This window comes from Caretta caretta, chromosome 24, assembly GCF_965140235.1.
Source record: "Caretta caretta isolate rCarCar2 chromosome 24, rCarCar1.hap1, whole genome shotgun sequence".
NCBI lineage: Eukaryota > Metazoa > Chordata > Testudines > Cheloniidae > Caretta > Caretta caretta.
The window spans coordinates 16624533-16768711 of NC_134229.1; the positions used below are offsets into that span (position 1 = coordinate 16624533).

Sequence of the window (144179 nt, forward strand, 5' to 3'; positions counted from 1 at the left end):
TGGCGGGAGGAAAAACTCTCCAGCTGACATGTCATGCTTATGTCAGTGTAATTTATGTCACTCGGGGTGGGGTGGGGTGGTGGAATATTCTCACACTTGAGCGACATTCGTTTTGCCGACATAGGCAGTAGAGAAGACAAAGCTTACATAATAATTCCGTACGGTAATAAGCAATACCATTAGGGGAGTTGTACCACTTCAATTATATCAACACAGAGTCTGGGTGACTTAGGAACCTACTCCCCTTTTTCAAAGGTGTGCTCCAGGCCAACGACCACTGGGGTTGTGACCTGTGTCCTACGGCCTGACCTAGCTCAGCCTCTCTTGATTCTCAAAACCCTGGGATTGCTGCAGGATGAAAAAGTGAGTATGAAAGTCTGGGCTGCAGCAGGGTGTGGTGGAGGAAAGATTAAGAGGCAACAAGGGTGTGACAGGGAGAAAGAGGAATGGGAGGATCTAGGGGAGGAGAAGGAAGAAATGGCCTCTCACTGCAATCACGTTATCAGGGCTTGGAACAATAAGGTGGGCAGTGCCCAGCACAGCATACAGTATAAATATAGTGCTCAGCCTTGCCATCTCCCACGGAGCGTGCCAGACCAGAAACAACTCCACTGCAGAGAGAGTAAAGACACAAAGATGAAGGTGTCGTACGTGGCCGCTTTCCTCATAGGACTCCTCTCCCTGGAGAGCACCAGAGCAGCTCCATTGGTGAGATGATGTACTTATTATTTCCATTACAATAGCACTTAGAGGCTCCATCTGAAACCAGGACCCTGATTTGCCAGGCACAGCCCTGACACAGGGGAGACAGTCCCTGCCCACACTCTGGTGAGGATTCATTGTGCCGGGTGATGGGGCAGACCTGGACCCACCTGGAATCAGGGCCCCCTAAGGTGCTGCACAGACACACCATGAGGGCAGCACTGCAAAACTGGCCCATGTAGGAGGCAGGATACCAGACTACAGAGGCCCATTCCTCTGTTTCAGCTCCGGGCAGGATATCAGGGTCCACTGGCTCATCGGTCTCATCGGGAGCAGCAGTTCTTAAGTTAATGCGTGATGTGACCTCTGGTAGCCTGGTGGGGGGCTGAGCAGCATGCAGTCCTAACTTTTCTTTCTGTTGTTGCAGAAAAACCAGTTGTGGTCGGTGGTGAGTATCAGCTGATCCTCTTTGCTATCAGACTTCCATGCTTTGCCTTAGCAGTACCCTACATCGCTGCTCACTAACAGCACAACTGTTTGCCGGCAAAACCCTCTAGCCAACTGCCCCCCTGCTCTGCTTTAGCCGTTAATCTGGCGTGGTGAAACAAATTATGCAGCCTTGGGGTGTCTGGTTTTTTCCTGAGGATTATCTATAGGGTTCCAGGATTGGATAGAATGATGTTAGGAGCAGGGCCACGTGAAAAAACCCTGTTCCAGCTCGTTTCTTCTCTTGTAAAGGTTACCAAGCAAGGAACATTTCCCACCGTTTTTCCATGTTACAAAGGCAATTTAGAAATGCCACCTGCTGCAGGGTGCTTATGAAAATCTCTGCAGATCTGTGGCAGATTGACCATCTCTGACAGAGTTCCCCTGCATGGCTATAAATATGCCCCAAGGGGATTTCCAATATCACCCATCCAAGACATTGCTACTTGGAGCTACTTTAGAAGGTCCCCATCCCATGTGAACACAGAGTAGGTTACAGGAGGCTTATGGGAGATTGTAGGGGCTGATGGGAGGTTGACAACTCACAGTTCCCTTGGGCACCCATGAAATATCTCAAGAGGGGGGGGTTCTGTAATCACACATACTGTACTGCACCTAGAAACCAGGCTAGATGGAGTAATTTCTCTACCCCAGCTTAGGCAGAGATATCAAGATAGACTGGCCAATTGTTCGGATCAGGTGTGCAAATTCTTTAGTTACTCAGTGATACAATCCCAGATACCCTGGTGGGGAGTTGAACAGTACGCTTTGCTAACTTTTCCTTCTCTTGCAGCAGAACAACCCGTTCTGGTCAGCTGTGATGATCAACAGTCATCTTTGCTATTGGAATATAATGCTTTGCCTCAAGGGCATTCTGAATCACTGCTCTCTAAGAGCTGACTCCTTTGCTGGCAAAAAAAAATTGAGGAAATAGACTTCCTGCCACCCTTTACCCCATCAGTCAGGTTAGGGTAACAAATAGACAGAATTGGGATATCCCAGCTTTCTAAGGATTCTCTCTTGGTTTCCATCATCTTGAGACTGATCCCCAGTTGATGTAAATTTGTCATAGATTCATTGGAATCAAGGGGGCCAGGTTCACACTGGTGTAAATTCTCCACAGAAACAGTGGAATCAATACGCCACAACCCCAGATGTTACAAATTGTCCATGGCCCACTAGGCAGATGGAATATCCGTTCAAGGCCTATTGCTGTTGCACAATAAACATAATAAACATTCCTCATCTTGCAGGACTCCGGTAGCGTGAAAACCGGCAACATCCACGGCGGCAGCTTTAACGACAAGAGCGTAAGTAACAGAGATTACCTCTCCATGCTCTGTAGCTTCACACAAATCAGAGAATGGACCCCGTTTCAGCTAGTTTGATGTCTGGTAACATTTGCATCGAGGAGCGTTGGCTGCATTTGCCCATGTTGCAAAAGCAGCATGGAAAGTCATCCCACTCCACCAGGCTTATGAAAATTTCCAGAGGGTTATAGCAGGTTCACCTCCCTCTCCCCAGTACCCGGGGTAATAATGAGGCATACCAGAAGAGGCTTTCTGATGTCACTCAAAAGGCACTTCTGTTGGGAGCTACCTCCAAGGGTCCCCAGGTGAACACATATTTGGGAGGTTTATATGAGATTGCCAGGGTTGATGGGAGGTTGTCCTCTCCACAATTTCTTTCGGCACCCATGAAATGTCTTGCAAGAGGGTCTTTGATATCACCCACAACACATTGCACATGGGAGATATCCCAAGAGTTTTGGGATACAAGCCCCATCTCCATTTGGAGCCACATGAGAATTTCCCATGGCTTCATGGGAGGATGATGTCTTCTACTACAAGTCCACTGAACAGGCATGAAGTGTCCACCAGTTCCTTTGGGTACCCACTAATTCTCTCCCAAGAGATCTTTCCGAAATCACACCGAATGCACTGCTCTTGGCAACAGTCCTAGGAACTCAGGGTAAATTGTGTCCGATCAAGGATAGCTTGGCTGACTCCTTTGCTATTAGATTAATTTTGCCTTATGTCATCTGAGTGGGAATAATATGTGGCTTGTTTCCTGGAGAACAAAAGAGGAGAGACAGATATCTTAGAAACGTACTTAGCTGTGAGGGGATCTAAGCATAGCATAAGAGTTAAAGTGCTAGATTAGCACCGAAGATATATTATCTATGTCTACAGCATTGATGGGGTCAGCACTGGAATACTGGGCATTTTGGGAGATATGATTGAGGGGCCCATTCCTCTGTTCCAGCCCGGGGAGGGACATTAGGGTAGATTGGCCTATTGGTCTGATCTGGTGCGGCTATTCTGAAGTTACTCACTGTACAACCTCTCCTACCCTTCTCGGGGGGTTGAACAGTGTGCATTCCTAACTTCTCTTTCTGTTGTAGAAAAACAACGAATTCTTTTCATTGGTGAGTATCAGCAGTTATCTGTCCTATCGGACTATCTTGCTTTGCCTCAATACTATTCTGTATCGCTGCTCATTAACAGCCCAACGCTTTGCTTGCAAAACTCTCTATGCAACTGCCATTCTGTCCGCTTTTATCCCATCAGTCCAGCCATGGATAACAAATGTACAGCCTTGGAACGTCAGAGCTTTACCAAGGATTCTCTCTTGGTTTCCATTAGTGGGTGAGAAGGATGTTGGGGGAGAACCCCAGTTCACGTAAATTTGCCCAAGTTTCATAGGAATCAACGGGACCAGGCTCCCACTGGTGTAAATTGCCTAGAGAAGCCCTGGAATCAATACGCAACATCCCGAGATGCTATACATTCTCCACGGCCCACTGGGTCGATGGAATATCCGTTGCAGCCCTATTGGTGTTAAACAATAAACATAATAAACATTCCCCATCTTGCAGGGTAATGGAAACTTCGGAGGCAACAGCAATAGCAACAACGTGAGTACCAGAGATTACCTCTCCGTGCTCTGTAGCTTCACACACATGAGTGAATGGACCCCGTTTCAGCTAGTTTGATGTCTGGTAACGTTTGCCTTCGAGGAGCACTGGCTGCATTTGGCAGAAAGTCCTCCCACTCCACAGCCCTTAAGAACATCTCCAGAGGCTTATAGCAGGTTCACCTCCCTCTCCCACGGTACCAGGGGTAAGAATGAGGCATGCCAGAAGAGGCTTTCTGATATCACTTGGAAAGCATCTCTGCTGGGAGCTATGTCAGAGGGTCCCCATATGAACTCATATTTGGGAGGCTTATATGAGATTGCTAGGGTTGATGGGAGGTTGTCCTTTCCACAATTCCTTTGGGCACCTATGAAATATCTTGCAAAAGGGTCTTTGACATCAGCCACATTGCACTGCACCTGGGAGATATGCCAAGACTTTTGGGATACCTGTCCACCCCACTGGGCGCCTCATGTGAATTTCCCAGGGCTTCATGGGAGGATGATGTCTTCTGCTACAAGTCCATTGGACAGAAACGAAGTGCCCCACAGTTTCTTTGGGCACCCTCTAAATGTCTCCCAAGAGATCCTTCCGAAATCACACGGAATGCACTGCTCTTCGCTACAGTACTAGGAACTCAGGGTAAATGGTGCCCTATCAGGGATACCTTGGCCGACTCCTTTGCTATTAATTTTGCTTCATGTCACATGAGTGGAAATAACATGTGGCTTGGTTGCTGCAGAACAAAAGAGGATACCCAGGTATCTCTGAATGAGACATACTTTGGTGGGAGGGGATCTAAGCATAGCATAAGAGTTAAAATACTAGATTAGTACCGAGGAGATATTATCTATGTTGATAGCATTGAAGAGGTCAGTAGTGGAATACTGGGCCTTTTAGGAGATATGACTGGGGGGCCTATTCCTCTGTTCCAGCCCCAGGGAGGGACATCAGGGTAGACTGGCCTATCGGTCTGATCTGGTGTGGCTATTCTGAAGTTCTTAGATGGTACAACCTCTGCTACCCTTGTGGGGGGTGGAACAGTGTGCATTCCTAACCTCTCTAGAAAAACAACCAATTCTGGTCAGTGATGAGTATCAGCAGTTATCTCTCCTCTCGAACTACAGCCTTGGAGTGTCAGAGCTTTACCAAGGATTCTCTCTTGGTTTCCACCAGTGGATGAGAATGATGCTGTGGCCAATCCCTAGTTCATGTAAATTTGTCGTAGTGTCATAGGAATCAACGGGGCCAGGTTCCCACTGGTGTAAATTGTCCAGAGAAGCACTGGAATCATTACGCCACATCCCCAGATGCTATAAATTGTCCATGGCCCACTGGGTCGAAGGAATATCCATTTGAGCCCTATAGCTGTTACACAATAAACATAATAAACATTCCCCATCTTGCAGAACTTCGGTAAGAACAACATCCAGAATGGGGGGATCGGCAACAAGAACGTAAGTACCAGAGAATACCTCTCCATGTCATGTAGCTTCACACACATCAGTGAATGGACCCCGTTTCAGCTAGTTGGATGTCTGGTAACGTTTGCCTTCGAGGAGCATTGGCTGCATTTGCCCATGTTGCAAAAGCAGCATGGAAAGTCATCCCACTCCACCAGGCTTATGAAAATTTCCAAAGGGTTATAGCAGGTTCGCCTCCCTCTCCCCAGTACCCGGGGTAATAATGAGGCATACCGGAAGAGGCTTTTTGATGTCACTCAGAAGGCACTTCTGTTGGGAGCTACCTCCAAGGGTCCCCAGGTGAACACATATTTGGGAGGTTTATATGAGATTGCAAGGGTTGATGGGCGGTTGTCCTCTGCACAATTCCTTTGGGCACCCATGAAATATCTTGCAAAAGGGTCTTTGACATCAGCCACATTGCACTGCACCTGGGAGATATCCCAAGAGTTTTGGGATACAAGCCCATCCTCACTGGGAGCCTCATGAGAATTTCCCATGGCTTCATGGGAGGATGATGTCTTCTGCTACAAGTGCACTGAACAGGCACAAAGTGTCCACCAGTTCCTTTGGGTACCCACTAATTCTCTCCCAAGAGATCTTTCTGAAATCACACCGAATGCACTGCTCTTGGCAACAGTCCTAGGAACTCAGGATAAATTGTGTCCGATCAAGGATAGCTTGGCTGACTCCTTTGCTATTAGATTAATTTTGCCTTATGTCATCTGAGTGGGAATAATATGTGGCTTGTTTCCTGAAGAGCAAAAGAGGAGAGACAGATATCTAAGAAATGTACTTAGCTGCGCGGGGATCGAAGCATAGCATAAGAGTTAAAGTGCTAGATTAGCACCGAAGATATATTATCTATGTCTACAGCATTGATGGGGTCTGCACTGGAATACTTGGTATTTTGGGAGATATGATTGAGGGGCCCATTCCTCTGTTCCAGCCCGGGGAGGGTCATCAGGGTAGATTGGCCTATTGGTCCGATCTGGTGTGGCTACTCTGAAGTTACTCGCTAGTACACCCTCTGCTACCCTTGTGAGGGGTTAAACACTGTGCATTCCTAACTTCTCTTTCTGTTGTAGGAAAACGACCAATTCTGGGCAGTGGTGAGTATCAGCAGTTATCTGTCCTATCGGACTGTCATGCTTTGCCTCAACACTATTCTGTATCGCTGCTCATTAACAGCCCAACGCTTTGCTTGCAAAACTCTCTATGCAACTGCCATTCCGTCCCCTTTTATCCCATCAGTCCAGCCATGGATAACAAATTTATAGCCTTGGAACGTCAGAGCTTTACCAAGGATTCTCTCTTGGTTTCCATTAGTGGGTGAGAATGATGCTGAGGGAAATCCCCAGTTCATGTAAATTTGCCCTAGTTTCATAGGAATCAACGGGGCCAGGTTCCCACCGGTGTATTTTGTCCAGAGAAGGGCTGGAATCAATACGCCACATCCCCAGATGCTATCAGTTGACCACGGCCCAGTGGGTCGATGGAATATACATTGGAGCCCTATAGGTTTTACATCTGATGAATTGGGTTCTAGCCCATGAAAGCTTATGCCCAAAGAAACTGCTTGGTCTCTAAGGTGCCGCAAGTACTCCTCTTTTTGCAGATACAGACTAACATGGCTACTACTTAGAAATCTGTCACAATAAATATAATAAACTTTCCCCATCTTCCAGAAATCTGGTAGCGTGAACACCGGCAACATCCACGGCGGCAGCTTTAACGACAAGAGCGTAAGTAACAGAGATTACCTCTCCATGCTCTGTAGCTTCACACACATCAGTGAATGGACCCCGTTTCAGCTAATTGGATGTCTGGTAACGTTTGCCTTCGAGGAGCATTGGCTGCATTTGCCCATGTTGCAAATGCAGCATGGAAAGTCATCCCACTCCACCAGGCTTATGAAAATTTCCAGAGGGTTATAGCAGGTTCGCCTCCCTCTCCCCAGTACCCGGGGTAATAATGAGGCATACCAGAAGAGGCTTTCTGATGTCACTCAGAAGGGAGCTACCTCCAAGGGTCCCCAGGTGAACACATATTTGGGAAATGTATATGGGATTGCCAGGGTTGATGGGAGGTTGTCCTCTCCACAATTTCTTTCGGCACCCATGAAATGTCTTGCAAGAGGGTCTTTGATATCACCCACAACACATTGCACATGGGAGATATCCCAAGAGTTTTGGGATACAAGCCTCATCTCCATTTGGAGCCACATGAGAATTTCCCATGGCTTCATGGGAGGATGATGTCTTCTATTACAAGTCCACTGAACAGGAATGAAGTGTCCACCAGTTCCTTTGGGTACCCACTAATTCTCTCCCAAGAGATCTTTCCGAAATCACACCGAATGCACTGCTCTTGGCAACAGTCCTAGGAACTCAGGGTAAATTGTGTCCGATCAAGGATAGCTTGGCTGACTCCTTTGCTATTAGATTAATTTTGCCTTATGTCATCTGAGTGGGAATAATATGTGGCTTGTTTCCTGGAGAACAAAAGAGGAGAGACAGATATCTAAGAAACGTACTTAGCTGTGAGGGGATCTAAGCATAGCATAAGAGTTAAAGTGCTAGATTAGCACCGAAGATATATTATCTATGTCTACAGCATTGATGGGGTCAGCACTGGAATACTGGGCATTTTGGGAGATATGATTGAGGGGCCCATTCCTCTGTTCCAGCCCGGGGAGGGACATTAGGGTAGATTGGCCTATTGGTCTGATCTGGTGCGGCTATTTTGAAGTTACTCACTGGTACAACCTCTCCTACCCTTGTCGGGGGGTTGAACAGTGTGCATTCCTAACTTCTCTTTCTGTTGTAGAAAAACAACGAATTCTTTTCAATGGTGAGTATCAGCAGTTATCTGTCCTATCGGACTGTCATGCTTTGCCTCAATACTATTCTGTATCGCTGCTGACTAACAGCCCAACCTTTTACTGGCAAAGCTCTCTACGCAACTGCCACCCTGAACCCTTTTATTCCATCAGTCCAGCCTTGTATAACAAATTTACAGCCTTGAAATGTAGGAGTTTGACCAAAGATTCTCTCTTGGTTTCCATTAGTGGGTGAGAATGATGTTGGGGGAGAACCCCAATTCATGTAAATTTGCCCAAGTTACATAGGAATCAATGGGACCAGGCTCCCACTGGTGTAAATTGCCTAGAGAAGCACTGGAATCAATACGCAACATCCCGAGATGCTATACATTCTCCATGGCCCACTGGGTCGAGGAATATCCGTTGCAGCCCTATTGGTGTTAAACAATAAACATAATAAACATTCCCCATCTTGCAGGGTAACGGGAACTTCGGAGGCAACAGGAATAGCAACAACGTGAGTACCAGAGATTACCTCTCCGTGCTCTGTAGCTTCACACACATGAGTGAATGGACCCCGTTTCAGCTAGTTTGATGTCTGGTAACGTTTGCCTTCGAGGAGCACTGGCTGCATTTGCCGGAAAGTCCTCCCACTCCACAGCCCTTAAGAACATCTCCAGAGGCTTATAGCAGGTTCACCTCCCTCTCCCACGGTACCAGGGGTACGAATGAGGCATGCCAGAAGAGGCTTTCTTATATCACTTGGAAAGCATTTCTGCTGGGAGCTATGTCAGAGGGCCCCCATATGAACTCACATTTGGGAGGCTGATATGAGATTGCCAGGGTTGATGGGAGGTTGTCCTTTCCACAATTCCTTTGGGCACCCATAAAATATCTTGCAAAAGGGTCTTTGACATCAGCCACATTGCACTGCACCTGGGAGATATGCCAAGACTTTTGCGATACCTGTCCAGCCCACAGGGCGCCTCATGTGAATTTCCCAGGGCTTCATGGGAGGATGATGTCTTCTGCTACAAGTCCATTGGACAGAAACGAAGTGCCCTACAGTTCCTTTGAGCACCCACTAAATGTCTCCCAAGAGATCCTTCCGAAATCACACGGAATGCACTGCTCTTGGCTACAGTCCTAGAAACTCAGGGTAAATGGTGCCCTATCAGGGATACCTTGGCTGACTCCTTTGCTATTAATTTTGCTTCATGTCACCTAAGTGGAAATAACATGTGGCTTGGTTGCTGCAGAACAAAAGAGGATACCCAGGTATCTCTGAATGAGACATACTTTGGTGGGAGGGGATCTAAGCATAGCATAAGAGTTAAAATACTAGATTAGTACCGAGGAGATATTATCTATGTTGATAGCATTGAAGAGGTCAGTAGTGGAATACTGGGTCTTTTAGGAGATATGACTGGGGGGGCCTATTCCTCTGTTCCAGCCCCAGGGAGGGACATCAGGGTAGACTGGCCTATCGGTCTGATCTGGTGTGGCTATTCTGAAGTTCTTAGATGGTACAACCTCTGCTACCCTTGTGGGGGGTGGAACAGTGTGCATTCCTAACCTCTCTAGAAAAACAACCAATTCTGGTCAGTGGTGAGTATCAGCAGTTATCTTTCCTCTCGAACTACAGCCTTGGAGTGTCGGAACTTTACCAAGGATTCTCTCTTGGTTTCCACCAGTGGATGAGAATGATGCCGTGGCCGATCCCTAGTTCATGTAAATTTGTCGTAGTGTCATAGGAATCAACGGGGCCATGTTCCCACTGGTGTAAATTGTCCAGAGAAGCACTGGAATCATTACGCCACATCCCCAGATGCTATAAATTGTCCATGGCCCACTGGGTCGAAGGAATATCCATTTGAGCCCTATAGCTGTTACACAATAAACATAATAAACATTCCCCATCTTGCAGAACTTCGGTAAGAACAACATCCAGAATGGGGGCATCGGCAACAAGAACGTAAGTACCAGAGAATACCTCTCCATGTCATGTAGCTTCACACACATCAATGAATAGACACCGTTTCAGCTAGTTGGATGTCTGGTAACGTTTGCCTTCGAGGAGCATTGGCTGCATTTGCCCATGTTGCAAAAGCAGCATGGAAAGTCATCCCACTCCACCATGCTTATGAAAATTTCCAGAGGGTTATAGCAGGTTCGCCTCCCTCTCCCCAGTACCCGGGGTAATAATGAGGCATACCGGAAGAGGCTTTTTGATGTCACTCAGAAGGCACTTCTGTTGGGAGCTACCTCCAAGGGTCCCCAGGTGAACACATATTTGGGAGGTTTATATGAGATTGCAAGGGTTGATGGGAGGTTGTCCTTTCCACAATTCCTTTGGGCACCCATGAAATATCTTGCAAAAGGGTCTTTGACATCAGCCGCATTGCACTGCACCTGGGAGATATCCCAAGAGTTTTGGGATACAAGCCCATCCCCACTGGGAGCCTCATGAGAATTTCCCATGGCTTCATGGGAGGATGATGTCTTCTGCTACAAGTCCACTGAACAGGCACAAAGTGTCCACCAGTTCCTTTGAGTACCCACTAATTCTCTCCCAAGAGATCTTTCTTGAAATCACACTGAATGCACTGCCCTTGGCAACAGTCCTAGGAACTCAGGGTAAATTGTGTCCGATCAAGGATAGCTTGGCTGACTCCTTTGCTATTAGATTAATTTTGCCTTATGTCATCTGAGTGGGAATAATATGTGGCTTGTTTCCTGAAGAACAAAAGAGGAGAGAAAGATATCTAAGAAACGTACTAAGCATAGCATAAGAGTTAAAGTGCTAGATTTATTATCTAAATTTAAATTTATCTAAAGATAATATATCTTCTAAATTTATTAGATTTAGAAGATATATTATCTATGTCTACAGCATTGATGGGGTCAGCACTGGAATACTTGGTATTTTGGGAGATATGATTGAGGGGCCCATTCCTCTGTTCCAGCCCGGGGAGGGTCATCAGGGTAGATTGGCTATTGGTCCGATCTGGTGTGGCTACTCTGAAGTTACTCGCTAGTACACCCTCTGCTACCCTTGTGAGGGGTTAAACACTGTGCATTCCTAACTTCTCTTTCTGTTGTAGGAAAACGACCAATTCTGGGCAGTGGTGAGTATCAGCAGTTATCTGTCCTATCGGACTGTAATGCTTTGCCTCAACACTATTCTGTATCGCTGCTCATTAACAGCCCAACGCTTTGCTTGCAAAACTCTCTATGCAACTGCCATTCTGTCCCCTTTTATCCCATCAGTCCAGCCATGGATAACAAATTTATAGCCTTGGAACGTCAGAGCTTTACCAAGGATTCTCTCTTGGTTTCCATTAGTGGGTGAGAATGATGCTGGGGGAAATCCCCAGTTCATGTAAATTTGCCCTAGTTTCATAGGAATCAACGGGGCCAGGTTCCCACCGGTGTATTTTGTCCAGAGAAGGGCTGGAATCAATACGCCACATCCCCAGATGCTATCAGTTGACCACGGCCCAGTGGGTCGATGGAATATACATTGGAGCCCTATAGGTTTTACATCTGATGAATTGGGTTCTAGCCCATGAAAGCTTATGCCCAAAGAAACTGCTTGGTCTCTAAGGTGCCGCAAGTACTCCTCTTTTTGCAGATACAGACTAACATGGCTACTACTTAGAAATCTGTCACAATAAACATAATAAACTTTCCCCATCTTGCAGAAATCTGGTAGCGTGAACACCGGCAACATCCACGGCGGCAGTTTTAACGACAACAGCGTAAGTAACAGAGAATACCTCTCCATGCTCTGTAGCTTCACACAAATCAGAGAATGGACCCCGTTTCAGCTAGTTGGATGTCTGGTAACGTTTGCCTTCGAGGAGCATTGGCTGCATTTGCCCATGTTGCAAAAGCAGCATGGAAAGTCATCCCACTCCACCAGGCTTATGAAAATTTCCAGAGGGTTATAGCAGGTTCGCCTTCCTCTCCCCAGTACCCGGGGTAATAATGAGGCATACCAGAAGAGGCTTTCTGATGTCACTCAGAAGGGAGCTACCTCCAAGGGTCCCCAGGTGAACACATATTTGGGAAATGTATATGGGATTGCCAGGGTTGATGGGAGGTTGTCCTCTCCACAATTTCTTTCGGCACCCATGAAATGTCTTGCAAGAGGGTCTTTGATATCACCCACAACACATTGCACATGGGAGATATCCCAAGAGTTTTGGGATACAAGCCTCATCTCCATTTGGAGCCACATGAGAATTTCCCATGGCTTCATAGGAGGATGATGTCTTCTATTACAAGTCCACTGAACAGGAATGAAGTGTCCACCAGTTCCTTTGGGTACCCACTAATTCTCTCCCAAGAGATCTTTCCGAAATCACACCGAATGCACTGCTCTTGGCAACAGTCCTAGGAACTCAGGGTAAATTGTGTCCGATCAAGGATAGCTTGGCTGACTCCTTTGCTATTAGATTAATTTTGCCTTATGTCATCTGAGTGGGAATAATATGTGGCTTGTTTCCTGGAGAACAAAAGAGGAGAGACAGATATCTAAGAAACGTACTTAGCTGTGAGGGGATCTAAGCATAGCATAAGAGTTAAAGTGCTAGATTAGCACCGAAGATATATTATCTATGTCTACAGCATTGATGGGGTCAGCACTGGAATACTGGGCATTTTGGGAGATATGATTGAGGGGCCCATTCCTCTGTTCCAGCCCGGGGAGGGACATTAGGGTAGATTGGCCTATTGGTCTGATCTGGTGCGGCTATTCTGAAGTTACTCACTGTACAACCTCTGCTACCCTTCTCGGGGGGTTGAACAGTGTGCATTCCTAACTTCTCTTTCTGTTGTAGAAAAACAACGAATTCTTTTCAATGGTGAGTATCAGCAGTTATCTGTCCTATCGGACTATCTTGCTTTGCCTCAATACTATTCTGTATCGCTGCTCACTAACAGCCCAACCTTTTACTGGCAAAGCTCTCTACTCAACTGCCACCCTGAACCCTTTTATTCCATCAGTCCAGCCTTGTATAACAAATTTACAGCCTTGAAATGTAGGAGTTTGACCAAAGATTCTCTCTTGGTTTCCATTAGTGGGTGAGAATGATGTTGGGGGAGAACCCCAATTCATGTAAATTTGCCCAAGTTACATAGGAATCAATGGGACCAGGCTCCCACTGGTGTAAATTGCCTAGAGAAGCACTGGAATCAATACGCAACATCCCAAGATGCTATACATTCTCCATGGCCCACTGGGTCGATGGAATATCCGTTGCAGCCCTATTGGTGTTAAACAATAAACATAATAAACATTCCCCATCTTGCAGGGTAACGGGAACTTCGGAGGCAACAGGAATAGCAACAACGTGAGTACCAGAGATTACCTCTCCGTGCTCTGTAGCTTCACACACATGAGTGAATGGACCCCGTTTCAGCTAGTTTGATGTCTGGTAACGTTTGCCTTCGAGGAGCACTGGCTGCATTTGCCAGAAAGTCCTCCCACTCCACAGCCCTTAAGAACATCTCCAGAGGCTTATAGCAGGTTCACCTCCCTCTCCCACGGTACCAGGGGTACGAATGAGGCATGCCAGAAGAGGCTTTCTTATATCACTTGGAAAGCATTTCTGCTGGGAGCTATGTCAGAGGGTCCCCATATGAACTCACATTTGGGAGGCTGATATGAGATTGCCAGGGTTGATGGGAGGTTGTCCTTTCCACAATTCCTTTGGGCACCCATAAAATATCTTGCAAAAGGGTCTTTGACATCAGCCACATTGCACTGCACCTGGGAGATATGCCAAGACTTTTGGGATACCTGTCCAGCCCACAGGGCGCCTCATGTGAATTTCCCAGGGCTTCATGGGAGGATGATGTCTTCTGCTACAAGTCCATTGGACAGAAACGAAGTGCCCCACAGTTCCTTTGAGCACCCACTAAATGTCTCCCAAGAGATCCTTCCGAAATCACACGGAATGCACTGCTCTTGGCTACAGTCCTAGAAACTCAGGGTAAATGGTGCCCTATCAGGGATACCTTGGCTGACTCCTTTGCTATTAATTTTGCTTCATGTCACCTGAGTGGAAATAACATGTGGCTTGGTTGCTGCAGAACAAAAGAGGATACCCAGGTATCTATGAATGAGACATACTTTGGTGGGAGGGGATCTAAGCATAGCATAAGAGTTAAAATACTAGATTAGTACCGAGGAGATATTATCTATGTTGATAGCATTGAAGAGGTCAGTAGTGGAATACTGGGTCTTTTAGGAGATATGACTGGGGGGCCTATTCCTCTGTTCCAGCCCCAGGGAGGGACATCAGGGTAGACTGGCCTATCGGTCTGATCTGGTGTGGCTATTCTGAAGTTCTTAGATGGTACAACCTCTGCTACCCTTGTGGGGGGTGGAACAGTGTGCATTCCTAACCTCTCTAGAAAAACAACCAATTCTGGTCAGTGGTGAGTATCAGCAGTTATCTTTCCTCTCGAACTACAGCCTTGGAGTGTCGGAACTTTACCAAGGATTCTCTCTTGGTTTCCACCAGTGGATGAGAATGATGCCGTGGCCGATCCCTAGTTCATGTAAATTTGTCGTAGTGTCATAGGAATCAACGGGGCCATGTTCCCACTGGTGTAAATTGTCCAGAGAAGCACTGGAATCATTACGCCACATCCCCAGATGCTATAAATTGTCCATGGCCCACTGGGTCGAAGGAATATCCATTTGAGCCCTATAGCTGTTACACAATAAACATAATAAACATTCCCCATCTTGCAGAACTTCGGTAAGAACAACATCCAGAATGGGGGCATCGGCAACAAGAACGTAAGTACCAGAGAATACCTCTCCATGTCATGTAGCTTCACACACATCAATGAATAGACACCGTTTCAGCTAGTTGGATGTCTGGTAACGTTTGCCTTCGAGGAGCATTGGCTGCATTTGCCCATGTTGCAAAAGCAGCATGGAAAGTCATCCCACTCCACCAGGCTTATGAAAATTTCCAGAGGGTTATAGCAGGTTCGCCTCCCTCTCCCCAGTACCCGGGGTAATAATGAGGCATACCAGAAGAGGCTTTTTGATGTCACTCAGAAGGCACTTCTGTTGGGAGCTACCTCCAAGGGTCCCCAGGTGAACACATATTTGGGAGGTTTATATGAGATTGCAAGGGTTGATGGGAGGTTGTCCTCTGCACAATTCCTTTAGGCACCCATGAAATATCTTGCAAAAGGGTCTTTGACATCAGCCGCATTGCACTGCACCTGGGAGATATCCCAAGAGTTTTGGGATACAAGCCCATCCCCACTGGGAGCCTCATGAGAATTTCCCATGGCTTCATGGGAGGATGATGTCTTCTGCTACAAGTCCACTGAACAGGCACAAAGTGTCCACCAGTTCCTTTGGGTACCCACTAATTCTCTCCCAAGACATCTTTCTTGAAATCACACTGAATGCACTGCTCTTGGCAACAGTCCTAGGAACTCAGGGTAAATTGTGTCCGATCAAGGATAGCTTGGCTGACTCCTTTGCTATTAGATTAATTTTGCCTTATGTCATCTGAGTGGGAATAATATGTGGCTTGTTTCCTGAAGAACAAAAGAGGAGAGAAAGATATCTAAGAAACGTACTAAGCATAGCATAAGAGTTAAAGTGCTAGATTTATTATCTAAATTTAAATTTATCTAAAGATAATATATCTTCTAAATTTATTAGATTTAGAAGATATATTATCTATGTCTACAGCATTGATGGGGTCAGCACTGGAATACTTGGTATTTTGGGAGATATGATTGAGGGGCCCATTCCTCTGTTCCAGCCCGGGGAGAGTCATCAGGGTAGATTGGCTATTGGTCCGATCTGGTGTGGCTACTCTGAAGTTACTCGCTAGTACACCCTCTGCTACCCTTGTGAGGGGTTAAACACTGTGCATTCCTAACTTCTCTTTCTGTTGTAGGAAAATGACCAATTCTGGGCAGTGGTGAGTATCAGCAGTTATCTGTCCTATCGGACTGTCATGCTTTGCCTCAACACTATTCTGTATCGCTGCTCATTAACAGCCCAACGCTTTGCTTGCAAAACTCTCTATGCAACTGCCATTCCGTCCCCTTTTATCCCATCAGTCCAGCCATGGATAACAAATTTATAGCCTTGGAACGTCAGAGCTTTACCAAGGATTCTCTCTTGGTTTCCATTAGTGGGTGAGAATGATGCTGGGGGAAATCCCCAGTTCATGTAAATTTGCCCTAGTTTCATAGGAATCAACGGGGCCAGGTTCCCACCGGTGTATTTTGTCCAGAGAAGGGCTGGAATCAATACGCCACATCCCCAGATGCTATCAGTTGACCACGGCCCAGTGGGTCGATGGAATATACATTGGAGCCCTATAGGTTTTACATCTGATGAATTGGGTTCTAGCCCATGAAAGCTTATGCCCAAAGAAACTGCTTGGTCTCTAAGGTGCCGCAAGTACTCCTCTTTTTGCAGATACAGACTAACATGGCTACTACTCTGAAATCTGTCACAATAAACATAATAAACTTTCCCCATCTTCCAGAAATCCGGTAGCGTGAAAACCGGCAACATCCACGGCGGCAGCTTTAACGACAACAGTGTAAGTACCAGAGATTACCTCTCCATGCTCTGTAGCTTCACACACATCAGAGAATGGACCCCGTTTCAGCTAGTTGAATGTCTGGTAACGTTTGCCTTCGAGGAGCATTGGCTGCATTTGCCCATGTTGCGAAAGCAGCATGGAAAGTCATCCCACTCCACCAGGCTTATGAAAATTTCCAGAGGGTTATAGCAGGTTCGCCTCCCTCTCCCCAGTACCCGGGGTAATAATGAGGCATACCAGAAGAGGCTTTCTAATGTCACTCAGAAGGGAGCTACCTCCAAGGGTCCCCAGGTGAACACATATTTGGGAGGTTTATGTGGGATTGCCAGGGTTGATGGGAGGTTGTCCTCTCCACAATTTCTTTCGGCACCCATGAAATGTCTTGCAAGAGGGTCTTTGATATCACCCACAACACATTGCACATGGGAGATATCCCAAGAGTTTTGGGATACAAGCCCCATCTCCATTTGGAGCCACATGAGAATTTCCCATGGCTTCATGGGAGGATGATGTCTTCTACTACAAGTCCACTGAACAGGCATGAAGTGTCCACCAGTTCCTTTGGGTACCCACTAATTCTCTCCCAAGAGATCTTTCCGAAATCACACCGAATGCACTGCTCTTGGCAACAGTCCTAGGAACTCAGGGTAAATTGTGTCCGATCAAGGATAGCTTGGCTGACTCCTTTGCTATTAGATTAATTTTGCCTTATGTCATCTGAGTGGGAATAATATGTGGCTTGTTTCCTGGAGAACAAAAGAGGAGAGACAGATATCTCAGAATAAGAAACGTACTTAGCTGTGAGGGGATCTAAGCATAGTATCAGAGTTAAAGTGTTAGATTAGCACCGAAGATATTTTATCCATGTCTACAGCATTGATGAGGTCAGCACTGGAATACTGGGCATTTTGGGAGATAAGATTGAGGGGCCCATTCCTCTGTTCCAGCCTGGGGAGGGACGTTGGGGTAGATTCGCCTATTGGTCTGATCTGGTGCAGCTATTCTGAAGTTACTCACTGGTACAACCTCTCCTACCCTTGTCGGGGGGTTGAACAGTGTGCATTCCTAACTTCTCTTTCTGTTGCAGAAAAACAACGAATTCTGGTCAATGGTGAGTATCAGCAGTTATCTGTCCTATCGGACTATCTTGCTTTGCCTCAATACTACTCTGTATCGCTGCTCACTAACAGCCCAACCTTTTACTGGCAAAGCTCTCTACGCAACTGCCACCCTGAACCCTTTTATTCCATCAGTCCAGCCTTGTATAACAAATTTACAGCCTTGAAATGTAGGAGTTTGACCAAAGATTCTCTCTTGGTTTCCATTAGTGGGTAAGAATGATGTTGGGGGAGAACCCCAGTTCATGTAAATTTGCCCAAGTTTCATAGGAATCAATGAGACCAGGCTCCCACTGGTGTAAATTGCCTAGAGAAGCCCTGGAATCAATACGCAACATCCCGAGATGCTATACATTCTCCACGGCCCACTGGGTCGATGGAATATCCGTTGCAGCCCTATTGGTGTTAAACAATAAACATAATAAACATTCCCCATCTTGCAGGGTAATGTAGACTTCGGCGGCAACAACAACGGGGTAAGTACCAGAGATTACCTCTCACACACATCAGTGAATGGACCCCGTTTCAGCTAGTTGGATGTCTGGTAACGTTTGCCTTTGAGGAGCACTGGCTGCATTGGCCGGAAAGTCCTCCCACTCCACAGCGCTTAAGAACATCTCCAGAGGCTTATTGCAGGTTCACCTCCCTCTCCCACGGTACCAGGGGTAAGAATGAGGCATGCCAGAAGAGGCTTTCTGATATCACTCGGAAAGCATGTCTGCTGGGAGCTACGTCAGAGGGTCTCCATATGAACTCATATTTGGGAGGCTTATATGAGATTTCCAGGGTTGATGGGAGGTTGTCCTTTCCACAATTCCTTTGGGCACCCATAAAATATCTTGCAAAAGGGTCTTTGACATCAGCCACATTGCACTGCACCTGGGAGCTATGCCAAGAGTTTTGGGATACCTGTCCATCCCCACTGGGGGCTTCATGTGAATTTCCCAGGGCTTCATGGGAGGATGATGTCTTCTGCTACAAGTCCATTGGACAGAAACAAAGTGCCCCACAGTTCCTTTGGGCACCCACTAAATATCTCCCAAGAGATCCTTCCGAAATCACACGGAATGCACTGCTCTTGGCTACAGTCCTAGGAACTCAGGGTAAATGGTGCCCTATCAGGGATACCTTGGCTGACTCCTTTGCTATTAATTTTGCTTCATGTCACGTGAGTGGAAATAACATGTGGCTTGGTTGCTGCAGAACAAAAGAAGATACCCAGGTATCTATGAATGAGACATACTTCGGTGGGAGGGGATCTAAGCATAGCATAAGAGTTAAAATACTCGATTAGTACTGAGGAGATATTATTTATGTTGATAGCATTGAAGAGTTCAGTAGTGGTATACTGGGTCTTTTAGGAGATATGATTGGGGGGCCTATTCCTCTGTTCCAGCCCCAGGGAGGGACATCAGGGTAGACTGGCCTATCAGTCTGATCTGGTGTGGCTATTCTGAAGTTCTTAGATGGTACAACCTCTGCTACCCTTGTGGGGGGTGGAACAGTGTGCATTCCTAACCTCTCTAGAAAAACAACCAATTCTGGTCAGTGATGAGTATCAGCAGTTATCTCTCCTCTCGAACTACAGCCTTGGAGTGTCAGAGCTTTACCAAGGATTCTCTCTTGGTTTCCACCAGTGGATGAGAATGATGCTGTGACTGATCCCTAGTTCATGTAAATTTGTCATAGTGTCATAGGAATCAACAGGGCCAGGTTCCCACTGGTGTAAATTGTCCAGAGAAGCACTGGAATCATTACGCCACATCCGCAGATGCTATGAATTGTCCATGGCCCACTGGGTCGAAGGAATATCCATTTGAGCCCTATAGCTGTTACACAATAAACATAATAAACTTTCCCCATCTTGCAGAACTTCGGTAACAACAACCAGAATGTGGGTATCGGCAACAGCCAGGTAAGTACCAGAGAATACCTCTCCATGCCATGTAGCTTCACACACATCAGTGAATGGACCCCGTTTCAGCTAGTTTGATGTCTGGTAACGTTTGCCTGCGTGGAGCACTGGCTGCGTTTGCCCATGTTGCAAAGGCAGTATGGAAAGTCCTCCCACTCCACAGGGCTTATGAACAGCTCCAGAGGCTTACAGCAGGTTGACCTCCTCTCCCACAGTACCCGCGGTAAGAATGAGGCATGCCAGAAGAAGCTTTCTGATATCACTCGGAAAACACTTCTGCTGGGAGCTACCTCAGAGGGTCACCAGTGAACACATATTTGGGAGTCTTATATGAGATTGCCAGGGTCATGGGAGGTTGCCGTCTCCGCAATTCCTTTGGGCATCCATGAAATATCCTGCAAGAGAGTCTTTGACATCACCCACAATGCATTGCACCTGGGAGATATCCCAAGAGTTTTGGGATACAAGCCCATCCCCACTGGGAGCCTCATGAGAATTTCCCACGGCTTCATGGGAGGATGATCTCTTCTCCTAAAAGTCCACTGGACAGGCATGAAGTGTCCCACAGTTCCTTCGGGCTATTCTGAAGTTACTAAATGGTGCATCCTCTGCTACCCTGGTGAGGTGTTGAACAGGGGGCATTCCTAACTTTTCTTTCTGTTGCAGTAAAACAACAATTTCTCGTCAGCAGTGAGTATCAGCAGTCATCTTTGCCTTCTGACTTTGCTTTATTTTGTCTCAAGAGTATGCTGCATCGCTGCTCACTATCAGCCTAACCCTTTGCTTGCAAAATTCTTGAGGCATCTTCTATCATAGACTATCAGGGTTGGAAGGGACCTCAGGAGGTCATCTAGTCCAACCCCCTGCTTGAAACAGGACCAATCCCCAATTTTTGCCCCAATCCCTAAATGGCCCCCTCAAGGATTGAACTCACAACCCTGGGTTTAGCAGGCCAACGCTCAAACCAGTGAGCTATCCCACCCCCCTGTATCTCCTCTATTGAATGTGGTGAAAATATTTCTGCAGCCTTTGGATGTATGAACTTTTGCAAGGGTTTTATTTCTTTCCAGCAGTGGATGAAAATGATGTTGGGGCCAGATACCTATCTGGTTTAAATAGTCCATAGCTTCACTGGGTCATTTGATTATCAGTTGGGGACCTTTAGGTTTTACCATAAGACACATAATAAATATTCTGCAACTTGCTGGGCTTCGGTAGTTTCAACACTAATATCGTAAGTGACAACAGCTTTAAAGACAACAGTCTCAGTGGCAGAGATTACCTCTGCATGTCATTTGTCTTCACACAGAGCAGGGGAATCAACCAGGTTTTGGCAGGATTGTTGTCTGGTAGCATTTGCCAAGTAAGGAGCATTGGCTTTGTTTTCCAATGTTGCAAAGGCGCTTTGGAAACACCAGCTGCTTCAGAGGGCTTACCGGAGGTTGACCTTCTCTCCGACCACTCCCAGACCCATCCCAGCTATCCATGATGCAGAACACAAAAAGCTTTCTGTATCCCCCGAAGGCAGTGTTGCTGGGAGTTACTTCAAACAGTCTTCTAGTGAACACACAGTAGCTCCAGGGAGGTTATGGGAGTTTACCAGGGGCGATGGGATGTTGACATCTCTACAGTTCCCTTAAGTACTCATGGAACATCTTGCAAAAAGTTCCTTTGAAATCACCTGGAATTTATTGCAGGTGGGAGATGTCCCAGGAAATCTAGAATACACAATCAGCTGGCAGCAGGGGCCTCATGACAATTTCCCACAGCCTTATTGGAGGATGACCTCTTCTCCCACAAATCCACTAGAGAGGCATGAAAGTGTCCCATGATTTCTTCTGGGTACCCATGAAATCTCTTGAAAGAGGGTCCTCTAAAATCACAGAAAATTGTTGATGCCACGACCCAATGGAGCTGGGCATGAGGGGTTTGGAGTGTGACAGGGACTCAGGGCTGGGGCAGAGGGTTGGGGTGCGGGTGTGAGGACTGCGGGGTGGGGCCGGGACTGAGGGGTTCGGGGTGTGGGAGGGAGCTCTGGGCTGGGGCAGAGGGTTGGGGTGCGGGTGTGAGGACTGCGGGGTGGGGCCGGGACTGAGGGGTTCAGGGTGTGGGAGGGGGCTCTGGGCTGGGGCAGGGGGTTGGGGTGGAGGAGGAGGTCAGGGCTCTGGGCTAGCGGTGCAGGCTCTGGGGTTGGGCTGGGGATGAGGGGTTTGGGGTGCAGGAATGTGTTCCATGTTTGCGGGGGGTGGGGCTCAGGGCTCGGCCAAGGGGTTGGGGTGTGCAGTTGTGGCACAGAGTTACCTCCGGCAGCTCCCGGTCAGCCGTGCAGCCAGGGTGCCAGGGCAGGCTTCCCATCTGTCCTGGCACCGCTGACCACGCTGCATCCCGGAAGCCACCAGCGGCAGGTCCGGCTCTTAGGCGGAGGCACGCAAGCGGCTTCGTGCAGCTCTTGCCTGCAGACTCTGAGCCCCCCCAGCTCCCATTGGATGGTTCCCAGGCAATGGGAGTGCGGAGCCGGTGCTCAGGGCGGGGGCAGCGCGCGGAGCCCCGTGGCCCCCCTGCCTGGGAGCCGGACCCGCTGCTGGCTGCGTCCGGGTCACAGCGCGGTGTCGGAACAGGTAGGCATTAGCCTGCCTTAGCCGGGCGGCAAAGCCGACGGGACTTTTAACATGCTGACCAGAGCAAGCCAGCGCCTGACATGCCGTGAGCCAGGACTGAGTCGCGACCCGAACTCTGAGAAATGCTGCCCGAGGGGGATCATAGACCCTGGGAGCTGCGATTGGCTGCCAGTGCCGGCAGTCTGCACCTTTGGGGTGGAGATAATAGTATCCCCAGGGCCAGTCATATGCAGGTTTCAACTACGCTCCCAGCCACTAAACGACACTGCCCCCTACAGGGCTGGGGACAGCAGTGCCCGTTGCGCTTTCGAAGCTCCTGCTCACCTAAGTGAGAGTTCAGGAAAGACCCTCATCTCTTCGCAGGGTGTGTCCTAAGATTCAGTAAAACAGCTTCCATGTCTTCCTTTGCTTCTAGTCTTACAAATAGCCCAGGCCCTTCTTTTGGTTTTCCAACAGAAAACAAAATCATCATTTTTTTTCATTTGCAAAACACACTGTTGTTAAATTTTTGAGGTCTGACTTTCTAATGTGCCGGGGGTGGGGGGGGGGTACTCAACCCCCAGCTCTGCCCCAGGCCCTGCCCCCACTCCACACATTCCCCCAAGGCCCCACCCCTGCTCTGCCTCTTTCTGCCCCCTCCCTGCCTCTTCCCGCCCCCCCCCTCTGCCTCCCCTCTTGCTGCCCCATTCTGCCCCTCCCCCGAGCATGCCCCACCCTCGCTCCTACCCCCTCGCCCCCAGTCCCTCCTGCAGGCCGCTGCACGCTCCTGGGGGCAGAGGGGAGGAGCTGATGGGCGGGGCTCTGACTCCCTTTTCCAGTTTATCAATAACACAGTTTGCAAAGGATGTAAAATGCACCCAGCTGGCTGGGGATAGAAAAGGGTGGAATTCCTTCAGGGTATAGGGGAGGATACTTGTCTTATTCCTAGTGGATTACTGGGAACATAATTGCTGTTTGCCATCTCTCCCTGGCCCTGCAGACCCTGGGATGATGAATTAATAAGAGACATGCTGATGAAACCAGATTTCCTGATCATGGCGATGATGCCTGCCGTTATGCTTCCCTTGCTGCTGCCTCACACCTCTCCTGACCAGTCAAATCCCACATGAGAATCATCAATCGGACTGATTGGGTCTCTAACTGATGACTGTGCTGTTCCTTGATTGTGGTGTCTTTTGATGTAACAGAGGGCAAAGAGCTCTGTCCCTCTGTTGCCCTAGGGAATGGCAAGAGCTTTGCAAAAATAAAAATAAATCCAACTGCACAAAAAGCTTTGGGATTGTTTGTTGTTTAAATGGTTCTCGGTAAATTAATTTTACTTCCAGACTGGCATGGGATTTACTCCATTCTAAGGCATGTCTACACTACAGCCCGAAGTCGAGCTATGTTAGTAATTCCTGTGGTGGCTGATGTCCACACTACCCTCCTTCTGTCCGTGATGCGTGTCCTCACCAGGAGCGCTTCCACAGACTAAAGAGGGGCAGTGTGGGAGGCTGAGAGCCAAAGCTCTCAGTTCCTTGCAGCTCCCTTCCAGGAGCCCAGCTGCATCCCTCCTCCCACCCGCCACCCCTGACTCCCCACTGGGAGCAGGGGCCAGATGCCCAGGGTTGTTGACTCCCTGAATGGGGCGCAGGGAGCCTCCAGGCAGCAGCCTGGCTGGGAGTGGGGAACCGTGGGTAGCCGGGCTCAAGACAGCAAGGAGCCAATGTCAGTAACACAGCGTCCGCACAGACACTGCGTCACCTTAACTACCCCAACATAAGTGCTACGCCTCTCGTGGAGTTATGATGTCGGTGTAGGAGGGCACTTCCACCAGCGGGACACGGCTGCAGCGTGTACACGGACATAATTAGGTTGAAGTAAACTGCCTTACGTTTAGACCAGGCCTAAATGCTGTCATTTCTGTTAGGGAATTCTGAACTGTGTGTAGGTGAGGCGGGGGGAATAGGTTGTGCTCTCCAATATCCTTCCCTCTTCCTCGGTTGGGAAGCACCGAGAAAAAATAAATGATGGAGCAACTCACAAATCCAATAGAGCAGGAAGGAAAAGGGTCTGTAACTGAGTTAGAGAGCGACAGTTCCCAGGGCTGTGACTGGGAGAACAAGTGGCAAGTTTCCCTTCAGGGCAGATGTTCCAGCACATAATCCCCAGAGGTCTGGAGATGTCTCCTTGCACTCCGTAAAACGAACCCTTTCCAGAACAGTTACACTCTTTTGGCCTGAACATCACACAGGCATTCGCTCCCATCAAAACAACCCATACACTGCACCTCAGTCTTGCTTCTTCAAAGGACACAAGTTATGGCACAAACTTATGAGAAGGCTTCATTTGTTCAAAATTATTTTGGGCTTCAGCCTCATCCACTCCTCCTCTCTGCCCAGACCAGCACTATCTATCCTTCATGGGAGAAACAAAATCTTTTCAGAAAAAAAGACATTAGAGTGGCATTTTTCAAAGGAGACTAAAGGAGTTAAAGGAGCTGGACACCTAACTGGCTTAGGCTTCTCTGACAATCCCTGTCTAGGGCAGTAGAACAATAGTTTTGCAAAACAAAGGGATGCAGGGTTGCTGTTTCGATCATTTCCAAAGGGCAATGTCAAACACTGTTAGGGACACTGGGGCATGGCCACTAGGTAACTCGAGGGGATGGAAGACCACGAGTGTCGATGAAGCCCCCTCGCACGAGGCCCAAGTGTCCTTACCCCCCCAGCCTAGAGGCACTCGCAGCAGCTCTGTGTACTAGGCCCGAGTGTCCCTGGCCCCCCGCGCCTGGAGGCACTCGCAGCAGTTATGCTGAGGATCTGCAACAATATGTTGCAGAGTCAGACTGCCTGAAACTAAACAAGGCCAAACAGGGCAGATATGGAAGAACAATGGTGAATAAAGCAGCTTTATGTATGGTTTAACAGATGGTACAGAGAACAAGGGAACTAGCTGGTAACTGGACTGGCTGACTATATGGATATTTAGGGTAGCTTGTTATTGGATAAGTATGCTGAAGAAAGGATGTAGAAAAGCCTGTGTAACTTCCTGCTCTGTGTGCAGGATTTGAGATTCTATTCTCCCTGTACCTTCTTTGCAGCTGCAAATAAACTTTTCTGTTTCTCCACCCCGTTGTGATTATTGGGTGACGCACACCGGGCAACGAACCTTGCTGTTGTTTGCCTTTGGCACTGGGTGCCGGTAGCAGCTTTTGGCATCCCTGGGTGGGCGACGAGGCTGCTATTTAGCCTTACCCAGACTCCTCCTGGAGGTCAAGGATTGCGGCGAGAACCGACGCCCAGCACACACCAGTGAGTTCATTGGGGGCCTCGGAGGAGACAAGATTTGATCGACCCCGGAGGGCACAACGGTGCAACGCACTCATGTAGTGGACAAGCAGCTGTGGGCGACGATGAGGAACCGGTCCCTTGGACATAGGGGAGGAGCAGCTGTGGGCGACAGTGGGGAACCGGTCCCTTGGATCAGGTAGGAACCTTTTGAAATCCGGATTGTATGCTCTGTTGGAACCTGGGGACGCGCAGAGTTACCCTGTAGGTATGGGACAGGGACAGAGCTCAGGAGGCAGGACACAGTGTATGCCCCTAGAATGCATTCTAGCAAACTGGAAAGTGTTTGGATCAGATCCAATGACTAAAAGTAAATTGAAAAGGTTTTGTACAGTAGGCTGGCCTCAATATCGGCTAGAGGACCAGGAACAGTGGCCACTGGGAGGGTCAATCAATTATAATACGATCCTCCAACTAGTTTTGTTTTGTCAGCGAACGGGTAAATGGAATGAACATCTGTATGCACAAGCGTTTATGACTTTAAGAAATAGAACAGAGCTGTAATTCTGCAGAGCTGTAATTTGACTCCAACTGGTTTGGTAGCAGCTCATGTTATTCCCCAGACCCCCACCCCCACTGTAATGGCAGAGCCGGTGTCCCCTTCGGCCCCCACACCCCCACCGTATAAGGGTAGGATGCCTCGGGTTACAGAGATTGCCCCCTCGGTGGGACTCTATCCTTTGCTTACCGAGACTGTTGTGGCTCACCCGGGGCAGACGGACGTCAGGCTACCACTATGCAAGTTTTCACCCATGTGTCATTCAATCCCATAGACCTAGCAGCTTTTAAAACACAGGCTGGGGAATTCTCAACGAACCCAAGCCGGTTTATTTCAGTCTTTGAGGGGTGCCTCAGTAGTCACAAGCCAGATTGGGACAATTGTAATATCCTCCTGAGAACTCTGTTGTCTGAGGTGGAGCAGAATCAGGTTACAGCTAAGGCAAGGGGAGCGTCAGCTTTCAAGCGAAAGAAAGGAAGCTATATGCCAAGTTCCTACCCCAAGTAATCGTAAACGGCTCAGAGCTTTTCTGGGTATGGGAGGCTTTTGCAGGATATGGATCCCAGAGTTTGGACTATGGGCTAAACCCCTGTATGACTGTGTAAAAGAAGCAGATCATGACCCCTTCTATTGGACCCCAGAGGCTGACAGGGCATTTAAAATCTTGAAGAGGAAGTTGATGGAAGCTCCAGCCCTGTGTCTGCCGGATCTCTAATGAAAAGGGAGTGCTCACACAGCTGTTAGGAGCATGGAGACATCCTGTGGCTTATCTTTCTAAGCAATTGGATCAGGTTGCAAAGGGTTGGCCGGCATGTTTACCGATAGTCGCAGCTACTGCCCTAGTGCTTGAGGAAGCCGAGAAGCTAACATTGGGAGGGGTTATGCAAATCTATACTCCCCATATGGTCCAAGCCTTATTGGCTGCAAAGGGAGGGCTTTGGCTCACCCAGGCTCGGATTGCTCGGTACCAGGCTAAGCTGTTAGAGAACTCTGAAGTCACCCTACAGCCTTGCCCCTCCCTTAACCCAGCCACCCTCTTGCAAGAAACAGAGGAACAGGAACATGACTGTTTAGAGATCATAGATGCCCAGTACTCCAGCCGTCCGGATTTAAAGGATGTACCCCTCCCAAATGCAGATTATGAGTGGTACACTGATGGTAGCAGTACTGTAATAGATGGGCAAAGGAGGGCGGGTTATGCTGTTGTGACCCTCCATGACACTGTGGAAGCTGAAGGTTTGCCTCCTGGGACCTCTGCCCAGCTTGCTGAACTAATAGCCCTGACCCGTGCACTTGAACTGTCAAAAGGAAAGCGGGTCAACATTTTTACTGATTCAAAATATGCTTTTGGGGTGCTGCATGCTCATGCTGGCCTACGGAAGCAAAGGGGAATGCTGACAGCCCAAGGCTCCCCAGTCAAGTACGGGCCCCAAATCCTCCGGCTTCTAGAAGCCGTACAACTCCCCTCGGAAGTGGTGGTGGTACACTGTAAAGCCCATCAAAGGGAAGATCAAGATGTGGCCAGAGGTAACGCCCGGGCAGATAGAGAGGCTAAGCATGCTGCCACCCCCTCAGACTGAGAACGCCCATATGCATGCCCTTATCCCATCAGTAGGGGAGCTTCCAACCCCTCAGTACTCTGGGGAGGAGAGACAGCTAAATGACAAACTCTGTCTCCGGGAAAAGGAGGGATGGCTCCATTCCCTGGAAGGGAAGGTCCTCCTACCAAAGGGCCTAATCCGACCAGTGCTGCAGAAACTACATCAAACCACTCATGCTGGCAGGGAAGCACTTATCCAACTAATGAGAAAATATTTTATCACATCCGGATTCCGACCCCTGGCTGCCCAGGTACAAGCGGACTGCTTAGTCTGCCAAAAGAATAACCCCCGACCGGGACATCCTGTGCCACCAGCTGCCCTAGAACCCACTCCAGGCCCCAGATGTGTGTGGCAAATAGATTTTATTGAGTTTCCCCGGACCCAAGGGTTCAAGTATCTCCTTGTCATAGTGGATCGGTTCAGCGGATGGCCAGAAGCCTTCCCATGCCATAATTGCACTGCCAGAACAGTGGCCCTCAACTTTGTTAAGGAGAGGTTTCAGAGGAACAGCCGTGTTAGTCTGTATTCGCAAAAAGAAAAGTCTCTAAGGTGCCACAAGTACTCCTTTTCTTTTTGTTAAGGAGATCATTCCTCGCTTTGGACTCCCCCTGTGGATGGAATCTGACAACAGGACACACTTCACATCAAAAATCATCCAAAGCATCTCACATGCCTTACAGATCCCCTGGAAACTCCATACGCCCTGGAGACCGCAAGCCAGTGGGGTAGTGGAGCGTACCAATCAGACCCGCAAACGGCATCTCTCAAAAGTGTGCCAAGAAGCCTCACTGTGATGGCCTGATGCTTTGCCTCTCATCCTACTTCGGATCCGCATTTCCCAAAGGGTAGATTAGGGCTTAGTCCCTTTGAAATTATGTTTGGAAGGGCAAGGCCTATGAATGGCACCCCGGTTCTGTCAGGGGAATGGGAGTGGGGTAATGTTTTTTTGTCTCAGTATATGTGTTCCCTGTCTGCTGTTCTCTTGTCTCTTCACAGGTATACCAAGGATTCCCGGCCTCTCCCCTTGGACTCTCCCGTCCACTCCTTACAGCCCGGTGACTCCATGCTTGTTCGCACCTGGAAAGACGAGCCTCTCCAGGAAAAGTGGAAAGGACCCTATACCGTCCTGCTGATCTCCCATACAGCGGCAAAGGTCAAGGGACACAAGAACTGGATCCATCACTCTCGTCTGAAGGCAGTACCCGCCCCCTCGTCAGCAGAACAGTGGACTGTCCAACCTGCTGACTCCTCATCTAGTGTTGATCTCGGGCTAAAGCTACTGTTTAAGAGACACAAATAGCGGGCACCTTAATGCTAAAATGGGCCCACCCAGGTACTGGAGACCCGAAGTTAAAAAAACTCAGGTAATAATTAATTGAGTAACATTGTTATTCTCTGTATTGGTATTTCCAAACTGTGCATATCGGGAGCATAACTCCTTTGTTTTGCTTGCGCACCATGTTGCTACTTTAACAAACCAGACTGATTGCTGGGTATGTGCTCCAACCCCACTGTCCCCAAAACGGGAATGCCCCTTGACATGCTGCTCCTGCCCCTAGCAGAATTAGCCACCACCAAAGAGCAGGAAAGAACGGACTCGCCGTTCTGGAACAAGACCTCTTTACAGCAAGCCACCTATCAGGACCAGGAGTTGCAGTACTCACTAAGGGCATATTATGTTTTACCCAAAACCAATCTGATCCCTATGGGCATCCTGTGAAAAAAAGCTCCTGTGTTATTACACAGTGGGCTGATGGGTAGTGGATAAAGACCAAGAGGGGAGGCCAGCAGTGTGGGTGTAATGGTTCCTCCCCTTTTAGGGAAACTCTTACAAATAATCTTACCACAAAAAAGGGGGTTGGAAATGTAACTTGCCGTCCAGTTAATATCTCCAATGTAGCAAGCCAATGGTGGGTTTGTAGTGGTCCCTATGGCGAGTGTAATTTGAACGGCACAATTAGAAACACTCCCACTTGTACCCAATCAGGAGGATGGGATGCCCCTTTAGGGGCATATGGACTGTTCAGAAAAGCAGCCAAAGCAGCCTTAAATAGCCCAGGAATCCCCTTAAGAAACAGTCCTTACTGGGCCCTACAGGGTCACTATTTTGTATGTGGCAGAAAGGCTTACAAGGTGCTGCCAGCCAACTGGACAGGTAGCTGTTATATAGCTCATGGAGTTACTCATCTGTCAATAACTGCCACACTGCCCAAAGGAAAGATACCTCCGAGTCACGAAAAAAGACCCTGCGGCGACTAACTACGGCATTGGAGGTCAATATAAAGAATCCCCTCACAACCGAGAAGCTTGTAGGGTGCTCTGTACTGGGAACAGCGCCACTGTTTACCGGGCCAGCCATGGCAGGCATAGGCCGCTATACTGTAAGGCTGCAAATGGTACTTGAGAAAGTGGCCTTAGAGTTAGAGGACTCAGTTAGTGATTTAGGGTCAGCAGTAAAAACATTAAATAAAGAGGTACAGCAGCTCAGGACGTTTTCCGATGAAGCGAGCTGTAGCTCACGAAAGCTTATGCTCAAATAAATTGGTTAGTCTCTAAGGTGCCACAAGTCCTCCTTTTCTTTTTCCCTCCAAAACAGGCTGGCTTTGGACTATCTCTTGGCATCCCAAGGGGGGGGGGGGTTGTGCCCTTGTCGGGCCCCAATGCTGTGTATATGTAAATGATAGCAGTTATGAGATCTATGAAAAGGTGATATAGGCTGAGGCCCATGCCCGAGCCGGAGCACAGGTTGCCTATACTGCCCCCGAGAGCGACTGGTTGCAAACCTTGTTTTCAGGCTGGGGTTTGTCGTTTTGGCTTCGTGGTTTATTTAGCCTGTTATTGAAACTTCTCTTTCCTGTATTGCTTGTATTACTGGTATTATGCTGTGCAGTATCATGTGTCAGGGCCCTTTTGCAAAAGTTAATAAGTCACTCTCTTCAGGGCTATCACAAAGTGCTTATGCAAAGTCCTATTGTAAAGAAATAAGTAGCCCAAGTGAGAAAACTCAGAGCCAAGGCTGTTGAGTGTTCTCAAAGGAGGGAGTAGTTGTTGGGGACACTGGGACATGGCCACTAGGTAACTCAAGAGGATGGAAGACCACAAGTGTCAATGAAGCCTCCTCGCACGAGGCCCAAGTGTCCTTGCCCCCCCAGCCTGGAGGCACTCGCAGCAGTTATGCGTACTAGGCCCAAGTGTCCCTGGCCCCCCGCGCCTGGAGGCACTCACAGCAGCTATGCTGAGGATCTGCAACAATATGTTGCAGAGTCAGACTGCCTGAAACTAAACAAGGCCAAACAGGGCAGATATGGAAGAACAATGGTGAATAAAGCAGCTTTATGTATGGTTTAACAGATGGTACAGAGAACAAGGGAACTAGCTGGTAACTGGATTGGCTGGCTATATGGATCCTTAGGGCAGCTTTCTATTGGATAAGTATGCTGAAGAAAGGATGTAGAAAAGCCTGTGTAGGGCCAAATATGTCACATAACCTCTAATGCTGCGTTACATGAGCCAAAAACCATGTTGGCAAACCTGATCTAAGCCCTGCAGATGATTATTGCATCCTAATGGGTGATGTAATTATTGCCATTTCTGTATGTATGCAGAACCACGAAGAAGCCTGCTGCTACCCAGTTTGTTCGAGCCATTCTTGCCCCATTGTGCCCTACGCTTACACAGAGCAGGTCTGTGCTCCTGTCTGGTGGCTGGAGTTTGAGCTAAGAGACTCTGAGCTAAAGAATCCTAAAATAGGGGTTCATAAACTGCTATATGTGGACTAACCATGAGGGGGAGCCGAGAGCCACAATGTCTACTCATGGTGGTATCCGTACCCCCATCACCAAGAGCTAAAAGCTGCCCTCGCGGCGAAAGCTCATCCCAACTTTCAGAGTTCCATTGCGGCTCAAATCCTCATATGGACCATCTCTTCTGACAAATCTCACCTGGGAAGGAGCCACTGGGGGGGACTGAACCCTGGCTAGCTACATCTGAAATCATGCCAGAGCTGACAGGGTTATATTTGTTTGCGCAAAGTCAGTTGCTGACTAATACACCTGTACGATGTCCTGCTGCTGGACGGCACACAGCCACCCAGGGGAGGTATGGGTTACACCTTCATTTTTTTTAAGATTTGATAGTGGACTCTAGCCTTTGTAGGCACATTTTTCGCGTGGCTTCTTGATGATTTGGGAATCTGCCCATGCAGTTCATGAATTCTGTGTGAGCTTATGAACTGTCCATCTGTATCTTTATTAGATTGCAAACTCCATTTTGAATGTGTGTGTGTGTGTGGGGGGTCTTCTCTGTGATCTTGTCTCCATGGTAGACTGAAAGTCCAAGGTGTAATGATACAGCACTGACAGTAGAGGGTCATTAAATTGGGATGGTCCCCTATTGAAATAAAGACTGGCTCCCAACTTGGGGGATCAGTTTGTCAGGGGAGTGGTCCACTGGCAATGAAATTGCCTGAGGAAACAGATCCAAGAGTCACCTGACGGGGATGGGAAGATTAGGAAGGCAGGAGTTGATCTATTTGGGGTCTTTGGCTGTTGTCACCAGTTCAAACCGAGGGGAAGTGATGCAGGAGCCTGATGAGGCAGGGGAACCCTGCCTACCTGAAGTCGGATGGTTCTGAAAGCATTCCCAAGGGAAGGGTGAGCCAGAGTGAGGGGCAATGTGTTTAGGATGTTTGTGGGTTTAGATATGAGCTGCTCTCTCTGTGTATTTCTTGTGCTTAAGTAAAGTGCAATAGTATTTGAGAATCCTATGCAAAGTGTCTCTCTCCATGTTACGTGTTTCACCTCATCATGGGCCCCCTGGGAGAGTTAAACTGGAAGGCTCCTATCTTCAGTGGGATTCTGGAGGAGGGTGAGTTTAAGCTACAGGAGAGTCAGAGGAATCAGCACTGATTCTAGCAACTGGGTGGTTGGACCCCCTGGCTGCAACTCTCAGGAGGGGGTGCTAAATAGATCAGCACCCTGGGAGTGTGCATAAGGACCCCAAGACAGAGCCAGTGTCTGGGCTCATGTCTATTCAGACTCTGGAGGCTTGAAAGACATGGAAACCAGTGTCTGGGTCCCCTCACAGCAGTCTGGTGGGGCACTGGATCAGAGCTTTGACAGCTTCCTAACAGGTTGTTTGGAAGTGGCTGCTTCTGTGTCACAATCCAGTCGAGTCATAAGAACGTGGAGAGGGGTTCAGGAAGAGTTGCCACTTTTATTTCCAGCAGCATTTGACATGTTAGTGGAATGAGCAAAAAGAGCAGCCCTGCTCCCATCTGCTTTGCAAAATATTGCTCTGTTGCCCTAGGTTGGGATTTTCAGACAGACCGAAGGAAATTAGGATTCTTTGCAAATCCCAGCCCCAATGTCTTTTGGGGAAGAGATTTTGTGTCTCACATGAAGGATAGAAGGTGACAGTCCGGATGTAGGGAGCTGGGCTGGATGAGGCTGAGAAGCCAGTGGAAGGGGCTGAAGCCCAAAATAATTAAGAACAAATTAAACCTTCTCATGAATTTATCTGTAATCTGTGTCCTTTGAAGAAGCAAGACTGAGGTGCAGTTTATGGGTGGTTTTAATGGGAGTGGTTTCTTGTCCGGCGTTCAAGCCAAAAGAGCGTAACTGTTCTGGAAAGGGATCGTTTTATGGAGTGCAAGGAGGCACCTCTAGATTTTTGAGGATTATGTGCTGGAGCATCTACCCTGAAAGGAAAACTTGCCACATGTTCTCTAGCCCTGGTAGTGTAGTTCTGTAGCTCAGTTAAGGGATACTCTTCCCTCCTGCTCTTCTGGATTTGTGAGCCACTCCATTATTCATTTTTCCCAGTGCTGCTGCTTCCCTGGTTTCACCACTGAGGGAGAGAGAGGAATACTGGAGAACAGTGTCTTCCCCCACCCCCCATACAGTAATCATTGCCTACAAAGAGTTTAGAATTGACTAACAGTCGTGTCAGCGTTTACAGTGGAGCGAATCCTATCCCAGCCTGGAAGGAAATTTAATTTACTAAAATGTAAAAAAAACAACAGTTACTGAACTTTTTTTGTGCGTTTGTATTTATTTTAATTTTTGCAAAGCTCTCGCAATTCCCCAGGGCAGCTGCGGGACAGAGCTCAGTGTCCCTCCGCTCCCTGTTACGTCAAAAAGCATAAAAATCAAGGACTGTCACAGTAATCAGCTAGAGGCCCATTCAGTAGGATTCATGATTTTCAGTCAGCATTTGATTGGTGGAAGAGTTGTGAGGCAGCAGCACGGGGAGCGTAATGGCAGGTGTCATCATCGAAGTCAGCCAATCCGGTTTCGCCAGCGTTTGAGTTAGTAATTCATAATTCTTAGTCCTGGGGAGAGATGGCAAATGGTCATTATGGTCCCAGTAACCCACAGGGAATCAGACAAGAACCTTCCCGCACTCCCTGGAGGAGTTTAGTCCCTTTCTAGTCCCCTACAGCTGTGTGCGACCGCCAGCATTCCACTTCCAGTATTGTGCATTGTACAGCAGTGCCCTTTACAAACTGCGATTGATGGCACTGGATGGGGAAATGAAGGAGGAGAGGGCCAGGGGAGATTTGGGAGGGCTGGAACTGAGCTCTTGGATTTGTTAAAGGGAAGGGTAATTTTAGAAATTAAAACTTTCTTTTGGGGATTTGAGCTGCCACTGGGATTTATGCGCTGGTTATCACACACTCGTCAAATCCCTGCCACTGTGTCAGTATTTACCCACACAGAGTTTATTCTGTCTGCCACGGGAATGCTGTGTCAATGAGACAGCATTGCACTTCCCAGCATTGCATTCAATGGAGAGGGTGACAGGAGGAAAGGGGAAGAAATCTTGCAACTTACAGTCTTAACACATGGAGGCGCTGGTGAGGCTTCTGCCAGGATATCTTTCTTTGGGGTGTGCCCTAGCTCACCTAGAAATCATGGGCTAGTTGCAGGAAGGACTGGATGAAATTCCCTGGACTGTGTTCTGCAGGAGGTCAGACTAGCTGAAGAGAACGGTCCCTTCTGGCCTTAAAATGTGTGAACCTATGAATTGTGCTGGTGGTGTTCTCTGTTAACATACATTTGAGCCTGTCACTCCCCCATCCTCTCTCTAACTACCAGACAAGCAGGAAAATAATACCTCCGAAATGAAAAGGAAAAGCTTTGTTTCTGCTTGCTAGTTGTTACTGCTTGGCATGGACTAAAGGCAGCAGCTGAAACAAACAGTTTCATGCCATTGGCAGATGCTGCTGGGTGGGGGACCCTTCTGTGTCAGGGCTGGTGGGCAGCAGCAAGAGCGGGGGGCACTTTTTTTCCTTTCACTGAGGTTGTACCGTGAAATATACTGAGGGTGCCTCCTTTAACTCAAATGGCTCCAGTCTCCGTTCCCATTATGAGAGCTGCCAAGATAACGCAAGAGATTCTCAAAGAGAGAGAACTTGAGATACTCACCACAGATCATCGCCCCATTAAACCCTTTAGAGAGAAAAAAAACAAGAAAGTTATTTTTTCCATTGACTTCCTGTGACATTGGAATGAGGGTGGTTAGCTCCTATCCCTGGCAGAAGCAGCTGAGGTGCTTGTGTCATGGCAAACTTTGTTGCTGTCCCAGAGCTGCTACTGACTTCTGGTGTAGCCCAGGGTGTTTAGCACCTTTTGAAATCGAGCCCCAGGCATCTGTACTTGAAACCCTCAACTGTGAGACCCCCTAAATGAGTGACAACTTTTCCTCCTGTTGGCCTAAATGTGTAAGGGAAACGGCATAGTAAGCTAACGTCAGTCAGTGAGGGCCTCTCTATTTCTCCGGCACACAAACTTCTTAGAACCGAATCTGTACACACCGAATCTGAGATTTGGACAAAAGTGGCTTTTAATCTATCTAAACACAATAATAGATGTAAAGAATTTTCTTAATAAGTGAGGAGAACCTTTTATCCTCCTTTCTGCTCACTCAAACAATCCAAACTCAGCTACAGGGAATGCTAAAAGTTCACCTTTGGGCAAAGAGGAAAGCACAGACATATCCAATCCTATTTCTGAGAGAGAATCATCATAAAGTCTGCTGCAGTTTCCACGGTAAACATCTGATGAAGTGAGCTGTAGCTCACGAAAGCTCATGCTCAAATAAATTGGTTAGTCTCTAAGGTGCCACAAGTACTCCTTTTCTTTTTGCGAATACAGACTAACACGGCTGTTCCTCTGAAACCTGTCATTATAATAGAGAGTATGTTACTCCTATCATTACTTTCATTGTTACCACCAGCATTTGTACGGGCCCAGCGCTGCTTCCCTTTGGGCAAGGGACGGAGACGAGGAGAATGGCAGCTATAGATTGATCTTGACCGTCCCACCAGGTTATAAAGCAACACCTGAAACTCCAGATTTTGAAACATGGGTGTGACACTCTATACCTTGGGGGAGCATCCTGTAACCCCCATATTCCTCATTTTTAGATAACTGTGATCTTGCATATAAAGCATGCCTGGTAAGGTATCGGGGAAAGGTTATGATCTGCTGAAAGACATTGTTCTATCTAAACATGTGCAGCACCAATGCATATGAAATGATAAGAATTGTGTTGTATGGTTTTCACTAAAATATGCTGTGGGTTTGGGAGGCACCCAGATACTAGCTACACAGAGACAATGACAAGGGAGGTAACCAACACCGGGGTGGGTGCTGTTGAACAGACATCACTAGCCATTGTCCAGCAAGGGAGCTACAATGCAATGACTCACCTGCATGAGGCCACACCAAGGGAATTGCTCAACCTTGGCTGGGGACTCATGACACAGGGGCCCCATGCTTGGCTTTCTCCTGCCCCCACCTATGCTGCAAGCAACAAAGACACTCATTGAAGACTCCAGCAGAGGAGATTGGCCCAGGTTTCAAGGGTGAAATCTGTACATGAAGGACTGCAATCTCCAGTGGGGTGAGAAAAACTGCTTAATCGAGACGTTGGGCAGTCTAATAGGGTTGAGAGCTTAGACTGCATGCTTATATTTTATTTTATTTTGGTAACTAATTCTGACTTTTTGCCTATCACTTAATGTCACTTAAAATCTATCTTTTGTAGTAAAAAAAATTGTTTAACGGTTTATCTTTACCAGTGAGTTTGTATAAAGTGTGTGGCAAACCTGCTCAGGTTTGCAAAGGCTGGTGTATATCCCCTTTCCATTGATGAAGTGGTGAACCAATTAATAACTTTGCACTGCTCATCTTGATATATTGGTATATTCCTGAGGTACAGTGCTGGGAGCTGGGGGGATTTGGCTCTGGTGTCTTTCTCTGTGATTCATGAGTGGATCTGGGAGCGTTCCTGCAACCTACCTGGGTGTAGGGCTCCACATGCGGTTGTGCTGAGTGATAACAGCACCTGGAGGGGTTTGCTGCTGGTCACTAGCAAGGCATTGTGAGAGACAGCCCAGGCTGGAGGGAGTTAAGGGGGCACAGCGGTCCCACAGACCCAGGCTGCACCCCGGGGATCCCGTCACAATGGGAACCATTTTATTGGTCTGATTTCCCATCATGAGAGAAACTAGGACTGCCAGGGATCTCTGACATAGTAGAATTGCTAACCCTACCCGTTAAGGGAATGGGCTTCCATCACTTCACTTGGCCTCTGTCAAAATTATCAGGGTGATGTAGCAGACTCGTAAAGCAAAGTGAATTTGCAGAGCTCACAGGCACCGCACCACTGATGCTGCGAACCACTGCTCTGACTCCAGTGGAGCTACATCAGGTTACTCTGGCGTATCTCCAATACAGAGATGTGGATTTACACCCATTTGGAATTTGACCCATTGAACCCCCTGGAGTTTTGGATAATTTACACCAGCTGGGGATTTGGCCCCACTCACTTTATTGGAGCTAAGACAGATTTCCATCCGTTGGGCATTTGGCCCCACTAACTTTCACTGAACTATAGATGAGTGACACCAGTTGTTGATCTGGCCCCACTTCTTTTATTGAGGCAACACCAATTTACATCGTCTGGGAATCTGCTCCCTTGTATAGATGAGGTCATGTATGTGATTGCCTATGGGGATACTATTATCTCAGTCTCAGGTAGGCAGCTTCACAGGATTTCCAGTGAATCACAGCTCACAATATGGATGACTCCATCTGGGACCGGTCATAATGAAGAGAGACCTAAGAAATACAATAAATTGCCTACTTGTATAATAGGAGAATTGAAACCACAAAGAACACCTGGATTAACTCTTAGACACTCCTGTGGGACTTGGAAACCCAGAGCTTTGTGTTTTGCCTCACTCTTTCCATGCGTGTCTAGGCTATTCCAGCTGAACACTGGTCTCAAGGTTCAGGCTTGCTAAGAGGTAATGAGATAATATAAAAGAGCTGGACAGCAAAATCATTTTGAGTACTGTTAGCCGACGGCCAAGGATGTTTGGTGAGGTGCCATCTATGCCCGTTTATACCATCCGTGACTTTAACCGCTAGGACGCACTGTCCCTTCGCGGCAGGCAGCCCGGGCTAGGCTGACGGATGCCCCAAGGTCCTAACCACCCGTGACTTTAACTGCTAGAGCTCAGAGCTCCTTCGCAGCGGGCAGTCAATACTGACTGACAGGTGCCCCAATGGCAGCACTAAGAGCCTCTCCACACCCGTGACTTTAACTGCTAGAGCTCAGAGCTCCTTCGCAGCGGGCAGCCAGGATTGACTGACAGGTGCCCCAAGAGTTTGCCCCGTGGAGGCGGCACAACTCAACGCTAGGCTGGGGGGGAGGGATAGCTCAGTGGTTTGAGCATTGGCCTGCTAAACCCAGGGTTGTGAGTTCAATCCTTGAGGGGGCCATTTAGGGATCTCGGGCAAAAATTGGGGATTGGTCCTGCTTTGAGCAGGGGGTTGGACTAGATGACCTCCTGAGGTCCCTTCCAACCCTGATATTCTATGATTCTTAGTACTCTCACCTAATGGCCAGGCTTTAGAGCCAAAACGGCTGAGGTTCTTTAATTGTTGGCTGCTTTACAGTAAACCAGAGAAAACAAGTCAGGCTTATGCACAAATGGTTACCAAAATTTATTAAGCTAGATTCTAATCATGTGGTTACAAAATTGCTAGTGCCTACTTATTTAAATGTAGAGATGTTACACACACAAACAAAGCCACAATCCCAAAGAAAGAAAACCAAGTATAGAGCTCTATTTCAAAATATGTGTACACTAAAGATAGGAGATCAGGTGTGGGTGCTTCTTACCCTCCTTGCATCTCTCGATTCCAGCAGTGCCAAGCCAGGATCGGTCACTCAATTCCACGGAAAGACGAATAAGGGACAAGGCTTAGGGACCCTCTGAGCGGCAGAAGCCTTGGGAGGCTGTCACTTATCTGACCAGCAGGTAGATAGTGAAAAGCACTCAAAAATCATGGTGCTGTAGGTCCCCTACTTATACCTCTGTACTCCTTTATTCTCTTTCTCCTTTCTTATGCCAAATTGAGGCTGGTCTGTCTGGGTGACGCCAGCTTTCGCAAGAATAGTTCACACTTGCAAGGGAGAGAAACAATAAGTGTCGACTACTGGTCATTATTTTTATCAGGGTAAATATTTTCCCACCTAGGATGTTGGTGTGTGTGCATCACGCTATTTAGTAGGGGCTAAGAGCCATGTCTGTCACAGGGCCTCTGCCTGCTGTGAGCTTAATCGTTGTATCTGTTCCCAGAGGCACATTGTAGCAGCACACCTGTGCTTTCACAGCTTCAAAGGCTGTGCTGGAATATATGTTAAATGCCCTGTTCCGGCTTCCTCCTGTGTTTCCAGCAATGCTGGTCTGAGAGGGGGGGGCGGGGGGGCTGTCTGGCTACAAGTACTCACCCCAACAATACGTGGAGCTCGATTCATGACCTCCTGGAAGGAAATAGTGAGAGTAGGATCAAGAAACGCCCTTCTCCAATATCATTTCAATGAAGTTGATTCCTCACAATAGCAAAAGCCTTACCAGCCAGTTCTACACTAGGAGCACTTTGCCAGTACAGTTCTACCAGTACACTCGTGTGCTTTTGCTGGTATGGCATATTCTCCTCGAAAGGGAAATGAGGCCATGTCTACACTACAGAGCATATGCCTGCATAGTCCCTAGAGGACAGGCTGCATATGCTGACTTAAGGACTTGTTCCGACATAATAAGACCACCTCCCCACTTGATGTTCAGTAAGCTGAGAGACTCACCCTTCTGTCGGTCTAGTTGCCTCTATCCTGGGGATTTTTCAGCATAGCGTTTTTCACACTGCTAGCTGATATAGAGACACTGGCCGAACACTGAAGTGTACACCAGGCCCAGCAATACCAGCAAAAGCAGTTTTGCTGGTTATAACTGCAGTTACAATAGTCAGGCCTGACCAACCTGATTGCCTTCTATGATGAGATAACTGGCTCTGTGGATATGGGGAAAGCAGTGGACATGACATATCTTGACTTTAGCAAAGCTTTTGCTACGGTCTCCCACAGTATTCTTGCTAGCAGGTTAAAGAGGTACGGATTGGATGAATGGACTATAAGGTGGATAGAAAGCTGGCTAGATAGTCGGGCTCAACGGGTAGTGATCAACGGTTGGATGTCTAGTTGGCAGCCGGTATCAAGCAGAGTGTCCCAGGGGCCGGTCCTGGGGCCTGTTTTGTTCAATGTCTTTATTAATGATCTGGATGATGGGATGGATTGCACCCTCCGCAAGTTCAGAGATGACACGAAGGTGCGGGGAGAGGTAGATATGCTGGAGGGTAGGGATAGGGTCCAGAGGGACCTAGACAAATTGGAGGATTGTGCCAAAAGAAATCTGATGAGGTTCAACAAGAACCAGTGCAGAGTCCTGCACTTAGGACGGAAGAATCCCATGCACCGCTACTGCCTGGGGACTGACTGGCTAAGTAGCAGTTCTGCAGAAAAGGACCTGGGGATTGCAGTGGATGAGAAGCTGGCTATGAGTCAGCAGTGTGCCCTTGTTGCCAAGAAGGCTGACAGGATCTTGGGCTGCATTAGTAGGAACACTGCCAGCAGATTGAGGGAAGTGATTATTCCCCTCTATTCAGCACTGGTGAGGCCACATCTGGAGTATTGCGTCCAGTTTTGGGGCCCCCACTACAGAAAGGATGTAGGCAAATTTGAGAGACTACAGCGGAGAGCAATGAAAATGATTAGGGGGCTGGGGCAGGGGATTTATGAGGAGAGGCTGAGGGAACTGGGCTTGTTTAGTCTGCAGAAGAGAAGAGTGAGGGGGGATTTGATAGCAGCCTTCATTTACCTGCATGGGGGTTCCAAAGAGGATGGAGCTCGGCTATTCTCATTGATGGCAGACGACAGAACAAGGAGGAATGGTCTCAAGTTGCAGTGGGAGAGGTCTAGGTTGGATATTAGGAAACACTATTTCACTAGGAGGGTGGTGAAGCACTGGACTGGGTTCCCTAGGGAGGTGGTGGAATCTCCATCCTTAGAGGTTCTTAAGGCCCGGCTTGACAAAGCCCTGGCTGGGATGATTTAACTGGGGATTGGTCCAGCTTTGAGTAGGGGGTTGGACTAGATGACCTTCTGAGGTCTCTTCCAACCCTAATCTTCTATGATTTTATGACTTTTGCCAGCGCAGCTATGTCGTAAGGAATCAAACTTCTTCACACCCCATACAGATAGAGCTATGCCAGCAGAAGTCCATATTGTAAACATGGCCCCAGACAGCTCTGCGATGGGAAACCGTCCCCCTATCCTTGCTTCTCAGGGCGGAGATTAACCTGGAATATGGGAGCTTCCTTTCGTGACTCTGATCCCTCAAGATAAGAAATAGAGATGATCAACATTTTTCATAATGAATTTTTGCAAGCAAATTGTCACTTTTTTACCAGAAAATTAATCACTTCTTTTTTTGACAAAATCAGAAATGAAAAGGTTTTCATTTTTTAATTTTTTCCCCCCTTTCTTCTTTGATGGAGCTCTTTGAAAAATTATAAGTTTGTTTGTGGCAAATTTCCAAGAAAAATAGCATTGGAACACTGTTTGCAAATAGGACTCTGGGGAATCAACAAAATTCAAAACATTTTTAGTTCTATTTTTCTTAATTTTTATTGGAAAAAAAATCTTTCTTGAGTGGCAACAGCTAATTCAGATCCTATTATTTTATATTATGGTTGGGATTTTGTTTTCCCATGTGCATTACTTTGCATTTATCAACAATGAAGTTCATCTGCCATTTTGTTGCCCAGTCACCCAGTTTTTGGGAGATCCCTTTGTAACTCTTCGCAGTCTGCTTTGGACTTACAAAACTGCTCAAGATATTTATCATCTGCAAATTTTGCCACCTCACTGTTTATCCCTTTTTCCAGATTGTTTATGAATATGGTGAGTAGTACTGGTCCAAGTACACATCCCTGCAGGATACCACTCTTGACTGAAAATTGACCATTTATTCCTCCCCTTTGTTTCCTATCTTTTAACCAGTTGCTGATCCATGAGAGGACCTTCCCTCTTCTCCCATGACAGCTTACTTTGCTTAAGAACTTTCGATGAGGGAGCTTGTCAAAGACTTTCTGGAAATCTAAGTACACTATATCCCCTTGGATTCCCCCTTGTCCACGTGCTTGTTGACCCCCCTCAAAGAATTCTAGTAGATGGGTAAGGCATGATTGCTCTTTACAAAAACCATGTGGACTCTTCCCCCAACAAATTGTGTTCATCTAGGTGTCTGGTAATTCTGCACTTTAATATAGTTTCAACCAGCTTGCCGGCACTCAAGTTAGGCTCACCAGCCTGTAATTACCGGGATCACCTCTCGAGTCTTTTTTAAAAATTGGTGTCACATTAGCTATCCTCCAGTCATCTGGTACAGAAGGTGATTGAAATGATAGGTTACGTACCACACTTAGTCGTTCTGCAATTTCACATTTGAGTTCCAAGAGAACACTTGAGTGAATGCCATCTGGTCCTGGTGACTTATTACTGTTTAATTTTTCAATCTGTTCCAAAAGCTCCTCTAATGATACCTCAATCTGGGACAGTTCCTCAGATTTGTCACCTAAAAAGAATGGCTCTGGTTTGGGAATCTCCCTCACATCCTCAGCCGTGAAGACCGACGCAAAGAATTTATTTAGTTTCTTCGCAATGGCTTTATCGTCCTTGAGTGCTCCTTTAGCATCTCAACCGTCCAGTGGCACCACTGGTTGTTTAGCAGGGTTCCTGCTTCTGATCTACTTCAAAACATTTAGCTGTTACTTTTTGAGTCTTTTGTTAGTTGTTCTTCAAATTCTTTTTTGACCTTCCTAATTGTATTTTTACACTTCACTTGCCAGAGTTTATTCTCCTTTCCATTTTCCTCTGTAGGATTTAACTTCCACTTTTTAAAGGATGCCTTTTGCCTCTCAGTGCTTCTTTGACTTTGTTTCGCCATGGTTGCACTTTTAGGATTCTCTAATTATGTTTTTTAATTTGGGGGATACATTGAAGTTGAGCCTGCATTATGGTGTCTTTACAAAGTTTCCATGCAGCTTGGGGGGATTTCACATTTGGCACTGTACCTTTTAATTTCTGTTTAATTAACTTCCTCATTTTGGTGTTGTTCCCCTTTCTGAAATTAAATGCAGCTATGGCGGGCTGCTGTGGTTTTTGTCCCACCCAAGGGATGTTTCATTTAATTATATTATGCTCACGATTACCAAGCAATCTAGCTATATTCACTTCTTGGACCCGATCCTGTGATCCACTTAGTACTAAATCAAAGATTGCCTCTCCTCTTGGGGGTCCCAGGACTCGCTTCTCCAAGAAGCAGTCATTTAAGGTGTCAAGAAACTTTATATCTGCATCCCGTCCTAAGATGACATGTACCCAGTCAATATGGGGATTGTTGAAATCCCCCATCATTATTGAGTTGTTTTTTGTTTTGTTTTGTTTTGTTTTATAGCCTCTCTAATCTCTCTGAGCATTTCACAGTCACTATCACCATCCTGGTCAGGTGGTGGGTTGTCTATGGAATTACTATCCATAGAGATTCTATGGTACAGTTTGCTTCATTTAAGATTTTTATTTCATTTGACTCTGGTTTTTTTCACCTCTAGTGCCACTCCCCCACCAGTCCGACCTGTTCTGTCCTTCCAATCTAAAGAAATAGTATTTTTCAATTCACCTCATACAAGTACTGTCATGCAATCTCTTTCATGTGAAAGTGAAACTTTCAAATGTAGATTTTATTTTAAAATAACTGCACTCAAAAACAAAACCATGTAAAACTTTAGAGCCTACAATTCCACTCAATCCTACTTCTTGTTCAGCCAATTTCTAAGACAAAGAGATTTCTTTTCATTTACAGGAGATAATGCTGCCCGCTTCTCACTTTCAGGTGACATTGTAAATAAGAAGAGGCATTCGCATGGCACTTTTGTAGCCGGCATTGCAAGGTATTTACGTGCCAGATATGCTAAACATTCGTATGCCGCTTCATGCCTTGGCCACCATTCCAGAGGATATGCTTCCATGCTCGTGACACTTCTTCTTCTTCTTCTTCAAAAAATGCGCTAATTGAATTTCTGACTGAATTCCTTGTGCGAGATTGTATGTCTCCTGCTCTGTGTTCTACCCGCATTCTGCCACATATATTTCACATTAAAGCAGTCTCGGATGATGACCCAGCACATGTTGTTCATTTCAAGAACACTTTCGCTGCAGATTTGACAAAATGCAAAGAAGGTACCAATGTGAGGTTTCTAAAGATAGCTACAGCACTCAACCCAAGGCTTAAGAATCAGAAGTGCCTTCCAAAATCTGAGAGGGACAAGGTGTGGAACATGTTGCTCTTTTAAGACTTCTGACAACACTCCAATGTGGAAACTACAGAACCCGAACCAAAGTAATTTGACAGCAAAGTAATTTTGAGTACTCACCAGAGGAAAACGTTTTCCAGCTGGATGTTTTCGAAACACCTGTAAGGAAACAGAGCAGGATCAAGAAACTCCTTCTCCAATATCATTTCAAGGTTGTTGATTCCTCACAATGGCAATGGCATTACCAACAAGTTCTACGCTAGGAACGCTTTGCCAGTACAGTTCTACCAGTACACTCGTGTGCTTTTGCTGGTATGGCATATTCTCCTCGAAAGGGAAATGAGGCCATGTCTACACTACAGAGCATATGCCTGCATAGTCCCTAGAGGACAGGCTGCATATGCTGACTTAAGGACTTGTTCCGACATAATAAGACCACTTCCCCACTTGACGTTCAGTAAGCTGAGAGACTCACCCTTCTGTCGGTCTAGTTGCCTCTATCCTGGGGATTTTTCATCATAGCGTTTTTCACACTGCTAGCTGATATAGAGACACTGGCCGAACACTGAAGTGTACACCAGGCCCAGCAATACCAGCAAAAGCAGTTTTGCTGGTTATAACTGCAGTTACAATAGTCAGGCCTGACCAACCTGATTGCCTTCTATGATGAGATAACTGGCTCTGTGGATATGGGGAAAGCAGTGGACATGACGTATCTTGACTTTAGCAAAGCTTTTGCTACGGTCTCCCACAGTATTCTTGCTAGCAAGTTAAAGAGGTACGGATTGGATGAATGGACTATAAGGTGGATAGAAAGCTGGCTAGATAGTCGGGCTCAACGGGTAGTGATCAACGGTTGGATGTCTAGTTGGCAGCCGGTATCAAGCAGAGTGTCCCAGGGGCCGGTCCTGGGGCCTGTTTTGTTCAATGTCTTTATTAATGATCTGGATGATGGGATGGATTGCACCCTCCGCAAGTTCAGAGATGACACGAAGGTGCGGGGAGAGGTAGATATGCTGGAGGGTAGGGATAGGGTCCAGAGGGACCTAGACAAATTGGAGGATTGTGCCAAAAGAAATCTGATGAGGTTCAACAAGGACCAGTGCAGAGTCCTGCACTTAGGACGGAAGAATCCCATGCACCGCTACTGCCTGGGGACTGACAGGCTAAGTAGCAGTTCTGCAGAAAAGGACCTGGGGATTGCAGTGGATGAGAAGCTGGCTATGAGTCAGCAGTGTGCCCTTGTTGCCAAGAAGGCTGACAGGATCTTGGGCTGCATTAGTAGGAGCATTGCCAGCAGATCGAGGGAAGTGATTATTCCCCTCTATTCAGCACTGGTGAGGCCACATCTGGAGTATTGCGTCCAGTTTTGGGGCCCCCACTACAGAAAGGATGTAGGCAAATTTGAGAGACTACAGCGGAGAGCAATGAAAATGATTAGGGGGCTGGGGCAGGGGATTTACGAGGAGAGGCTGAGGGAACTGGGCTTGTTTAGTCTGCAGAAGAGAAGAGTGAGGGGGGATTTGATAGCAGCCTTCAACTACTGAAGGGTTCATGTTTAGTTATTCCACCTGGAAGCAGGCAGGGCACACCCTGACTGTTTTGTAGAAGCAATGCACACATTGCTCTATCCAAGGACAAGGGCTAGATATGAACCATGAGAACTTGATTATGGGACAGTGACTGTGGGAAGCTTTCTTAGCCTGGGCTCAAGGCCTGAGAACCAGGATTGTAGTAGATAAAAGATGGTAAATAAGTATATTAATCAACGTCATACATTCCTTTGTGTATCTTTTTGCAGTAGAAGTGTGTAATGCATAGGGGGGAGAAATATAATAAAAGGAGAAGGTGGAAGGCGGGGGGAAGAACAGCCCGTCTCACCTGACCAGCCTGCTTGCTTGCATAAAGCTGTGTTCTGTCTCATCATTGAACTGCCACAAACTACCTGAAGGGGGGTTCCAAAGAGGATGGAGCTCGGCTGCTCTCACTGATTGCAGACGACAGAACAAGGAGGAATGGTCTCAAGTTGCAGTGGGGGAGGTCTAGGTTGGATATTAGGAAACACTATTTCACTAGGAGGGTGGTGAAGCACTGGAATGCGTTACCTAGGGAGGTGGTGGAATCTCCATCCTTAGAGCTTTTTAAGGCCCGGCTTGAGAAAGCCCTGGCTGGGATGATTTAGCTGGGGATTGGTCCAACTTTGAGCTGGGGGTTGGACTAGATGACCTTCTGAGGTCTCTTCCAACCCTAATCTTGTATGATTTTATGACTTTTGCCAGCACAGCTATGTCGTAAAGAATCAAACGTCTTCACACCCCATACGGATCGAGCTATGCCAGCAGAAGTCCGTATTGTAGACATGGCCCCAGACAGCTCTGTGATGGGAAACCATCCCCCTATCCTTGCTTCTCAGGGCGGAGATTAACCTGGAATATGGGAGCTTCCTTTCGTGACTCTGATCCCTCAAGATAAGAATTAGAGATGATCAACATTTTTCGTAATGAATTTTTGCAAGCAAATTGTCACTTTTTTACCAGAAAATTAATCACTTCTTTTTTTGACAAAATCAGAAATGAAAAGGTTTTCATTTTTTCATTTTTTCCCCCCTTTCTTCTTTGATGGAGCTCTTTGAAAAATTATAAGTTTGTTTGTGGCAAATTTCCAAGAAAAATAGCATTGGAACACTGTTTGCAAATAGGACTCTGGGGAATCAACAAAATTCAAAACATTTTTAGTTCTATTTTTCATAGTTTTCATTGGAAAAAAAATCTTTCTTGAGTGGCAACAGCTAATTTAGATCCTATCATTTTATATTATAGTTGGGATTTTGTTCTCCCATGTGCATTACTTTGTATTTATCAACAATGAAGTTCATCTGCCATTTTGTTGCCCAGTCACCCAGTTTTTGTGAGATCCCTTTGTAACTCTTCGCAGTCTGCTTTGGACTTACAAAACTGCTCAAGATATTTATCATCTGCAAATTTTGCCACCTCACTGTTTATCCCTTTTTTCCAGATTGTTTATGAATATGGTGAGTAGTACTGGTCCAAGTCCACATCCCTGCAGGATACCACTCTTGACTGAAAATTGACCATTTATTCCTGCCCTTTGTTTCCTATCTTTTAACCAGTTGCTGATCCATGAGAGGACCTTCCCTCTTCTCCCATGACAGCTTACTTTGCTTAAGAACCTTCGATGAGGGAGCTTGTCAAAGACTTTCTGGAAATCTAAGTAAACTATATCCACTGGATTCCCCCTTGTCCACGTGCTTGTTGACCCCCCTCAAAAAATTCTAGTAGATGGGTAAGGCATGATTGCTCTTTACAAAAACCATGTGGACTCTTCCCCCAACAAATTGTGTTCATCTAGGTGTCCGGTAATTCTGTTCTTTACTACAGTTTCAACCAGCTTGCCCGGCACTCAAGTTAGGCTTACCAGCCTGTAATTACCGGGATCACCTCTCGAGTCTTTTTTAAAAATTGGTGTCACATTAGCTATCCTCCAGTCATCTGGTACAGAAGGTGATTGAAATGATAGGTTACGTACCACAATTAGTAGTTCTGCAATTTCATATTTGAGTTCCAAGAGAACACTTGAGTGAATGCCATCTGGTCCTGGTGACTTATTACTGTTTAATTTTTCAATCTGTTCCAAAAGCTCCTCTAATGATACCTCAATCTGGGACAGTTCCTCAGATTTGTCACCTAAAAAGAATGGCTCTGGTTTGGGAATCTCCCTCACATCCTCAGCCGTGAAGACCGACGCAAAGAATTTATTTAGTTTCTTCGCAATGGCTTTATCGTCCTTGAGTGCTCCTTTAGCATCTCAACCGTCCAGTGGCACCACTGGTTGTTTAGCAGGGTTCCTGCTTCTGATCTACTTCAAAACATTTAGCTGTTACTTTTTGAGTCTTTTGTTAGTTGTTCTTCAAATTCTTTTTTGACCTTCCTAATTGTATTTTTACACTTCACTTGCCAGAGTTTATTCTCCTTTCCATTTTCCTCTGTAGGATTTAACTTCCACTTTTTAAAGGATGCCTTTTGCCTCTCAGTGCTTCTTTGACTTTGTTTCGCCATGGTTGCACTTTTAGGATTCTCTAATTATGTTTTTTAATTTGGGGGATACATTGAAGTTGAGCCTGCATTATGGTGTCTTTACAAAGTTTCCATGCAGCTTGGGGGGATTTCACATTTGGCACTGTACCTTTTAATTTCTGTTTAATTAACTTCCTCATTTTGGTGTTGTTCCCCTTTCTGAAATTAAATGCAGCTATGGCGGGCTGCTGTGGTTTTTCTCCCACCCAAGGGATGTTTCATTTAATTATATTATGCTCGCAATTACCAAGCAATCCAGCTATATTCACTTCTTGGACCAGATCCTGTGATCCACCTAGTACTAAATCAAAGATTGCCTCTCCTCTTGGGGGTCCCAGGACTAGCTTCTCCAAGAAGCAGTCATTTAAGGTGTCAAGAAACTGTATATCTGCATCCCGTCCTAAGATGACATGTACCCAGTCAATATGGGGATTGTTGAAATCCCCCATCATTATTGAGTTGTTGTCTTGTTTTTGTTTTGTTTTATAGCCTCTCTAATCTCTCTGAGCATTTCACAGTCACTATCCCATCCTGGTCAGGTGGTGGGTTGTCTACGAAATTAGTATCCATAGAGATTCTATGGTACAGTTTGGTTCATTTAAGATTCTTATTTCATTTGACTCTGGTTTTTTTCACCTCTAGTGCCACTCCCCCACCAGTCCGACCTGTTCTGTCCTTCCAGTATAAAGAAATAGTATTTTTCAATTCACCTCATACAAGTACTGTAGTGCAATCTCTTTCATGTGAAAGTGAAACTTTCAATTGTAGATTTTATTTTAAAATAACTGCACTCAAAAACAAAACCATGTAAAACTTTAGAGCCTATAATTCCACTCAATCCTACTTCTTCTTCAGCCAATTTGTAAGACAAAGAAGTTTGTTTTCATTTACAGGAGATAATGCTGCCCGCTTCTCACTTTCAGGTGACATTGTAAATAAGAAGAGGCATGTGCATGGCACTTTTGTAGCCAGCATTGCAAGGTAGTTATATGCCAGATATCCTAAACATTCGTATGCCCCTTCATCCTTTGGCCACCATTCCAGAGGATATGCTTTCATGCTCGTGACACTTCTTCAAAAAAAAGAAAAAAAGAAAATGCGCTAATTGAATTTCTGACTGAACTCCTTGTGCAAGATTGTATGTCTCCTGCTCTGTGTTTTACCCGCATTCTGCCACATATATTTCATGTTATAGCAGTCTCGGATGATGACCCAGCACATGTTGTTCATTTCAAGAACACTTTCACTGCAGATTTGACAAAATGCAAAGAAGGTACCAATGTGAGATTTCTAAAGATAGCTACAGCACTCAACCCAAGGCTTAAGAATCTGAAGTGCCATCCAAAATCTGAGAGGGACAAGGTGTGGAACATGTTGCTCTTTTAAGACTTCTGACAACACTCCAATGTGGAAGCTGCAGAACCCGAACCACCCAAAAGGAAAATCAGCCTTCTGCTGGTGGCATGTGATTCAGGTGATGAAAATGAACATGTGTCAGTCTGCACATTGCTTTGGATCATTATCGAGCAGAACCAGTCATTAGCATGGAAGCATGTCCTCTGTAATGATTATATAAAACAGGTGGACAGCAAAGTAATTTTGAGTACTCACCTGAGGAAGTCTTTCTCCAGCTGGACGTTGTGGAAACACCTGTAAGGAAATAGAGCAGGATCAAGAAACTCCTTCTCCAATATCATTTCAAGGTTGTTGATTCCTCACAATGGCAATAGCGTTACCAGCCCGTTCTACACTAGGAGTGCTTTGCCAGTACAGTTCTACCAGTACACTCGTGTGCTTTTGCTGGTATAGCATATTCTCCTCGAAAGGGAAATGAGGCCATGTCTACACTACAGAGCCTATGCCTGCATAGGCCCTTGAGTAGATGCTGCATATGCTGACATAAACTTTTTCACACCCCATACAGATGGAGCTATGCCAACAGAAGTCTGTATTTTAGACATGGCCCCAGACAGCTCTGCGAAGGGAAACAGCCCCCCATCCTTGCTTCACAGGGGTGAGATTAACCTCCTGAATCTGAATATGGGAGCTTCCTTTCTTGACTCTGACCAATCAATATAAGAATTAGAGCTGGTCAAAAAAATTTTTCTAATGAATTTTTGTTTAAAAAAAAATTCTCAAGCTTTTTCCAGAAAATTGATTAATACTTTTAAGAAAATCAGAAATGAAATTTCTTTGCATTTTTTCATTTACTTTTCCCCCTTTTTTTCTTCTTTTCTGGAACTCTTTGAAAAATTATAAATGTGTAAATTTCAAAGAAAAATAGCATTTCAACTCTATTTGGAAATTGGACCCTGGGGAATCAAATAACAAAATTCCAAACTTGTTTTGTAAAAAGAAAAGGAATACTTGTGGACCTTAGAGACTAACAAATTTATTAGAGCATAAGCTTTCGTGAGCTACAGCTCACTTCATCAGATGCATACAGTGGAAAATACAGTGGGTAGATTTTATATACACAGAGAACATGAAACAATGGGTGTTACCATACACACTGTAATGAGAGTGATCAGGGAAGGTGAGATGTTACCAGCAAGAGAGAAAAAAAACCTTTTGTACTAATAATCAAGGTGTAAGGCCAATATAGGCACTCCACCTCCCCAGTGGATGTTCGGTATGCTGATAGACTCACCCTTCTCTTGGTCTAGTTCCGTCTATACTGGGGATTCTCCAGGAAAATAGCCGTGTTGCCCAAGAGGGGTGATTTTTGCACACAGCTCGTTGATATAGCTGCGCTGGCAGAACTTTATAGTATAGACCAGGCCCAGCAATACCAGCAAAAGCCCAGTTATGCTGATTACAACTGCAGCTACAGTAGGGAGAGGCTTTTGCCAGCACAGCCGTGTCAGTCAGGAATCAAACCTCTTCACACCCCATTCTATAGAGCTGTGCCAGCAGAAGTCTGTGTTTCAGACATGGCCCCAGATAGCTGTGGGATAGAAGACATCCCCTCTACACTTCCTTCTCAGTACTCAGATTGACCCCCAGAATCTGGAATTTGGGAACTCCCTTTCTTCAGTCTGACATTTCAAGATAAGAATTAGAGCTGGTTCAATTTTTTCAAAATGAATATTTGTAATAAAATTGTCATTTTTTATCCAGAGAACAAATTCATTGTTTGATAGAATCAAAAATGAAAAAGTTTGACATTTTTTTCATTTACTTCTCCCCCGTCCTTCTTTCTTCTTTACTGGAGCTGAATCTTTTTAGGATTTTTCAATGAAAAATTACATTTCAACTCTATTTCCAAAAATGGATCTTGGGAATCAAATGACACAACTCAGAACTTTTTTGTTTTAGTTTTCATTTATTTCAATAATGTTTCAAAATGCTCGAGTCCGCAAAGAATGAGACCTCCTGAATCACTGACCACTGCTGCACTTGTTGGCCTAAATGTGGAAGGACATGGCAGAGTAAACTGTTGTCAGTCAGTGAGAGCCTCTCTCTGTCTTCTGCACACAAACCACTTTTAACCATACATGTACACATCAAGTCTGAAATTTGGAACAAAAGCTGCTTTTGAGATATCTGAGCACAATAACATCTAAACAGTTTTCTTAATACGTGATGAAAACCCTTCAGCCTCCTCCCCCCACAGCTGTTACTCAGCATCTTTCTACACTTAAAACGCTACAGCAACACCGTGCAGCGCTAAATTTGCACACTGAAGCACTTCAGTGTAAACACTCGCTACCGTGACGGGAGGGGTTCTCCTGTCGCTATAGTTAATCCACATTCCCATGGAGCAGTACCTAGGTTGAGTGTAAAATTCTTCCGCCTAGCTAGCACTGTCTACAATGAAGATTAGGTCAGGATAGCTGCTACTTTCAGGGGTGTGGATTTTTCACGCTCATGAGAGACGTAGCTATATCAATGTGAGTATTCAGGATAGATGGGGCCTCAGACAATTCAAGCTCAGCTAGAGGGAATGCCAAGAGATCGTCACAGAACAATTCACCATTGGGTAGAGAGAAAAAGGAGACATTTATGTTACTATATCACAGAGAAAATCATCTTTCTAATATAAAGTATTAATCCTAGTAGTACTTTCACTTTTACCAGCAGAGCTTCTACCGGCAAAGCACTGCTTCCCTTTCGGTAAAGGGTGGAGATGGGGGTAAAGGCAGCCATGATTTGGAGCTTAATGTTGGTTTCTGTTTGTTTCTTCCGATTATGAAATCCACTTTCAGGCTGGGGAGGTTTAGCAGCTCCATTGATACCATGAGTTGTCTATGACATTACAAGCCTGATTGCCCAAACCCAACACCTTGTTTGTTAAAGAGACCAGTGGCCTTTGTCAATGAGGAACGGTCAGAGTTGATTTACCTCCCGGTGTAATATGGCTATATGCTGTCCCTAGAGTTTCTGAACATAGCCTTTATGGTGTGGATGGGGTCTGTAATCATAAGAACATAAGAATGGCCATCCTGAGTCAGACCAAAGGTCCATCCAGCCCAGTATCCCATCTACCAACAGTGGCCAATGCCAGGTTCCCCAGAGGGAGTGAACCTAACAGGCAATGATCAAGTGATCTCTCTCCTGCCATCCATCTCCACCCTCTGACAAACAGAGGCTAGGGACACCATTCCTTACCCATCCTGGCTAATAGCCATTAATGGACTTAACCTCCATGAATTTATCCAGTTCTCTTTTAAACCCTCTCATAGTCCTAGCCTTCACAACCTCCTCAGGCAAGGAGTTCCACAGGTTGACTGTGCGCTGTGTGAAGAACAACTTCCTTTTATTTGTTTTAAATCTGCTGCCCATTAATTTTATTTGGTGGCCCCTAGTTCTTATATTACGGGAACAAGTAAATAACTTTTCCTTATTCACTTTCTCTAAACCACTCATGATTTTATAGACCTCTATCATGTCCCCCCTTAGTCTCCTCTTTTCCAAGCTGAAAAGTCCTAGCGTCTTTAATCTCTCCTCATAGGGGACCTGTTCCAAACCCCTAATCATTTTAGTTGCCCTTCTCTGAACCTTTTCTAATGCCAGTATATCTTTTTTGAGATGAGGAGACCACATCTGTATGCAGTATTGAAGATATTCTCCGTCTTATTCTCTATCCCTTTTTTAATGATTTGTTTGCTTTTTTGACTGCCGCTGCACACTGCATGGACGTCTTCAGAGAACTATCCACAATGACTCCAAGATCTTTTTCCTGATTAGTTGTAGCTAAATTAGCCCCCATCATATTCTATGTATAGTTGGGGTTATTTTTTCCAATATGCATTACTTTACATTTATCCACATTAAATTTCATTTGCCATTTTGTTGCCCAATCACTTAGTTTGGTGAGATCTTTTTGAAGTTCTTCACAGTCTGCTTTGGTCTTAACTATCTTGAGCAGTTTAGTATCATCTGCAAACTTTGCCACCTCATTGTTTACCCCTTTCTCCAGATCATTTATGAATAAATTGAATAGGATTGGTCCTAGGACTGACCTTTGGGGAACACCACTAGTTACCCCTCTCCATTCTGAAAATTTACCATTTATTCCTACCCTTTGTTCCCTGTCTTTTAACCAGTTCTCAATCCATGAAAGGATCTTCCCTCTTATCCCATGACAACTTAATTTACATAAGAGCCTTTGGGGAGGGACCTTGTCAAAGGCTTTCTGAAAATCTAAGTACACTGTGTCCACTGGATCCCCCTTGTCTACATGTTTGTTGACCCCTTCAAAGAACTCTAAGGCCTGGGCTACACTGGCGGGGGGTGGGGGTGGGTTCGAACTAAGATACACAACTTCCTCCACACTATTTGCGTAGCTGAAGTCAAAGTATCTTAGTTTGAGTTACCTGGCCGTCCGCACGGTGGCAAGTCAACCACAACAGCTCCCCCGTCGACTCCGCTTACTCCTCCTGCTGAGGTGGAGTACAGGCGTCGATTCGGGGATCGATTTATCGCCTCTAGACGTGATTTATCGCGTCCCCGATATATCGATCACTACCCGCCGAGCTGGTGGGTAGTGAAGACGTGCCCTAAAAGGTTAGTAAGACACTATTTCCCTTCACAGAAACCATGTTGAGTTTTGCCCAACCATTTATGTTCTTCTATGTGTCTGGACACTTTTATTTTTTACTATTGTTTCAACTAATTTGCCCCGTTCTGACGATAGATTTACCGATGTGTAATTGGTGGGATCACCTCTAGAGCTCTTCTTAAATAGTGGCATTACATTAGCTATCTTCCAGTCATTGGATATAGAAGCTGATTTAAAGGACAGGTTACAAACCCTAGTTAAAAAGAAAAGGAGTACTTGTGGCACCTTAGAGACTAACCAATTTATTTGAGCATGAGCTTTCGTGAGCTACAGCTCACTTCATCAGATGTTTACCGTGGAAACTGCAGCAGACTTTATATACACACAGAGAATATGAAACAATACCTCCTCCCACCCCACTGTCCTGCTGGTAATAGCTTATCTAAAGTGATCAACAGGTGGGCCATTTCCAGCACAAATCCAGGTTTTCTCACCCTCCACCCCCCACACAAATTCACTCTCCTGCTGGTGCTAGCCCATCCAAAGTGACAACTCTTTGCATAATCAAGTCGGGCTATTGCAGTAGCCCGACTTGATTATGCAAAGAGTTGTCACTTTGGATGGGCTAGCACCAGCAGGAGAGTGAATTTGTGTGGGGGGTGGAGGGTGAGAAAACCTGGATTTGTGCTGGAAATGGCCCACCTGTTGATCACTTTAGATAAGCTATTACCAGCAGGACAGTGGGGTGGGAGGAGGTATTGTTTCATATTCTCTGTGTGTATATAAAGTCTGCTGCAGTTTCCACGGTAAACATCTGATGAAGTGAGCTGTAGCTCACGAAAGCTCATGCTCAAATAAATTGGTTAGTCTCTAAGGTGCCACAAGTACTCCTTTTCTTTTTGCGAATACAGACTAACACGGCTGTTCCTCTAAACCCTAGTTAATAGTTCCGCAATTTCACATTGGAGTTCTTTCAGAACTCTTGGGTAAATGCCATCTGGTCCTGGTGACTTGTTACTGTTAAGTTTATCAATTAATTCCAAAACGTCCTCTAGTGACACTTCAGTCTGTGACAATTCCTCAAATTTGTCACCTGTAAAAGATGGCTCAGGTTTGAGAATATTCCAAACATCCTCAGCCGTGAAGACTAAAGCAAAGAATTCATTTAGTTTCTCTGCAATGACTTTATTGTCTTTAAGTGCTCCTTTTGTATCTCAATCGTCCAGGGGTCCCACTGGTTGTTTAGCAGGCTTCCTGCTTCTGATGTACTTAAAAAACATTTTGTTCTTACCTTTTGAGTTTTTGGCTAGCTGTTCTTCAAACTCCTTTTTGGCTTTTCTTATTACATTTTTACACTTAATTTGGCAGAGTTTATGCTCCTTTCTATTTACCACACTAGGATTAGACTTCTACTTTTTAAAAGATGCCTTTTTATCTCTCACTGCTTCTTCTACATGGTTGTTAAGCCACAGAGGCTCTTTTTTAGTTCTTTTACTGTGTTTTTTAATTTCGGTTGACATGTAAGTTGGGCCTCTATTATGGTGTCTTTGAAAAGTGTCCATGCAGCTTGCAGGGATTTCACTCTATTCACTCTACCTTTTAATTTCTGTTTAACGAACCCCCTCATTTTTGAATAGTTCCCTTTTCTGAAATTAAATGCCATAGTGTTGGGCTGTTGACGTGTTCTTCCCACCACAGGAATGTTAAATGTTAGTGGATTATGGTCACTGTTTCCAAGCGGTCCTGTTATAGTTCCCTCTTGGACCAGATCCTGCGCCCCACTCAGGACTAAATCGAGAGTTGCCTCTCCCCTTGTGGGTTCCTGTACCAACTGCTCCAAGAAGCAGTCATTTAAAGTATCGAGAAATTTTGTCTCTGCATTTCGTCCTGAGGTGACATGGACCCAGTCAATGTGGGGATAATTGAAATCCCCCACTATTAGTGAGTTCTTTGTTTTGGCAGCCTCTCTAATCTCCCTTAGCATTTCATCATCACTATCGCTGTCCTGGTCAGGTGGTCGATAATAGATCCCTACTGTTATATTCTTATTAGAGCATGGAATTACTATCCAGAGAGATTCTATGGAACATGTGGATTCATTTAAGATTTTTACTTCATTTGATTCTACATTTTCTCCCCCCCCCCGCCCCCGCATGACCTGTTCTGTCCTTCCAATATATATTGTACCCCGGAATGATTGTGTCCCATTGATTGTCCTCATTTCACCAATTTTCCGTGATGCCTATTATGTAAATATCCTCCTTTAACACGAGGCACTCTAGTTCACCCATCTTATTATTTAGACTTCTAGCATTTGTGTACAAGCACTTTAAAAACTTGTCACTGTTTATTTGTCTGCCCTTTTCTGATGTGTCAGATTCTTTTTTATGTGACTGTTTCTCATCTGATCTGGCCCCTACTTTATCCTCTTCCATCCTCTCCTCCCGACTAAAACCTAGAGAATCTCTATCAATAGACCCTCCTGTAAGAGAAGTCTCTGTCCGATCCACGTGCTCCTCTGCAGCAATCGGCTTTCCCCCCGCCCCCATCTCTTAACATTAAAAAGGTTGCAGAGCAATTTTTAAACTAAGTGCCAGCCGTCTGGATCCACCTTGGTTTAGGTGGAACCCATCCTTCCTGTATAGGCTCCCCCCATCCCAAAAGTTTCCCCAGTTCCTAATAAATCTAAACCCTGCCTCTCTACACCGTCATCTCATCCACGCATTGAGACTCTGAAGCTCTGCCTGCCTACCTGGCCCTGCACGTGGAAGCATTTCTGAGAATGCCACCATAGAGGTCCTGGATTTCAGTCTCTTTCCTACCAGCCTAAATTTGGCCTCCAGGACGTCTCTCCTCCCCTTCCCTGTGTCACTAGTACCTACATGTACCACGACCACTGGCTCCTCCCCAGCACTGCACATAAGTCTGTCTAGATGCCTCGAGAGAAATCATAGCTGGCCCTATGACCACCACCTGAAACTCCAGATTCTGAACATGATGGGAAGCCAGATGAATAAAAGAGAGACTAGGATTGCCAGGGATCTCTCACTTCATAGATTTGCTAACCCTAACCGTGAAGGGAATGGGCTTCCGCCATTTAATCTGGCCTCTGTCTGTTAAAAGTATCAGGCTAATAGAACAGACTCTTGAAGCAAAAGGAACTTGCAGTACTCACAGGCAGAGCATCACTGACGCGGCTCACCCCTGCCCTGCCTCCAATGGAGCGACCTCGGTTTAGCCTGGACCATGAACTCCAACACAGGAATGTTGATTTACATCCATTTGGAATCTGGCCCGTTGACTCCAATGAAGCTACGGATAAGTTACACCAGAAGGGGATCTGGCCCTGCTGACTTTACTGGAGCAATGGTTGATTTACCCCTGTTGTTCTGTCTCCACTTACTTTGATAGAGCAACACTAATTTACACCAGCTTGGGATCTGCTCCCTTGTAGAGATGAGGCCATGTACGGGATTGCCCATGGTGACACTATGATCTGCAGTCTCTCGGATGCAGAATGACAGAATTCCCCGTATATCACAGCTCCCAGTATGTACGACTCCACCTGGGAAGTGATTATAATGAACAGAGCCCACAGTAACCCAGCAAATTGTCTACTTTTATGCTGGGAGACTTGAAACTGCAAAGAACGCTTGGATTGACACTTACATGCCCCCATGGGACTTGGAAGCCCATTGCTTTGTGTTTTGCACCAGTCTTTGAACATGTGTCCAGGATACTCCAGTTGACTCTGAATCTCAGGGTTCGGGCTTGCGAAGAGGTACTGAGATAATATGACAGCCTGACAATAAAGTAAATCTACAGTACTCACCGAAACAGCTTCTTCAAATGGAGTCTCGACATCCTGTAAGGAGATAGTTAGGAGTTATTTCACCCTGCTCTTTCTCCAGTATCATTTCAATGTAGCTGATTCCTCACAATGGCAATAGCTTTCCCAGGTCAGTTCTACACAAGGAGCGCTTGGCCAGTGTGGCTCTACCGGTAGACTAGTGGGCTTTTGCCAGTATAGCATGTTCCCCCCAAAGCCAAATAAGGTCATGTCTGCATTACGCTGCATTGCCCCGATGGAACATGCTGTGCACGCCAACAGAAGGTCTTTTTCTGCCAATATCAGCACTCCACCTCCCCGATGGATGTTCGGTATGCTGACAGAATCACCTTCTCTTGGTCTAGTTCCGTCTATACGGGGGATTCTCCAGGAAAATAGCCATGTTGCCCAAGAGGGGTGATTTTTGCACACAGCTCGTTGATATAGCTGCGCTGGCAGAACTTTATAGTGTAGACCAGGCTCAACCATACCAGCAAAAGCCCAGTTGTGCTGATTACAACTGCAGCTACAGTAGGGAGAGGCTTTTGCCAGCACAGCCGTGTCAGTCAGGAATCAAACCTCCTCACACCCCATACTATAGAGCTGTGCCAGCAGAAGTGTGTATTTCAGACATGACCCCAGACAGCTCTGCGATGGGAAACAGCCCTCCTACACTTCCTTCTCAGTACTCAGATTGACCCCCAGAATCTGGAATTTGGGAACTAACTCCCTTTCTTGAGTCTGACTTTTCAAGATAAGAATTAGAGCTAGTTCAAATGTTTCAAAATGAGTTTTTGTAAAAATATTGACAGGTTTCAGAGTAACAGCCGTGTTAGTCTGTATTCGCAAAAAGAAAAGGAGTACTTGAGGCACCTTAGAGACTAACCAATTTATTTTAACTCCCTTTCTTGAGTCTGACTTTTCACGATAAGAATTAGAGCTGGTTAAATGTTTCAAAATGAATTTTTGTAAAAATATTGTCATTTTGTTTTGCAAAATCAGAAATGAAAAGAATTTGTGGTTTTTTTATTTATTCCCCCCCCCCCCTTCATCTTTTCTGGAGCTGTTTGAAAAATTATAAGTGTGTTTTGGGGACATTTCAAAGAAAAATAGCATTTCAAATCTATTTGCAAAAATGGGTCTGAGGAATCAAAGAACAAACCTCAAAACTTTTTTTCTTTTTCTTTTTCATTATTTTTATGGAAAAATTGGGGGAAAAGGTGGCTAGAAAATTATGTAATAGAACTCATGCCTTTTTTTCTTTTTAGTTTTCATTATTTTCGTTGAAAAAAATCAGAAAAAAACAGAAGAAACAAATTTTTCCATCAAATTTTTCTTTTAAAAAAATCATTTTTAGTTAAAAATAAAATAGATTAGTGACAAATTTCAAGTAGTTCTACATTTTTCTCCTTTCAAAAATGACTGAGCATCCTGTTTGTTGTTTTCAAAAAATATAGAACGTGGAGGGAAGAGTTGATTGCACAGCTGAAACTGTTCAGCACTTTTGGGAATCAAGTCCAAATCGTCAGTGATTGCGCCCCCAAAGAATGAGATCTGCAGGTTTTGCTAACTGTGTGAGGGAAATGGCATGATAAGCTATTGTCAATTGGTGAGGGCCTCTCTATATCTCCAGCACAGAAACCTCTTAGAACCATATGTACACACTGAAGCTGAAGATTGGAACAATAGTTGCTTTTGTAATATCTAAGCACAATAATGGATCCAAAACATTTTCTGAATAAGCAAGGAAATCCCTCTAATCTTCTCCCCTCACTACACCGAGACAATTCCAACTCAGCTACAGGGAATGCTAAGATACTGTCCCTGAGCAATTCACCTTTGGACAGAGAGGAAAGGGGAGACATTTCAGATCGTATTTCACAGAGAAAATCATCATTATAATAGAAAGGTCCAACTTATGACATTCTCCTAAGCAAAGTAGGGAAATATGATCTAGGTGAAATTGGTATAATGTGTGTGCACAACTGGTTGAAAGGCTGGGTAACGGTGGTTCTCTGTCAAGCTGGGTGGACGTATCTAGTGGCGTTCTGCAGTGGTCACTCCTGGGTCTGATACTATTCCATATTTTCATTAATGACTTGGATAATGGGGTGGAGAACACACTTATAAAATGTGCAGATGATACCAAGCTGGGAGGAGTTGCAAGCAGAGGGTTAGAATTCAAAACAACCTTAACATATTGGAGAATTGGACCAAAAGCATCTAGATGAAATTCAATAGACAAGTGCAAAGTACTTCTCTTAGGAAAGAAAAAAACAAATGTACAGCTACAAAAGAGGGAATAACTGGCTAGGTGGTAATACCCGGAAAAGGATCAGGTGGTTATTGTGAGTCACAAATTGAATATGAGTCAACAATGTGATACAGATGTAAAAGAGGCTGTTATCATTCTGGGATATATTAACAGGAGTGGTGAATGTAAGACACAGGAAGTAATTGTTCCATTGTGCTCAGCACTGGGGAGGCCTCTGTTGGAGCCGTGTTTTCAGTTCTGGGCACTACACTTTCGGAAAAATGTAAACAAATCGGAGAGTCCAGAGGAAAGCAACAAAAATGGTAAAAGGTTTCGAAAATGTGGCCTGTGAGGAGAGGTTAAAAAATGGGGCATGTTTAGTATTGAGACAAGAGGACTGAGGAGGGGGACCTGATAACAGTCTTCAAATATATTAAGGGTTGTTCTAAAGAGGACTGTGATCAACTGTTCTCTGTGTCCACTGAAGATAGGGCAAAAAGTAGGGGGCTTAATTGCAGCAAGGGAGATTTTGACTAGATATTAAAAAGAACTTTCTAACTCTAAGGGTAATTAAACTCTTGAGTAGGCTTGTGGAATCCCCATCATTGCACGTTTTTAAGAAAACTTTGGACACCACCTGTCAGGGATGGTTTAGGTTTCTTGGTTCTGCCTCAGTGCAGGGAATTGGACATGATGACTTCTTGCGGTCCCTTCCAGCTCTACATTTCTATTATTTTACAAAAGTCATCGTTATGACAAATAGTATGTCACTCCTAGCAGTGCTTTCATTGTTACCAGCAGCACTCCTACGGGCAGAGAGCTGCTTCCCTTGGGCAAAGGACAGAGATGAGGGGAATGGCAGCCATGATCTGGACTTCCATCATCGCTTCCGTTCAGCTCTTCCAGATGAGCAAGTCCCCATTGTGGCTGGGGAGTTTAGCAGCTGTATTTATCCCCTGTGTCATATCTGACACTACAAGCCTGATTGCTCCAACCCAATCCCTGGATTGTCAAAGAGATCAATAGTCTTCATTAAACTAAAAAGGTCAGGACCATCGTATTAGTCCTTCTGCAATATGGCTGTATGATGTCCCTAGAGTTTCTGATTACAGCCTTCGTGGTGTGGAAAGGGGCTGTAACCATAGGCTGGCCCAATGACCACCAGGTTACAAAGCAAGACCTGAAACTCCTGATTCTAAACTATGGGAATTCTTTGATTGGGTCTCCTATCCCATCATGAGAGATAATAGGACCACCAAGGATCTCTCACTTAGTAATTTCTAACCCATCTGGGAGAAGAAAGATAATCCACTATTTAATCAGGCCTCTGCCTCTTACATGTAGCAAAGTAACGTAGCAGACTCTTAAAGCAGAGTGAATTTGGAGTACCCAGAGGCCCAGCACCAGAAACGAACTGCTTCCCTGACTCCAATGGAGCTCAATAAGTTTACACCAGCTGAGGATTTGGCCCATTAACGCCAACAGAACAATGCTGATTTACATTCATTTGGAATCTGACCCACTGACTCCAGTGGAACTATGCTGATTTACACCATCTGGGGATGTAACTCTTCTGATTTGAACGGAGTGACACCAGTTTACAACACCTGGGAATCCACTCCCTTGTCTCGAGGAGGCCATGTGTGTAATTCCCCTGGTGATACTATTATCCTCAGTCCCAGGGATGCAGAATGACAAGATTCCCAGCGAATCACCTCTCACCATGTGTATGACTCCACCTGGGTAGTGAGTCTGATCATGGCGGTAGAGAACAGAGCCCAGACTGGGGACTAGTCTGATCAGAGAATTGAAACTGCAAAGAACACCTGGATTAACTCTTACATGCCCCCTTAGGACTTGGAAGCCCTTTGCTTTGTCTTTTGCCCCAATCCTCGCACATCTGTCCAGGCTATTCCAACTGACCCCTGGGCTCCGGGATTGCTAAGAGGAACTGGGGTAACATTTAAGAGATTGACAGCAAAGTAACTTTTGAATACTTACTGGCACATCAAGGCTTGCACCCACGCCCAAGGACCCCTGCAAGGAAATAGTTGGGAGTTACTTGATCGTGCTCTTTCTCCACTGTTATTTAAATGTAGCTGATTCCTCACATTGGCAATAGCTTCATCAGGCCAGGTCGACACTAGGAGCGCTTGGCCAGTCTAGCTCTACTGATCTACTAGTGTGCTTTTGCTGGTACAAATTATTCCAGCCCTTCCGCCCCTCGAGAGAAAGAAGGCCATGTCTACACTACAGAGCCTGTGACATGAGAGGCTCTTGTGTAGATGCTGCGTATGCCAATAGAAGAACTTTTGCCAACATAGTAACACCACCTTCCTGAACAACGTTCATCAAGCCGACAGAGTCACTCTTCTATCATAGGAGTTACCTCTACGCTGGGGATTCTCTGGCATAGCTATGTCACCGAGGGATGTGATTTTCTCACACTCCTAGCTGACATAATCATGCTGGCAGAACTTTGCAGTGTAGATCAGGCCACTATGGGACAGTTTTGCTGGCTATTGCTGTGTCTGCCGCAGCACCTTTTGCCAACACAGCCATGTCGGTCACGGATCAAAGCTCTTCATACCCCAAACCAACATAGCTGTGACAGCAGAAATCTGAAGTGTAGACATGGCTTCAGCAAGTTCTGGGATGAGAAACCTCACCCCTACCCTTCTTTCTCAGTGCTGGCAGAAACCTCCAGAATCTAGAATTTGGGAGTTTCCTTACCTGAGTCTGACTCCTCAGGAGATGAATTAAAGCTGGTCAAAATTTCAGAAAGGAATTTTTTCCCCATCTTTTACATAAGAACATAAAATGGCCATACTGGGTCAGACCAAAGGTCCGTCTAGCCCATTATCCTGTCTTCCAACAGTGACCAATGCCAGGTACCCCAGAGGGAATGAACAGAACAGGTAATCAAAAAGTGATCCATCCCCTGTCACCCATTCCCAGCTTCTGGCAAACAGATGCTAGGGACCCCTGGCTAGTAGCCATTGATGGACCTATCGTCCATGAATTTATCTAGTTCTTTTTGAACCCTGTTATCATCTTGGCCTTCACAACATCCTCTGGCAAGGAGTTCCACAAGTTGACTGTGCACTGTGTGGAAAAACTTTTCATTTACATTCCCCTCCCTTCTTTTATTTCCCCCCTTATTTTCTGTTTTCGAGAGCCATTTGAAAAATGTTGTGTATTTTTGGAAAATTTCAGGAAAATTGGGGGTTTTAGTAATTTTTGCAAAAATTTTTGAACCTGCTTGCATATTTTTAAATGAAAAAATAATAGCCGAAAAATTTTCCCCGGTTGCTTTACCACTCAGGGTGGGGGGCTGGGAATCAATAGCCAAAACTCAAAACATATTTTGTTTTTTGGTTTTCACTTGTTTATTCTTTTCCATTAAAATGTTCACTTTGAAAAAACTAATCATTTTTGGTCGCAAAATTGGCTGAGCATCCTCTGTTATTTTCAAACATTTTAGAGAATGGGGTGGGGGGTCAGGGAGGGGGGTTCTTTGCACAGCCCAGGATGTTCAGCACTTTTGGGAATCAAGATCAAGTCATCTCTGCTTGAGCCTCTAAAGAATGAGACCCCACCCCCAGCCCAAATCGCTGACCACTGGGGCACAAGTTGGCCAAATGTGTGGTGGAAATGGCATAGCAAGCTAATGTCAATCAGTGAGGACCTCTCTATTTCTCCAGCACGCAAACCACTTTGAACCATATGTACACATTGAATCTGAACTTTGGAACAAAATGCACTTTGGGGATATCGAAGCATAATAACAGATCTAAAGAATTTTCCTAATAAGTGAGGAAAACCCTTTAATCTTCTCCCCCCATTACAGTACTCGGCCAATTCAAACTCAGCACATTGCTAAGACACTGTCCAAGAACAAAAAGAAAAGGAGTACTTGTGGCACCTTAGAGACTAACCAATTTATTTGAGCATGAGCTTTCGTGAGCCACAGCTCACTTCAAAAGCTCATGCTCAAATAAATTGGTTAGTCTCTCAGGTGCCACAAGTACTCCGGATGAAGTGAGCTGTGGCTCACGAAAGCTCATGCTCAAATAAATTGGTTAGTCTCTAAGGTGCCACAAGTACTCCTTTTCTTTTTGCGAATACAGACTAACACGGCTGTTCCTCTGAAACCTGTCCAAGAACAATTCACCTTTGGGCAGAGAGGAAAGTGGAGCCATTTCAGATCCTATTTCACAGAGAAAACCAGCATTATAATAGAAAGTATTATACTGCTCGTAGTGAACGCAACCTTACCTGTGCGCCGACCTGCTGCGCGCTGCTTCTCTTTGGGGAAAGGATGGTGACGAGGAGAATGGCAGCCACAATCTGGAGCTTCATCTTGGCTGCTGAAAGATTCTTCCAGGTCCTGATATCCCCAGCGTGCAGCTGGAGGGTTTAGCGTCTATATTTATACCATGTGTGGTACGTGACATTACAAGCTTGATTGCCCAAACTCCATGCCCGCATTGTCAAGGAGACCAATCACCTTTATCAATAAGGAAAGGTCAGACACCTCATTTATCACCAAAACTCACCCTGTGGAATCTGATTTCTGCTTCCAAAGGCCAGGATCCAACTTCAACTGGAAAAATAAACTGTTGTTCTCCCTAAACTTATCAAAGTGACTTATCTTTTCCTTTCTGGCATGGAGAGGCAGAACCTGCTTTAATTTTCTCATCTGCCCCAATCCCCATGCCCACCGTTTCTGCTAACTAATCAACTAGCCCATCCCTAGCCCTGCAGCCTCTCAGTTTCCCCTGCGCCCTACGGGCTGTTCCCTTGAAGGGGCCACGAGCCTGATCTTACCCTACTCTCTCAAGCGCAGTATCTTGCGCCACTGGTTCTGCCCAGTGGAACCAACAAGTCTCTCTTTACCCTCCCATGATTGCCCAGACTTTGCAGCCTGCAACTCCTGCCACTTTATTGTCTCGTTCAGGTCATGAACATTTCTTCTTTCCCTCTGCGAAAGGTCTGCCCCCCACAGTAGAGATGTGTCTACCGTAGGTGAAGATATGTCCGCCCATAGCTGAAGTATCTGCCAATCTTTCATCTCCTTAACCTTCCAACCCCCCTGCAAGGACAGGAAGTGCTATTGTCCCTGTCTTACAGATGGGAAACTGAGGCACAGAAGGACTCAATAACGTAATCAAGGTCACACAGGAGTCTGTGGTCCCACAGGGGATTGAGCTGTCGTGTCCTGAGTCCTAAGCTAATGCTCTAACCACTGGGCGACCCTCCTTCCATAACCTGAGTCCCAAAAGCCAGCCCTGGAGGCAGGAATGTAGCAAGTAATAAAATCAGAGGCGCTCCCAAGTGTAAGAGGATTGTTGCCCCCTTACTAACATTCAGTGGGGGTGTTTTAGTTGCTAGCTGCCAGTACTAAAAAGGGGGAAGGGTGGATGGGGAATCAGGACCCGCAGACTGAAAGCCCCCAGGAACAATGGGGAGAGGCCAATGCTCCAGGTCAGCCTGAATGACACGGCGAGCAGGCTAATCAGGGAGTCAGGTGGCCAGGGAGGTCCCGTCCTCTGTGTGAGCTGGATTTGCCTGGGTCAGACAGAGTGGGGCCGAGCTAAGGAGAAAGCAGGGGCCCAAGCTAAGCTGGGGAGCAGAGCTGGGCCAGATCCAGAGGGACCTGAAAAGCAGCCCAGAGAGAGCAGACCCTGTCCTGGGAGCAGAGCTGCAGCAACCAGAGCCAGAGGGGCCAGAGAAGCAGCCCAGGGAGCTGGAGGCAGCAGCAGCAGTGCAGAGGCCGAGCGGTGCAGCTGGGGCTGGAGCCGTCCGGAGCTGGGTGCGGTGAGCAGCGGGGGAGAGCGAGGGGGACCCTGGGCAGCAGGCCCAGCACAGGGAGACGCCTCAGCCAAGAGGCTCTGCAGGCCAGGCTTGGATCGTAACCCCGCCAGGGCGGGGGCGACACTGGGCAGAAGGGTCCTACCACTTAGAGCCTGAGAGCGTGTGGCCACCACCAGAGCAAGTGTCCAACCCACAGCATCCCTGCTGCACAGCCAGGGCCTGAGAAGAAGGCCTGGGACTTACGAGGAACAGACTGTGAACTGCCCGGACGTTCCAGAGACACTGTTTGTGATGTTCCCTGCCACAGAGCGGGGTGATGTGTTTCCTTTAACCTTTCTCATTCTTCCTTACTCTTTTTAAAATTAATTGTTAACTAACTTGTAGTTGCTTTAACTTGTATGTAATGGTCAGTGGGTCAGAGAAGTGCCCAGTGCAGAGAGAGTACTCCGGAGTGGGGACACCCTAGCCCCTGTCCTAGGTGACCACAGCAGGGTTGGGGGTCGAGCCCCCCAGGAATCCTGGGCCCAGCCTTGTTTGGGTTACGAGGACTCTGCCAGACAGGAGAGTGGAAGGGGAGTCCTCAAGGGCAGGGAGGCCACTGGGTAAAGGAAGTGGGCGTGAGGACTCGGATCCTTTCACTAGCCCACTTCACCGGGGTCGTGCAGAAGCCAGGAAAGTTGCCCACAAGAGTGGGACTATTTCCCCACTTACACAAGAATGCTCAGATTTTATGTACAGCAGAGACATCAGTGGAGTATGCTTCCATTGGTTGTACTCAGCTACTGGTTTACTGGCTGACAATAGTGTAGCAAGAGAAGGCTGAGAGTTATCCAAGTCTTCCCATCCCAAGTAATGCTCCCCTGAACTTCTCTCCCGCAGCCATGGCTCTCAGGTCGTCCTCCTCAGAGATGTCCGCCATTCTTGGTCCCCGCTAGCAAATCACAAATGGTTTTCTGGAGGAAAGGAATGGCAAGACTGGATTAGACCCAAGAGCCATTTCCTCCAGTATCCCATCTCCGGCACTGGCCAGCACCCACTGCTTCCAAGGAAGGTGTTAGAACCCCAATGTGGGAGAATCTGCCCCCATGAAAGTCTCATCCTTATCCCTAAGCAGGAGGTTTCATAACCCTTCCAAAATTAGGATAATGCAACATAAACCTGATTTGAATGGAAGAAGAGCCTGCACACAGGGGTTTTCATGGTTGAACTAACTCAGATTGAAATTCCACAAAATTGGTCAAATAATGTTTCTTTCTTGTGTAGACAAGGCCTGAGAATCTGGGCCTGTGTTTTCTCTCTCTCCTTGCACAACCGGGACCCAATCCAAGCACAACAAAGAGCTACTACAGAGGCCCCTCTTTGCCTCGCTGGACACCCCACCTTTCACCTGTCGCCGGCGGCATTGCTATGTTGGCACAGCTCTTTCATGCAAGAGCTCTTCTGAAAACACAGCCACGCCTGACAGCCCGTTCTCCCTGTCTGTCCTTGTTCACCTCTGGCAGGCACCGATCTCATGCTGATAAGAGCCATGGGTTCTGCTTCCTCCTCTTAATGACTGACTGTTCCCATTCTTAAAACCCCATGAACTGTCCAGTGGACAAACAATAGGAGCCTGTTTAGAGTCTGACCGGGCATCACCTCAGAACAAGAGCTTTAGCCGTTTGCTGTTCAGAGACGGTGATATAACAAGGACAGTCCACGTCAGCAGCCAGAAAGGACATTTCTTCGCATGGGTCACTCACTCTAAAATACCTTGCTGAAGGAGGTTCTCAGGATCACTCCTGCTGATTCCCCACTGGACTTCTCTCCAGATTCTAGCAGGCTGTGCAGCTCCTGGTACTCTAGGGTTTGAGGTACACAACTGAACCCCAAGTACCTGGCTTTTCAGTCCTTACCTGGTTATTCCCTGTGGATCTGTGTGGCACAGAGCTGGGTGGTATTACCAAGTAGCCCAGGGAAACCCTTTAGGAATTCCCATAGGAGATGAGATTACTATAATTATTTATCATATGTATTATGGTAGCGACTAGGGGGCAGATAATAGTTCACTGTTGTGTCAGGCACTGAACAGTCACTGAGCCCAGTGTTAACCTGCAATTTAACCCTGCAGTGAAGATGCACCTTAAGGTCCTTTTGAGCCGAATGGCGACATAAAGGTGCCTTAAACTCACACCCATTTTAAGGCCTTTAGACAGGAAGCATGATCCAGTGGTTAGGGTCCAAACCCAGGGGTTGAATTCCTTGCTCTGCTACAGAGCTCTTGTGTGACCTTGGGCGAATCACAGAAGCTCTCTTTGGCAGTTGCAAAATGAGGGTAGCAGCACTTTGCTAGCTCCTGGGGAAGTCTTCAGGAGAAATTCATCAATGATTGTGACCTTCCCAGCTATTAGGCTCTCAGGGGCCACGGAAGTGCTGAAGAGAGACAGAGCAGTGTAAAGTGAGTCGGCTGAAGCAGTGCTACAGACTGGTTGGTGGATATTTGTTTCGATTTAGCAGTGGTGTGTTTCAGTTCAGCTGGTCAATTTAGGACAGAGGTCCCCAATCTGTGGGACATGCCCCACTCGTGGGGCGCAGAGGAAGATTAAGGGGGCACTCCTGGGGCACAGGCCAGCCCCCATGTGGGGTGGGGATAGGGCGCCTAGTCCCGCCCTGACTGCCAGCCACACACCCAGGGATCCGCTACTAGCCGCCGGGCCCACACGCGGGGTCCCAGCTGGTGGCCCCACGCCCGGGCATCTGCTCTCAGCCCCGCGTCTGGGGATCCACCCCCAACCCAGCTGTGACCCCAGCCTCAGCCCCTTACCCCTGTCCACCATTGTTCTTCCATATCTGCCCTGTTTGGCCTTGTTTAGTTTCAGGCAGTCTGACTCTGCAACATATTGTTGCAGATCCTCAGCATAACTGCTGCGAGTGCCTCCAGGCGAGGGGGCCAAGGACACTCGGGCCTAGTGCGAGGGGGCTTCATCGACACTCGTGGTCTTCCATCCCCTCGAGTTACCTAGTGGCCATGCCCAGTGTCCCCAACAGGACTAACAAATTTATTTGAGCATAAGCTTTCGTGAGCTATAGCTCCTTTCATCGGATGCATTCAGTGGAAAATACAGCAGGGAGATTTATATACACAGAGAACATGAAACAATGGGTGTTACCATACACACTGTAACGAGAGTGATCAAATAAGCTGAGCTATTATGAGCTACTTTTACGTAGAGATTGTCCAGTTTGGCCAATGTACAAGGCAGAGGGGCATTGCTGGCACATGATGGCATAGATCACATTGGTAGACACGTAGGTGAACGAGCCTCTGATAGTGTGGCTGATGTGATTAGGCCCAATGATGGTGTCCCCTGAATAGATATGTGGACACAGTTGGCAACGGGCTTTGTTGCAAGGGTAGGTTCCTGGGTTAGTGTTTCTGTTGTGTGGTGTGTGGTTGCTGGTGAGTATGTGCTTCAGGTTGGGGGGCTGTCTGTAAGCGAGGACTGGCCTGTCTCCCAAGATTTGTGAGAGTGATGGGTCGTCCTTCAGGATAGGTTGTAGATCCTTGATGATGCGCTGGAGAGGTTTTAATTGGGGGCTGAAGGTGATGGCTCATGGCGTTCTGTTATTTTCTTTGTTGGGCCTGTCCTGTAGTAGGTAACTTCTGGGTACTCTTCTGGCTCTGTCAATCTGTTTCTTCACTTCAGCAGGTGGGTATTGTAGTTGTAAGAACGCTTGATAGAGATCTTGTAGGTGTTTGTCTCTGTCTGAGGGGTTGGAACAAATGCGGTTGTATCATAGAGCTTGGCTGTAGACAATGGATCGTGTGGTGTGGTCTGGATGAAAGTTGGAGGCATGTAGGTAAGTATAGCGGTCCGTAGGTTTCCGGTATAGGGTGGTGTTTATGTGACCATCATTTATTAGCACCATAGTGTCCAGGAAGTGGATCTCTGGTGTGGACTGGTCCAGGCTGAGGTTGATGGTGGGATGGAAATTGTTGAAATCATGGTAGAATTCCTCAAGGGCTTCTTTTCCATGGGTCCAAATGATGAAGATGTCATCAATGTAGCACAAGTAGAGTAGGGGCATTAGGGGACAAGAGCTGAGACAGCGTTGTTCTAAGTCAGCCATAAAAATGTTGGCATACTGTGGGGCCATGCGGGTACCCATTGCAGTGCCGCTGATTTGAACCCTAATTAGACTGTTGCACAAATCATTACAAATCATACGCAGGATCCATAGGGTCAGCAGAGAAACATTCCCTATGAAGCTCTCTTGCTTAAAGGGAGATCTATTGAGAAAGAGTGCTGTGATGAAAAGGGGCCACTCCTGGGTAAAGCTGGCCTTCAATGGGTGAAGGAACGGGAAAGAACATCCTGTACCAGGGAGAGGAATTCTGAGATAGACTGGAAAGGGAAACCTCTGCAGCAGCAGTTGGCTCAGTAGCAGATATATAGGCCAAGGCCTGTTCCACCCAATTCAGGACATTTTAACCCCTGAGAAGCCTAAGGGAACTGGTAAGCCAGTAGTATGAAGATAGACAAAAGGATGGATGTGTGTCAACTGTGGACAGCAAGACCATTTAGTACAAGACTGTGAGAACTCACCTCAGCCCAATTTAGCGCAACAATGGCAAAGCTGCCTGCTGGAGGATTTGCGTGACGGGCACAGCCAGCAAAGCAGTCATGTAGAGGCACAGAGTACAATCTGGATCTCATGAGGACAATCCTGGAGAAGAGTCAGAATACTAAAAGAGTTTCAGACAGCAAGACCATAGCCTGGAAGGACAAATGTGCAAGATTCTGTTCCTGTTGATTGGAAAGTTTTGCAGTGACAAGATAGGCATATAGGACACTTGATTCACTTTCTGGAGTCTGGCCCTTGGCCCAGTCAGGGTGAGGAGGAGAAGGAGAAATATAAGACCTGTCTATACTTAACAAGACTGGCCAAAGCTTTTTGTGTTCAGTGGGGTTTTGTACAGAAAGATTCAGAAAAGAGTAGATTTGGGATAGCTAGTGATTCCCTACACTCATTGAGACAGCATTAGAAGGAATCCCTGGGAAGATATGCACCACATGGGAATAGAAAGAACACTAGAGTTGCTAGAGGTCAGTTTTATTTGCCTTAAATGACCCGAGCCGTAGAAAGGAAATGTCTGCAATCAGAACTCAATCCTCAGTCAGCGGAATTTGACCCAAACAAGAGGAGTCAACTTCATGAAGATCAACTGGAAGGGACACAAACCAGGGAAATTTCCCACCACAACATCTGTAGAGAGTACTGCAGAGGTATCTATTGGATCTCACAGAACATGGCAAGTTAGAAGCCAATTAGTCCAATTTGGCGACCATCTCCCTCACTCTGTTATTAATCCAAGGGCTGGAATATAAGGAGCCCTAGACTTTGGTTTGCTGACAAGGCAAGTGTTTGGGAAAGAATCAAGTTGCTGCTGTTCTTTCCAAGTGGTGAAGGTGACACATGCCACGTGTTATGAAGACTGAGACCTCATCTCAGAAAGAAGATCAGAGAGCACTATGTTTGCTATGTGTGTGCTAACGTGTAAAGGCTATGTTGAAAGCTTGTTTTTAAATATATGCAACAGCACCAAAGTGGGAAGGCTGTATAAGGGCTAGATTTAATACCAAATAGCTTGTGTTTAAAAAATTATTCAGAAGAATTCCAGATACTATTTGCAGGGTGTTTGCATGTGTTCAGTGTTAGTTTATAAGACATTGCACTGGACTCTCTCTCTCTCTCTCTCTCTAGCTGCTTGGGAACCGTTAACACCTATGTTCAAGGTTTTACATACAAGAGCCCTGAGGTTTAACTCTGTGCAAAAGCTTGTGCTTCAACAACGGGCTCAGCTGAGGAAGTGCAAGAAAGAGGGGTGTGTAACCAAGTTACACGTTCTAGTGGGGCAGCAACCCTTATCCTGTTATGTGTTGTCTTCAGATACCACCTCCCCTCTCCTTTCTCCTGTGTGATGTCACCCCAGAGTCCCTGTCGTTTCCCAGGCGATTGTAGTAAACAAGTCCCTGGAGGTTCTGCTATGCCATGTGAGTAATGGCTTCCTCAGCCCCAGGCCAATTCAGTTACTCACCTCAGAGCCAAGGTACTGAATGGAAAATACAGGGGATGGTGGGAGGGACCCAGTTGTTTCTGGAGCTGACTAAGAAGAGGGCATGGTAGAATAACATGCAGGCCAGAGGGCTCTTCCACTCTCAATGGAGGTGGATCATGCCCATGTTCAAGTCAGCCAAGACCTTCTCTGCCTCCCAACTCACCACTCCATCCTACATTCCTTCTGCTGTCTCTCTACCTCTCACCCCCATCACTGCCCCTCCACTCCCGTTGCTGTTCCCATGTTGGTCTCCCCTCCACACAACACTGCCTGTTCCCCGTTCCCCTCCCTGGGACTCTCACCTTGTTGTTTTGGGCAGGCAATGGAGGGAACCCAGCTGCTCCGGCCTCAGCCATCACCTCCAAGCCCAAAGGAGGAAGAGTAGGGAGCGTCCAGCAAGAATTCCTGCTCCCCCCACCACGCATTTTCAACCAGACAGCTCTGCCAAGCAACAACCTAGGGCTCATCTACAGACTGATGGATGCCACTGTGTCCTCGCCCTCAGTGCTGGTCCAGACCCTGCCGGGGTCCTTCCCAGACATCTATGATGGAGACACCAAGAAGTGGGAGGAGCATTTCCACAGCATCCAGAGGGCCTACAAGGAATTTGGCAAGGATGATGACTTGGCCATCCGGGTGCTGACTGAGGACTTCACCCTGCCATTCCCATTTACCTGGCCGGCTGAAGGTGAGGCATCCCTGCAGCCATCCTATGACCCCACCGACTGCTCCAGCTTCGACTTCTTCCTGCACCCAGGCAAACCCGTGCCTCGGATACTGCAGCCGCTGCATGCCACCACCCAGGCCTTCTTCAAGAAGAGACGCCTGGAGCAGCTGGCCCTCAGCTATGCCAGCCAGGGTTCCCAGGGGCCACCGGCACAAGGAGCCACTCCCCCGATGCAGACAGACGTTGTGATGATCACCAGCCTGCCGCATGTGAGCACCTCCACCATTCCTGGAGAACCCACCTTCCTTCTAAAGGATGTCAAAGGCCTGAGGAACATCCAGCCTGCCCCTGTGGCAGTCTCCAATCCTGCCCCACCACAGCTAGGAAATCCTGGGTTCCTTACCCCAACCATTTCCCATTTAAACCTTCAGTAATGCTCCAGATGTGTCTGAACCCAAACGTGGCCCATCTGAATACTCCAGATGTTTATGAAACCTCGACAAACCCCATGTGAACACTCAGTAATGCTCCAGATGTTTATGAACTCCAGCGCTGCCCGTCTTAATGTTCCAGATGTTTATGAACTCCAGCACTGACCATAACACACCCTGATGTTCCAGATGTTTTTGAAGCCCAGTTCTGCTCACCTGTCCACTCAGGTAAATCTACATTGCAAAAAACCAACCCCATGGCAGCGAATCACAGAGCCAAGGTCAACTGGTTTGGGCTCATGGGGCTCATGCTGCTGGGCTTAAAATAGCAGTGTAGACGTTGGCACCCAGGATGGAGCCCAGGCTCTGAGACCCTCTCCCCTTGCTGGGTTTCCAGCCTGGCATGGAACGTCTACACTGCTATTTTTAGCCTTGTAGTGTGAGCTCCGCAAGCCCGAGTCAGTTGACACAAGCTTTGAGAGTCGCTGCTGCAACGTAGACATATCCTCAGTGATGATCCGGATGTTTGTTGTCTAGCTAGGATCTGTATGTTACAGCCTGGGTTGAAAGTTTAATAAAAATCGGCCTATCTGCTGAAGAGGGACCCTACCAGCCTACCCTGTATATGGAGAGAGCATCCCGGGGCGAAGATTAGTAAAATCGAATCAACTTGGACTCATCTTTGATCTTAGAATGAGCTCATCGGACAGAAACATAGATCCTCTTCCACACCACAGCTAGGTCTCTCGCCATGGGAAGTGAGAGACGAGTTGTGGGAGGCTCAGTCCCGTTACCAGCAGGACAGGTGTCAACACAAGTCAGCTGTCCTTTTCACTATCACCTTCAGCACCGTGGTCAGGGATTAAAATAGGCCCAGGACACTGAAGCTGCAGCATCCAGATGAAGGCTGGTCAAAAACTTGCCATCAAAAACGGTATGTCCCAAAACCGAAATATTTCCATTCTCACATGCCACCAGGGTGCCTCATGGGAGCTGTAGTTTGGGTGACTTGTGCTTTTGGGCTAGGCCCTGGTCAGGCTCCCATGATACACCATAGTCATACAACTGCCATAATGCATGGCCTCCCCTTGCTAAGCGAGCAGCTGGCAGTCCCTCGTGGGCGATGTCCAGATGGGGAGCCTGGTCCCCAGAGCAGAGTATGAGGCACCATTTCAGAATGGAAATCCTGCAATTTTTTTTCCCCAAAAACTGCAAATTTAATCCCATTTTCCAGCTCTAATCCAGACCTCTTCCTACTCTCCAACTGGCAGGTCCCGCCCCTCTCTCTCTCCTGCAAATCCATATCATAGGTGTGTGTGTGGGGAGCTGAGCTCTCAGTCATAGGGTGGGTGAGGATGAATGCACCAAACAATTCCTAAATTCTGCTCCCCCAGCACTGGCAAACCCCACTGTGACACTTCCCGGGGATACCCAGGGCTGGGAGACACCCTGCCACCCTCTGCTCTTGCCGTGTGGGAGCCACCTGTGCTAGCCATGGGTCAGCTCCCCAACTCCACCAGCCACAGGTGACACAAGCAGTCAATCCTCAGTCTGTGCAGACCCCACTGTCCCTCTGCAGGTTAGCGAGAGGTGCACTCCAGCTCCCAAGCCTGCCAAGCATCTTCAGCATGGACCCCCTGATGCACTGGACACTCACTGTGTTTTCTCCCAAGGAACAGCACCCCGCAGCTTGCCAGTTATACCTCAGATCACCGCTCTCCTTAAACACAGCCCTTAGAGCTGCTTAGGGAGAAAGCAAGCAAACATTTATTTAACAAAGAGTAGATTTCAAATAATAGCAAGTAGGAGTAACTGGAAACAAAAAGTTACATGTAAAATAAAATCACAGCACATATCAGAGGGCCTAGGCAATTAACCAAATACTGAGGGTTGCTCCCCCAAAGATCCTCACAGCAATTTACAGCCTGCTTGGCTGTGACCTTCTGTTCATAGGCAAACACACAGCTTGCTTCCTAGGAGAAGGATCCGGCCTGTCTCTTTGCAACCCCAGATATCTCAAAACAGTCCTTTGATCTTTGTTCATAAACTGTGCGCTCCTTCTTGTAGATTTCACGGTCTCTTGTCGATGCCACAATCTTGATTAGCTGGTGGCTGTATATGAAAATAAACTTACATTCTGAGATGCACAATGATCAGACAGAGAGATAAGCACCTGCTGCCCCCTGCCTGAACAAAGCCTGTCTGAGGCATGTCACCACCTGGTGACCTGCCTTTGACTTCAAAAGCTTGAAGACATAATTTCCAGTATAAATACATCACTCCTTAAATATGATCCTACATACATTACACAAAGATGATGATCACTACTGGCTCTCAGCAGACACCTTATGACATCCTTCGGTGAATTCTTCTGCATATACTTGACTCAGGGGATTCGTGTAAAACTCCCCCATCACCCCCGTGCCTTCTGCCAGTTGGCACAAGGAGGTTTCTGTGTCACATGTCACACAAGACTTTGGGAAGTCCTGGGGCAAATCTCATTCAGTGGGACCTGCGTTCTGTGACCCTAGTGCCCCCGTGACCCCCCACCAACATGCCTCTGCTTCTCCCTCAGCAGCCGCCTCTCGCTGAGCTATCCCAATGAATCCCTTCCCGTTCCTTTCTACAACCCTTAGTCACCAGTGTCGGGATTACAATGTCGCCAGTGGCTCCATGGAGCCAGGCCCATGCTGAGAAGGGGCCCCGGCCTGCTCTGCTTGCACTGCGCCCCAAGACCCTGCCAGCCCGCTGGCTCCCCCCTGCCCAGCCAAGGGCTCCTCTCCGCCCCCTGGCCCCACCCTCCTGCTCCTCTCTGCCGCTGGCTGGACCCTTGTGCACCTCCGGCTCCAGGTATGGCCTGTCTCCCCAGAGATGAGCTGCCTGGGACTGGTGCAGAAGCCTGGCCAGTCTCAGCCAGGTGTGTGGGGGGGGGAGTGACAGTGGGTCCTGAGGGAGCCCAGGCGGAGCAGGCCCTGGCCTGGCTGATCGCGGCACTCCCGAGGGGCTGGAGCGATTTCCCGTCCCGGGACCAGCCCTGGCTGCTCTGCCGGCTCACCCCGGCAGACACAGTCGCCTCCCAGCAGGGCCGGTGAGTGCGGCCGGGAGGCAGGGGTGGGGAGTGGGTTTCTGGGGGGTGCTGGGCTGTGAGGGGACGGGGAAGATCTGTGTGCGTTGGGGCACTAGGGAATGGAGGTACCGTGGGGGGTGCTGGGCAGCTGCGGTGGGCAGGGCTGTCCTTAGCATACGCAGCTGCGTAGGGCACCCAGAAATTTGGGCAACCACCGGGACAGCCGGTAAGAGCGGGTCGGCTCCCGCATACCCAGCACGCGCTGCAGTCTCCTTAGGCAGGGCCCGTATTCACAGAGCCGAATGCACTGGGGGGGTACGCGGGTCTCTGTGGGGAACTGTGACTCTCCAGCACTGTGAGGCGGGGCGGGCGGCTCGGTATCCTTTGGTGCCTCGTCCCTCCCACCCAGGCTGTGAGCCCGGGCTGCATACGAAGCTCAGTGTGTGTCAGCAATGGGTGGGGGGCTCTTCTGGGGGGTCCGTGGGCGGGGGTGGTGGCTGTGCCCCAATTCGGGCATGGGGGCACCAGTTTAATAATGCTGCGTAGGACCCCATAAATCCTAAGGACAGCCCTGGTTGTAGGGCTGTGGGCAGAGGGGTGCTGGGCAAGGGTGGTGTTGTGCAGGGGGCTGTGGATTTGTGGGGGGTGATGAGGGGAGGTGCTGGACATAGCAAGTCCGGGGGGGCTCTGGCCATAGTGAATCGGGGGAGGGGGCGTGTTCTGGTGTTGGCCGGGGGTGCTGTGTGCGACGGCATGGGCCCGCCCCCAAGGGGAAGGGGCAGGCTGGCAGCACAGGACCAGGCGGGCCACTGTGCATCTGGCAACTCCCGGTTTGTAAATAGTGCCCCTGCCATGCCATGCCCCATTGCCTCTGGCCGGCCCCTCGCTCCAGGGACTGACATCCCTCACCATGCTCCACTGCCTCCAGGAGGGCCCCCAAAACGCTAATCCAGCCCTGCGAGTCACGTGACTGTCCCCAATGCCCTGAGTGCCAGCCCCGGGCGGAGTGATGTCATCAAGGGCTGAGGGGCGGGGTCTTTTATCTCCATGGCGACGCTATGAAATCGTGAAACTTGAGTGTGGGTCGGGACGTCTCAGCCCCACCCACTGACGCCAGCGGAGAGTCCGGGCTGCAATTGCCACAGGTCAGTTGGGTGAAAACCATCCAAACGAGCCGCTTTGGAAAGTCCCGGCGGTGCCATATCCCCAGGCTCAGCGGAGTGGGGTTTATTCCGGCGCTGGATGATCCCTGCCCCACAGCCCCGCCCGGACTCTGAATGGCCCCATTTCCATACCTCAGCCTCCATTTCTCTGCCTCAGTCCCCCCTCTTTGAACCAGGGGCTGTGATAGTTCCCCGGCCTCCCAGCGGTGTTGTGGGGATAAAGGCAATAACCGCGTGTGAAGGGCAGAGACGCCACGGTGAGGGGCCCCACATCGGTTATAATGAACTAATCACCTTCTGCTGCCTTAATGCAATAAACGTCCCAGTTTGCTGAAAGGGCCAGAGCCAAACGTCCCAGTTTGCTGAAAGGGCCAGAGCCTCCCTGGTGTCGATCAGGAGTAACTGGAGTACACCGAAAGCGGTTGCAGTGACTTTACACTAGAGGAGGGTTTGGCCCCATGAGGAATTTGCTCCATCCCTTGGGTGTGAGGCAAAGCCCAATGAGGGCAGGGGGATAAATCCCATTGGCTCTGGCAGGCACTGGATCAGTCCCGCAATGTGCTTGTCTCCTGTACACTGGCAGAGGTTGTCCTGTGAGTCTGACACTGAGACGGGCCCCAGGAGAGCCAACGTGCCAGGTCTCCGAGGAGAGAGTGACTCAAAACCAGACTCACTCTGGATTAGGGTTTGCCGATGAAGCAAGGGAACTGTGCCCCGCAGGCTCAGCGGGGCTCTGGGAAGGAAAGGGAGACACTGACGGTAGAAAGAACAAGGAGTCCTTGTGACACCTTAGAGACTAACACATTTATTTCCGCATAAGCTTTCATGGGCTAAAACCCACTTCATCGGATGCCTGGAGTGGAAAATACAGTAGGGAGATCTATATATGCAGAGAACATGAAAAGATGGGGGTTGCCATACCAACTGTAACGAGACAAATCAATTAAGGTTGGCTATTATCAGCAGGAGAAAAAAAAACTTTTGTAGTGATCATCAGGATGGCCCATTTCAAACAGTTGACAAAAAGGTGTGAGCAACAGAAGAGTGTTAAACAAATGGTAGGTTTGTGTTGCATTCACGCAGTTGCCGGGTCTCCTGCCTAAGCCCGAAGCAGGGTGTGTGTCACTTCTGCCCCCGCATGGCTGCCAGGAGAAGGGGGTTTCACTATTGCACAGTAATAGTGGGCAGTGTCCTCGGCTTTCAGGTCGGACAGATACAGCTCACTCTGGGAATCGTCCCTGCAGATGGTGAATCAGCTTTTCACTGAATCAAGGGAGCGTATATCACTCCCACCGGGGTTTATCTGAGCGACCCATTCTAGTCCCTTGCCAGGAGCCTGTCGGACCCAGCCCCTCCAGGAGCTGCTGAAGGTGAACCCGGAGGCTTTGCAGGAGAGGTGGAGAGAGTCTCTGGGCTTTTTCACACGCCCCTCTGGACTCCACCAGCTGGACCTGGGACCGGACACCTGAGAATAAGTCACATCCCTCCAGATGTAAGGGCTGAACTACTGTCTGTTGAAGGGAATGTAAAGACCCACTGTTGGCTTTAGCGGACTGTGGGTCAGGCCGTTAGACAGAAGAGTAGCCGGCTAGTGACCAGGGCACCATCATGGGAAAATCTGTGTTTGTATGGATGGCAGAGGTGTCTGGGACCTGGTGTCTCCTTTCAAGAGGACGTTAGAACTATTGTTAAAAGAAAAGGAGTACTTGTGGCACCTAAGAGACTAACCAATTTATTTGAGCATAAGCTTTCATGAGCTACAGCTCACTTCATCGGATGCTGTAGCTCACGAAAGCTCATGCTCAAATAAATTGGTTAGTCTCTAAGGTGCCACAAGTCCTCCTTTTCTTTTTGCGAATACAGACTAACACGGCTGTTCCTCTGAAACCTGTCAGAACTATTGTTGCGTTTTGTTATTTTTCAAAGGAAGCTGAGAGCATTTGTACCTATTTCCCAACAAACTGCAATAGGATTTTAGGCACCTTTGAAATCCAAGTCCTAGTTATGACACCTTGAACAATTGATTCCCCAAATATTCCTCTTCTGCAGTGTGCATTTTTACTCTCCTGACAGATAGGTTCCACATTCAAATATGTGAATATTCAAGACTCCCCAGTTTTTATGGACACATGATCATAGATGGATAGACAGATCTGATAGCCGATGACAGATATTTTTGCCCTGCCTCTAGATCCCGTTCCGAAGCCTTGTGCTGGATTGTTTGAGGGAGTGCTTCCCCCAAGCGGCGCACAAGAGAAGCACAATTCTGCAGCTTGCGTTTTTGTATTAGCAGTATCTGCATTCCCCTCACTATGGGCCCGTGTGACGAAGTGGGACTGTTCTTAAAGTTTCCTCTGAATAGTGTAGGGGTGCCTCAGTTTCCCCTGTGCAGTTCTTAAGTATCTAGGGGGTGGGATAAGGGTGTATGATCATTGCAGAGCCCTAGAGGGCAGGTGTGTGCAGGGGTCTGGACACAGACAGTGGCCGACACCCTGTTTCCTGGCAACTGATGGCCTGGGCCCTTCCCCCCTGCAAGGTGAGAGCTAAAGGGTTGGAGAACAAAGGAATCCGGTGACCTCCTGGCCCCGGGAAAGGGACAAAGCCCAGAGGAGGAGGGGCTGGAGGGAGTTTCAGTTTGGGGCTGGCTGGAGACATGGAGTGAAGGGCAGACATGGTTGTCTGGCTCACTGCCTCCCAAAATGGACCCAGCTGAGGGGTCCTGTTCTCTGCATCTATAAGCTCTGTTTTAGACCATGTTCCTGTCGTCTAATAAACCTTCTGTTTTCCTGGCTGGCTGAGAGTCACGTCTGACTGCGGAGCCCTGCCTGAGTGGACTCGCTGTGGGAAGTGCACGGAGGGGCAGAGGATGCTGAATGATCCGAGGTCAGACCCAGGAAGGTGGAAGCTGTGTGAGCTGTGTGTCCTGAAGACAGGCTGCTCACAGGAAGGCGACTGCCCCAGAGTCCTGCCTGGCTTCATGGGGAGCAGTTCCAGAGCATTGCCCAGGGACTCCATGACAACTGGTGGGAGCGGTGGGATGTACTGCACCCTGTGGATGGCACTTCCTGCAGTAAATGACTGGGGAGCAGTAAAACAAAGGGGGACTGACGAGGAGCAGGCGTGCTGAAGGCTCAGAGAGGAGCAGTTTCGGGGGGCGGTTAACCCCTGGGAGTATGTGACCAGCGAGAAGGACTGTGCAGTCATGGGGTCCCCCTGGGGACTGCGGTGAACAGTCTCAGGGGTGGAAGAGCCTGCGTCTTGGCCCTGGGAGAGAGAAGGACTTTTGCAGTAACAGGGTTCCCCTGGGGATTGCAGCGAGCAGTCCCAGGGGGGAGGAGTCTGCCGCTCGACCCTGGCAAAGAGGCGGTGACCTCGAGAAGGGCTGGCACACTAGGGGTTCTCCCTGGAAACCGTGGGGAGCTGAGAGCACACAGGCCTGTGAGTCCACAACAACTTGGGAAGAGCGGAGTGACGGCCTGTCACCGTCTCCTGAAGAAGGACATTGTAACCCTGTGCAGAAAGAGAGGGTTGAGCATTGGAAAGTTCAGCAAGGCACAGTTCATTGTGCAGCTGGAGGAGGATGACGGCTCTAAGGAACAGATTCCTGACCCCAAATGGGGCTATAGCAGGATCTGGGAGCAGCTGGAGTAGTAGCCAGGCATCCCCAAGACTTCTGTCCCCGACCAGACGAGGGTCTTCACAATCGGGTTCCCCATCGGGGGATCGGAGATGGACGGGATTGGAGCTGAGTCCGAGAGAGCAAGAGGACTGTGAGAGACAGCGAGAGCCCGAGAAAGAGCTGCAGCAGCAGCATGAACTGGCGGTGGTGGGGCGGAGAGGCCTAGGGGACCTCCCAGGGGTGAGTGGGGCTAGACCTTGGGGGGCCAGTTCTGCAGGGAACCTCGAGACTAAATTGCTGCCCCTGGTTAAGGAGTGGGGGGATGTGGATGCCACCTCACTGCCTTTGAGCAGGCTGGTGATTTGAACCAGGGGGACCCTGCAGAAAAGCCCCGGTGTCTAGCTCCCTTGCTGGGTCCCAAGGCTATAGACTCCGTCAGCCAGATGCGTGGGGAGGTGGACACGCTCCCACTCCTGACCCCAACCTATCTGTCTGTGTGGAGTTTCCTGGGGCCAGGCCCCTCGGACCCCCAGTGGGAGCGGAAGGTGATGGTCAATGGGGAGACATTCCTGGGGTGGCGAGATCCTGGGACAGAGAGAACTGTTGTCAGACCCTGGGTGGTGCAGCCTCAGATGCTGAGGGGCTTTGTGAGCTGGGTGAGGGTCCCAGGGACGAAGCCCCTCGCCCTGCCTATGGCTCAGATCCCTGTGCAGACCCAGGAGGGGTGGGGCTGGCTGGTCGTTGGGGTCTCCAGGACACCGGCTGCGAGACCCTGTTGTGGGGTGACTGTGTCTCTTTGGGGCAGGATCCAGGCCATGCTCCGGTAACTGCCAAGGGTTTGAATTTGAATCCAGGGAACCAATCGGCGGAGAGGGAAATGGTCAGTGAAAAGGCAGATGACCTGGCTGGCAGCAGGGAGGAGCGGCTAGGCTCAGGCTACCTGCCTGCCTGTAACCAGAGCCCTGGGGTTGGGTGGGACAGAGAGTTGCTCCCCGCCCCTCTGTACACTGGAGAAGGGGCTCAGGCTGGCTCTGATGCACTGAGGAAAGCAGCGAGCTCGCTGCCTACCCCCACTGGGACAGCAAGGGCAGCGCTGAGCACAGTGGGAGCTGAGACCCCAGCTGAGTGGGGGGAGACACAGGCAGGTCAGGGGATCTGTTGGGAGTGGCAAGGTGCTTGGTAAGGAAAGTCTGGATGAGCCTAGGCAGCCTTGTGAGCTGATGGCTGTGTCTCGTCAGCAGGGTGGGAAGGCGAGGAGAGTGGAAGATGAGTGTCCCTGGACCTTACCTGTTAGCTAGGTGGAGAATTGGGACAGTGAAGGGAACGTGCCCGTGTCTGTCAGGGGTGTTGACTTGCCTAATGAGGGAGCTACCCCGATCTCCAAGCAGTTGTCTGTGACCAGCCTTGTGTGCTGGCACAAGGGGAATGAGATCCCAAGCTGGGTGTCTGGGAAAGGAAAAAGTGTGTCCGGCTCTTCTTTGTCTGTGGAGCAGACAGAAGGGGCCTTTCAGCCTGTGATGGTTGAGGGTCGTGCAGTTGTCTCAGAGTTGGTTCTGGATTCAGCTAAAGCCCAGGAAGGGAAGGGTCCTAAGTTTGTGTCTGCTTGGGAGAATGGCCCTGTAACTAGGTCACATCCAGTTAGTGTCTATGTAAAATCCCAGAGAGCAGACAATTCTGGTGCTTGTATTTTGCCTGTTGCTAGTGTCTTGTTGGGAAAGGGTGAAGCAACTCTGTCTAATCAGGGTGAGATCCTAGCCAGGATACAAAGGGAGCATGAAGGTGATTTGATTATGTTACCTACCAAGGGTGTGGAAACCTGTAGCAAGAAGGAAAAGATTCCTGAACTTGTGGGTGGCAAAGGGAAGGAGAATGCGTCTGACTTTTTCTCTAGGAAGTCTGTAAGTCTGCCTGAAAGGGGATTGTGTAGGAATCCACCAGATGGGTCAGAGGTAATTCTGGATGTAAGGGAGACCCAGAAAGAGTCTGTTGTTGCTCAGGAAAGTGTTCCTCTAGAGAAAGCCCTCGGTGAAGAGGGTAAGAGCAGAATTTCTGTGAGGGGTGAATTGTTGCCTAGAAAAGCCCTAGGGAAAGGAATCCTCATGGAGTCTTTGCAAGCAGTTTACTGCAACTGAAGGGTGTGAAAGTGATTTAATGAAGAAAGTTTCAGTTCCTAACAGCCAGAAATTTTCTGTTGTGAATGGATCCACTGACTTTCCTGTTGAAAGATCCAGTGTGGATCGCTTTAAGAAGGTCTCAGATGAAGTGAAAGCTGTTAAGAAAGTGAAAGAGTCCGATAACCAAGTGGCTGTGTTTGGCCAGCTTGTTGGGGAGAAGACCCAATCCCAGTTTGACCCCCTGGGGTTTTGGGGTGGCCAAAGGGCACGGGCCGCATAAACCTTCCCACATGCGGCCTGCGAGTGCTATCGACCACCCCCGACCTAAGGGAGGGCGTGAAAGTGGAAGGGCCTGGTGTAACTCCTACCAAGGAATGGGAGAGATGCTGGGGCATCCATGGGAACATTGTTGGCTTCGAACTTCCCCAGGTCACCGGCCCTGCTCAGGTCAATCTGGAAGGGGGGAGAGATGTGACGAAGTGGGACTGTTCTTAATGTTTCCTCTGAATAGTGTGGAGGTGCCTCAGTTTCCCCTGTGCAGTTCTTAAGTATCTAGGTGGTGGGGTAGGTTATATGATCATTGCAGAGCCCTAGAGGGCAGGTGTGTGCAGGGGTCTGGACACAGAGAATGGCTGACACCCTGTGTCCTGGCCACTGATGTCCTGGGCCCTTCCCCCCTGGGAGGTGAGAGCTAAAGGGTTGGAGAACAAAGGAATCAGGTGACCTCCTGGCCCGGGAAAGGGACAAAGCCCAGAGGAGGAGAGTCTGGAGGGAGTTTCACTTTGGGGCTGGCTGGGACATGGAGTGAAGTGCAGACATGGTTGTCTGGCTCACTGCCCCCCAAAATGGACCCAGCTGAGGGGTCCAGTTCTCTGCACCTACAAGCTCTCTTTTAGACCATGTTCCTGTCATCTAATAAACCTCCATTTTACTGGCTGGCTGAGAGTCACGTTGACTGCGGAGTTGGGGTGCAGGACCCTCTGGCTTCCCCAGGAGGCCTGCCTGAGTGGACTCGCTGTGGGAAGCACACGGAGGGGCAGAGGATGCTGAATGCTCCGAGGTCAGACCCAGGAAGGTGGAAGCTGTGTGAGCTGTGTGTCCTGCAGACAGGCTGCTCACAGGAACGCGACTGCCCCAGAGTCCTGCCTGGCTTCATGGGGAGCAGTTCCAGAGCATCGCCCAGGGACTTGGTGACACTGCCCAGCCTGCAGGTCCCAGCTGGATGGTAGGGGGACGCTGGGACGGAAAGGGCTGAGAGACCTTGGGCAAGATTATTGTCCACAGAGACTGCCAAGGGCTGGAGAGGAGCCGTGACATTGGGGGGAGGAGAGGGTCGGTTCTACCCGAGGCAAGAGATGGCCAAGACGAGGGGCTGATGTTCCCCCATGCTGAGAACCTGGCTCCCCAGGGAAAGCGAGTGGGAGCTGCAGACAATGCACCTGGGACGTTATTGAGTCCTGCAGGAAGCAGAGGGGACACGAGCGGGGAAGGCGCAATTAGGAAGATGTTGAAACAACGACCCCTGCCTCAGGGTGGGGTTGGTGAATGGGATGATCTGTTTTGCAGTGAAGGGGTGATTGGGGTAGGGGTAGCGGGTGGGGGTCTGTATCTCTCTCAGTGAGGGGTGATTGGGCTCAGTGGGGGCTGGGGGTCTGTGTCTCGATGAGGGGTGATTGGGGTGAGTGGGGGCTGAGGTTTCTGCCTGTTCTTTATCAACCCACTCCTCCCACCACAGAGAGTGACACAACCCCCTCCGTCTCCTACTCTGCCCCACAGCCAGCTGTTTAACCCTTTGGCACCCGCTGGGTAGCAACCCCTGGACAAGTCAGTCCCTGCCAGGCATCTTGTCCAGAAAAACATTGCAGAGAATTCCCGCTTCCTGCCCCACCCCTCACCCCCAGACTCTGAAACCCTCTCTCCTTTTGTCAGGTCCGAGTCAGATGGGGTCTCTGAGAGTGAGGGGCCCCTACGTGGGCTGAGGGCAGATGCCCCCTCTCTGCTCATTGCCAGAAGTTCTGTGATTGGCGAGGTCGCCTGCCCTGCCCAGGTGTGAGGTCAGACAGACGAGGGTGAAGGGCAGCGGAGGCCAGAGCTTGCCAGAGCCAGCGTGCTGCAGCCTTCGGCTCCCCGACACCCACCCAAGAGCGGCCGGCACAGACCGGGCTGCAGGGGCCAGGTCACTGGAATCCAGGTCGAGTTTCTGGAGACTGGGTCGAGCCATCGCTCAATGGTGGGTCCCAGTGCCAGGTGCTCACGGTGCCTCTTGCTCTTGCCCTAACGCTCTTCCTTAGCACGGCCGATGCCGGGCGCCAGCCCAGCCCCCCCCAGCACTGCAGGGTCCAAACGTATCCCTGACACGGCCCGTGCCTGACTCTCCCGGTGTCTAACCCCAGCTGCAAACAGAAGCTGGCCCGGCTGCCAGAGCTGTGTGGGGAACGGAAATTGCACTGCTGGGAGGAGACGCTAGCTCAAAACCCGGCTTGGTTCCCATTTGGGACGGAACCTGAAATTGCTGGAATTTGCCATGAGGGGGAAGTTCTTGGGGTCCCTGACTCTGGGGCTGTCCACCTGGCATGCTGCCCTGGAGGCCAGAGCCTGCAGGCCCAGGGTGCTGAGGAGCTGCAAGCCTAGGACCATCACAGCCAGTGCTGCCAGGAGGATTCCGGGCATGTTGAGGGGTACGGGGCCCTGGCAGGCTGGGGAGAGACTTCCCCAGTTCATACCTTCCCCAGTTCATACCTCCAGGCCCTGGGGGCTACTCTGCCCCATGGACTCGTGGGCTCTCCCAGCTCATTGTCCCAGATGCACACTGAGGCACTTGGCGCCGCCTGCCGACCCCTCCTCCTGCCTCGTCTGCAGCCCCCGAGCCGGACGTGCTCTGAGCAGGGCTGTCCCTGCCCCTGCCTCTGCTGGCTGCCCGCTGCATGGCAGGGAAGGGCAGTGGAGAGTGCTGGTGACCCGTTGCTTGCTGCCGGAGGGGCTGTGGGAGCCCCAGGGAGAGCTGGATGGGAGCTGGGCCTGAGCCGGGGACGGTAACATGAGGCATGTGGCCCCGCGACCTCTCTGCAGTAAGAGCATTGGGTGTCAGCCTAGGGAGGCCGGACCCCGCTGGGCTGGCTCACAGGTTCCCAAGCTGGGGCCCCACCAGGGGATCGTAACCCCTCTGCTTCCCCCTCAGGGCTGCTGAGGGAACCTCAAAAGTGCGAGCGGAGCATGAACCGAGGCCTCCATGTGCGGCCAGCCTGCAGCAATAGCTCCCCTAGGCCCGGCCCATGGGTCTCAGCCCAGGCTGGGGGCTCTGCCAGTCTGTGCTCTGCGAGCTGGGTTTTGTTCCCTGGGACACAGAGTTCAGCCCTTTCCCCAGGCAGCACCAGTCTCTGCAGACAAGCGCCTGCCAGGACCCCGGGGTCGTTAGCTGCCCAGCCTGCAGGTCCCAGCTGGATGGTAGGGGGACGCTGGGACGGAAAGGGCTGAGAGACCCTGGGCAAGATTATTGTCCACAGAGACTGCCGAGGGCTGGAGAGGAGCCATGACATTGCGGGGAGAAGATGGTCGGTTCTACCTGAGGCAAGAGATGGCCAAGACGAGGGGCTGATGTTCCCCCATGCTGAGAACCTGGCCCCCCAGGGAAAGCGAGTGGGAGCTGCAGACGATGCACCTGGGAGGTTATTGAGTTCCACAGGAAGCAGAGGGAACATGGGCGGGGAAGGGGCAATTAGGAAGATGTCGAAACAACTGTGACGATGTGAGGCAGCAGGGAGAGGGGGGTGTTGACCTGGGAATGTGCCCTTTGGATGGGAGACCTGAGAGCCTGTCATCTGAGCCGGGAGGGGGAGGTAACACCTCTGCCCAGGAATGTGAAGACAAGCTGCAGGAGAGATCCTGCTGGGGGGGGGGTTAGTTTCAGTTTGGTGCTGCGTGGAGGAACGCAGGGAACCCCAGGGCTGGGGTCTAAGCTCCCTGCTCCCCTAGAAGGACTTGATTGAGGTGTCCTGGTTGTACCCAGAACCGCTGTTTTGGACTGTGTTCCTGTTGTCCAATAAACCTTCTGTTTCTCTGGCTGAGAGTCTCAGTGAATCCCAGGAAGAGGGGTGCAGGGCCTGGACTCCCCCAAACTCCGTGACAACTGGTGGCAGTGGTGGGATGTACTGCACCCCGTGGACGGCGCTTCCTGCAATAAGTGACTGGGGAACAGTAAAACGAAGGGGGATTGACGGGGACCAGGCGTGCTGAAGATTCAGAGAGAGACGGTTTTAGGGGGCGGTTAACCCCTGGGAGTGTGTGACCAGAGAGAAGGACTTTTGCAGTAACAGGGTCCCCCGGGGGATCGCAGCGAGCGGTCCCAGGGGCGGAGGAGTCTGCAGCTCCACCCTGGCAAAGAGGTGGTGACCTCAAGAAGGACTGCCACATGAGGGGTTTTTCCTGGAAACCGTGGAAAGCTGCCCGGCCTGCGAGTGGCCAGCAGGGAGATGTACGCTAAATGCCTTAAGAGTGACCTGGTGGAGCTGTGCAGGCAGAGGGGGCTGCGCATTGGGACGTCCACCAAGGAACAGCTGATTGCCCAGTTGGAGGAGAGGGATCGCTTGGATGACCCGATCCCTGTCCCTGAGGGAAGCCGCCCGGTGGACGCAGCCAGGGCCCTGGGGCCTGATCGGGCTGGGAGGGGTCAGACTGCTGCCGAGGACATCCCGAGACTCTTCCTACCTAGGCCTGGGAGAGGGGTTGGGGGAAGCCCAGTGAATACCGAGGGCACCCTGACCCCGGCCGCCAGCAGGGGATCCTCCCAGCGGAGCTCCCCATCCCTGGAGTGGATGTGGCTGGAATGGGAGAGGGAGATGAAAATGAGGGAGCTGGAGGATCATGAAAAACAACGTCAACATGAACGTCAGGAGAAGGAGAAACAAAGACAGCATGAACTGGAGCTGACCAGGCTGAGGAGCACTGGGGCCCTGGCTGCGGTGAGTGAGGGGGGACCCAAGACTGCAAGGAGCTTTGATAAGTGCTTCCTGGCCCAGCAGAAGGAGGGGGAGGACATAGATAGCTTCCTGACGGCCTTTGAGAATGCCTGCGAGATGCACAGGGCTCCAGTTTCTCACCCCGTTACTGGATCCCAAAGCCGTGGAGTTGTACAGCCAAATGACAGGGGCGGAGGCAGGGGACTATGAACTGTTCAAACAGGCCCTGCTCCGTGAGTTTGGGCTGACCCCCGAGATGTACCGGAAAAGGTTTCGGAGTCAGCGTAAAATGCCTGAGGTCACCTACTTACAACTGGTCAACCGGATGCAGGGATATGCACGCAAGTGGACAGCTGGGGCCCAAGCTAAAGAGGACCTGCTTGACCTAATCGTACTGGAGCAACTGTATGAACAGTGCCCTTCCGACCTGAGGCTGTGGCAGGTGGACAAAAAGCTCGAGAACCCCCAGCACGCAGGGCAGCTGGCCGACGAGTTTGTGAACAGTCTGTCAGGGGGTAGCCGGGAGGAGTTCCAAAGGAGCAGGCCCCCCCGATGCAGAGAGAGAGTCACCATGGGACCTCCCAGCAGGGAAATAGGGAGAACCCCCTCCAAAGGGGAACGCCTGGCGTCGGGCCCCTCCGACCCGCTCGAGGGGACCAACGTGACCTGAGCTGCTATCACTGTGGCAAGAGAGGCCACGTACGGACCCAGTGCCCCAGGCTCAGGGACAGACTGAGCAGACCCAACCTACCCAGGGTTAACTGGGTAGGGACCCAGCTGGACGAGGGGCAGACGACCCAGGCAAGGGGGCTGCCAGCTTACCACCTGCTCAGGAGGGAAGACTACCCCAGGCCAGCTCCGGAAACAATTCCCCTCTCGGATCAGCTAACCCCTGCCCAGCAAGCTGAGGTCAGGGGGGTGCTGCATCCGTACCGACAGCTGTTTTCCAACCGGCCTGGACGCACTAATCTGACTGTCCACCGGGTGCAAACAGGGTCGCACCCGCCGATAAGATGCTCCCCCTTCCGAGTCACAGGGAAAACTGCTCAGGACCTGGAAAGAGAGGTCCGGGACATGCTGGCTTTGGGGGTGATCCAGCCATCTGCCAGCCCTTGGGCCTCGCCGGTGGTGCTGGTCCCCAAAAAGGACGGGTCGGTCCAGTTCTGTGGGGACTATCGGAAGCTCAATGCCATCATTGTATCTGATGCTGTCAAGGCTCCTTCCCCACTCTGAACTCTAGGTTACAGATGTGGGGACCTGCATTAAAACCTCCTAAGCTTACTTTTACCAGCTTAGGTTAAAACTTCCCCAAGGTACAAATTAATTTTACCCTTTGCCCTGGGAATTTCCACTGCCACCACCAAACTTTAACTGGGTTTACTGGGAAACGTAGTTTGGACACGTCCTTCCCCCCCAAAAATCCTCCCAACCCTTGCACCCCACTTCCTGGGGAAGGTTTGGTAAAAATCCTCACCAATTTGCATAGGTGACCACAGACCCAAACCCTTGGATCTTAGAACAATGAAAAAGCATTCAGTTTGCTTGCAAGAAGACTTTTAATAGAAGTAAAGGAATCACCTCTGTAAAATCAGGATGGTAGATACCTTACAGGGGAATTAGATTCAAAACATAGAGAATCCCTCTCGGCAAAACCTTAAGTTACAAAAAAGACACACAGACAGGAATAGTCATTCTATTCAGCACAGTTCTTTTCTCAGCCATTTAAAGAAATCATAATCTAACACATACCTAGCTCGATTACTTACTAAAAGTTCTAAGACTCCATTCCTGTTCTGTCCCTGGCAAAAGCAGCATACAGACAGACCAGAGCCTTTGTTTTTCTCCCTCCTCCCAGCTTTTGAAAGTATCTTGTCTCCTCATTGGTCAATTTGGTCAGGTGCCAACGAGGTTACCTTTAGCTTCTTAACCCTTTACAGGTGAGAGGATTTTTCCTCTGGCCAGGAGGGATTTTAAAGGGGTTTACCCTTCCCTTTATATTTATGACACGCCCCCCAAATCTCAGCTAGGGTGAAACGCTGGCTGGGATTTCTTCCTGGAGCTCTAGGAAAAACAGAGTTAATAAGACACATGCACCTCTAAATATACTACCAAGTACATAAAGACTAACAATATTTTCTGCATCTCAAGGACGATTTTAACCAGTTGATTCTGGGAAACTTTCACGGGAGAGTGCATCAGCCACTTTGTTAGAAGCTCCTGAGATGTGTTGGATGTCGAAATCAAAATCTTGGAGAGCGAAACTCCACCGAATAAGTTTTTTGTTATTTCCCATGGTGGTATGAAGCCACTGTAGCGCAGCATGGTCGGTTTGCAGGTGGAAACGCCGTCCCCAAACATATGGGCGTAGCTTTTCCAGGGCATAGACAATGGCGTAACATTCTTTTTCACTGACTGACCAGTTGCTTTCCCTCTCAAACACTTTTTTGCTGAGAAACACTACAGGGTGGAATTCTTGATCAGGTCCTTTCTGCATTAAAACTGCTCCCACACCACGCTCGGACGCATCTGTGGTTACTAGGAACGGTTTGTCAAAGTCTGGGGCCCTTAGTACAGTGTCAGACATGAGTGTCGCTTTAAGCTGGTTAAAGGCCTTCTGACACTTTTCGGTCCACTGAACGGCATTTTGCTGTTTCTTTTTGGTTAGGTCTGTCAGTGGGGCGGCAATTTGGCTGTATTTCAGTACAAATCGTCTGTAATAACCGGCCAAGCCTAAGCAGGATTGAACCTGTTTCTTTGACTTTGGGACAGGCCACTTCTGGATAGCATCCACTTTGGCCTGTAGGGGGCTGATAGTTTCTTGACCCACCTGGTGTCCAAGGTAAGTCACTCTGTTTAGGCCTATTTGACACTTCTTAGCCTTAACAGTTAGTCCTGCCTCCCTTATGCGCTCAAGGACTTTTTGTAGATGTTCCAGGTGTTCTGCCCAGGAATCCAAAAATATGGCCACATCGTCAAGGTAGGTGACTGCTTATTCTCCTAATCCCGCTAGGAGACGATCTACAAGTCTTTGGAAGGTGGCGGGTGCATTTCGCAGACCGAAAGGGTGGACATTAAATTCATACAGCCCGAGATGTGTGGTGAAGGCTGACTTTTTTTGGCAGATTCATCTAGTGGTACCTGCCAGTACCCCTTGGTTAAGTCTAAGGTAGAGATGAACTGGGCCCGTCCCAGTTTCTCTAATAGTTCACCTGTGCGTGGCATTGGATAGTTGTCTGGGCGAGTTACAGCATTTAGCTTACGGTAGTCCACGCAAAAACGTATCTCCCCATCTGGTTTGGGAACTAGAACCACTGGAGATGCCCATATACTTCCAGAGGGGCGGATTACACCCATCTGTAACATATCCTGGATCTCCCGGTCTATAGCAGTTTTAGCTTGAGGAGACACCCTGTAAGGTTGGACTTTAATTGGGCGAGCATTACCTGTGTCAATGGAGTGGTATGCCCGTTCAGTCAGTCCTGGGGTGGCTGAGAACGTTGGCGCGTAGCTAGTGCACAGCTTCTTGATCTGCTGTCGCTGCATATGCCCGAGGGTCATGGAGAGGTTCACCTCTTCCACACCACCAGCACTTTTCACCTTCAGGCCACTCAGCGTCGTCTCCTCCCTGGACTGTAAACTGACAAACCTTTAATTCTCTGGAATAAAAGGGCTTTAGAGAATTAATATGGTACACCTTAGGCTTTCGGTTGGAGGTGGGAATGCTATGAGATAATTAACAGCTCCCAGGCGCTCCTGGACCATGAATGGCCCTTCCCACGATGCTTCCATTTTATGGGCATGAGCGCCTTTAAGGCCATTACCTGGTCCCCTACTTTGAAGGAACGCTCTCTGGCATGTTTATCATACCAGGCTTTTTGCTCTTTTTGAGCATCCTGTAAGTTTTCTTTAGCAAGGGCTAAAGAGGTTCGGAGGGTGTTTTGTAGGTTGGTTACAAAGTCCAGAACGTTAGTTCCTGGAGAAGGTGTAAATCCCTCCCATTGCTGCTTCACCAACTGTAATGGCCCCTTAACCTCACGGCCATATACAAGTTCAAATGGGGAAAACCCTAAACTGGGATGTGGTACAGCTCTGTAGGCAAAGAGCAACTGCTGCAACACTAGGTCCCAATCATTGGAGTGCTCATTTACGAATTTACGTATCATGGCCCCCAAAGTTCCATTAAACTTCTCCACCAGGCCATTTGTTTGATGGTGGTAAGGAGTGGCAACCAAGTGATTTACCCCATGAGCTTCCCAAAGGTTTTCCATAGTTCCTGCCAGGAAATTAGTCCCTGCATCTGTGAGGATGTCGGAGGGCCAACCTACCCTGGCAAAAATGTCTGCTAGTGCCTGGCACACACTTTTAGCCCTGGTGTTGCTTAGAGCTACTGCTTCTGGCCATCGGGTGGCAAAATCCATGAAAGAAAGTATGTACTGCTTTCCTCTGGGTGTCTTTTTCGGAAAAGGACTCGCTGAAATGGAACTTCAATGATGGGGAGTGGCTGGAGAGGGGCTTTGACCTGGTCTTGGGGTTTTCCCACTCTTTGGCATACTTCACAAGACCGGACATAGGTAGAAACATCCTTGCCCATTCCCTCCCAGTGGAATGACCCCCCCAAACGGTCTTTGGTCCTGTTCACCCCAGCATGGCCACTAGGGTGATCATGGGCTAAGCTCAAGAGCTTGGCCCAGTATTTAGTTGGAACTACCAACTGTCTCTGAGGATGCCAGTCTTCCTGGTGTCCACCAGAAAGAGTTTCCTTGTATAAAAGTCCTCTTTCTACAACAAACCTGGATCGATTAGAAGAGCTGAGAGGTGGTGGGTTGCTCCGTGCTGCCGCCCAAGCTCTCTGGAGGCTTTCATCTGCTTCCTGTTCGGTCTGGAACTGTTCCCTTGATGCTGGAGACATCAGTTCCTCATTGGATTGTGGACCTAGGCTTGGTCCCTCTGGAAGCGATATAGGGGATGGGGCTGTTTCCGTTGACTGTGAACCGCTTTCCGCTGGGACACTCTGTTGGGGTTCAGGCTCTGGCTGAGCCTCTTGTATAGGGTTATGGGCTGCTGCCGGTTCAGGTTCGGTGGGGCCCTCTGGTGTTGAGGTTGCAAGTACTGGATTCAGTGCTGACACGGGGTCTGGTGTTGGTTGTTCTGCTGGTTCTGGTTCTGGGACTGGTTCCGTCTGGGTCTCTGGGACTGGATCCACTACTGCTGTTGCAGACATTGGCCTGGGGTCCGGGTCCATCACCTCTGACTGGGTCCTGATAGAAGTTTCTGGAACAGAGCTAGGCCTCACGGCTTGTTTAGCCTGGCTGCGGGTGACCATTCCCATCCTCTTGGCCCGCTTCACATGATTGGCCAAGTCTTCCCCCAACAGCATGGGGATGGGATAATCATCATAGACTGCAAAAGTCCACGTTCCTGACCAGCCCTGGTACTGGACAGGCAACTTGGCTGTAGGCAAATCGAAAGAGTTGGACTTGAAGGGTTGAATCGTCACTGGGATCTCTGGGTTGATTAAATTGGGGTCCACTAAGAAAGCATGGATAGCTGACACTTGTGCTCCGGTGTCCCTCCACGTGGTGACCTTCTTCCCGCCCACACTCACAGTTTCCCTCCGCTCCAAGGGTATCTGGGAGGTATCTGGGCCTGCGGACCTCTGGTGTGATTCCAGTGCAATGAACTGTAATCTGTTGGGGTTCTTGGGGCAGCTGGCCTTTACGTGCTCCAGCTCGTTACATTTAAAACATCGTCCAGCTGACTGGTCACTGGGGCGAGGCGGGTTGCTGGAGAACGGGGTGGTGAGACGATAAGGTGTCTGGAGTGTAGACACTACTTTGGGAAGTAGGTGGGGCCTTGGGTGGCCCCCGGTAATAGGGTGTGGTCTGGGGTTGTCCCTTCTGGTCTCCACTCCAACTGCGACCAGTTTTCTTCTTCTCTGCCACCTCCACCCATCTGGCTCCAATCTCTCCTGCCTCAATTACAGTTTTGGGTCTCCCATCTAGGATGTATCTTTCTATTTCCTCAGGAACACCCTCTAAGAACTGCTCCATTTGCATTAGGAAGTGCAAATTTACTGGAGATTCAACACTTGCTCCTGATATCCAGGCATCCCAATGTTTCACAATGTGGTAGGCATGTCGGGTAAATGACACGTCTGGTTTCCACCTCAGGGCTCTGAACCTCCGACGAGACTGCTCGGGTGTTATCCCCATTCTGACTCTCGCCTTGGATTTAAACAGTTCATACTTGTTCATGTGTTCTTTAGGCATTTCAGCCGCCACCTCAGCTAAGGGTCCACTGAGCTGCGGCCTCAGCTCTACCATGTATTGGTCAGTAGAGATGCTGTACCCAAGGCAGGCCCTTTTGAAGTTTTCTAAGAAGGCCTCAGTATCATCACCTGCCTTGTAGGTGGGGAACTTTCTGGGATGGGAAGTGGTACCTGGAGAAGGATTGCTAGGGTTTGTTGGTATATTCTGCTGAGCCTTTATATTCTCCATCTCCTCCACATGCTTCCTCTCTTTTTCCTTCTCCTCCAGTTCTTTGTCCCTTGCCTCCATTTCTTTGTCCCTTGCTTCCATAGCTCTCCTGTGAGCAGCCACTCGGTGTTGTTCTGCCTCTTTCGCTGCCCTTTCTTTGTCCTTTGCCTCCATTTCTCTCCTGTGAGCAGCTTCTCAAGCTTTTTCAGCTTCTTTCATTATCTCCAGTTTGGCTAACTCCAATTTGTATAGTGCCTTGGTGTCTGTCATCTTTACCTCCCTGTTTTTAACTAACTTTACACCCAAGGGTTAGAAATAAAACAAACAAAACTTGGCTTGTAAAATTTTGCTGTGCTGGAATAGGATACCTATTCTCTGATAGTGATTGTCAGCCTACAGAAAAAGACAATTCCCTTTGTCTCTGCTCTGGCCCCAAATCAAAGCAAAAAACCTCCAACTACTTGGAAACCTGCTTACCAGCAGCCCAAAGGAAAAAAAGTTCCTTTTCAAACCTGTGCTCCTTGTAAAAAAAAAATCAAAATCCTAAAAAAAAACCCCTGCCACTTTTGTCTCCAGGCAAATGGGTAGAACACCCCCCTATTTACTTTTAGGGGGGAAAAAAACTTCTGGTTTGCGAAGACTGTGAATTTCCCTGCAGGAGGTTAAGTACCCTGCCTCCAGGCAAAGAAAACCTGCAATTCACAAAGATAATCCCCTTTTGTCTCTGCTCTGGCCCCAAAGCAGAGAAAAAACTAGCTGCTTTCAGTTGGACCTCCTTTCCAGCAGCCCCAAAGGAAAAAAAAATTCCTTTTTAAAATCTGTATTTCTGGTTCAAAAAATCTCAAATTGATCTCAAAATGATTTCAGGTTAATCCCACCACTTTGCCACCATGTCAAGGTTCCTTCCCCACTCTGAACTCTAGGGTACAGATGTGGGGACCTGCATTAAACCCTCCTAAGCTTACTTTTACCAGCTTAGGTTAAAACTTCCCCAAGGTACAAATTAATTTTACCCTTTGCCCTGGGAATTTCCACTGCCACCACCAAACTTTAACTGGGTTTACTGGGAAACGTAGTTTGGACACGTCCTTCCCCCCAAAATCCTCCCAACCCTTGCACCTCACTTCCTGGGAAAGGTTTGGTAAAAATCCTCACCAATTTGCATAGGTGACCACAGACCCAAACCCTTGGATCTTAGAACAATGAAAAAGCATTCAGTTTGCTTACAACAAGACTTTTAATAGAAGTAAAGGAATCACCTCTGTAAAATCAGGATGGTAGATACCTTTCAGGGGAATTAGATTCAAAACATAGAGAATCCCTCTCGGCAAAACCTTAAGTTACAAAAAAGACACACAGACAGGAATAGTCATTCTATTCAGCACAGTTCTTTTCTCAGCCATTTAAAGAAATCATAATCTAACACATACCTAGCTCGATTACTTACTAAAAGTTCTAAGACTCCATTCCTGTTCTGTCCCTGGCAAAAGCAGCATACAGACAGACACAGGCCCTTTGTATCTCTCCCTCCTCCCAGCTTTTGAAAGTATCTTGTCTCCTCATTGGTCATTTTGTTCAGGTGCCAGCGAGGTTACCTTTAGCTTCTTAACCCTTTACAGGTGAGAGGATTTTTTCTCTGGCCAGGAGAGATTTTAAAGGGGTTCACCCTTCCCTTTATATTTATGACACACGCCAAGTAAGGGGGCGAGAGTCATTCGCATCTTCCTTAGCCCCTCTTACATTTCTGATTTTCCCTTTAGGGAGACGTGCATGATATACAACCACCAAGCCAAGTAGCAGGATCCACTCCATGAAGGAGGGAGGGCTAGGTATGCCTTGTTACCACACATCCAGTATACTCCAAAAAGGGTAGGAGTGACTTTGGACCAGGTATTATTAATACGTTTGTACCATCCGGTCCAAGATGGGAGGAGGGAGAATTTAGCCGTGGAGGCGTTAGAGGAACATAAACACATAGTATGAGTTGTACCCAAGCGTGCAATTTATAACATAATGATCAATCAACTTATGATCTTTATACAAAAGATGTTCTTCCCCATGCAGACTGCACTTATTACCCGCAAATCTATACCACGCGGAGGTGCAAGAGGTTGCTATTTTCCCTTCTTTTAAGAGGCACCATTGACCAACTCGTTTCCAAACTATTAGATACCTGCTTTCAGAGATGCCGGTATCAGCCCAGGTAATATTTAAATTGCCAGAGGAATCCTTCCAGGATGGGGTCCAGGTCATATTCATTGCACTAAGGGGAATAGAGGCCATGGGAAGACCCTTTTGGCTATTGGCTGCCATTAATGAGCACACCCAGCATGAAGTATTTTGTAGGGCTGGCATACGAGCTTTCATTTCATGGGCAAGGCGTATAAATGTGTTAGGACTATGTGATTCTATAGTTTCTACTCCTCGTACCACCAAAAAAGAAAAATAACAAATAACAAGCAGATTACAAACACAAGAACCCAGGCTAAACCCCGCGGCCATCCTTTTCGGATAGGACACCACCAACTCAAGGTTTGTTCAGTTGCAGTCGGAGCTTCAGGTCGCCCAAAGGGGTGGCAGTCCATTGCTCTTGAACACAAATGTCATCTGCTTCTGATTCACCCAGTTCGCGGTGGGGTGAACGTGTGCAGTTCCCTCAAAGTCCGATGCTGTCTGCTTCTGGGGAACCTTTTTCCAAGTCAGATTCCCTAGTGGTGCAATGCAGGTTAGCTCTGTCAGTGGACAAGGGAGAGGTTACGAGCACTTCACCTTGTCCTTTTCCCTGCTGTCCAAAAGGAGGAAAGGAAAAAACCCAGAAGGAGGGACAGGCTGATCAGTAGTCGAAGTGAAGTCATCTTGAGGTGGAGGGGTCTTTTTGCAGTAAGAAGCATGGGTCCAGGCAGACAGTCTTTGGCACTTTACAGCAGTGTTGGTAGTTAGCAGGACTTAATAAGGGCCTTTCCAGCATGGGGCCTGAGTAGTCTTTTGCTGATGGACCTTTATGTAGACCCAGTCACCCTGTTTTAACAAATGGCAGGTTTGCTCAGGATCTTTGGAGCAGGACTTCTTTCACCTGTAAATACAGAGACCTAACACATTTCATTAATGTCTGGCAGTGTTTTACAGATCTCACAGCTGCTTGGGCACGTTCAAGCCCCCCTCTTCCTTGGCTGTCAGCCAAATCCTAGCTGTGAGTAGTGTCCTTGGGCAGGCCAGAGTCTTATCTTTGGACCAAGCCTGCCGGCTACAGCGTTGAATTAGCTCGTCCTCCGTTCTTTTTCTTCTCCCCTTCTTGGCTTCTATTAACCTGCAAAGGAAACTTTCACTTTCCACTCACACACCTTTGTTCAAAAATGAACACATATACATTGCCTATTATACAGCACTTTAGTCTTATTGTTCAATGTATGCCACCTACACCCTTCTAGGAAAATGACTTTATTACGGAGCTTTGGAGCAACAAGCCAGGACAAGCACACCCACTTTTGAGGAGTCCACTTGGTACAACCTCTGGTGTCCAATAGCTTTCCTCCCTTCCCAGCCCTCTGGCTAGCAATTTGAGGTAGCCAGAAGGATCCCAATATGGGGAGTGGGTTAACCTTTCATGTTCTTGCTTCCAAAGACTGTTGGTGTGCGAATTTTAACAACAATTTTTTTCAATTAAAAGATCTGGCCAATGAAATTTCTTTTTCTTTCTTAAGCAAATGCATTAAACTTTAGTATATTACATTTTCCTGATATTATCCAAACACTTTGTATTCCAAGTTGAATAAAACAAGTATCTGCATTTTGATTTAACCCTTCTATTTAGTTTTAAACTAAACTGTCCTATGAAAAATTAAACACAGCAATTCTGGCCACAAGACAAACACCACAAGACAGGAATAGAATCATAGAATCATAGAATATCAGGGTTGGAAGGGACCCCAGAAGGTCATCTAGTCCAACCCCCTGCTCGAAGCAGGACCAATTCCCAGTTAAATCATCCCAGCCAGGGCTTTGTCAAGCCTGACCTTAAAAACCTCTAAGGAAGGAGATTCTACCACCTCCCTAGGTAACGCATTCCAGTGTTTCACCACCCTCTTCGTGAAAAAGTTTTTCCTAATATCCAATCTAAACCTCCCCCACTGCAACTTGAGACCATTACTCCTCGTTCTGTCATCTGCTACCATTGAGAACAGTCTAGAGCCATCCTCTTTGGAACCCCCTTTCAGGTAGTTGAAAGCAGCTATCAAATCCCCCCTCATTCTTCTCTTCTGCAGGCTAAACAATCCCAGCTCCCTCAGCCTCTCCTCATAACTCATGTGTTCCAGACCCCTAATCATTTTTGACAGGTTTCAGAGTAACAGCCGTGTTAGTCTGTATTCGCAAAAAGAAAAGGAGTACTTGTGGCACCTTAGAGACTAACCAATTTATTTGAGCATGAGCTTTCATCGGAATGCATCCGATGAAGTGAGCTGTAGCTCACGAAAGCTCATGCTCAAATAAATTGGTTAGTCTCTAAGGTGCCACAAGTACTCCTTTTCTTTTTGCTAATCATTTTTGTTGCCCTTCGCTGGACTCTCTCCAATTTATCCACATCCTTCTTGAAGTGTGGGGCCCAAAACTGGACACAGTACTCCAGATGAGGCCTCACCAATGTCGAATAGAGGGGAACGATCACGTCCCTCGATCTGCTCGCTATGCCCCTACTTATACATCCCAAAATGCCATTGGCCTTCTTGGCAACAAGGGCACACTGCTGACTCATATCCAGCTTCTCATCCACTGTCACCCCAAGGTCCTTTTCCGCAGAACTGCTGCCTAGCCATTCGGTCCCTAGTCTGTAGCTGTGCATTGGGTTCTTCCGTCCTAAGTGCAGGACCCTGCACTTATCCTTATTGAACCTCATCAGATTTCTTTTGGCCCAATCCTCCAATTTGTCTAGGTCCTTCTGTATCCTATCCCTCCCCTCCAGCGTATCTACCACTCCTCCCAGTTTAGTATCATCCGCAAATTTGCTGAGAGTGCAATCCACACCATCCTCCAGATCATTTATGAAGATATTGAACAAAACCGGCCCCAGGACCAACCCTTGGGGCACTCCACTTGATACCGGCTGCCAACTAGACATGGAGCCATTGATCACTACCCGTTGAGCCCGACAATCTAGCCAGCTTTCTACCCACCTTATAGTCCATTCATCCAGCCCATACTTCCTTAACTTGCTGACAAGAATACTGTGGGAGACCGTGTCAAAAGCTTTGCTAAAGTCAAGAAACAATACATCCACTGCTTTCCCTTCATCCACAGAACCAGTAATCTCATCATAAAAGGCGATTAGATTAGTCAGGCATGACCTTCCCTTGGTGAATCCATGCTGGCTGTTCCTGATCACTTTCCTCTCATGCAAGTGCTTCAGGATTGATTCTTTGAGGACCTGCTCCATGATTTTTCCAGGGACTGAGGTGAGGCTGACTGGCCTGTAGTTCCCAGGATCCTCCTTCTTCCCTTTTTTAAAGATTGGCACTACATTAGCCTTTTTCCAGTCATCCGGGACTTCCCCGGTTCGCCACGAGTTTTCAAAGATAATGGCCAATGGCTCTGCAATCACAGCCGCCAATTCCTTCAGCACTCTCGGATGCAACTCGTCCGGCCCCATGGACTTGTGCACGTCCAGCTTTCTAAATAGTCCCTAACCACCTCTATCTCCACAGAGGGCTGGCCATCTCTTCCCCATTTTGTGATGCCCAGCGCAGCAGTCTGGGAGCTGACCTTGTTAGTGAAAACAGAGGCAAAAAAAGCATTGAGTACATTAGCTTTTTCCACATCCTCTGTCACTAGGTTGCCTCCCTCATTCAGTAAGGGGCCCACACTTTCCTTGGCTTTCTTCTTGTTGCCAACATACCTGAAGAAACCCTTCTTGTTACTCTTGACATCTCTGGCTAGCTGCAGCTCCAGGTGCGATTTGGCCCTCCTGATATCATTCCTACATGCCCGAGCAATATTTTTATACTCTTCCCTGGTCATATGTCCAACCTTCCACTTCTTGTAAGCTTCTTTTTGTATGTTTAAGATCCGCTAGGATTTCACCATTAAGCCAAGCTGGTCGCCTGCCATATTTACTATTCTTTCGACTCATCGGGATGGTTTGTCCCTGTAACCTCAACAGGGATTCCTTGAAATACAGCCAGCTCTCCTGGACTCCTTTCCCCTTCAAGTTAGTCCCCCAGGGGATCCTGGCCATCCGTTCCCTGAGGGAGTCGAAGTCTGCTTTCCTGAAGTCCAGGGTCCGTATCCTGCTGCTTACCTTTCTTCCCTGCGTCAGGATCCTGAACTCAACCAACTCATAGACATAGAACACAGAACATAATTCCTATTGTGCCAGTAAATTCATGATATGTTGAATTGCTTTTCAGCTGGCATCAGTTTTCTCTAATTTTCTGAAAGACAAAAAGAACATAGATCTACCCCTTCTGGGCAGTCGGTCATTGCTTAAAATATTTTCTTTTTATACAAATACCCTTATTAATTGCAGGCAAAACAGAGGAATTACCCATATTTTCTTGTATTTGTTTCATAGGCAGCCCAGGTTTCAGTGGCTTTTACCTTATCAGTTAAGTAATTTACATTAAAACAAATGCTTTTCGGCTTGCTTTTGGATCCACAGCTTAAAGATTTTTACTTTAAAAAGGACACAATAAACTCTACCAGACTTTTGATTGCCTTTTACTTTTAACTCCTGTTTGCACAACACACAACTCTAAAAAGGAAAACAACAACTATTGTAGCCCCTTAGAGTCTAATAGGATCTTAATTAAGTAGCATTATATATTTACACTCCTTTATACATTCGGGCGGTTAAGTTCCAATAAAACCCCTTATGTTCTTTTAGCTAATTTGACTAAATTTTTCATAGCCAAATGATTTCAATCACATAGTCTCTTTGCCTGGATTTATTTACAGACATTTCTTTGAAAAAAAAAAGGCCCATTTTCCCTTCAGAATGGCTGCAAAGAAACCAAAAATTCTTTTTCTTTAGTTTAATTCCCTCCAGCAACTACAGAGTTAATTTCTCACGTTCTTTCCTTAAATCACTTGCTTATGTTTCAAAACGACACCCCAATCAACTCAGATTTTACCATTCCAAGTATTATTCTGGGATTTACGTTTCCCATTTCTGTAATTATTTACTCCTCTTTTTTCACTATGCCCTCCAAGTTTCCAACCTGTTTTCCAATCTCTCTATCTGTTGCCTGCCCGCTTGGGCCCGATCCTGTTTTTCTCTCTGAACTGTCCCTTCCATGAGCACCAGCTTTGTTCCACGACCAATTTAACAAGGAGGGTGGGCTTCTTAACTAACCCCCAGGCCTCCTGGTCTCTTCTCTTAAATATTCTCACTCACAAGGGTTACCCGAGTCCTCCCCCGTGAGGCTTGTCACCTGGATAGAACGCACGGCCGATTGGCGGTTTAACTATTTAACTTCCTCTTATGGCAGACACACTGTTGTTACAGCATATGATGAGCACAAATGGTTAAATTTTGACAAGTCTCTGAAGGACTGGTACTTGCTTAGCCAGTGCTCCCTTTTCTGCCTGGAAGTCCTGTCTTAAGGCTTGCAACTGGTCCTGGGCATAGGTCAGAAAGCCGAGGGAAAGCCGGAGGAGGGGCAAAAGCAGGCATAGCACAGAGCGGGGCTGGAGACCCCTGAGATGAATAAGAAAAGGAGGAGGAAAGAGGACATCCTTCTTTTGGCTTATAATTATACCATACACACAAATAATCCATTTGTCCCGGTCTAAGATCGACCAAAATATCTTTTAAGGAATCCATCCTGTTGTCGGAAAGAGTTCCGCAGGCCGGCCATTCTTTAGTCGGGGACAAATGAGTGGTGAAAGCTGGCCATTGAACCTGACATAAATTATTCATTTTTGATTTAGTTAACCCAATAATTCCAGAGATTCCCTTCCAATTTCTGAGTATCAGAGACAACGGGGCGTCCCCCGGGCATTTACTGCCAATTTGTCCCATTCTAGGTGGAAAGGGGACTCAAACCCACAATCCCCAACTCTTAGTATCAAGCGATCGCTTACCTCTCCAGGGACTCGAACCCCGAAGACCTGGATCTGGAGCCTACTCAATGGGTAGGTGGATGTTGCTGGATTTCTATGGGCTCCTGCTGGTCCACAGAACATGCCTTATCGCCGACACAGATCACTGGCAAGGCTTCTCAAAACCGGAGGATGCGCGCGGCGTTGCTTTAGAGTCTGATCCTGCACCAGAGAGTCAGACGGGTCCCGGCAGAGTCGCCAAATTGTCGGGGACTCGAACCCCAGACGGCACGGTTCGTTGTCTGACCGCAGAGAGACAGGCAACACCAGCAAGGTCCGAACACAAAGCTCTTTATTGAAGAGTGCACACAACAATAGAGAGCAGCCCGTCTCTGAAGAGAACCAGCCGCCTCTTAGGCAAAACTAATAGGTTTTTATAGACCGTCCGTCGCGTCACAGATTATTCATGAAATAGCCCAAACCCCCCTCCCCTTTGTTAGTTAAAAGTTCTTTATCATGCATGCATACCTATCCCCTATTATATATAGCTTTTTGCAAGTCGTTATGCCTCCCCAACTTTCTTATCGATCCAGTTGTCAAACAGGGGACGAGGAGTTAAGAACATACATGAAACAGAAACAGGGAGTGGAGGCAGTGTGTCTCCTTCTCATTCTCAGAACATCTGGTACGATAATGCAGGAATGCAGGTTTCCTCCTAATTCACTCCTTGCAACTTAACAAGCATTCTTTCATCCTGCCAATCTCATTCAGGAACTTTCTCAGCATTCCTGCATTGGCCTAACTTTGGTTCGGCTGACATAACTGCTTCATGTTAAAATTTTCCTAACAAACTGCCTGGGCACAGAAGGTGCAGAGTGTCCAGGTGCAGTTCCTGAGAGCTCTCAGGGGGATTAGGGGCAGGATCCCTTCATAGAATCATAGAATATCAGGGTTGGGAGGGACCTCAGGAAGCCATCTAGTCCAACCCCCTGCTCAAAGCAGGACCAATCCCCAACTAAATCATCCCAGCCAGGGCTTTGTAAAGCCTGACCTTAAAAACTTTTAAGGAAGGAGATTCCACCACCTCCCTAGGTAACGCATTCCAGTGTTTCACCACCCTCCTAGTGAAAAAGTTTTTCCTAATATCCAACCTAAACCTCCCCACTTGGCACATTACACAGCTCGGTTTGTTCCCTCCCTCCCGATCAGTTCCAGGGAACCATTGGGTGACTCTGCACGTGACTCAGCAGGTGACCCAGCCATGAAGGGAACCCAGATCCACACGCAGCTGGGGGTGACACGTGTTCTGCCCCCTTCACACCGAGGATTTCACGGACACGTTCCTGTGTGAATTGGAACCCTGCTTGCCCCTTCTGCACCCTCAGCAGATGCCCAGGGGCAGGGGGCTCAGGTACCTGGGGGCTCCTGCTGCCTTCTCCGCAACCCCTGCATTGGCTGTGCTGAGAGCTAGACGTGCTCTGAGCAGGGCTGTCCCTGCCCCTGCCCCTGCTGGCTTCCTGCTGCGTGGCAGGAAAGGGCAGTGGGGAGTTGTGGTGACCCGTTGCTTGCTGCCCAGAGGGTGGGAGTTGCTGGAGGATCTGAGTGTCAGTCAGGGGTGATTGGGGTGAGGGATAGCGGGGGGGGGGGTCTGTGTCTCAGTGAGGGGTGATTGGGGTGGGAGGTTTCTGGGGGGGTCTGTGTCTCAGAGAGGTGTGATTGTGTAGTAGTAGGATTTTATGTTTGTATTTTGTATAATTCTGTATTTGATCTAATTTTAAGGCAGTAACAGACCTTTGATTGTCACCACTTTGTTGGAGGTTTTGCATTTTCAAATAAGTAAAAGAATCCCATGGTTGTTTTTCTTTTACACTGCAATTTGATGTTCCTGTTCAAAATGTTCTGTGTAAATTAATTCTATTTTGTGTGTGAATAAGGAATAAAAAATAATTGTAAAGGCCATCACTGAACCAGATGTCATTGGAAGGAACCGGAGACAAACGCAGGGTTGGCAGGAAGCTGCAACACGCCCCTGTTAAAATGTCAAAAAAAGGCAATTAACAAATAAAAATAAAACAGGCACCTATGAATGAAAACTAAATAACTGTAATCAAAACCAGCATAGAACAACTGCCTCAAAAACTTAATAAAAACAGAAAATAAAGAATAAAAAAAATTTTAAAAAACAAGCACTCATCAAACAATGAATTACAGCATAATCATTAATCCCAATAAAAAAATCACTATATAAACAGGGTGCCTTGCCATAAATCTTTGGGTTCGTCCTGCCAAGACTTCCCTGGAGCATCGTGTCGCAACTGACAGAACCCGGCTCTTTCCTACCTGTGATCAACCTAGCTGGCCACTAGATTGCTCTGGATTCTGAACTGGTAACTATAACATCGACTGGTGGGACAGTGTGTGTGGCGGGGGGGTGATTGAATGCATACGCTAATTGTTGTATCTTCAATAACTGTGGCATACTGTTTTTTCCCCTTATAAGCATAACAATTGCAGTGGGGTGTGGTGGGGGGGCAGGGTCTGTGTCGAATTGAGAGGTGATTTGATGAGTAGTGTCTGGCGGGGTCTGTGTTTCAATGAGGAGTGACTGGATGGGTGGTGAATGGGGGTCTTTGATTGAGGGATGATTGTAGTTGGGAGGTGGCTGGGGGGTTTCTGTGTCTCAGTGAGAGGTGATTGGGGTGGGGGATGCTGGATGATCTGAATCTCAGTGAGGGGAGATTGCGGTGGGGCGTGGCTGGCGGCTCTGTGTCCAAGTGAGAGTTGACTGGTGTTGAGGGTGTCTGGGAGGGTCTGTGTCTCATTGAGTGTGGTTGGGGTGGGAGGTGGCTGCAGGGGCCTGGAGAATGGATACCCCAGCGACTGGTGACCTGGAGGTCCAGCTCGGGAGTCACAGACAGTTCTGGCCAGCAGGAGAAGAATGGGATGCGGAGAGAGGACCCCAGTGTCCTGACCAGCTGGTTCTAGCAAGTGGGAAACAAAGGACGAATGAGAGGAGAGGCTAACAGAAGAGGAGGCCCAGGCGATCCTGTTTACCTGGGACAGAAGACAAAGGACAGAGATGGGTCTTGGGGGAGGTGACTTGGAAGAGACTTCCCCAGTTCATACCTTCCCCAGTTCATACCTTCCCCAGTTCATACCTCCAGGCCCTGGGGGCTACTCTGCCCCATGGACTCGTGGGCTCTCCCAGCTCATTGTCCCAGATGCACACTGAGGCACTTGGCGCCGCCTGCCGACCCCTCCTCCTGCCTCGTCTGCAGCCCCCGAGCTGGACGTGCTCTGAGCAGGGCTCTCCCTGCCCCTGCTGGCTGCCCGCTGCATGGCAGGGAAGGGCAGTGGAGAGTGCTGGTGACCCGTTGCTTGCTGCCGGAGGGGCTGTGGGAGCCCCAGGGAGAGCTGGATGGGAGCTGGGCCTGAGCCGGGGACGGTAACATGAGGCATGTGGCCCCGCGACCTCTCTGCAGTAAGAGCGTTGGGTGTCAACCTAGGGAGGCCGGACCCTGCTGGGCTGGCTCACAGGTTCCCAAGCTGGGGTCCCACCAGGGGTTCGTAACCCCCCTGCCTTCCCCTCAGGGCTGCTGAGAGAACCTCAAAAGTGCGAGCGGAGCATGAACCGAGGCCTCCATGTGCAGCCAGCCTGCAGCAATAGCTCCCCTAGGCCCGGCCCATGGGTCTCAGCCCAGGCTGGGGGCTCTGCCAGTCTGTGCTCTGCAAGCTGGGTTTTGTTCCCTGGGACACAGAGTTCAGCCCTTTCCCCAGGCAGCACCAGTCTCTGCAGACAAGCGCCTGCCAGGACCCCGGGGTCCTTAGCCGCCCAGCCCGCAGGTCCCAGCTGGATGGTAGGGGGACGCTGGGACGGAAAGGGCTGAGAGACCCTGGGCGAGATCATCGACTCCAGAGACTGCTGAGGGCTGGAGAGGAGCCGTGACGATGCGGGGAGGAGAGGGTCGTTTCTACCCGAGGCAAGAGCTGGCCAAGATGAGGGGCTGATGTTTCCCCACGCTGAGCACCCGGCATCCCAGGGAAAGCAAGTGGGAGCCGCAGACAAGGCCCCCAGGAGTTTCTCTAGCCCTGCAGGGAGCAGGGGGGCCAGGAGCGGGGCAGGCGCACGTAGGAAGGTGTCATAACAACGACCGTCTCCCCTGCCCTTTGCCGCCTCAGGGAGGGATCCCTATGTCCATCCCTGTAGCCCCCGGGAATGGGCCATGGGCCATCTGAGGGGAAGCCCCAAGTCACAGGCCAGGCCCTGCGTTTTGTGACGGGGGGAATCGGGGGTGCAGCTGAGCCCTTCTCCCAGCCCCTTGGTGGAATGGCTCCGGGTGGCTCGACTCCTTTCGAGTGCTAACTTTATACCTTCAAGTCAGCGGCACTGCTATGGGTACCTGCATGGCCCCACAGGATGCCAACATTTTTATGGCTGACTTAGAGCAACGCTTCCTCAGCTCTTGCCCCCTAGCGCCCCTCCTCTGCTTGTGCTACATTGATGACATCTTCATCATCAGGCTAGGTGTCCCTAGTCCCAGGTTGCCAGGAGCTGGGATTGGGTGACAGGGCATGGATCACTTGATGATAACCTGTCTGTTCATTCCCTCTGGGGCACCTGCCATTGGCCACTGTCAGAGGACAGGATACTGGGCTTGATGGACCTTTGGTTTGACCCAGGATGGCCATTCTTATGTTCTTATCTGGACCCATGGAAGGAGGCCCTTGAGGAATTCCACCAGGATTTCAACAATTTCCACCCCACCATCAACCTCGGCCGAGACCAGTCCACAGAAGAGATCCACTTCCTGGACACTACAGTGCTAACAAGCGATGGTCACATAAACACCACTCTATACCGGAAACCTACTGACCACTATACTTACCTACATGCCTTCAGCTTTCATCCAGACCACATCACACAATCCATTGTCTACAGCCAAGCTCTAAGATACAACCGCATTTGCTCCAACCCCTCAGACAGAGACAAACACTTACAGGATCTCTATCAAGTGTTCTTACAACTACAATACCCACTTGGGGAAGTGAAGAAATAGATTGAGAGAGCCAGAAGGGTACCCAGAAGTCACCTACTACAGGACGGGCCCAGCAAAAAAGGAACAGAACGCCACTAGCCATCACCTACAGCCCCCAACTAAAACCTCTCCAGCGCATCATCCAGGATCTACCACCTGTCCTGAAGAACGATCCCTCACTCTCACAGACCTTGGGAGACAGGCCAGTCCTAGCTTACAGACAGCCCCCGAATCTGAAGCAAATACTCCCCAGCAACTACGCACCGCACAACAGAAACCCTAACCTAGGAACAAATCCCTGCAACAAACCCCATTGCCACCTCTGTCCGCATATCTATTCAAGGGACACCATTAGAGGACCTAACCACATCAGCCACACCATCAGGGGCTCGTTCACCTGCACATCTACCAATGTGATCTATGCCATCCTGTGCCAGCAATGCCCCTCTGCCACGTACATTGGCCAAACCGGAGAGTTGCTGTGCAAAAGACTCAATGGACACAAATCAGACATCGAGAACTGGAACATTCAAAAACCAGTGGGAGAGCACTTCACTCTCCCTGGACAGTCAATAACAGACTTAAAAGTGGCCACTCGTCAACAAAAACACTTCAAAAACAGACTTCAGCGAGAAACTGCAAGAACTGGAATTAATTGGCAAACTTGACACCATCAAATTAGGCCTGAATAAAGACTGGGAGTGGCTGGTAATTTGGGAATGGGCCACATGCACCATGCTTAAATTGGCTTTGTTAACACTGACCCCCGACTTGGTAAGACAACTCCCATCTTTTCATGTGCTGTATATTTATACCTGCTTACTGTATCTTTCACTCCATGCATCTGATGAAGTGGGTTGTGGCCCACAAAAGCTTATGCCCAAAGAAATGTGTTAGTCTCTAAGGGGCCACACGGACTACTTGTGGCTTAACAAGGTGGAGGGAGAGGGAGTTTTTTGTTACAGAGGGTCAGCGAACGGCCTGGAAAATGGATACCCCAGCGACTGGTGACCTGGTGACCGGGAGGCCCAGCTCGGAAGTCACAGCCGGTTCTGGCCAGCGAGAGGACAATAGGCTGCGGAGAGAGGACCCCGGTGACCTGACCAGCCGGTTCCAGCCAGTGAGGAACAAAGACGGATGCGAGGAGAGGCTGAGAGAAGAGGAGGCCCAGGCTGCCTGTTTACCTGGGACAGAAGACAAAGGACAGAGATGGGTCTTGGGGGAGGTGATGTCAGATGCCCAAGTGGAAGGAGGGGTTTTCTGGGCTAGGAGGAGAGAGCAGCCAGAGACCACCAAGAGGTAGGACAGACCTAGATGTACGGTGCTGAGGGAGGCCAGGCCTGTGGCCCTGAGAGTTTCCTGTGCTGTGCTAAGATGCTGAATAAACCCTCCTGTGTTACGCTGGATGAGTCGCTCCGGTCTAGAGAACAGGGTGGCATTATTCCCTCTGGGAGTGGAGGCCCCAGGGGTCTAGAGAAAGTGGACTCCCTGAGGGGGCCCACGGTGAGAGACAGGCGTGCTGAAGGCGGTTCCAGGAGGCAGAAGGGCCTACGGCTTAACCCCTGAGAGAGAGAGAACCCCGAGTAGGGTGTCACACTGAAGGGGTTTCCTCCCAGGGACCGTACAGAGCCGAGAGAGCACGAGCCCTGTGAGTCCGTGACAGGCAGCCCTAGAGACCAGACCCTGCGTGCCCTGGGCTCCATGACTCTGGGGCTGTCCACCTGGCACGCTGCCCTGGAGGCCAGAGCCTGTAGGCCCAGGGCGCTGAGGAGCTGCAAGCCTAGGACCATCACAGCCAGTGCTGCCAGGGGGATTCCGGGCACGCCGAGGGGCATGTGGCCCTGGCAGGCTGGGAGCGATCCTCCCCTACAGAGCAGCAGAGCGGGAAGGGGCATCTCCCACCCCGGGAGCTGCAGCAGCCCGCAAACGTTGTGAATGGAAGCAGTGAGACTATCTCCTCTCCAAGAGCAGTGTCCCGCATTCCCCAGAAGGGAGCGGTTTGATAACAGCCTGAGCACAGAGGGTGCAGAGTGGCCGGGTGCAGTTCCTCAGAACTCTCGGGCGGCGGTGGGAGGGGGTAGGAGCGAAATCCCTTGGCACGTTACACAGCTCGGTTCTTTCCCTCCCTCTCGCTCAGTTCCAGGGAGCTCCGCAGGGGCCTCAGCAGGTGACCCGGCCATGAAGGGAACCCAGATCCGCACGCAACCTGTGGGTGACGCCTGTTCTGCCCCCTTGACACCGAGGATTTCACGGCCTCCCACGGACATGTCCTGAGCGAATGGAACCCTGCTCGCCCCTTCTGCACCCGCAGCAGAGGCCCAGGGGCAAGGGGCTCCAGTAGAGTGCAGGCCCTGGGGGCAACTCTGCCCCATGGACTCGTGGGCTCTCCCAGCTCATTGTCCCAGATGCACACTGAGGCACTTGGCGCCGCCTGCCGACCCCTCCTCCTGCCTCGTCTGCAGCCCCCGAGCTGGACGTGCTCTGAGCAGGGCTGTCCCTGCCCCTGCCTCTGCTGGCTGCCCGCTGCATGGCAGGGAAGGGCAGTGGAGAGTGCTGGTGACCCGTTGCTTGCTGCCGGAGGGGCTGTGGGAGCCCCAGGGAGAGCTGGATGGGAGCTGGGCCTGAGCCGGGGACGGTAACATGAGGCATGTGGCCCCGCGACCTCTCTGCAGTAAGAGCGTTGGGTGTCAGCCTAGGGAGGCCGGACCCCGCTGGGCTGGCTCACAGGTTCCCAAGCTGGGGCCCCACCAGGGGATCGTAACCCCCCTGCCTCCCCCTCAGGGCTGCTGAGGGAACCTCAAAAGTGCGAGCGGAGCATGAACCGAGGCCTCCATGTGCAGCCAGCCTGCAGCAATAGCTCCCCTAGGCCCGGCCCATGGGTCTCAGCCCAGGCTGGGGGCTCTGCCAGTCTGTGCTCTGCGAGCTGGGTTTTGTTCCCTGGGACACAGAGTTCAGCCCTTTCCCCAGGCAGCACCAGTCTCTGCAGACAAGCGCCTGCCAGGACCCCGGGGTCCTTAGCCGCCCAGCCCGCAGGTCCCAGCTGGATGGTAGGGGGACGCTAGGACGGAAAGGGCTGAGAGACCCTGGGCGAGATCATCGACTCCAGAGACTGCTGAGGGCTGGAGAGGAGCCGTGACGATGCGGGGAGGAGAGGGTCGTTTCTACCCGAGGCAAGAGCTGGCCAAGACGAGGGGCTGATGTTTCCCCACGCTGAGCACCCGGCATCCCAGGGAAAGCAAGTGGGAGCCGCAGACAAGGCCCCCAGGAGTTTCTCTAGCCCTGCAGGGAGCAGGGGGGCCAGGAGCGGGGCAGGCGCACGTAGGAAGGTGTCATAACAACGACCGTCTCCCCTGCCCTTTGCCGCCTCAGGGAGGGATCCCTGTGTCCATCCCTGTAGCCCCCGGGAATGGGCCATGGGCCATCTGAGGGGAAGCCCCAAGTCACAGGCCAGGCCCTGCGTTTTGTGACGGGGGGAATCGGGGGTGCAGCTGAGCCCTTCTCCCAGCCCCTTGGTGGAATGGCTCCGGGTGGCTCGACTCCTTTCATAGAATCATAGAATATCAGGGTTGGAAGGGACCTCAGGAGGTCATCTAGTCCAACCCCCTGCTTAAAGCAGGACCAATCCACAAGTTTTTGCCCCAGATCCCTAAATGGCCCCCTCAAGGATTGAACTCACAACCCTGGGTTTAGCAGGCCAATGCTCAAACCACTGAGCTATCCCTCTCCCCCCTTACGAGCGCGCAGATTGTAAGGTATTGCAGGCTGTTCCTCTTTGTCTTCTAGGGTTGAAGCTGGTTCTGCGTGGTCTTGCAGAGGTGCTTGGTCCCCTTGAGGTGGCGCTGGCTTACACTGTGAGGCGTGGATCCATGCAGCGATGCCGGATAATTTCACTGCTGTCTGGGTGGTGAGCAGTACCTGGCATGGACCCTTCCACTGGGGTTCCAAGGCGGGCTTCCGAAGGTGGTGCCGCAGGCAGACCCACTCACCAGGCTCAGGAGTGTGACAGGCAGCAGAGGTGGGTTCCCTCGGCCAAGCTGCTCGCACCTGCCAATGGAAGGAGCTCACCGCTTGCATTAACCCTTTGCAGTACTGGAGGAGCGTGCTGTGAGTTGGGTTTAGGTCTGGGGCTGGGGTAATAGTAGCCATCGTTCGCATAGGGCGTCCCATGATGATTTCAAACGGACTCAATTTGTGTCTCTGGGATGGGGATGACCGAATTTCCATAAGGGCCAGTGGTAAAGCAGCTGGCCAGTTTAACCCTATGGAACTACAGATTTTTGCCAGCTTATTTTTAAGCACACCATTTCGCCTTTCAACTGCCCCTGCACTCTGTGGATGGTAAGGGCAGTGCAACAGGTGGGTGACATGTAATACCTGGTTTAGATGTTGAACAATTTTTCCAGTAGAATGTGTTCCCCGGTCACTAGACAAAGTGGCAGGAATTCCCTTGGTAGGGATAATGTGGTTTAACAGTCATTTTGCAAAGGACAATGAATCAGCTTTGCGACAGGGAAAGGCTTCAATCCAACCCGAAAACAGACATATTATAACTAAAATGAATTCATATTTCTGACACTTTGGCATTTGTACAAAATCAAGTTGCCAGTGTAGGAAAGGTGCTTGAGGCAAACCCCGGAACCCTTGTGTTACTTTTACAGATTTGCCTACATTGTGGCTTTGACAAGTAACACAAGCGGCACAGTGGCGGGTTGCAAAGGAGCTGAAATGGGGAGCCCACCACCCCGCCTTACTCATAGCAGAGACCATCCCCTCCTTGCCGACATGCGAAACACCATGTAGCAGGGCGGCTAGAGATGGGTAGAGTGAGAGGGGGGCTACAAAGGTACCGGTGGGCGATCACCAAAGGGAATCAGAATGCAAAGAGCAACCCAAAGCACTCCAGGAGTCTTTCTCTGTTTCTGGGGCAGAATCCTGGAGCTGAGCGAGATGAGACAGGGATGGTGGCGTGACAGAGAGAGGACCAAGAAATGCTTCTGGTGAAGGTTTTATAGTGGCGGCATGTTTTGCAGCAGCATCAGCAAGTGCATTACCTTTTGCCACCTCGGTGTCTGCCGCTGAGTGGCCAGTACACTTAACAATTGCCAAGGCAGACGGTAGTAAAACTGCATACAGGAGGGCGGCAATGTAGGGGCCATTCTTGATAGGGGTGCCAGTAGAGGAAAGAAAACCTCGAGCCTGCCAGAGGGTGCCAAAGTCATGCATAATCCCAAAGGCATACCGAGAATCAGTAAAAATAGAGGCAGAGAGCCCCTCGGCGAGTGCTAACTTTATACCTTCAAGTCAGCGGCACTGCTATGGGTACCTGCATGGCCCCACAGGACGCCAACATTTTTATGGCTGACTTAGAGCAACGCTTCCTCAGCTCTTGCCCCCTAGCGCCCCTCCTCTGCTTGCGCTACATTGATGACATCTTCATCATCAGGCTAGGTGTCCCTAGTCCCAGGTTGCCAGGAGCTGGGATTGGGTGACAGGGCATGGATCACTTGATGATAACCTGTCTGTTCATTCCCTCTGGGGCACCTGCCATTGGCCACTGTCAGAGGACAGGATACTGGGCTTGATGGACCTTTGGTTTGACCCAGGATGGCCATTCTTATGTTCTTATCTGGACCCATGGAAGGAGGCCCTTGAGGAATTCCACCAGGATTTCAACAATTTCCACCCCACCATCAACCTCGGCCGAGACCAGTCCACAGAAGAGATCCACTTCCTGGACACTACAGTGCTAACAAGCGATGGTCACATAAACACCACTCTATACCGGAAACCTACTGACCACTATACTTACCTACATGCCTTCAGCTTTCATCCAGACCACATCACACAATCCATTGTCTACAGCCAAGCTCTAAGATACAACCGCATTTGCTCCAACCCCTCAGACAGAGACAAACACTTACAGGATCTCTATCAAGTGTTCTTACAACTACAATACCCACTTGGGGAAGTGAAGAAATAGATTGAGAGAGCCAGAAGGGTACCCAGAAGTCACCTACTACAGGACGGGCCCAGCAAAAAAGGAACAGAACGCCACTAGCCATCACCTACAGCCCCCAACTAAAACCTCTCCAGCGCATCATCCAGGATCTACCACCTGTCCTGAAGAACGATCCCTCACTCTCACAGACCTTGGGAGACAGGCCAGTCCTAGCTTACAGACAGCCCCCGAATCTGAAGCAAATACTCCCCAGCAACTACGCACCGCACAACAGAAACCCTAACCTAGGAACAAATCCCTGCAACAAACCCCATTGCCACCTCTGTCCGCATATCTATTCAAGGGACACCATTAGAGGACCTAACCACATCAGCCACACCATCAGGGGCTCGTTCACCTGCACATCTACCAATGTGATCTATGCCATCCTGTGCCAGCAATGCCCCTCTGCCACGTACATTGGCCAAACCGGAGAGTTGCTGTGCAAAAGACTCAATGGACACAAATCAGACATCGAGAACTGGAACATTCAAAAACCAGTGGGAGAGCACTTCACTCTCCCTGGACAGTCAATAACAGACTTAAAAGTGGCCACTCGTCAACAAAAACACTTCAAAAACAGACTTCAGCGAGAAACTGCAAGAACTGGAATTAATTGGCAAACTTGACACCATCAAATTAGGCCTGAATAAAGACTGGGAGTGGCTGGTAATTTGGGAATGGGCCACATGCACCATGCTTAAATTGGCTTTGTTAACACTGACCCCCGACTTGGTAAGACAACTCCCATCTTTTCATGTGCTGTATATTTATACCTGCTTACTGTATCTTTCACTCCATGCATCTGATGAAGTGGGTTGTGGCCCACAAAAGCTTATGCCCAAAGAAATGTGTTAGTCTCTAAGGGGCCACACGGACTACTTGTGGCTTAACAAGGTGGAGGGAGAGGGAGTTTTTTGTTACAGAGGGTCAGCGAACGGCCTGGAAAATGGATACCCCAGCGACTGGTGACCTGGTGACCGGGAGGCCCAGCTCGGAAGTCACAGCCGGTTCTGGCCAGCGAGAGGACAATAGGCTGCGGAGAGAGGACCCCGGTGACCTGACCAGCCGGTTCCAGCCAGTGAGGAACAAAGACGGATGCGAGGAGAGGCTGAGAGAAGAGGAGGCCCAGGCTGCCTGTTTACCTGGGACAGAAGACAAAGGACAGAGATGGGTCTTGGGGGAGGTGATGTCAGATGCCCAAGTGGAAGGAGGGGTTTTCTGGGCTAGGAGGAGAGAGCAGCCAGAGACCACCAAGAGGTAGGACAGACCTAGATGTACGGTGCTGAGGGAGGCCAGGCCTGTGGCCCTGAGAGTTTCCTGTGCTGTGCTAAGATGCTGAATAAACCCTCCTGTGTTACGCTGGATGAGTCGCTCCGGTCTAGAGAACAGGGTGGCATTATTCCCTCTGGGAGTGGAGGCCCCAGGGGTCTAGAGAAAGTGGACTCCCTGAGGGGGCCCACGGCGAGAGACAGGCGTGCTGAAGGCGGTTCCAGGAGGCAGAAGGGCCTACGGCTTAACCCCTGAGAGAGAGAGAACCCCGAGTAGGGTGTCACACTGAAGGGGTTTCCTCCCAGGGACCGTACAGAGCCGAGAGAGCACGAGCCCTGTGAGTCCGTGACAGGCAGCCCTAGAGACCAGACCCTGCGTGCCCTGGGCTCCATGACTCTGGGGCTGTCCACCTGGCACGCTGCCCTGGAGGCCAGAGCCTGTAGGCCCAGGGCGCTGAGGAGCTGCAAGCCTAGGACCATCACAGCCAGTGCTGCCAGGGGGATTCCGGGCACGCCGAGGGGCATGTGGCCCTGGCAGGCTGGGAGCGATCCTCCCCTACAGAGCAGCAGAGCGGGAAGGGGCATCTCCCACCCCGGGAGCTGCAGCAGCCCGCAAACGTTGTGAATGGAAGCAGTGAGACTATCTCCTCTCCAAGAGCAGTGTCCCGCATTCCCCAGAAGGGAGCGGTTTGATAACAGCCTGAGCACAGAGGGTGCAGAGTGGCCGGGTGCAGTTCCTCAGAACTCTCGGGCGGCGGTGGGAGGGGGTAGGAGCGAAATCCCTTGGCACGTTACACAGCTCGGTTCTTTCCCTCCCTCTCGCTCAGTTCCAGGGAACTCCGCAGGGGCCTCAGCAGGTGACCCGGCCATGAAGGGAACCCAGATCCGCACGCAACCTGTGGGTGACGCCTGTTCTGCCCCCTTGACACCGAGGATTTCACGGCCTCCCACGGACATGTCCTGAGCGAATGGAACCCTGCTCGCCCCTTCTGCACCCGCAGCAGAGGCCCAGGGGCAAGGGGCTCCAGTAGAGTGCAGGCCCTGGGGGCAACTCTGCCCCATGGACTCGTGGGCTCTCCCAGCTCATTGTCCCAGATGCACACTGAGGCACTTGGCGCCGCCTGCCGACCCCTCCTCCTGCCTCGTCTGCAGCCCCCGAGCTGGACGTGCTCTGAGCAGGGCTGTCCCTGCCCCTGCCTCTGCTGGCTGCCCGCTGCATGGCAGGGAAGGGCAGTGGAGAGTGCTGGTGACCCGTTGCTTGCTGCCGGAGGGGCTGTGGGAGCCCCAGGGAGAGCTGGATGGGAGCTGGGCCTGAGCCGGGGACGGTAACATGAGGCATGTGGCCCCGCGACCTCTCTGCAGTAAGAGCGTTGGGTGTCAGCCTAGGGAGGCCGGACCCCGCTGGGCTGGCTCACAGGTTCCCAAGCTGGGGCCCCACCAGGGGATCGTAACCCCTCTGCTTCCCCCTCAGGGCTGCTGAGGGAACCTCAAAAGTGCGAGCGGAGCATGAACCGAGGCCTCCATGTGCGGCCAGCCTGCAGCAATAGCTCCCCTAGGCCCGGCCCATGGGTCTCAGCCCAGGCTGGGGGCTCTGCCAGTCTGTGCAGCCCCCGGGGATGGGCCATAGACCATCTGAGGGCAAGCCCTGAGTCACAGGCCAGGCCCTGCATGATGTGACAGGGGGACTCAGGGCGTGCAGCTGAGTCCTTCTCCCAGCCCCTTGGTGGAGTGGCTCCGGGTGGCTCGACTCCCTTCTATCCCCTCACACCTGCTCCCCTCCCCCCTGAACCCGGCCCACAGGCGCTAAGTGACCCCGCTGCCTGCTGTCACTCTTGCCAATGGAACAGGAGCAGGGTGTCTGTACAGCGCCTGGCACAACAGGGCCCTGATCTCAGTAGGGCAGGGTCTGTTTTTCACTGTGTGACTCTGCAGCGCTTGGCACAATGGTTCCCCGATCTTTGAGGCCTCTGTGTCAGGCTGTCCTGTAGTACCCACCAGGCAGCAGAAGGAATCCCTGGAGCTGGATGGATTTCTCCTGGGTGCTTGGCGGGTGCTAGTTCTAGAGAATTCCTTGGGGCATCGCCCTGTCCTGGTTCTCTGCAATGCCACACAGTTACTCTGGCAGCGTCGCTGCTCCAACGGGACCAGAATCTGCCCCCTCCTGAGGAAAGGTCGGGGACAGGCTTTGTTTGTGCAAGGACATGACGAGTGCTGATCAAAAATCTCCAGGGCGTGAAGGCACCCCGTCCCGCCTCTTTACTATAAGCACAGCCCATGCCCTGACCTTCCCCCAGGCTAGCAAACCTCATCCCCTTGGAGCAAAGGAGAATATATAAATGCAGTTTGGCTGCTCGAGAAGGAACATTTCCAATCTGAGCATCCAGTGACTCCAAACGCTGACTGACGGCACGGCAGAACAGCATGGCAAATTTTCTCAGATTCCAGATGTACAAAGGCTCTCCTGTGACGATCTCCGGAGATGACCCATGTATACCTGATGACTTAAATGAGACCACTGTCCGGAGCATCACTGTGGCAGGAGACGCCTGGGTCGTCTTTGATTCTCTCAATTATAGAGGGGACTTCAGAATCTTCAGGGTAGGAAATCAAGCATTCCCCTCGACGCTCACTAGCATCCAATCTGTGCGCATGATCAATGGGGGAATCGACAACTCCGAAATCACCTTCTATCCTCACCCTTTCTTCAGAGGCACAGGGGAGATATTTCAAAGTAAGGCACCTCAACTGCAGGAAAAGTATTTTTCTCTCAAAGTAACTAAGGGAGCTGTGGTCTTCTTCGATGGGGAAAACTACGCAGGAGAGAAGAGGATCCTGCTGAATGGAGACGAGGTGCAGAATTTCACTGCTGTGAAGTTACCCTCCATTGGCAAATCAGTGAAGACTGCCAGGGACATGGAGTCGTAATGAAAACGGGTGAGAACGTTCCCCTTCCCTGTGAACAGAGGAACGGCTCCAGGGCCCCACCTGTTCCCTAGAAGAGGATTCACTCCCTGCCCTGGTGATGATTGGCGCTGATTGCAGACATTCCCCTGCCTGCCCCTGTGACCCCTCCCTGAGCACACAAGGAGCGCTGACCTTCTGAGTGACAGGCGCAGAATCAACCCAGCTGAGACGATGGGAGGAAGCAAGAACTTGTCCCAGCCACTGTCCGTGGCCTGCTGGACTCAGCACCCCAGAGCTGACCCATGGATCGGGAGCCCCTCACCACTGCGGCACTGCGGTCCCTGCCTTTGCGGCCCCAGGGAAAGGCACCGCCGGTGACATGGCAAGACCCCATCTCCCCACCGTCTGACACCAAGGGGGCTGCAGACACCCCAGAGGGGCCAGGACAGTGACGCGATGTCCATCAGAGCCTCCCCAGCCAGCTGCCGGACACAGACCCTGCCCCAGCTTCTCCTGCTGTTTTGCAACAATAAAAATAATTGTCAAGTAGAATCTGCATCTAATTCTTAATGAAAAAGGCAGGGGGAAAGGAAGGGGGGTAACCTGTGTCTCACTGAGGTGTGGTTGGGGTGGGTGGTGGCTGGGGGGGGTCTGTGTCTCAGTGAGGGGTGATTAGGGTGGGGTTGCTGGGGGGGGTCTGTATCTCATTGAGGGGTGATTGGGGTGGGGTGACTGGGGGGGTCTGTGTCTCACTGAGGGATGATTGGTGTGGGGGTGGCTGGGGGGTCTGTGTCTCAGTGAGGGGTGATTGGGGCGGGCTGGCTGGGGGCTCTGTGTCCTAGTGAAGGGTGATTGGGGTGGGATGACTGGGGGGGTCTGTGTCTCAGGGTGGTGATTGGGGTGGAGTGGCTGGTTGGTCTGTGTCTGAGTGAGGGGTGATTGGGGCGAGTGGTGGCAGGAGGGGTCTGTGTGTCAGTGAGGGGTGCTTGGGGTGGGGTTGCTGGGGGGGTCTGTGTCTCAGTGAGGGGTGATTGGGGTGGCTGGTGGCTGGGGGGTCTGTGTCTCAGTGAGGGGTGATTGGGGTGGGGGTGGCTGGGGGATCTGTGTCTCAGTGAGGGGTGATTGGGGTGGGGTGGCTGGGGGATCTGTGTCTCAGTGAGGGGTGATTGGGCTGTGGATTGCTGGGGTATCTGTTTCTCAGTGAGGGGTCATTGGGGTGGTTGGTGTCATGGAGTATGGGGGAGTCAGGGCCCTGCACCCCCCACCCGCCACTTCCTGCGATTCACCATGACTCTCAGCCAGCCAGTAAAACAGAAGGTTTATTAGACAACACGAACACAGTTTAAAACAGAGCTTGTAGGTACAGAGAACAGGATCCCTCAGTCAGGTCCATCTTGCGTGGTGGGGAGCCCAGACCCTGGTTCTGGGCCTCCCTCTGTTTTCCCGGCCAGCTCTAAACTGAAACCCCCTCCAGCCCCTCCTCTGGCCTTTGTCTCTTTCCTGGGCAAGGAGGCCACCTGACTCTTTGTTCTCCAACACCTTCAGTTGGCACCTTGCAGGGGAGGGGCCCAGGCCACGGCCATTCTCTATGCAGACACCATCACACTGGCCCTCTAGGGCTCTGCAGCAATCACACCCCCTTATCCCACCACCTAGATACTTAAGAACTGCCTAGGGGAAACTGAGGCCCCCCACAGTATTCAGAGAAAACATTAAGAACATTCCCACTTCATCACATCTCTCTCCCCTTTGAGACCGAACTGAGCGGGGTCACTTTAGCCGGTGACCTGGGGAAGTTAGAACCCACCAGCGTTCCCATGGATGCCCCAACATTTCTCCCATTGTTTGGTGGGAGTTACACCAGGCCTGTCAGGGTTCCTTCCCCACTCTGAACTCTAGGGTACAGATGTGGGGACCTGCATGAAAGACCCCCTAAGCTTATTCTTACCAGCTTTGGTTCAAAACGTCCCCAAGGTACAAACTTTGCCTTGTCCTCGAACCCTATGCTGCCACCACCAAGCGTTTTAAACAAAGAACAGGGAAAGAGACCACTTGGAGACATCTTCCCCCAAAATATCCCCCCAAGCCCTAAGCCCCCTTTTCTGGGGAAGGCTTGATAAGAATCCTCACCAATTTGTACAGGTGAACACAGACCCAAACCCTTGGATCTTAAGAACAATGAAAAATCAATCAGGTTCTTTAAAGAAGAATTTTAATTAAAGAAAAGGTAAAAGAATCACCTCTGTAAAATCAGGATGGAAAATACTTTACAGGGTATTCAGATTCAAAACACAGAGGATCCCCCTCTGGGCAAAACCTTAAAGTTACAGAAAACAGGAATAAACCTCCCTCTTAACACAAGAAAAAGTCACATAAAACAAAAGATAAACTAATCCGCTTTGCCTGGCTTACCTATAGTGGTTGCAATATTGGAGACTTGGATTAGGATGGGTTGGAGAAGATGGATTTCTGTCTGGCCTCTCTCAGTTCCAAGAGAGAACAACCACGTAAACAAAGAGCACAAACAAAAGCCTTCCTTCTCCCCCCCCCCCCCCCGCAACAAGATTTGAAAGTATCTTGTCCCATTAATGGTCCTTTGGGTCAGGTGCCAGCCAGGTTAGTTGAGCTTCTTAACCCTTTATAGGTAACAGGGTGTTGCATCTGGGGGCCAGGAGGGATTTTATAGCACTGTATACAGAAAGGTGGTTACTCTTCCCTTTATAGTTATGACAAGGCCCTTCCAGTTTCATGCCCTCCCGTAGGTCGGGTGTGCTTGATGGCACTCGCAGGCCACATGTGGGAAGGTTTATGTGGCCTGTGCCCTTTTGCCACCCCAAAACTCCTGGGGTTCAAACTGAGATCGGGTCTTCTCCCAGCACTCCAGTCTGGAGGGCTGTGATTCGAACTGTGCGTGACCTATCAGGTATAATTCGCAGCAGTTGTGTGCATGTCCTACCAGGTGTAATTCCTAACACTTGGTTAAAAGCCCCCACCTTGACCTTAGCCACCCTCTGCCCAGGTGTGTCTGTCACCAGCAGCTCGGCATCAGCCCCTTTCATTTGATGCAGCCACGTTGGGGCAGAGGGGTCAGGATACACAGCAAAGCACCGCCCAAAGAGATACGGCCACAGCTTTTTAGGGGCCTGCCCCATGGCCAGGCATTTCTTCTCTGTGGCCGCATAGTTCTGCTCCCGGGGCAGCAGCTTCTTGCTCGGGTACCCGATGGGGTGTCTCTCCCCCTCAGCATCGGCCTGCATCAGCACCGCATCCAGCCCTGCGTCAGAGGTGTCGGTGAACACTGTAAAGGCTTGGCAAAATCTGGGTTTACCAGATTTACCAGGGCCTGGATTAGAGCCTCCTTCAGCGCACAGAGAGTCCTCTGGCACTGCTCAGTCCAGACCATCTCGTCTGGCTTCCCCTTCTTACACAGCTCAGTGATGGGGGCAGCTAGGGAGCTAAAGTGGGGTACAAACCTCCAGTAGTACCCCGCCATCCCGATTAAGGCCTGGACCTGTTTCTTGGTCTGGGGAATGGGCCAATCTCTGATTGTCTCCACCTTGGCCGGCTCTGCGCTTGGGCAGCTGCTCCCCACCTTGTGGGCCAGGTACAACACCTCTGCCATCCCCACCTTACACTTTCCAGCTTTCACCGGCAGTCCTGCCTCCTTGAGGCAGCCCAGCACCCTCTTCACCTGGGACACGTGTTCCTCCCAGGTCTGGCTAAAGACATAGATGTCACCAATGTACGCCAAGGCCAAGTTCTCCATCCCCCTCAGTAACGGAACCACCCGGCGCTGGGAGGTGGCCGACCCTTGAGGTCGAAAGGCTGGACCAGGAACTCAAAGAGCCCCAAAGCGGTGAAGGCAGATTTCAACCTGGCATCTGGGTCCAAAGGCACCTGCCAGTCACCTTTGGTGAGATCCATAGTAGTGAGTAACGAGCCCTCCACAGCTTGTCTAGTATCTCACCAGGCCTAGGCATGGAGTAGGCATTGGACATGCTGATGGCATTAAGCTTCCGATAGTCCACCCAGAATCGGATTGACCCGTCTTTCTTGGGGACCAGCCCCACGGCTGAGGCTCATGGGCTGTTGAACAGCTGGATCACCTCTAAAGCCAACATGTCCTTGACCTCTCTCTCCAGGTTCTGGGCTGTTTTCCCAGTGACTCTGAACAGGGGACACCTGATGGGAGGATTGGCTCCCATCTCAGGGAAGAGATCCACCAGGGGTTTTTCCCCCTTCTCCTCCCAGTCATCCCTACTCCAGGTCCAGGGGTCCCCTCACTCTCCTCCCATACAGCAGCTCAAAAGGGAAGAACCCTGTGGATTCCTGGGGCACTTCCCTGTTCCACAGGTGGGGCAGGTCCTTGTCCCAGTCCTGCGGATGCTGATTCATAAAAGTCCTCAGCATCATGCACAATGCACAGCTACAATGCACAGCTACAGACTAGGGACCGAATGGCTAGGCAGCAGTTCTGCGGAAAAGGACCTAGGGGTGACAGTGGACGAGAAGCTGGATATGAGTCAGCAGTGTGCCCTTGTTGCCAAGAAGGCCAATGGCATTTTGGGATGTATAAGTAGGGGCATAGCGAGCAGATCGAGGGATGTGATCGTTCCCCTCTCTTTGACATTGGTGAGGCCTCATCTGGAGTACTGTGTCCAGTTTTGGGCCCCACACTTCAAGAAGGATGTGGATAAATTGGAGAGAGTCCAGCGAAGGGCAACAAAAATGATTAGGGGTCTGGAACACATGAGTTATGAGGAGAGGCTGAGGGAGCTGGGATTGTTTAGCCTGCAGAAGAGAAGAATGAGGGGGGATTTGATAGCTGCTTTCAACTACCTGAAAGGGGGTTCCAAAGAGGATGGCTCTAGACTGTTCTCAATGGTAGCAGATGACAGAACGAGGAGTAATGGTCTCAAGCTGCAGTGGGGGAGGTTTAGATTGGATATTAGGAAAAACTTTTTCACGAAGAGGGTGGTGAAACACTGGAATGCATTACCTAGGGAGGTGGTAGAATCTCCTTCCTTAGAGGTTTTTAAGGTCAGGCTTGACAAAGCCCTGGCTGGGATGATTTAACTGGGAACTGGTCCTGCTTCGAGCAGGGGGTTGGACTAGATGACCTTCTGGGGTCCCTTCCAACCCTGATATTCTATGATTCTATGATTCTATGAAGCAACGGCGGGGGGGGGGGGGAAGGACGATGGAACGGCCTCCTGCTCCTCCCCGGACCGTTCAGTGGGCGGGGCAAAGGAACAGCCCCGCCCCCTTTCAGGCAGCCTATTGGGAGGCTTAGCATGGGGGACGCATTAGAACAGACTCCTTCTGCCCCCTCCAGACGTTTCAACCCTCTCCTGTACCCCGGGGGCGCCAGGGAACAGCTCGCTTCTTCCAGCCTGGAGGGAGAAGTCTCAGGGGGAGGGGCAATGGAACAGCTGCCTCCCCACTGCTCCCCTCCCAGCCTTGGGGTGGGGGTTAAAGGACCAGCTTCCTGCCTTTAGTCCTCTCGCCACACAGCGTGGACAGAATTGGTGGGTGTCACCCCCATTGCCCTGCTCTCAGGGGGAGGGGTCACAATACCCTCTGAACCTGGGGGCTGAGGGGGTTTGAGCCCCCTTCCCGCAGCAAGGAGTGATGGGATTGGAAGGTCTTTGGTCACCAGAGAAACCCACCTCCATGACTGGACTCGGCACCAGGCCTCCATCGTCCAGGCTTCATGTCTGGCCTCTGGTAGCCTGGGGTCCACGGGGGGGGCCTAAGTGTTTTGTCTCTGGCTTCAACAGCGGGACTCAACACTTGGCCTCCTTTCCCTGCCTTCGGCATCTGGACTTGATACCTGGTGTCGGTGTCTGATTTCTGTCTCAGCTTCAAACATCTGGCCGCAGCCTCTGGTCTGAACATCTGGCTGAAACATCTGCTCTCTAAGCCACCCGACTGCAGCCTGCATTTGACCTCAGCATATGCCATCGACATCTGGCACAGGTAGATCAGGTTTTTTAGGGACATTTCTTTCTTCTGCCTCTTTTTAACAAGTTCCCGGGAATACTCTGGTCTGATATTGATAATTGGCTGAGGTGGCAGCACTTTTGCAATCTCCTGCACCCTCTAATCTAACAAGAGTGAGGCATTTACATTTTCAGATTAGTGCACCCATCACCCCATTATTTACATTACAGCACTGAATAATCCTGTACCAACAAATATTTTCCACCCGCACCTGGTAGCGAGCAAAGCCTACTGCATGTCTAGAAAGTTTTTGGCCTCAGCACATGGGAGGAAAACGTGGTTGTTTGTTGTTGTCTTCCCTAAACTTTATATCAGAGTTTAGGGCATGGGTTCCCACACTTTTGACTGGGACGACCCCATTGTAATGAATTATTTCTTTTCGGGGCCCCAGATAGCATGGAGGACACCATTTTGGAGAGCGAAATGGCATCCTCAGCACAGTGTGACCTCACGTGTATGGCGCATGCGACATCACGCCTCGTAGAGGATGCCAGTTTTCTCTACCAAATGGCATCTTCCATGCTGAATGACCTCATATGTGTGGTATGTGCAAAGTCATGCTGTGTGGAGGATGGCACATTGTAGAGCAATATGGCATTCTCAGTGCCTCATGATTTCGCATGTGTCATACATGTGAGGTCACGCTGTGCGGAGCAAAATGGGTTGCTGGAACTCCATCTGCTGATGGCTGGGGTCGAGACACACAGTTAGGGAACTGCTGTGGGGAAGATTGAAGGTACTTTTCAGGCCAGGGACTAATGGGCTGCTTTGTTCGATTGATTGATATGGGTGAGTTAATTCATTCTCTTTATGTGATTGTCCTGCTTGGCAGCCATCATTATGTGATTGAAAGTTGGGGCACCAGGAGCTTTTCCTTTGAGCATTTGTTTTATGGTTATTTAACTATATTTTCAGAAGTGACTTGTGATTTTGGGAGCTCAACTCAAAACACCTTGTGCAGAGCACCCAACCTGTGAAAATCAGCTCTCTTTGAAGGCTTGGGCTCCCCAGAATGGCTAGTTCCTTTTGGAAAATGTTGGCCTGATTATTAAGTTCTATAAGGGCACTTTAAAATGCCTTGCTTATGTGAAGATACCTTGTAAGTATAAAAATCACAATTCCATGGAGTGTCACCGACAATCAGCCCTTTAGGGTACAATCTTCATTGCTGTCCAGAAAATCTAAATGAAATGGTTTGAATTGTAACTTGGATATTTTCTGACATGGATATGCCTTAAAATGGCTGGGAATTTAGGGCCCAATATGTCACATAACCTCTAATGCTGCGTTACATGAGCCAAAAACCATGTTGGCAAACCTGATCTAAGCCCTGCAGGTGATTATTGCATCCTAATGGGTGATGTACTCATTGCCATTTCTGTATGCATGCAGAACCACGAAGAAGCCTGCTGCTACCCAGTTTGTTCGAGCCATTCTTGCCCCATTGTGCCCTACGCTTACACAGAGCAGGTCTGTGCTCCTGTCTGGTGGCTGGAGTTTGAGCTAAGAGACCCTGAGCTAAAGAATCCTAAAATAGGGGTTCATAAACTGCTATATGTGGACTAACCACGAGGGGGAGCCGAGAGCCACAATGTCTACTAATGGTGGTAACAGTACCCCCATCACCAAGAGCTAAAAGACAGGTTTCAGAGTAACAGCCGTGTTAGTCTGTATTCGCAAAAAGAAAAGGAGTACTTGTGGCACCTTAGAGACTAACCAATTTATTTGAGCATGAGCTTTCGTGAGCTACAGCTCACTTCATCAGATGCATACCGTGGTGGTTCACGGTATGCATCTGATGAAGTGAGCTGTAGCTCACGAAAGCTCATGCTCAAATAAATTGGTTAGTCTCTAAGGTGCCACAAGTACTCCTTTTCTTTTCAAGAGCTAAAAGCTGCCCTCGCGGCGAAAGCTCATCCCAACTTTCAGAGTTCCATTGCGGCTCAGATCCTCATATGGACCATCTCTTCTGACAAATCTCACCTGGGAAGGAGCCACTGGGGGGGACTGAACCCTGGCTAGCTACATCTGAAATCATGCCAGAGCTGACAGGGTTATATTTGTTTGCGCAAAGTCAGTTGCTGACTAATACACCTGTACGATGTCCTGCTGCTGGACGGCACACAGCCACCCAGGGGAGGTATGGGTTACACCTTCATTTTTTTTAAGATTTGATAGTGGACTCTAGCCTTTGTAGGCACATTTTTCGCATGGCTTCTTGATGATTTGGGAATCTGCCCATGCAGTTCATGAATTCTGTGTGAGCTTATGAACTGTCCATCTGTATCTTTATTAGATTGCAAACTCCATTTTGAATGTGTGTGTGTGTGTGGGGGTCTTCTCTGTGATCTTGTCTCCATGGTAGACTGAAAGTCCAAGGTGTAATGATACAGCACTGACAGTAGAGGGTCATTAAATTGGGATGGTCCCCTATTGAAATAAAGACTGGCTCCCAACTTGGGGGATCAGTTTGTCAGGGGAGTGGTCCACTGGCAATGAAATTGCCTGAGGAAACAGATCCAAGAGTCACCTGACGGGGATGGGAAGATTAGGAAGGCAGGAGTTGATCTATTTGGGGTCTTTGGCTGTTGTCACCAGTTCAAACCGAGGGGAAGTGATGCAGGAGCCTGATGAGGCAGGGGAACCCTGCCTACCTGAAGTCGGATGGTTCTGAAAGCATTCCCAAGGGAAGGGTGAGCCAGAGTGAGGGGCAATGTGTTTAGGATGTTTGTGGGTTTAGATATGAGCTGCTCTCTCTGTGTATTTCTTGTGCTTAAGTAAAGTGCAATAGTATTTGAGAATCCTATGCAAAGTGTCTCTCTCCATGTTACGTGTTTCACCTCATCATGGGCCCCCTGGGAGAGTTAAACTGGAAGGCTCCTATCTTCAGTGGGATTCTGGAGGAGGGTGAGTTTAAGCTACAGGAGAGTCAGAGGAATCAGCACTGATTCTAGCAACTGGGTGGTTGGACCCCCTGGCTGCAACTCTCAGGAGGGGGTGCTAGATAGATCAGCACCCTGGGAGTGTGCATAAGGACCCCAAGACAGAGCCAGTGTCTGGGCTCATGTCTATTCAGACTCTGGAGGCTTGAAAGACATGGAAACCAGTGTCTGGGTCCCCTCACAGCAGTCTGGTGGGGCACTGGATCAGAGCTTTGACAGCTTCCTAACAGGTTGTTTGGAAGTGGCTGCTTCTGTGTCACAATCCAGTCGAGTCATAAGAACGTGGAGAGGGGTTCAGGAAGAGTTGCCACTTTCATTTCCAGCAGCATTTGACATGTTAGTGGAATGAGCAAAAAGAGCAGCCCTGCTCCCATCTGCTTTGCAAAATATTGCTCTGTTGCCCTAGGTTGGGATTTTCAGACAGACCGAAGGAAATTAGGATTCTTTGCAAATCCCAGCCCCAATATCTTTTGGGGAAGAGATTTTGTGTCTCACATGAAGGATAGAAGGTGACAGTCCGGATGTAGGGAGCTGGGCTGGATGAGGCTGAGAAGCCAGTGGAAGGGGCTGAAGCCCAAAATAATTAAGAACAAATTAAACCTTCTCATGAATTTATCTGTAATCTGTGTCCTTTGAAGAAGCAAGACTGAGGTGCAGTTTATGGGTGGTTTTAATGGGAGTGGTTTCTTGTCCGGCGTTCAAGCCAAAAGAGCGTAACTGTTCTGGAAAGGGATCGTTTTATGGAGTGCAAGGAGGCACCTCTAGATTTTTGAGGATTATGTGCTGGAGCATCTACCCTGAAAGGAAAACTTGCCACATGTTCTCTAGCCCTGGTAGTGTAGTTCTGTAGCTCAGTTAACGGATACTCTTCCCTCCTGCTCTTCTGGATTTGTGAGCCACTCCATTATTCATTTTTCCCAGTGCTGCTGCTTCCCTGGTTTCACCACTGAGGGAGAGAGAGGAATACTGGAGAACAGTGTCTTCCCCCACCCCCCATACAGTAATCATTGCCTACAAAGAGTTTAGAAATGACTCACAGTCGTGTCAGCGTTTACAGAGGAGCGAATCCTATCCCAGCCTGGAAGGAAATTTAATTTACTAAAATGTAAAAAAACCAACAGTTACTGAACATTTTTTGTGCGTTTGTATTTATTTTAATTTTTGCAAAGCTCTCGCAATCCCCCAGGGCAGCTGCGGGACAGAGCTCAGTGTCCCTCCGCTCCCTGTTACATCAAAAAGCATAAAAATCAAGGACTGTCACAGTAATCAGCTAGAGGCCCATTCAGTAGGATTCATGATTTTCAGTCAGCATTTGATTGGTGGAAGAGTTGTGAGGCAGCAGCACGGGGAGCGTAATGGCAGGTGTCATCATCGAAGTCAGCCAATCCGGTTTCGCCAGCGTTTGAGTTAGTAATTCATAATTCTTAGTCCTGGGGAGAGATGGCAAATGGTCATTATGGTCCCAGTAACCCACAGGGAGTCAGACAAGAACCCTCCCGCACTCCCTGGAGGAGTTTAGTCCCTTTCTAGTCCCCTACAGCTGTGTGCGACCGCCAGCATTCCACTTCCAGTATTGTGCATTGTACAGCAGTGCCCTTTACAAACTGCGATTGATGGCACTGGATGGTGAAATGAGGGAGGAGAGGGCCAGGGGAGATTTGGGAGGGCTGGAACTGAGCTCTTGGATTTGTTAAAGGGAAGGGTAATTTTAGAAATTAAAACTTTCTTTTGGGGATTTGAGCTGCCACTGGGATTTATGCTCTGATTATCACACACTCGTCAAATCCCTGCCACTGTGTCAGTATTTACCCACACAGAGTTTATTCTGTCTGCCACGGGAATGCTGTGTCAATGAGACAGCATTGCACTTCCCAGCATTGCATTCAATGGAGAGGGTGACAGGAGGAAAGGGGAAGAAGTCTTGCGTGCTTGAAGGGGGCAGCTCAGTGATGTTGAGAGTAGCCCTCTGCCCTGCTCCTGATCTGAGGTGCATGATCCTGGTGGTGAAGTGGCTGCTGTGAGATCAGGAAAAGTGGTTGTGGAGAGGAAGTATGTCACAAAGCCAGTGCTGCTACATGGTAGATTCTTCCAGGTTTGGCTAATGGAAGCCCCAGAGCACCCATGGAGTTGGCGCCTATGCTCCTGAGAGTCAACAACCACACTGTTCCCCAGTTCTTTTGGGCCCCTATTCTAGGGCCTCCACACCTCTGGTGATTCTCCATCCTTCTTACCTCTCTCCTCCCGCAGCCCTCAGTTCGGGTCTTCTGCGAGAGGGCTCCCCACAGTGTTCCACTCTTCAGGCCCCCTTGCCTGTGAGTCCTACCCCTGCTAAGCAACATCTCCTGGGAGCCTCAGTCTAGAAACAACCCTCTGCTTCTTGGCTCAGCCTGCCCTGATTGAGCTAGTTTGTCCCCTTTCCCTCGGGACCCCTGCACACACCGTCTGTTCAGCAGGGTTTCCCTGCTCTGGCCAGTTTTCTCCAGTGGCTGCCACCCACAGCACGAGCCTAACAGCTCTCGGAAGTTCTCTCTCTGCACAGGTCTCTTCCCCAACATCTTCCACTGCAGCCTTCTCAGATCTCAGACAGCTCTCTCCTAGCAATTCTTAACAGCTCCCTGCATGGAGGCCAGGTGCCCTCTATCAGGACCCACTGGGAGGGACCTAACTAATTACAGGTGAACAGGACCCATTCCCTCTTACATGAACCAGTCTTAAATGAACACAGCCATCAAATGGGGAAGTTACGAAGGGACAAGATGGAATCTCCATCACTCAAAGTCTGTCAGTCAAGTCTTGGTATAAATTTTGCGTAAGCATCTACGTGATTTAGGAGTCCAAGTCCCACATTCAAAATTGACGGAGGCACTTAAGAGCCTGAGTCCTGGTGAAAGTCTGGGGATATGAAGTACTGAAGTCTTCCTCACTTTTGAAAATGCAACTTACAGTCTTAACACATGGAGGCGCTGGTGAGGCTTCTGCCAGGATATCTTTCTTTGGGGTGTGCCCTAGCTCACCTAGAAATCATGGGCTAGTTGCAGGAAGGACTGGATGAAATTCCCTGGACTGTGTTCTGCAGGAGGTCAGACTAGCTGAAGAGAACGGTCCCTTCTGGCCTTAAAATGTGTGAACCTATGAATTGTGCTGGTGGTGTTCTCTGTTAACATACATTTGAGCCTGTCACTCCCCCATCCTCTCTCTAACTACCAGACAAGCCGGAAAATAATACCTCCGAAATGAAAAGGAAAAGCTTTGTTTCTGCTCGCTAGTTGTTACTCCTTGGCATGGACTGAAGGCAGCAGCTGAAACAAACAGTTTCATGCCATTGGCAGATGCCGCTGGGTGGGGGACCCTTCTGTGTCAGGGCTGGTGGGCAGCAGCAAGAGCGGGGGGCACTTTTTTCCTTTCACTGAGGTTGTACCGTGAAATATACTGAGGGTGCCTCCTTTAACTCAAATGGCTCCAGTCTCCATTCCCATTATGAGAGCTGCCAAGATAACGCAAGAGATTCTCAAAGAGAGAGAACTTGAGATACTCACCACAGATCATCGCCCCATTAAACCCTTTAGAGAGAAAATACAAGAAAGTTATTTTTTTCCAGTGACTTCCTGTGACATTGGAATGAGGGTGGTTAGCTCCTATCCCTGGCAGAAGCAGCTGAGGTGCTTGTGTCATGGCAAACTTTGTTGCTGTCCCAAAGCTGCTACTGACTTCTGGTGTAGCCCAGGGTGTTTAGCACCTTTTGAAATCGAGCCCCAGGCATCTGTACTTGAAACCCTCAACTGTGAGACCCCCTAAATGAATGACAGCTTTTCCTCCTGTTGGCCTAAATGTGTAAGGGAAACGGCACAGTAAGCTAACGTCAGTCAGTGAGGGCCTCTCTATTTCTCCGGCACACAAACTTCTTAGAACCGAATCTGTACACACCGAATCTGAGATTTGGACAAAAGTGGCTTTTAATCTATCTAAACACAATAATAGATGTAAAGAATTTTCTTAATAAGTGAGGAGAACCTTTTATCCTCCTTTCTGCTCACTCAAACAATCCAAACTCAGCTATAGGGAATGCTAAAAGTTCACCTTTGGGCAAAGAGGAAAGCGCAGACATATCCAATCCTATTTCTGAGAGAGAATCGTCATTATAATAGAGAGTATGTTACCCCTACCATTACTTTCATTGTTACCACCAGCATTTGTACAGGCCCAGCGCTGCTTCCCTTTGGGCAAGGGACGGAGACGAGGAGAATGGCAGCTATAGATTGATCTTGACCGTCCCACCAGGTTATAAAGCAACACCTGAAACTCCAGATTTTGAAACATGGGTGTGACACTCTATACCTTGGGGGAGCATCCTGTAACCCCCATATTCCTCATTTTTAGATAACTGTGATCTTGCATATAAAGCATGCCTGGTAAGGTATCAGGGGAAAGGTTATGATCTGCTGAAAGACATTGTTCTATCTAAACATGTGTAGCACCAATGCATATGAAATGATAAGAATTGTGTTGTATGGTTTTCACTAAAATATGCTGTGGATTTGGGAGACACCAAGATACTAGCTACACAGAGACAATGACAAGGGAGGTAACCAACACCGGGGTGGGTGCTGTTGAACAGACATCACTAGCCATTGTCCAGCAAGGGAGCTACAATGCAATCACTCACCTGCATGAGGCCACACCAAGGGAATTGCTCAACCTTGGCTGGGGACTCGTGACACAGGGGCCCCATGCTTGGCTTTCTCCTGCCCCCACCTATGCTGCAAGCAACAAAGACACTCACTGAAGACTTCAGCCTTCCTCTAGAACGCCGGGGGCTTGTGCCGCCTGGAGAGCACGGCGGCAATCCTCGTTCACATTTTCAACCGCCATTTTTAACAGGATCTCCTGAGCTGCCGTAGGGTTATCCACCTGTCGGAGGATAGCCTCCAGCAATCTGTTGGTAAAATCCATAAAGGACTCTGATGCACCCTGACGGATACTGGCAAAGCTTTTGGTAGGCTTGCCTGAATCCGGGACCTTCCAGAAAGCATGCTGGGCGCAGGTGGATATAATGGGGAAGATGGCCTGAGGGAGTTGAGTCTGCATCTGAACGGTAGCAAACTGGCCCTCCCCTGCCAAGTGCTCATAAATGATACCTTGCTTTCTATATACCTGGGCTTGGCGTTCCCCCATCTGCCGATACTCACTAAGCCAAATAACATACTGACTGGGCGTCAGCATCATGCGTAACAGCGCCTTCCAATCTTCAGGGATCGGGGTGTACCCAGTACCTAGCCCTTCAAGGAGACCACGTACATATGTGCTAGTGAGGCCGAACTCGCGGATCGCTTTCTTTACCTCTCTGATCACCGAGTAAGGCAAACTGACCCAGATTGCAACCTGGTTGCCCTGGCCATCATCCTGCCAGGTCACCGGACAAACTGAGACCAGATCAGCCAGCTCCTCCGCTGTAAGATCTGAGCGAGTCTTCGCTGCGTGAACCATTTGTTGCACCAGCGAAAGCCCCTGAGCAGACGCGGACGACCCCCCAGGGGGCCCCGGAGCATGGGGCCCCACGGGGGGATGGTGATCACACACCGGCTCCGGTGGGAAGGCAAGGGAGGCGGTGGTAATAGAGGCACTGGGGGCAAAGCAGGGGGAGGGATGGCTGCAGGAGCAGACGGGGGTGGCGGGATCGGCAGCCCCTCTGTTGGGGCTGGAGAGGGCCTTTCCGAGGCGACACGCTGTGTCGCATCGCCAGGAAGGGGGATGGCTGCAGGAGCGGATGGGAGTGGCGAGAGCACCAGCCCCACGAGGGAGGGCCTGTCCGAGGCGACACGCTGTATCGCGTCGCGGCAGAGGTGCCAGGCATGTAAAGCCTGCACGGGCGCCCGAGGCTCTTTGTGCTCTTTGTCTGGCCCAACCGCTCCCAGTCCGCTAGCTTAAGGGTTCCGGCTTCAGGGTACCACGGGCATTGGGCACTCACCTCCTGTAGCAGGAGAGTGAGTTCTCGAGTGGGGCAGTCATGCTGAGCCTTACGCAGCAAATACTGTAGCTCATTGCGATGTTGCACTTGCAAAGCAGAGAGGGAGCTTCCCATACTTACCACAATGAAAAATACTCACTGGGATCCGCGAAACGGATGAGTGACGCGTCTGAAAACCTTGCCGGGCGTGGTGAGTGCTGAGGGCCCCACGTTTTGGAGCCAGTTGTTGCGGTTCAAATACAAGACAGCACAGAGCTTTAAGCAAGCAAACAGGCTGGTCTGCCATCGGACTTCTGCCTGTCAGCTTTCCACCCTCTCCTTTATTCTTTTCTCTCCCCCCACGCATTACATTCTCCAACAGATAAAAGGAATACACTGGCTTTGTTTAACATTCTTATTTACCAATTTCTATCTACCACATTCCTTGCTCTCAGGCCTTGAGCCCAGTCCTGGGAGGCTTCCCACGGTTCATGTCATCTGGGCGAGATTCCAAGGTTCATGCCCTTGAGAGGAGCTGTTTGTGCACAGCTCCTATACAACACGCCCGGTGTGCCCTGAATGTTGCCAAGCGCATGAACCTTGTATGAATCCTACAGGAACTCTATTTGCAAATACGACTCTGGGGAATCAACAAAATTCAAAACATTTTTAGTTCTATTTTTCATAATTTTCATTGGAAAAAAAATCTTTCTTCAGCGGAAACAGCTAATTTAGATCCTATCCTTTTATATTATAGTTGGGATTTTGTTTTCCCATGCGCATTACTTCGCATTTATCAACAATGAAGTTCACCTGCCATTTTGTTGCCCAGTCACCCAGTTTTTGGGAGATCCCTTTGTAACTCTTCGCAGTCTGCTTTGGACTTACAAAACTGCTCAAGATATTTATCATCCTCAAATTTTGCCACCTCACTGTTTATCCCTTTTTCCAGATTGTTTATGAATATGGTGAGTAGTACTGGTCCAAGTAAACATCCCTGCAGGATACCACTCTTGACTGAAAATTGACCATTTATTCCTGCCCTTTCCTATCTTTTAACCAGTTGCTGATCCATGAGAGGACCTTCCCTCTTGTCCCATGACATCTTACTTTGCTTAAGAACCTTCGATGAGGGAGCTTGTCAAAGACTTTCTGGAAATCTAAGTACACTATATCCACTGGATTCCCCCTTGTCCACGGGCTTGTTGACCCCCCTCAAAGAATTCTAGTAGATGGGTAAGGCATGATTGCTCTTTACAAAAATCACGTTGACTCTTCCCCCAACAAATTGTGTTCATCTAGGTGTCTGGTAATTCTGTTCTTTACTATAGTTTCAAGCAGCTTGCCCGGCACTCAAGCTAGGCTCACCAGCCTGGAATTACTGGGCTCACCTCTTGAGTCTTTTTTAAAAATTGGTTTCAGAGTAACAGCCGTGTTAGTCTGTATTCGCAAAAAGAAAAGGAGGACTTGTGGCACCTTAGAGACTAACCAATGTATTTGAGCATAAGCTTTCGTGAGCTACAGCTCACTTCATCGGATGCATACTGTGGAAACTGCAGAAGACATTATATACACAGAGACCATGAAACAATACCTCCTCCTACCCCACTCTCCTGCTGGTAATAGCTTATCTAAAGTGATCACTCTCCTTACAATGTGTATGATCATCAAGTTGGGCCATTTCCAGCACAAATCCAGGTTTTTTCACCCTCCGCGCCCTGCCCCAAACTCACTCTCCTGCTGGTAATAGCCCATCCAAAGTGGCCACTCTCTTTACAATGTGTATAAGAATCAAGGTAGGCCATCTCCAGCACAAATCCAGGTTTTCTCACCCCCTCCCCCTCCAAAAACCACATACACAAATTCACTCTCCTGCTGGCAACAGCTTATCCAAAGCGACCTCACAGTGTGCATGAAAATCAAGGTGGGCCATCTCCAGCACAAATCCAGGCCCTTCCGCCTCCACCCCCCAAAAACACACACACACAAACTCACTCTCCTGCTGGTAATAGCTTATCCAAAGTGACCACTCTCCCTACAATGTGCATGATAATCAAGGTGGGCCATTTCCAGCACAAATGAAACTGCTGAATTGGAATTCATTTGCAAATTGGATACTATTAATTTAGGCTTAAATAGAGACTGGGAGTGGCTAAGTCATTATGCAAGGTAGCCTATTTCCCCTTGTTTTTTCCTACCCCCCCCCTCCCCCAGACGTTCTGTTTAAACTTGGATTTATGCTGGAAATGGCCCACCTTTATTATCAAACACATTGTAAGGAGAGTGGTCAGTTTGGATGAGCTATTGCCAGCAGGAGAGTGAGTTTGTGTGTGTGTGTTTTTTGGGGGGAGAGGGCCTGGATTTGTGCTGGAGATGGCCCACCTTGATTTTCATGCACATTGTAAAGAGAGTGGTCACTTTGGATGGGCTATTACCAGCAGGAGAGTGAGTTTGTGTGTGTGTGGGGGGGGGGCGCGGAGGGTGAAAAAACCTAGATTTGTGCTGGAAAAGGCCCAACTTGATTATCATACACATTGTAAGGAGAGTGATCACTTTAGATAAGCTATTACCAGCAGGAGAGTGGGGTGGGAGGAGGTATTGATCATGGTCTCTGTGTATAATTACCAGGATCATCTCTTGAGTCTTTTTTAAAAATTGGTGTCACATTAGCAATGCTCCAGTCATCTGGTACAGAAGGTGATTGAAATGATAGGTTACGTACCACACTTAGTAGTTCTGCAATTTCACATTTGAGTTCCAAGAGAACACTTGAGTGAATGCCATCTGGTCCTGGGGACTTATTACTCTTTAATTTTTCAATCTGTTCCAAAAGCTCCTCTAATGATACCTCAATCTGGGACAGTTCCTCAGATTTGTCACCTAAAAAGAATGGCTCTGGTTTGGGAATCTCCCTCACATCCTCAGCCGTGAAGACCGACGCAAAGAATTTATTTCGTTTCTCCGCAATGGCTTTATCGTCCTTGAGTGCTCCTTTAGCATCTCAATCGTCCAGTGGCACCACTGGTTGTTTAGCAGCTTCCTGCTTCTGATCTACTTCAAAACGTTTAGCTGTTGCTTTTTGAGTCTTTTGTTAGTTGTTCTTCAAATTCTTTTTTGACCTTCCTAATTGTATTTTTACATTTCACTTGCCAGAGTTTATTCTCCTTTCTATTTTCCTCAGTAGTATTTAACTTCCACTTTTTAAAGGATGCCTTTTGCCTCTCAGTGCTTCTTTGACTTTGTTTCGCCATGGTGGCACTTTTAGAATTCTCTAATTATGTTTTTTAATTTGGGGGATACATTGAAGTTGAGCCTGCATTATGGTGTCTTTACAAAGTTTCCATGCAGCTTGGGGGGATTTCACATTTGGCACTGTACCTTTTAATTTCTGTTTAATTAACTTCCTCATTTTGGTGGTGTTCCCCTTTCTGAAATTAAATGCAGCTATGGCGGGCTGCTGTGGTTTTTCTCCTACCCGAGGAATGTTAAATTGAATTATATTATGCTCACGATTACCAAGCAATCCAGCTATATTCACTTCTTGGACCAGATCCTGTGATCCACCTAGTACTAAATCAAAGATTGCCTCTCCTCTTGGGGGTCCCAGGACTAGCTTCTCCAAGAAGCAGTCATTTAAGGTGTCAAGAAACTGTATATCTGCATCCTGTCCTAAGATGACATGTACCCAGTCAATATGGGGATTGTTGAAATCCCCCATCATTATTGCGTTGTTTTTTTGTTTTGTTTTGTTTTATAGCCTCTCTAATCTCGCTGAGCATTTCACAGTCACTATCCCATCCTGGTCAGGTGGTGGGTTGTCTATGAAATTACTATCCATAGAGATTCTATGGTACAGTTTGGTTCATTTAAGATTTTTATTTCATTTGACTCTGGTTTTTTTCACCTCTAGTGCCACTCCCCCACCAGTCCGACCTGTTCTGTCCTTCCAATCTAAAGAAATAGTATTTTTCAATTCACCTCATACAAGTACTGTCATGCAATCTCTTTCATGTGAAAGTGAAACTTTCAAAGGTAGATTTTATTTTAAAATAACTGCACTCAAAAACAAAACCATGTAAAACTTTCGAGCCTACAATTCCACTCAATCCTACTTCTTGTTCAGACAATTTGTAAGACAAAGAAGTTTGTTTTCATTTACAGGAGATAATGCTGCCCGCTTCTCACTTTCAGGTGACATTGTAAATAAGAAGAGGCATTCGCATGGCACTTTTGTAGCCGGCATTGCAAGGTATTTACGTGCCAGATATGGTAAACATTCGTATGGCCCTTCATGCTTTGGCCACCATTCCAGAGGATATGCTTCCATGCTCGTGACACTACTTCTTCTTCTTCAAAAAAAAAAAGAAAATGCGCTAATTGAATTTCTGACTGAACTCCTTGTGCGAGATTGTATGTCTCCTGCTCTGTGTTTTACCCGCATTCTACCACATATGTTTCATGTTATAGCAGTCTCGGATCATGACCCAGCACATGTTGTTCATTTCAAGAACACTTTCGCTGCAGATTTGACAAAATGCAAAGAAGGTACCAATGTGAGATTTCTAAAGATAGCTACAGCACTCAACCCAAGGCTTAAGAATCAGAAGTGCCATCCAAAATCTGAGAGGGACAAGGTGTGGAACATGTTGCTTTTTTAAGACTTCTGACAACACTCCAATGTGGAAACTACAGAACCCGAACCATCCAAAAGGAAAATCAACCTTCTGTTGGTGGCATCTGATTCAGGTGATGAAAATGAACATGTGTCAGTCTGCACATTGCTTTGGATCATTATCGAGCAGAACCAGTCATTGGCATGGAAGCATGTCCTCTGTAATGATTATATAAAACAGGTGGACAGCAAAGTAATTTTGAGTACTCACCCGAGGAAAACTTTCTCCAGCTGGACGTTGTGGAAACACCTGTAAGGAAATAGAGCAGGATCAAGAAACTCCTTCTCCAATATCATTTCAAGGTTGTTGATTCCTCACAATGGCAATAGCGTTACCAGCCCGTTCTACACTAGGAATGCTTTGCCAGTACAGTTCTACCAGTACACTCGTGTGCTTTTGCTGGTATGGCATATTCTCCTCGAAAGGGAAATGAGGCCATGTCTACACTACAGAGCCTATGCCTGCATAGTCCCTAGAGTAAGGCTGCATATGTTGACTTAAGGACTTGTTCCGACATAATAAGACCACCTCCCCACTTGAGAGACTCACCCTTCTGTCGGTCTAGTTGCCTCTATCCTGGGGATTTTTCAGCATCGCGTTTTTCACACTCCTGGCTGATATCGCGATGCTGGCCGAACACCAAAGTGTACACCAGGCCCAGCAATACCAGCAAAAGCAGTTTTGCTGGTTGTAACTGCAGTTACAATAGTCAGGCCTGACCAACCTGATTGCCTTCTATGATGAGATAACTGGCTCTGTGGATATGGGGAAAGCAGTGGACATGATATATCTTGACTTTAGCAAAGCTTTTGCTACTGTCTTCCACAGTATTCTTGCTAGCAAGTTAAAGAGGTACAGATTGGATAAATGGACTGTAAGGTGGATAGAAAGCTGGCTAGATAGTCGGGCTCAACGGGTAGTGATCAATGACTGGATGTCTAGTTGGCAGCCAGTATCAAGCAGAGTGTCCCAGGGGCCGGTCCTGGGGCCTGTTTTGTTCAATGTCTTTATTAATGATCTGGATGATGGGAAGGATTGCACCCTCCGCAAGTTCAGAGGTGATACTAAGCTGCGGGGAGAGGTAGATATGCTGGAAGGTAGGGATAGGGTCCAGAGTGACCTAGACAAAATGGAGGATTGTGCGAAAAGAAATCTGATGAGGTTCAACAAGGACCAGTGCAGAGTCCTGCACTTAGGACGGAAGAATCCCATGCACCGCTACTGCCTGGGGACCGACAGGCTAAGTAGCAGTTCTGCAGAAAAGGACCTGGGGATTGCAGTGGATGAGAAGCTGGCTATGAGTCAGCAGGGTGCCCTTGTTGCCAAGAAGGCCAACAGCATCTTGGGCTGCATTAGTAGGAGCGTGGCCAGCAGATTGAGGGAAGTGATTATTCCCCTCTATTCAGCACTGGTGAGGCCACATCTGGAGTACTGTGTCCAGTTTTGGGGCCCCCACTACAGAAAGGATGTAGACAAATTGGAGAGACTACAGCGGAGAGCAATGAAAATGATTAGGGGGCTGGGGCAGGGGATTTACGAGGAGAGGCTGAGGGAACTGGGCTTGTTTAGTCTGCAGAAGAGAAGAGTGAGCGGGGATTTGATGGCAGCCTTCAACTACCTGAAGGGGGGTTCCAAAGAGGATGGAGCTTGGCTGTTCTCATTGATGGCAGACGGCAGAACAAGGAGGAATGGTCTCAAGTTGCAGTGGGGGAGGTCTAGGTTGGATATTAGGAAACACTATTTCACTAGGAGGGTGGTGAAGCACTGGACTGGGTTCCCTAGGGAGGTGGTGGAATCTCCATCCTTAGAGGTTTTTAAGGCCCGGCTTGACAAAGCCCTGGCTGGGATGATTTAGTTGGGGATTGGTCCAGCTTTGAGCAGGGGGTTGGACTAGATGACCTTCTGAGGTCTCTTCCAAACCCAATCCTCTATGATTTTATGACTTTTGCCAGTGCAGCTATGTCGTAAGGAATCAAACTTCTTCACACCCTATACAGATTGAGCTATGCCAGCAGAAGTCCATATTGTAGACATGGCCCCAGACAGCTCTGCGATGGGAAACCGTCCCCCTATCGTTACTTCTCAGGGGTGAGATTAACCTGGAATATGGGAGCTTCCTTTCGTGACTCTGATCCCTCAAGATAAGAATTAGAGATAATCAACATTTTTCATAATGAATTTTTGCAAGCAAATTGTCACTTTTTTACCAGAAAATTAATCACTTCTTTTTTGACAAAATCAGAAATGAAAAAGTTTTCATTTTTTCATTTTCTTTCCCCCCCTTCTTCTTTGATGGAGCTCTTTGAAAAATTATAAGTTTGTTTGTGGCAAATTTCAAAGAAAAATAGCATTGGAACTCTATTTGCAAATAGGACTCTGGGGAATCAACAAAATTCAAAACATTTTTAGTTCTATTTTTCTTAATTTTCATTGGAAAAAAAATCTTTCTTGAGTGGCAACAGCTAATTTAGATCCTATCATTTTATATTATAGTTGGGATTTTGTTTTCCTATGTGCATTACTTCGCATTTATCAACAATGAAGTTCACCTGCCATTTTGTTGCCCAGTCACCCAGTTTTTGGGAGATCCCTTTGTAACTCTTCGCAGTCTGCTTTGGACTTACAAAACTGCTCAAGATATTTCTCATCTGCAAATTTTGCCACCTCACTGTTTATCCCTTTTTCCAGATTGTTTATGAATATGGTGAGTAGTACTGGTCCAAGTACACATCCCTGCAGGATACCACTCTTGACTGAAAATTGACCATTTATTCCTGCCCTTTGTTTCCTATCTTTTAACCAGTTGCTGATCCATGAGAGGACCTTCCCTCTTATCCCATGACAGCTTTCTTTGCTTAAGAACCTTCGATGAGGGAGCTTGTCAAAGACTTTCTGGAAATCTAAGTACACTATATCAACTGGATTCCCCCTTGTCCACGTGCTTGTTGACCCCCCTCAAAGAATTCTAGTAGATGGGTAAGGCATGATTGCTCTTTACAAAAACCATGTGGACTCTTCCCCCAACAAATTGTGTTCATCTAGGTGTCTGGTAATTCTGTTCTTTACTATATTTTCAACCAGCTTGCCCGGCACTCAAGTTAGGCTTACCAGCCTGTAATTACCGGGATCACCTCTCGAGTCTTTTTTAAAAATTGGTGTCACATTAGCAATGCTCCAGTCATCTGGTACAGAAGGTGATTGAAATGATAGGTTACGTACCACACTTAGTAGTTCTGCAATTTCACATTTGAGTTCCAAGAGAACACTTGAGTGAATGCCATCTGGTCCTGGTGACTGGGGGGAGGGATAGCTCAGTGGTTTGAGCATTGGCCTGCTAAACCCAGGGTTGTGAGTTCAATCCTTGAGGGGGCCATTTGGGATCAGGGCAAAAATTGGGGATTGGTCCTGCTCTGAGCAGGGGGTTGGACTAGATGACCTCCTGAGGTCCCTTCCAACCCTGGTATTCTATGACTTATTACTGTTTAATTTTTCAATCTGTTCCAAAAGCTCCTCTAATGATACCTCAATCTGGGACAGTTCCTCAGATTTGTCACCTAAAAAGAATGGCTCTGGTTTGGGAATCTCCCTCACGTCCTCAGCCGTGAAGACCGACGCAAAGAATTTATTTCGTTTCTCCGCAATGGCTTTATCGTCCTTGAGTGCTCCTTTAGCATCTCAATCGTCCAGTGGCACCACTGGTTGTTTAGCAGCTTCCTGCTTCTGATCTACTTCAAAACGTTTAGCTGTTGCTTTTTGAGTCTTTTGTTAGTTGTTCTTCAAATTCTTTTTTGACCTTCCTAATTGTATTTTTACATTTCACTTGCCAGAGTTTATTCTCCTTTCTATTTTCCTCAGTAGTATTTAACTTCCACTTTTTAAAGGATGCCTTTTGCCTCTCAGTGCTTCTTTGACTTTGTTTCGCCATGGTGGCACTTTTAGAATTCTCTAATTATGTTTTTTAATTTGAATTACATTGAAGTTGAGCCTGCATTATGGTGTCTTTACAAAGTTTCCATGCAGCTTGGGGGGATTTCACATTTGGCACTGTACCTTTTAATTTCTGTTTAATTAACTTCCTCATTTTGGTGTTGTTCCCCTTTCTGAAATTAAATGCAGCTATGGCGGGCTGCTGTGGTTTTTCTCCTACCCGAGGAATGTTAAATTGAATTATATTATGCTCACGATTACCAAGCAATCCAGCTATATTCACTTCTTGGACCAGATCCTGTGATCCACCTAGTACTAAATCAAAGATTGCCTCTCCTCTTGGGGGTCCCAGGACTAGCTTCTCCAAGAAGCAGTCATTTAAGGTGTCAAGAAACTGTATATCTGCATCCCGTCCTAAGATGACATGTACCCAGTCAATATGGGGATTGTTGAAATCCCCCATCATTATTGAGTTGTTGTCTTGTTTTTGTTTTGTTTTATAGCCTCTCTAATCTCTCTGAGCATTTCACAGTCACTATCCCATCCTGGTCAGGTGGTGGGTTGTCTACGAAATTAGTATCCATAGAGATTCTATGGTACAGTTTGGTTCATTTAAGATTCTTATTTCATTTGACTCTGGTTTTTTTCACCTCTAGTGCCACTCCCCCACCAGTCCGACCTGTTCTGTCCTTCCAGTATAAAGAAATAGTATTTTTCAATTCACCTCATACAAGTACTGTAGTGCAATCTCTTTCATGTGAAAGTGAAACTTTCAATTGTAGATTTTATTTTAAAATAACAGCACTCAAAAACAAAACCATGTAAAACTTTAGAGCCTATAATTCCACTCAATCCTACTTCTTGTTCAGACAATTTGTAAGACAAAGAAGTTTGTTTTCATTTACAGGAGATAATGCTGCCCGCTTCTCACTTTCAGGTGACATTGTAAATAAGAAGAGGCATGTGCATGGCACTTTTGTAGCCAGCATTGCAAGGTAGTTATATGCCAGATATCCTAAACATTCGTATGCCCCTTCATCCTTTGGCCACCATTCCAGAGGATATGCTTTCATGCTCGTGACACTTCTTCAAAAAAAAGAAAAAAAGAAAATGCGCTAATTGAATTTCTGACTGAACTCCTTGTGCAAGATTGTATGTCTCCTGCTCTGTGTTTTACCCGCATTCTGCCACATATATTTCATGTTATAGCAGTCTCGGATGATGACCCAGCACATGTTGTTCATTTCAAGAACACTTTCACTGCAGATTTGACAAAATGCAAAGAAGGTACCAATGTGAGATTTCTAAAGATAGCTACAGCACTCAACCCAAGGCTTAAGAATCTGAAGTGCCTTCCAAAATCTGAGAGGGACAAGGTGTGGAACATGTTGCTCTTTTAAGACTTTTGACAACACTCCAATGTGGAAACTACAGAACCCGAACCACCCAAAAGGAAAATCAACCTTCTGTTGGTGGCATCTGATTCAGGTGATGAAAATGAACATGTGTTAGTCTGCACATTGCTTTGGATCATTATGGAGCAGAACCAGTCATTAGCATGGAAGCATGTCCTCTGTAATGATTATATAAAACAGGTGGACAGCAAAGTAATTTTGAGTACTCACCTGAGGAAGTCTTTCTCCAGCTGGACGTTGTGGAAACACCTGTAAGGAAATAGAGCAGGATCAAGAAACTCCTTCTCCAATATCATTTCAAGGTTGTTGATTCCTCACAATGGCAATAGCGTTACCAGCCCGTTCTACACTAGGAGTGCTTTGCCAGTACAGTTCTACCAGTACACTCGTGTGCTTTTGCTGGTATAGCATATTCTCCTCGAAAGGGAAATGAGGCCATGTCTACACTACAGAGCCTATGCCTGCATAGGCCCTTGAGTAGATGCTGCATATGCTGACATAAACTTTTTCACACCCCATACAGATGGAGCTATGCCAACAGAAGTCTGTATTTTAGACATGGCCCCAGACAGCTCTGCGAAGGGAAACAGCCCCCCATCCTTGCTTCACAGGGGTGAGATTAACCTCCTGAATCTGAATATGG

At 48.8% G+C, this 144179-nt stretch overlaps 1 protein-coding gene and 2 long non-coding RNA genes across 9 annotated transcripts; all 3 read left to right on the forward strand.

The window, feature by feature from the left end:
* Positions 1–8397: 8397 nt before the first annotated feature.
* On the forward strand, positions 8398–10367 carry LOC142069978 (uncharacterized). The gene is made up of 3 exons (XR_012665937.1): positions 8398–8421; positions 8871–8909; positions 10320–10367. It is a non-coding gene; the product is annotated as an uncharacterized LOC142069978 (long non-coding RNA).
* A 1728-nt stretch (positions 10368–12095) lies between these two features.
* On the forward strand, positions 12096–15206 carry LOC142070005 (uncharacterized). Its single transcript, XR_012665972.1, has 4 exons — positions 12096–12153; positions 13237–13260; positions 13711–13749; positions 15159–15206. It is a non-coding gene; the product is annotated as an uncharacterized LOC142070005 (long non-coding RNA).
* Positions 15207–25423: 10217 nt separating this feature from the next.
* LOC142070026 (uncharacterized protein C8orf90-like) lies at positions 25424–119184 on the forward strand. Of its 7 annotated transcripts, none has more exons than XM_075122944.1 (7): positions 25424–26114; positions 28657–29439; positions 73220–74932; positions 81028–82087; positions 105676–105810; positions 112243–112474; positions 116556–119184. In XM_075122944.1, the coding sequence occupies exon 3, from the start codon at positions 73378–73380 to the stop codon at positions 73999–74001; it is 624 nt and encodes a 207-aa protein (XP_074979045.1). In that variant the 5' UTR covers positions 25424–26114; positions 28657–29439; positions 73220–73377; the 3' UTR covers positions 74002–74932; positions 81028–82087; positions 105676–105810; positions 112243–112474; positions 116556–119184. The 7 variants fall into 7 exon arrangements, 4 of the variants coding, with proteins under 4 accessions (XP_074979045.1, XP_074979048.1, XP_074979046.1 ...); XM_075122947.1 differs by having other exon boundaries at positions 118174–119184; XM_075122945.1 differs by lacking the exon at positions 105676–105810.
* The last annotated feature ends 24995 nt before the right edge of the window (positions 119185–144179 follow it).

What these genes read in the sequence shown, in the direction of transcription:
- LOC142070026 (XM_075122944.1), top strand. Translation starts at nt 73,378, where the DNA reads ATGGATGCCACTGTGTCCTCGCCCTCAGTGCTGGTCCAGACCCTGCCG.